The sequence below is a fragment of the Urocitellus parryii genome, chromosome 12 (assembly GCF_045843805.1).
Source record: "Urocitellus parryii isolate mUroPar1 chromosome 12, mUroPar1.hap1, whole genome shotgun sequence".
Lineage (NCBI taxonomy): Eukaryota > Metazoa > Chordata > Mammalia > Rodentia > Sciuridae > Urocitellus > Urocitellus parryii.
In genome coordinates this window covers 29,211,892-29,356,070 of record NC_135542.1, presented here as the reverse complement: position 1 = coordinate 29,356,070, position 144,179 = coordinate 29,211,892, and the positions used below count along the sequence as shown (strand labels likewise).

Genomic DNA, 144,179 nt, shown 5'->3' with positions numbered 1-144,179 from the left:
GACTTATGATAAATCCTGGGGTAATTGATCCCGATTATGAAGGTGAAATAAAAATTACAGCTAGTTCTCCAAGAGGTATATCAGTAATTTCACCAGGAGATAGAATAGCACAGTTATTAATAATACCCAGCCTGCATGATAAATTTTCCAGTAGTACTATGGAAAGAGGTTCCAGGGGATTAGGCTCCACAGGTGTAGATTGGGCTATGCTGTCTTTAAATTTAGATTCTCGCCCAATGCTAAAACTAAATATTCAAGAATATGAATTTAATGGGCTACTGGATACAGGTGCAGACCTTAGCATCATATCTCATCAAGAATGGCCGAAACATTGGCCATTACAACAGGCCACTCAAATGCTTTGAGGCCTAGGAGTAGCAACTAATCCCCATAGAAGTGCAATGGTATTAGATTGGAAGGATCCTGAAGGATGTGAAGGAACTATACAGCCATATGTATTGGATCATCTTCCTATAAATTTATAGGAACGAGATGTCCTAGATCAATTAGGTTTGACATTAACAAATAACATCAATCCAAATGCGCCCACTATTAGGGCTAGACAAGGTTTTAGGAAAGAATAAAAGATTAGGAGAACAAGAACAAGGTATAGCAGCACCAATACAAATAGATCAAAGAATAAATAGACATGGATTGGGTTTTCATAAGGGGTCACTGAGACAATCTAAATTACTTGGAAATCAGAAAGACCAGTATGGGTTCCTCAGTGGCCCCTGACTAAAGAAAAGATACAAACAGCCCATGACCTGGTCAAACAACAATTATTGGAGGGACATATACAACCTTCCATATCTCCCCATAATACTCCCATTTTTTGTCATTAAAAAGAAATCTGGTAAATGGAGATTATTGCAAGATTTAAGAGCCATTAATAATGAGATGGTTATTATGGGACCTGCTCAATTGGGGATTTCTCAATTGTCTGCTTTGCCAAAAATCTGGTATGCTTTAGCTATAGATATTAAAGATTGTTATTTTTTCAATTCCAATTCATTCTGAGGATAGTCCAGGTTTTGCATTTACTATCCCTGCACTAAATCATGAAGGTCCTGATCAGAGATATGAATGGAAAGTACTCCCTCAAGGGATGGCTAACAGCCCAACTATGTGTCAAATTTATGTTAACAAAGCAATCCAGCCACTTAGAAATCAAAATCCTGAACTACAAATATTTCACTATATGGATGATGTATTATTAGCACACAAAGATAAAAACACATTGCTAGAATGTTATGCCACACTTACAAATTTATTAAAAAATTATAATCTAGAGATAGCAATAGATAAAATACAATTAAGTTTTCCAATTAATTATTTAGGAGTTCTATTATCCTCAACCATGGTCCGTCCACCAAAAATTCAAATACGAGTAGATCAACTCAAATCATTAAACGACTTTCAAAAGTTATTAGGAGACATAAATTGGATAAGGCCTTATCTAGGCATACAAACAGGAGAGTTGGGAGCTTTATTTGATATCCTAAAAGGTCCATCAGATCCAAATTCACCCCACATGTTAATGCCTGAAGCAAGAAAGGCATTAAAAATTATTGAAACATATATGGAAAATATGCATTTGGATAGAATTGATATAAGTTTGCCTTTATTATTTATTGTAATACTAACAAAAAACATTCCTACAGGAGTATTTTGGCAAGAAGGTCCATTATTGTGGATATATTTATCTTATTCTCCTAACACTATTCTTACTAGGTATCCTGAAGCTGTAGGACAATTAATACTCAAAGGAATACAAGCAGCAAAGGGAGTGTTTGGAATTTCTCCCAATAAAATCATTACTCCATATACTATGAATCAAATTGATGAGTTAGCTAATGAGCTAAATACTTGGGCAATAATCATGTGTAAATCTAATGTTTCATTTGATAATCACTTACCATCTAATCCTTTGTTGTCTTTTTGGTCTAAGCATCCTGTAGTTTTTCCAAAAATGACAAGAAAAACCCCTATCATGAATGCTCCAAATATATTCACTGATGGGTCAAATAATGGTACAGCAGCAGTAGTTACCCCTGATCAAACTTTTACATTTTTAGTACCCCAAAAATCAGCTCAAAATGTAGAGAGCTTAATGCAGTATTACAAGCTTTTGTGATGTTTAAAGATTCTGAATTTAATTTATTTTCTGATAGTCAGTATATAGTTAATGCTATAGTATCCTTTGAAGATGCTGGTAGGATTTCCCCTTCCTCTACTGTTTTCTCTTTGTTTTCCACTATACAAAGTCTAATCTGGGACAGAAAAGATCCATTTTTTTTATAGGACATATCAGAGCACATACAGGATTGCCTGGAGCCCTTAGTTTGGGCAATGATTTAGCAGATAAAACTACACATGACATACATATTTTCTCTACACTAGAAGAAGCTACAAATTTTTATAAAAGGTTCCATGTCAGTGCTAATACTTTACAAAAACATTTTAAAATATGGAACAAGCTAGACAAATAATAAAACAATGTCAAAATTGTGTGACCTTTTTACCACAAGTTAATCTTGGAGTCAATCCTAGAGGACTGATACCTAACCATATTTGGCAGATGGACGTCACTCACTTGCCAGAATTTGGAAAATTAAAATATTTGCATGTTACAGTTGATACTTCTTCCAGATTTTTAATGGGCTCCCTTCATGCCTGAGAAAAAACTAAAGATATTATAGCTCATTGCTTACAAAATTTTGCCATTGTGGGCATTCCAAAACAGTTAAAAACAGATAATGGTCCTGGTTATACTTCTACCTCTTTTAAACAATTTTGCTCATCATTTGGTATTACTCACATAATAGGAATTCCATACAATCCACAGGGACAAGGCATAGTTGAAAGAGCTCATGAAACTATTAAAATGTACTTATTAAAGCAAAAAGAGGGAATTGGAAAGGGGTATATATCCCCCAAAGATAAACTTAAAATAACCCTTTTTACTCTAAACTTTTAAAATTTGGATTCATCAGGGCTTAGTGCTGTGAAAAGGCATATGTGTCCAAAAAATATACATAAGCCTAAGGTACTTTGGAAGGATATTCTAACAGGACAATGGAAAGGTCCTGACCCAGTGATTGTCTGGAGTCAGGGTTCTGTTTGTGTGTTTCCACAGGGAGAACAGCAGCCGATTCAGATTCCAGAGAGACTAACCAAAGCGATTTCTACAGACCAAAAAGAAGATGATTTGACTCAAATCCATAACAGCTGATATCCAAAGCTCCAACTTGGCTATTCTTACATCTGCGACAGTGATTCTCCCACACCTAGAGGCTAATGAATAATGAACACCATTAAGGCCTATTTCAAATGTAAAAAAAACCTTGGGGCTTGATTGTGGGAGTACCTTCAGACCCATTATGCAAGTTACAGGAAAAAGGATGGGATATCCAAAGAAGAGTCAAACCCAGGTGGTAACCAGGATGTCTTTTTCAATATCTATTTTGTTATTGCCTTTTCCCACTTCATAAAGTTTTATTTTATTTTTTGAGCTCATACAGACCTAGATTAATGTTTTTCTGATCAGTTTTATTTTTTGACTGTGGAGTTTTTAAACATTGCAATGGAGATTTCACCTGTGTAAAACTACAAGGCCTTTACTATTGTCTTATGTGTTGTATGTTATGTGTGCACACTTGTGTTTTGTGTTGTATGTCTGTATGTGCGTATGTCCATATATCATATATGAGGAGCGCTCATGAAAAAATGGATCTGAATTTTTTTATTCACGTGATTTAAATGGTTTAATTTAAATTGGGTAAACAGCTGTTGAGGATTGTTTTAATATGTGAACAAATAAGGAAGTTAACAGATCTGTTTGTTTACTTTCACCTTTCCTTTTCATTATATTTAATAATTCTATTCAGGATAATGTAAATTATCCAGAAAATTGTTTTCTTCGTGCCTGTTGGAATGTTACATAATATTTTTTTAGCCATCATTGCCAGAATTCCTATCTTCATCCCAGTGCTGGTGAAGACAAAGATAAAACCAAACTACAGCCCTCGGCGGTGATACTTCCCACAAACCGAAGTAGGAGGTGCTACGGCGAAGAGGGTCAAAATAAATGTGTTGGATCTTATGGAAAAGCTCCAAAGAGAATTCATTTTCAAGATCACTCAAGATGTTGGAAGAGCTTAATTCCTTAAGGTTGTAGGACTGATGTTCCTACTCTGTTTTGACTGTCAGGTGGGGGTTATCCCAGGAACACAATTAAAAATTGTAATCTAGCTGGAATTCCAACCTTTCATATGAAGTGGCATTATTAAAGCTTTCCACTATATGCACTTTTGTTTATTCTGTCAAATTCTTTTGGTCTTAAGGTACAGAAACGAATGTAAACTAGATTAAAAAAGAAGTAAATGTTGCTATATCCTGTGGCACCACCTATAATCCCAGTGGCTTGGGAGCCTGAGACAAGAGAATTGCAAGTTCAAAGCCAGCCTCAGCAAAAGCAAGGTGCTGAGCAATTCAGTGAGACCCTGTCTTTAAATAAAATACAAACTAGAGATGGGGATGTGGCTCAGTGGTTGATTGCCCCTGGTTCAATCCCCAGTACCTCTCCCACCAAAAAGGAATTGTTTACTATAAAGTCTCAGATTTCCTAGAATTCCAAAGAATGAAAATGATAATGTTGGCAAGCAGAAAAAATCAAAGTGATAGAGTGCCAGGGATCCCAGCAGCCTGCAGCAGGGCCCCGGAGACACAGGCCAACTGATTCGCGTGGCCTGCCCTGCGGCTACAGAAGGCGTGGCGCCTCAGTGAAGCCATTAATTGGCAAGCAGGGAGGTTAGGGAAGGCCATTAGGTGGAATCCCACCAGCCAAGCCCACACGGACCCTTGGGCCGAGCACGGGTTCTCAGAAGGGGAAGGAAGCGGTACAGTCCCATCCCCCACAGCGGACACTCCGCCGAGGCAGTCAGCGGCCACCATCCGGGAAAGCTGAAGGATACACCGCCACTCTCCTTCAGAGTGCAACATCAAAACAGGTCGGTGTCATTCAGCTCACCCCCCAGACAGCGGGAATTCGCATAAAATCTCTCCTAGGCTTGCCGGGAGAGGGAGTATCAAGCTGAGCCTCCATACAGGCTAGGGGGAAACCAGAGACACCTGACCTCCAACCCCTCCTCCCAGTAGCAGCCAAAAGGAAACCTGGCTAGCCAGCGCTGGGGGAGGGGCAAGCAGAAAAAATCAAAGTGATAGAGTGCCAGGGATCCCAGCAGCCTGCAGCAGGGCCCCGGAGACCCAGGCCAACTGATTCGCGTGGCCTGCCCTGCGGCTACAGAAGGCGTGGTGCCTCAGGGAAGCCATTAATTGGCAAGCAGGGAGGTTAGGGAAGGCCATTAGGTGGAATCCCACCAGCCAAGCCCACACGGACCCTTGGGCCGAGCACGGGATCTCAGAAGGGGAAGGAAGCGGTACAGTCCCATCCCCCACAGCGGACACTCCACCGAGGCAGTCAGCGGCCACCATCTGGGAAAGCTGAAGGATACACCACCACTCTCCTTCAGAGTGCAACATCAAAACAGCGGACACTCCATCCAGGCAGTCAGCGGCCACCATCCGGGAAAGCTGAAGAATACACCACCACTCTCCAACAGCTTGCAACATCAAAACAGCCAGCAGCAGGTCCCCGGAGATCCAGGCCAACTGATTCGCGCGGCCTGCCCCGCAGCTACAGAAGGCGTGGCGCCTCAGAGAAGCCATTAATTAGCAAGCAGGGAGGTTAGGGACTGCCATTAGGTGGAATCCCGCCAGCCAAGCCCACCGCCCACACCCGGAACAGGCCCAGCGTCCTGCCAGCATTGTAGTCACGACAACCCAACTGGAATAGGGACAGAGCAGAGCCGCCTTCCACTCCCGGAACAGGCCCAGAGAGCCGCCAGCGTGGTAGACACGTCACCCCAATAGGAGCAGGGGCACAGCCGCCGCCCGCACCTGCAAGGGAGACTTTTCAAGTATACAAGAGCAACATAAATAAATAGGGGGTAAATTTCAAAACACAACAGTTGCACCAAGCAGAAAGAAACGCGAGCAGTATGAAAAGACAAGGAAAGAAAGGACCACAAGCAATGCAGGTCAACTCAACTTTAGAAGAGGTAATAGCTGCAACAGATGGAATATCAGATAAAGAGTTCAGGATATATATGCTTCAGATGATCTGGAGTCTCAAGGAAGACATGAGACAGCAAAATCAGACAATGAAAGATCACATTGACAAACAAATCCAGGAAGTAAAAGATCAATTTCACAGGGAGATAGAGGTAATAAAAAACAAACAAATTGAAATTCTAGAAATGCAGGAAACAATAAACCAACTTAAAAACTCAATTGAGAATACTACCAGCAGAGTAGATCACTTAGAAGAGAGAACATCAGACAATGAAGACAAAGTATTTCAACTGGAAAAGAACATAGACAGCTCAGCAAGTCTGCTAAGAAACCATGAGCAGAACATCCAAGAATTATGGGACAATATCAAAAGACCAAATTTAAGAGTCATTGGGATACAGGAAGGCACAGAGCTCCATTCCAAAGGAATAAACAGTCTATTCAGTGAAATAATACGAGAAAACTTCCCAGAATTGAAGATTGAGACAGAATCCCAAATCCTAGAAGCCTACAGGACGCCGAATGTGCAAAATCATAAGAGATCCACACCTAGACACATTATAATGAAGATGTCCAACATACAGAATAAGGAGAGAATTTTAAAAGCTGCAAGAGAAAGAAAGCAGATTACATTTAGGGGTAAACCAATCAGGATAACAGCTGATCTCTCAACACAGACTCTGAAAGCTAGAAGATCCTGGAATAACATATTTCAAACACTGAAAGACAATGGGCTCCAACCAAGAATCGTGTATCCGGCGAAATTAAGCTTCAGGTTAGAAGATGAAATTAAAACCTTCCACAATAAACAAAAGTTAAAAGAATTCGCAGCTAGAAAACCATCTCTTCAAAAAATCCTTGGCAAAACATTACAGGAAGAGGAAATGGAAAACAACATTGAAAACCAACAATGGGAGGTAGGACAGTAAAGGGGGGAAAGTAGTCAAAGAGGATAACAAATCAGGTTTAGTAACATCAATAAACAAACATGGATAGAAGAACAAACCATATCTCAATAATAACCCTAAATGTTAATGGCTTAAACTCACCAATTAAGAGACACAGGCTAGTAGAATGGATCAAAAAACAAGACCCAACAATATGCTGTCTACAGGAGACGCATTTGATAGGAAAAGATATACATAGACTGAAGGTGAAAGGTTGGGAAAAATCATATCACTCATATGGACCGCGGAAACAAGCAGGAGTGTCCATACTCATATCTAATAAAATAGATTTCAAGCCAAAGCTAATCAAAAGGGATATAGAAGGACACTTCATACTGCTCAAGGGAACCATACACCAACAAGACATAACAATCATAAATATATATGCCCCAAATAATGGTGCAGCTGTATTCATCAAGCAAACTCTTCTCAAGTTCAAGAGTCTAATAGACCAACATACAATAATCATGGGAGACTTCAACACACCTCTCTCACCACTGGACAGATCTTCCAAACAAAAGTTAAATAAGGAAACTATAGAACACAATAACACAATTAACAACCTAGACTTAATTGACATATATAGACTATACCACCCAACATCAAGTAGCTACACTTTTTTCTCAGCAGCACATGGAACCTTCTCAAAAATAGACCATATACTATGTCACAGGGCAACTCTTAGACAATACAAAGGGGTAGAGATAATACCATGCATCTTATCTGATCATAATGGAATGAAACTGAAAATCAATGATAAAAGAAGAAAGGAAAAAGCAAGCATCACCTGGAGAATGAACAATAGGTTGCTGAGTGATCAATGGGTTTTAGAAGACATCAAGGAGGAAATTAAAAAATTCCTAGAGTTAAATGAAAACACAGACACAACATATCGGAATCTATGGGACACATTGAAAGCAGTTCTAAGAGGAAAATTCATTGCTTGGAGTTCATTCCTCAAAAAAAGAAAAAACCAACAAATAAATGATCTCATACTTCATCTCAAAATCCTAGAAAAAGAAGAGCAAAACAACAGCAAAAGAAGTAGAAGGCAAGAAATAATTAAAATCAGAGCTGAAATTAATGAAATTGAAACAAAAGAAACAATTGAAAAAATTGACAAAACTAAAAGCTGGTTCTTTGAAAAAATAAATAAAATTGACAGACCCTTAGCCATGCTAACGAAGAGAAGAAGAGAGAGAACCCAAATTACTAGCATACGGGATGAAAAAGGCAATATCACAACAGACACTTCAGAAATACAGAAGATAATCAGAAATTACTTTGAATCCTTATACTCCAATAAAATAGAAGATACTGAAGGCATAGATAAATTCCTTGAGTCTTATGATCTGCCCAGATTGAGCCAGGAGGATATAGACAACCTAAACAGACCAATAACAATAGAGGAAATAGAAGAAACCATCAAAAGACTACCAACTAAGAAAAGCCCAGGACCGGATGGGTATACAGCAGAGTTTTACAAAACCTTTAAAGAGGAACTAACACCAATACTTTTCAAGCTATTTCAGGAAATAGAAAAAGAGGGAGAACTTCCAAATTCATTCTACGAGGCCAACATCACCCTGATTCCGAAACCAGACAAAGACACATCAAAGAAGGAAAACTACAGACCAATATCTCTAATGAACCTTGACGCAAAAATCCTCAATAAAATTCTGGCGAATCGGATTCAAATACATATCAAAAAAATTATACATCATGATCAAGTAGGATTCATCCCTGGGATGCAAGGCTGGTTCAATATACGGAAATCAATAAATGTTATTCACCACATCAATAGACTTAAAAATAAGAACCATATGATCATCTCAATAGATGCAGAAAAAGCATTCGACAAAGTACAGCATCCCTTTATGTTCAAAACGCTAGAAAAATTAGGGATAACAGGATCATACCTCAACATTGTAAAAGCAATCTATGATAAGCCACAGGCCAGCATCATTCTGAATGGAGAAAAATTGAAGGCATTCCCTCTAAGATCTGGTACAAGACAGGGATGCCCTCTCTCACCACTTCTGTTCAACATAGTCCTCGAAACACTGGCCAGAGCAATTAGACAGTCAAAAGAAATTAAAGGCATAAAAATAGGAAAAGAAGAACTTAAATTATCACTATTTGCAGATGATATGATTCTATACCTAGCAGACCCAAAAGGGTCTACAAAGAAGCTATTAGAGCTAATTAATGAATTCAGCAAAGTGGCAGGATATAAGATCAACACGCATAAATCAAAGGCATTCCTGTATATCAGCGACAAATCCTCTGAAACGGAAATGAGGACAACTACTCCATTCACAATATCCCCCCAAAAAATAAAATACTTGGGAATCAACCTAACAAAAGAGGTGTAAGATTTATACAATGAAAATTACAGAACCCTAAAGAAAGACATAGAAGAAGACCTTAGAAGATGGAAAAACATACCCTGCTCATGGATAGGCAGAACTAACATCATCAAAATGGCGATATTACCAAAAGTTCTCTATAAGTTCAATGCAATGCCAATCAAAATCCCAACAGCATATCTTGTAGAAATAGATAAAAGAATCATGAAATTCATATGGAATAATAAAAGACCCAGAATAGCAAAAACAATACTAAGCAGGAAGTGTGAATCAGGTGGTATAGCGATACCAGACTTCAAACTATACTACAGAGCAATAGTAACAAAAACAGCATGGTACTGGTACCAAAACAGGCGGGTGGACCAATGGTACAGAATAGAGGACACAGTAACCAATCCACAAAACTACAACTATCTTATTTTTGATAAAGGGGCTAAAAGCATGCAATGGAGGAAGGATAGCATCTTCAACAAATGGTGCTGGGAAAACTGGAAATCCATTTGCACCAAAATGAATCTGAATCCCTATCTCTCGCCGTGCACAAAAGTTAACTCAAAATGGATCAAGGAACTTGATATTAAATCAGAGACACGGCATCTGATAGAAGAAAAAGTTGGTTATGATCTACACGCTGTGGGATCGGGCTCCAAATTCCTCAATAGGACACCCATAGCGCTAGAGTTAACAAATAGAATCAACAAATGGGACTTACTCAAACTAAAAAGTTTTTTCTCAGCAAAAGAAACAATAAGAGAGATAAATAGGGAGCCTACATCCTGGGAACAAATCTTTACTCCACACACTTCAGATAGAGCCCTAATAACCAGAATATACAAAGAACTCAAAAAATTAGACAATAAGATAACAAATAACCCAATCAATAAATGGGCCAAGGACCTGAACAGACACTTCTCAGAGGAGGACATACAATCAATCAACAAGTACATGAAAAAATGCTCACCATCGCTAGCAGTCAGAGAAATGCAAATCAAAACTACCCTAAGATACCATCTCACTCCAGTAAGACTGGCAGCCATTAGGAAGTCAAACAACAATAAGTGCTGGAGAGGATGCGGGGAAAAGGGCACTCTTGTTCATTGCTGGTGGGACTGCAAATTGGTGCAGCCAATTTGGAAAGCAGTATGGAGATTTCTCGGAAAGCTGGGAATGGAACCACCATTTGACCCAGCTATTCCCCTTCTCGGTCTATTCCCTAAAGCCCTAACAAGAGCATGCTACAGGGACACTGCTACATCGATGTTCATAGCAGCTCAATTCACGATAGCAAGACTGTGGAACCAGCCTAGATGCCCTTCAATAGATGAATGGATAAAAAAAATGTGGCATTTATACACTATGGAGTATTACTCTGCATTAAAAAATGACAAAATTATAGAATTTGGAGGGAAATGGATGGCATTAGAGCAGATTATGCTAAGTGAAGCTAGTCAATCTTTAAAAAACAAATACCAAATGACTCCTTTGATATAAGGGGTGTAAACAAGGACAGGGTAGGGACGAAGAGCTTGAGAAGAATATTTACAGTAAACAGGGATGAGAGGTGGGAGGGAAAGGGAGTGAGAAGGGAAATTGCATGGAAATGGAAGGCGATCCTCAGGGTTATACAAAATGTCATATAAGAGGTAAGGAGGGGTAAGTCAAGAGAATACAAATGGAAGACATGATTTACAGTAGAAGGGGTAGAGAGAGAAAAGGGGAGGGGAGGGGAGGGGAGGGGAGGGGGGATAGTAGACAATAGGACAGACAGCAGAATACATCAGACACTAGAAAGGCAATATGTCAATCAATGGAAGGGTAACTGATGTGATACAGCAATTTGTATACGGGGTAAAAGCGGGAGTTCATAATCCACTTGAATCAAACCGTGTAATATGATGTAATAAGAACTATGTAATGTTATGAACGACCAATAAAAAAAAAATGATAAAAAAAAAAAAAAACCAAACTACAGATTCTTTGATAGCTATCACAGTAAACTGTATAAACTGATGCATCAATGAATAATAACTCAACAAGTAATGCTCAGTCAAGGAGTCGATTTACTTTGGGAGGAAATGGACATATTGATCGATTCCTCTGCTTTGAACTTCTTGCAGAACTTGCCTGGACTATGTATCACTTGTATGCATTGTGAACTCTCTGTTGGTGCAAGGAATTGTTGTAGCGCTGGTGTATCTTTGCTGATGGTGTCACAGGTGGTACAATTTTTCCATAGGAGCCGTCAATTGGCTTGGTGTCATGGCATTTCTGTATCCTCCTCCTTTCTGCTAGTGATGGCCAAATTTGGGGGCCAAGAGAGGTGAGGCAAAGAACCTCACTCCGCCACTGGTGCAAAGGCCTATCCACAAGTATGGCTGTATGCTGGACCGGTAGTCAGTGACAGGTAAGATCCAATTGCAGTGGTACCAACCTAAGACAGGAGGCTGACGCCTTGAGGTCAGCTCATCCGATGACAGGTAAGGACCATATGTAGTATTGGACAGCCTAACAGGCACGGTCCCTAAGCCACATGCTTGGTGTTTAATTAAACAGAAGGAGGGAGATGCTGAGAGCCATAGCTGAGTCGGAATGACACATGGCATTTTTGCCAGAATGGAGTGGTTGAAAGGTGATGCCAGCAAGCCATTGAGATGATAATGGTTATGTTAAGGTGTGTATATTAGATCCCTGCTGTCCACCTCGGCCTGCTACTTTGGAGTTCTCTTGCTACTTTGGAGTTCTCGTGGGGATTCCCGGAGAGTTCCCATTGGTTGAGAAAGTGCCAGAGGAGGGATTTCTGATTAGTGGTTCCTGGAGGAGCCGCGTGGTGTTGGGGATAATTCCTGGGGAGCATGTGTGGAGTGTGCTGGTGGAGTTTAGAAATAAAGTTTGTTCCTGCTTCAGTGGCTCGTGATTTGTGCCCAGCCAGACTGCGGCACTGTCCACTTAAGCTGCGCAGGGCTGCAGATAAATAGTCTCTTGGAAAAGAAAGCCTATGGGGCTCAGCTCCTTTTTTATAATTATTCCCTTAATTTTGTGTTCCTACAAATTGCATCTGACTCCCCTCTCCCAAAAGTTTTGGTGCCTAAATTAATTTGGGGTATTGGGTATTGACTCATTCTGTCTGCTTTGTCCCTACAGAGGGCAAATTTAGGGGTCAGTGATGTAAAGTCCTTGTTCTCTGACTGGTGGGGCAGGGAAAGTTATGGATATTTAGCATCAGGGAAGTCCAAAGGTCTATGGTAGCAGTTTCTGAGTGAATGGTCATGGTGTACATAGGACAGAGATTATTCTAGGAAATCAGAAAAAGCAACCATGAAATTTATTAAAAAAAAAACCCCAGAGACCCCGAGTAGCTCAACCAATCCTTAGCAAGAAAAATGAAGTAGGAGGCATCACAATACCAGACCTTAAACTATTCTACAGAGCTATAGTAACAAAACAGCATGGTGTTGGCACCAAAAGAGACTTGTAGACCAGTGGTACAGAATAGAGGACACAGAGACAAACCCACATAAATATGGTTATCTCATATGAGACAAGGGTGCCAAAAACATTTTACTGGAGAAAAGATAGCATTAGTACTGGGACTGAATTGTAGCAAATTATATTCCATGCTTATATTGCTTAGTGTGATGTATAATTATGTCAAAATGGATCCCAGTATTATGTATAACTGTAATGCACTAATAAAAAAGGCACTATCTCCCCAAAAAACTTAAAAATAAATTATATTAACAAATCTTCAAGCCAACAAAACACAATATTTTGATCTATATTTTCAAACAATCAATTGCAAATTCAACTCAATAATTATTAGTTGTTAGGCAAAAAAAGCAGCACATAACCTCTTATACATGCTATTTTTACAGACTGACTTTCTAGGTTTTGACTTCTTTAAGTGTACAATTAACAGTCTAAATAATGATATTTAAAATTCCTTAGAGCTTTAAAATTCATTCTATTCTAAGGTGGAAAAAATGCCTCTGGTCATATGAAAATTTAAGCACAATTACAGCAACAGGATGCATCTAAAAACATTTAGGCTTTAACTGCAAAGTTGAACTAAACCACTTTTGAAATTTATTAACTCCCAGGGTCTCAGTTTTCTCATCTGTAAAACAAGAAGAGCAGTTGTATTGTCTCAGGGTTGCCATGAAGCCAAAACGAAGAAATTCAAGTGCCTGAAACTTAGCTACAAACAATACATCTCAGCAAGCACCACCAGCATCTGCTTTCTACCTGCTTTCCTTTTCCTCTACTGTACTGGGTTTACCTCTATTTACTTATAGTTGTTCTTTGTTATTGCTGCATAGATATCACTAATTTAAAGGGGAATCTCACTGTGCGGTGTTCACATATGTACACAGGGTAGCTTGGTCGTTTTCAGTTCACCATTCCTCCCATTTCTCATCCCATTTCTCGTCCCATTTTCCTTGCCCTGAGTCCTCTTCCTCTACTCACGTGATCACTCCTCTATTCTCAGATGATACCTCCATTTCTCCCTCTTATTTTGGTCTAGTGACCACATATTAGAGAAAACATCTTGACTTTCAGTGTCTAGCTCATATTGCTTAGCATGATGTTTTCCAGTTTTATTCATTTACCAGAAAAATGCCATAATCAAAAAATATTTTTTAGGGCTGGGGATGTGGCTCAAGTGGTAGTGCGCTTGCCTGGCATGCATGCGGCCCGGGTTCCATCCTCAGCACCACATACAAAGATGTTGTGTCCGCCGAAAACTAAAAAAAAAAAAAAAAAACCCAAAAAATTAAAATTCTCAAAAAAATATTTTTAGCTGATGGATCTTAATTTTACCTAATTATATGTGGTGTTGAGAATCAAATCCAGTACCTCACACATGCTAGGCAAGTGCTCTATACCGAGCTTCAAACCAGCTCCATAATTTCATTCTTAATGGAAAAACTACATTGTGTTTATATACCATGTTTTCTGTATCCATTCATCACTTCCCAGGTTCTGGACTGATCCCATAACTTGGATGTGTGAACTGCTCTGCTACAGCAACTTTGCTGTATCTGTACAGTATGCTTATTTCAGTTCTTTTGGGTAAACACAAAGGAGTGGGGCAGCTGGGGCATATGGTGGCTCCATTTCTAGTTTTTTTAGGAGACTTCATGGTGATTTCCAGAGTGGTTGTATTTAATTAATTCATTAATATTAATACGCTAATACCTTTAAGATATTGTAGTTTATTGATCTGAAATAAACCTGCCTTTCAATGCTGTACCTGTATTCTCATTCTTATATAGATAACTCCCTTGTGAGTCTGGCAGGCCTAGGGCAGGGCTCTCATTGGGCTTTGTCTTAAGCTCTCAGAGGCAGCTTAGCTTTCTGGTGTACAAATCACATGTTTGATTTCTGTTCCTTTTGGGCCTCAGAGAGATATTTAGTTTTTAGTCTAAAATTAGGGACCCAAGTATGGCAGAACCGTGACATTCCCAGGAGCACATGAACTATCTCTGGTCCCTGATTTCTTACTATAGGCTGTTTTCAACTTGATATTGAATTTGGATTAATTGGCTAATCTGGAATTTCAGATAGGTGACTTTTTTTTTTAAAAAAGGTCCATTTTAGTGGATGCCTTATATCTACATGAGGTGGGGTGATTTTGTGTGAAGTAGTATTTGAAAGGCAGTGTTCTTGGTTGGGGTTGGCTCTAAGTTCTGGTGGCACTTACAAGTGGAGTCATGGCTGTTTGGGTGAGAAGGTCATCTAAGTACTTATTTTACACAGCAGATCTCATCCAGGAGCTGCATTGGGCAACCTGGCATGTACAAAACTCTGCCCTAGTCTTCATTTCCCTGGTTGCATTCTAGGGGCTGGAGCACAGGATGTGGTTGAGCCTGAATTGTCACTATTATCTTTATCACAATGTTATCAACTTTGGGTGAGGCCCCACTGTCAGTTATACCCAGAGACTCCTGGTGGGGCTCTTCTCACTGTAGGTGTATTTTTAATGGAGGGAGGCCCTTCCATGCTTTTCTCTAGGCTTCTTGAATGAACCCTTTTTGGTGGCTGCCAACACAGCATGAGCCTGCCTCAGTTGTCCAGGCTTTACTTTAAAGACAATATCAACTAGCCGTGAGGGCTTCCTTTCAGTATGCTCCTGCCACACATCAACCTTCTTCTCTATGGCCAGGTTACTCTGCACAATGAAGATCACAAGGACAATACAGATTTTTTTTTTTTGTATCAGGAATTGAACCCAAGGTCCCTTAACCGCTGGACCACATTCCCAGCCCATTTTATGTTTTATTTTGCTACAGATTCCCCATAAGAGCCTCTCCAAGTTGATTAGGGCCTCACTAGGTTTCTGAGGTTGGCCTCAAACTGCAATTCACTTTCTTCAACCTTTGCAGTTGCTGGTATTACAAGTGTGCACAAACAAATCTAGTCCATACAGAGATGTTTAGGGGCCTTTTTCTGAAGAAACTAGCATGGCTACGAAAGAAGTGCCTGCATACATGGGGACTCCTGGAGGCCATTGTACCTCCTGAGCTCTGGGCAGAAGGCAGGACTCCATTGAGAGCCATGTGCTTTCAGGCAAAAGCTCAGAGGTTCAGGACACATGGTGGGGAGCTTGCCCTGGTGGCCTGGCCTCTCCTCAGCTACCCTGGCCTGAGCGACAGTCATGGCCTGGGTTTGGACCTTGGCTCTGAGGGTAACCAAGTGACTTATATTTATGTCTATGTGGCCATGACCCCTGCTGCTTGTGATGCAGCTGCAGTACAGCCTGGGAGCCCAGGACATTCAGCCTTTTTAGTCAGAATTTAGCTGCTGCTCTGTCCAGATCCTAAGAGGTTGCAGTTTTCTCTCTTCTCAGGCCATCTGCTTTTATCCAAAGCTGGGTTGTTTCCCCTTTTGCAGTTCTCTGTCCTTACTCATCTCAGTGTGTGTCCATGAGACGAGGTATAAAATCTCTAACCATTTCCCATGCAGGCTTCCTGAACAGTGGTGGGAATCTCTAATCCCCTAGGCTTCCTCCTGTTGCCATCCACCAGGATTGGAAGCAACCAAGAGAGCCCTTATCAGAATTCATGTGGTCTAGCTGCTGTGCCATGGAATCTTCAAAACTTTGAGCAAAATAAACCCCTTCTCATTGTAAAGTTGACTTGCCTTGAGTATTTTATACAAGTGAAAGTGTTCTAACAGAGTAAGGTGTGCTTTTGTGAACAAAAGTGGACATATTTACCTCATTCCCTCCTTAATCTAAGATTTGAAAATTATTCATAAGTATTACATCAAGGATATGAATTTATTCACATTAATCCAAAAAGAATGTGTCTCTCCTCATAACAAGATACAATTTTGAAATCTTAGTTGTGTTATCAAGGTGTTCAATGATATGTCATATTTATTTGTTTATAGTTTTCTTTAGACAAAGTTAAACCTGATCCTGTATGGCTATTTAGCCTCAAGAAGCCTTTAAAGGAATAATCTGAGATTATTATGTGATCAATCACTATGCTTCCAGCAATTTACACAAATAATAAAATTTTATAAAAACTAAATAGGGACAACTCAGGATAATAAAAATCCTGTGCCATAAAGTCTCTCTGGAGGTGACTGGCTGACCATGGATGTAGGATATCTGGACCCCATTCTTATAACATATGGTCCAGTGAAGTCAACAATGATAATCACAAGTTTTCTAGATCCCGTGAATGTGGTAGTAGTTTGTTTTCAATTCTGTGCAGAATCTCTCTTAAAAATATTAAGACAATATTATTTATTCTTTCATTACTAACACAGTGTTGGGGATGCAAATCAAGTCAAGACGGTGCCTGGCACTTTGCCAGGAGGAGTGGTTTGTGAAGCAACGCCAGCGAGCCATTAAGATGATGAGGGTTCCTTATTGGCTGACTGCTGTATCTAGATGATGTTAATTAAGTTAAGCTGTGTGTAATTAGTTAAGTATATATACCTCTGCTGTCCGGCAGAGAATTGGCTCCTGCTACCTCGGGTGCCCGCTACTTTGAGTTCTCGCTGAGTTCACTCGCAATAAAGTAGTTCCCGTTTCAACCTTCAAGTTGCTTGTCATCTCCCAGTTATTTGCCCAGCCGGACTACGGCAACACAGATTTGGACTGTTACCAGTTTGTACATAATTCTGCTGTGACTTTCTTTCACATGGTGAACACAGACAGGCATTTCCTTTAGGTATGTGCCTAAGAGGGGAATCATTGAGCAATAAACAGCAACAGTCTACTTCCATGTCTAAGAGATGCCACCAAAGAGATTTTGGAAGTGGTTGTGACCATTTATATACATGGCAGTGTGTGAGATTTTTACTTGCTCAACATCCTTACAATTCTTATCAGGGGTATTAAGCCATTGCGTATTTGTATCACATTGTGGTTTTTCTTTTCAATATGTGTGGCACTAGGATTAAACCAGGGCTTACACATAACAAACAGATGCTTTACCACCCAAGTTTAACCCCCAGCCCTGCATTGTGGTTTTAATTTGAATTTAATTATTAACTATGTGGAAAACCTTTTCATATATACAAGCGCAATTTTGTATCTTTCTGTGAAAAGGCTAGTTAGATACTTGCCCATTCTTGCCCCACTGGTGGGTTGCCTAGATTTTCCTTACAAATAATCTCTTATTATTCACAGCAGGTGGAGTCTGGTTGTGGGGTAAATGCATGGAGATTGCGATAAGAGTCAAGATCTGTGTCCATTTTGCATAGGTGTTTGGTGCTGTAAAATAGACCTGGCATTTCCATTGGGTATAGGACTAAGAGTGGAATCATTGAGCAACAGCTGTAATCTATTTCCATCTCTAAGAGATGCCACCAAAGATGCCACCGAGCCTCACATCCATCTGCAGAAGCCATGTCAGAAGGCCTGTAACCTGAATGTGCCAGCCTGGCTCACATTAGCACCTCCTGCAGTATGTAGAGAGCCCACACCCATGTCCTCCTTCAGTACATACTTATGCTGGTTCACATCCAGCACCTTATTGTATTATCAGGAATATGAGGCCCAGACATTGAAAGGGACTGGTCCAGAGTACAGGTGAGCAGAATACAGTAGGGATCTGCCCCCTCCCATATGTTTGATTTGAAAATATATTACCTATTATTCTGGAAACCCCTTTTCCCATCCCTCTTTATATGAGCCATTTTCCTCTTCTTATCCACACATAGGCACATAAATATACACACATGTGCATGCACACATACACGCCTTCACACATACACACATACATACACAAACAACTTTGAGGTTGGCCCCATGAAGTTGGGGTCAGAGAAGTAGAAGACAATACAGTAGTAACTGTTGGAAAAAATCATAGTTGGAGGTAAGTCAGCCATGGGTTAGTGATATGTTTTTTGTGTTTTATTAGCCCAAGGACAAGCAAATGAACAGGAGGACACAAAAGGTTTCCAAGGGTCTAGGAAAGACAGTAATAGGATTTTATATTCTACATATCTAAAACTGAGATGAGTCCATTAACCCTGTGTAAAAGAGGACAAGAAAAGATGGAGCTTCTGTTCCTTTCCATAGGAGCTGGGTGCTTTAACTGGATACTTCATGCTCAGGAAGTGCTGGCCTTGTTTCTCCATGGAGAACACACAGCATTCTGATTTTATGAGGAAAACAAGACTTTGAGTTCCTAGAAGTCCTTCAGAACAATATGAGTCTCCAGAAAGAGAGATATTGCTGGGCCCCTTCCATGCTCCAGAAGTGTTAAAAATAAATTGATGTTTTCTTAGGCTCTCTAGTCTGGGGGCTTTGTTTGAATCAACTGTATCTTCTGATAGAGAAACAGCATCCCCTCAATTTTTTGGCACACTATGGTTAACATTTGAGAAACTAACTGCTTAGTGTTAGGATATATTGAGTAGGCTGTGACACACATCCAATTGTGAAAATAGCAGGATATTGGTTGGGTTATTTGTTTTTTTGGTGCTTAGCTTTTTGAGTTCTTCATATACCCTAGAGATTAGTGCTCTATCTGATGTGTGAGGGGTAAAGATTTTCTCCCAGGAGGTAGGCTTTCTGTTCACCTCACAGATTGTTTCTTTTGCTGAGAAGAAATTTTTAGTTTGAACCATCCCATTTATTGATTCTTGGTTTTAATTCTTGTACTAAGAAGTCTTATTAAGGAAGTTGGGGCCTAATCCCACATGATGAAGTTTAGGGCCTACTTTTTCTTAGATGCAGAGTATGTGGTTTAATTCCTAGGTCCTTGATCCACTTTGAGTTGAGTTTTGTGCATGGTGAGAGATAGGGGTTTAATTTAATTTTGTTGCATATGGATTTTCAGTTTCCTTAGCACCATTTGTTGAAGAGGCTATCTTTTCTCCAATGCATGTTTGTGGCACCTTTGTCTAACATAAGATAATTGTAATTTTGTGGGTTAGTCTTTGTGTCCTCTATTCTGTACCATTGGTCTACCAGTCTATTTTGGTGCCAATACCATGTTGTTTTGTTTCTATTGCTCTGTAGTATAGTTTAAGTTCTGGTATAGTGATACTATCTGCTTCACTCTTCCTGCTAAGGATTGCTTTAGCTATTCTGGGTCTCTTACGAGCCAAGGACCTGAACAGACACTTCTCAGAAGAGGATATACAATCAATCAACAAATATATGAAAAATATTAATCATTTCTAGGAATTAGAGAAATGCAAATCAAAACTATTCTAGAATATCATCTCACTCCAGTCATAATGGCAGCTATTATGAAGACAAACAATAAGTGTTGGCGAGGATGTGGGGAAAAATGTACACTCACACATTGCTAGTGGGACTGCAAATTGGTGCAGCCAATATGGAAAGCAGTATGGAGATTCCTTGGAAAACTTGGAATGGAATCAACATTTGACCCAGCTATCCATCTCCTTGGTCTATACCCAAAGGACTTAAAAACAGCATACTAAAGGGATACAGCCACATCAATGTTTATAGCAGCACAATTCACAAAAGCTAAACTGTGGAACCAACTTAGATACCCTTCAATGGATGAATGGATAAAAAAAGTGTGGCATATATACACAATGGAATATTACTCAGCAATAAAAGAGAATAAAATCATGGCATTTTCAGGTAAATGGAGGGTGTTGAAGAAGATAACGCTAAATGAAGTTAGCCAATCCCCTAAAACCAATGCCAAATGTTTTCTCTGATATAAGGAGGCTGACTCATAGTGGGGTAGGGAGGGGGAGCATGGGAAGAATAGACAAACTCTAGATACGGCAGAGGGGTGGGAGGGGAAGGGAGGGGGTAGGGGATAAGTAAGGATGGTGGAATGTGATGGACATCATTATCCAAAGTACGTGTATGAAGACACAAATTGGTGTCAACATAATTTATATACAAACAGAGATATGAAAAACTGTGCTGTATATGTGTAATAAGAATTGTAATGCATTTTGCTATCATTTATTTTTAAAAATCAATTAAAAATTTTAAAAAAGAAAATAGCAGGATAACATTGCATGGCTTATTGTCAGAGGATCACCATATCTAAGGTTCATTTGATTTCAGTAAGCATCTTCTTGATGCATAATTGAAAATTAGTCCCAGAGGAGAAGTAATTTGCCCAAGATCATATTGCTGGGTTTCAGGCCTGCTAGAGGTAATTTCATGGTGTTTCTCACCCATTGTAATTCTCACCTCTCCATGTTTTGGAGTTTTCTCTGCTGGAGAGCAAAATGTGAATTGCATGGGTTTCATCTTACACTTATGATCTCCTCAGAAGTAGATGCCAATGATTTCCCCATTGTCTGTGTTGGGAAAGTTGGAAAGGCACAATAAATCTCTAGCATCACAGTAATGGTAAGAAAATAGAATTTCTGAACCCAAATCTTACTCCTTAAACCAAAGTCCTTGGGGTTGGGGTTGTGGCTCAGTGGTAGAGCACTTGCCCCACATGTGTGGAACACTGGGTTCGATCCTCAGCACCACATAAACAAATAAAATAAAGGTATTGTGTCAATCTACAACTAAAAAAATAAAAAACCTAAGGTCTTTGGCTGCACTGATGACTTCCCAAGGGGTTGCAAAGCCATTGTATTTGCATAATTTTATTTAGTTAAGATGAAAAGCCAGTAGCCCAAAGGGCACCTGGGGAGGCAATCATAGGAAGAGGCTCGGTGAACTAAACATTGAAGAAGGGGCCTCAGGTTTTGGCATTATAACACAATGATCTTAGAACTCTGGTAACCAGGCACATACTCTGAGACAGTCCCTCATCCAGCTCGGAGATGCTCACGGGGGTAAGATGTTTTCTGATGTGTCCAAAACTTCCAAGGTTAAACCCACAAAAAGGTCCAGAGTGGGAGCATTTTTTGAGGTTCACTCAACCCTATAACAGACCCTATGGTCAATTATTAGGAGGCACCCCCAGGTAAAAGAGGGCAGGCCAGAGGAGACCAGTCCAGGCAAGCCCTCATCTGTGACTACATTGAGGAAGTCCTTCACCACCCTCCTCCTCCTCCTCCTCTCCTCCTCTTCCTTCTTCTCTGTCTCCTTCTCCTTCTCCTCTTCCTCCTCCTCCTCCTCTTCCTCCTCCTCCTCCTCTTCCTCCTCCTCCTCCTCTTCCCCCTCCTTCTCTGTCTCCTCCTCCTCCTCCTCTTCCTCCTCCTCCTCCTCTTCCCCCTCCTTCTCTGTCTCCTTCTCCTCCTCCTCTTCTCCCTCCTTCTCTCTCTGTCTCTCTCTGTCTCTCTCTCTCTGTATGTGTGTGTGTGTGTGGTGTTTATACAGGGTAATTGCAGGGGACCTGCAGTGACAGGAAGAGGTTACCAGATTTTGGAACTCTGTGGTCTTTTATATTAATACCACTGGACCTGACTGGCCAGAGTGGATATTTAAGCATTGGATAGTGATTTTTCTACTCAGGTATTTATCTAGGGATCTTAATTCTGTGATCTAGTGTCACCCCTGGATAGAGGTCTATACATATATTTATATATACCTGATCTGGATATAAACTTTTTTAATGGGAGTGTCCCCCATGGGGCTAGCCAGGGTGGCCAGTGTTATATGTTATACTGTATATCAGATGATCTCTTTGAAGAGTTCCATGCAGATTATCAGGGAGCTGTTTGTTAATGCTATCTCTTGGGGAAAAAGCAAGTGCACACACAACCAACAATAATATCTCTGGTCTGGGATTAGATGATCATTGTAGAGAAGGGTCTCCACAGTCAGGTACTTGAGATGGCCAGGATAGGACCAGTACCAATACCCAAGTATGGGGACTTCTCTAAGCTCTGTCCTAGAACTTTATCACTTGGTTGACCTGAATTTTTATTCCCAAAGGAATCTGTACTGTACTGCTCCCCCTGGCAACCTATTTGATTTAAAGCTCCAGATAACATGTATGTAGAAATAACAGAGAAATAATTTGGCATCATTTTCAATTTGTACTGGGCAATGGGTATGTTTTTTTTTACTGTTGCTAGTTTTTGCCTTATTTTGGGCCCCAGGTAGCCCATGTAGCAATCTACTACTTTTAGAAGACTTAAAACAAACAGCCTTACCAGGAAAGCATTTACACAAAGAAGAGCGAGGTTACGCAAACAAAAGTGGTTAAACTCTGTTACATATTTTTTGGAACTATGATGTATCACAAGACAAATCACTATGGCCTCACCTGGAGTTGTGTTCTCACTTGCCTTCAAAATATTCCAGTAAAAAGTGCCACTTCTTGCAGCAGTTCAACCTCTCAATGCTGGTGGAACATGATGTAATCCAATTGTACCTTCATCAGCCATGCTACAGGGACAGTGTATGTGTCCCAGTGGGCTGCATCTATTTCTTAGGGCTGTCATATAGCAGTGTCACAGATAGTGGGCTTCAGGATAGCAAATTATTTTGTCCTCATTCTGGAGCCTATATATCAAGTTGCTTGCTAGAGTTATTTCTTTTGAGGCCCACTCTTTGAGATGTACATTTACATCTTCTATTACTGTTTGAACAACAGTTTTCCTATCCTTCTCTGTGTTTTGTCATTTCTTATATGTGGGAAGTGGATTCAACTGTATTAGACCCCACACTAATTAAGTGGATTAACATTAATATGTCTTTGAGAAACATTCAAATAGAGTCACAGTGTGAGGCACTGAGTATTTAGAACATCAACATGAGATTTGGGGAGGGGACATAATTCAACTGACAACATAAACTAGTATCTTGATGAGGATAGAATCCAAGGGAAAAAAATACTAATTGAAAGGATATGCACATATAACATTTTGATAGCTACAGGCAGATTACAGTCATGTTGGAGCTACAGAAGTGACATTGCCACCAATTGGCATTGGGAATTGGCATTCTTTTTACTTTTGGCTAATCTCTCATCCAGGTGGCAGATGAAATTCCCAGATAACCAACTTAAGTCATCTTTCAGTTGATTCTCAGCCATTTAGGTTTTTCTTCTCTGAGTCCGATTCTGGCCCTGTGATGTGCTCTGTTGAACCCAACAGTATCTCCAAGCATTTTCTCCTAGGAGTAACCTGGGTTGATAGCTCTGTTTCTGAAGACTTCCATAACATAAAAAGACAAACAATTGTGTCTCAAGTCAAAGGGTCCTACTGGGATGTCTTCTTTAGGTGCTCTCTTCAAAATATGGGAAAGAGAGGTTTGCTCCCTTCAGAAGCAGACCAGACTTCAGGTAGCTTTGAAGAACTTTAATACTAGTTCTGTCTGTGATGCATACTTCTGAGAAGCCATTTGATATGTAGAAGCCTATGCTTTTTCCATATTGAGGATGTTCTTGGAGGACTCAGTTGGATGAAGATCTTCATGGAGGCTATTAAACCTGTATGTGCTGTGGCTCCATCATTGACAAAAACCTTGCAGACACTAATTGTTTCACCACTATCTGCCACTCACATTCTTTTAAAACTTCATAATAACCTTTCCACCATGGGCAGTCATTCCATCCACATGCTCAAATACAATGTATTGAATCTTCCTTGTCTGAATTCCACGTTCCAATATCAGATAATTCACAGTACTTCCAATAATCGCACATCTCTCTTTACCCTCCTCTTCTTCTATGCCTCCAATAAAGAACTTTGTTGCATTTCTCTATAGCTCTTGCTCATCTGTATTTTGAAAATGTAGGATTTGGTGGTTCTTTACATCTCACCAGAACAGTCTGTTCTAAAATTGATAAATGCTGATTAAACTTTTCACATTTTCAAAATCAACCTATACTTTTATTCGAGAAGGGGGGTTGAAATTAATTCTAGCTGGTGTGTGCCCTTGATGTAAACTGAACCAAGGTTCCCTGGATCCTGGAATTGGAGTCTCATGATGACTCAATATATAAGAAGGTTCCATTTGTGTTATTATGTGTAACACATAGTACTGTGTTCCATATACATATAATCACAAGTGCTGGTGTGGTTTTTTTAAAAAAATATTTGTCTCTTTCCAAGTCTTTTGAGAATAAGCAATGTTGCTTGAGTCCTTTGGTCTGGTGGAGGAGTTTTGGCATTGGAATAAGGTACAGCTCATGCTGAGCCCAGTCCAGCTACTAATTAGCTGTGGGGCTTTGACCACAGGATGAAACAGACATCATAGCCTGGACATTAGATCTAAGGCCAAATTGTCAAATAAGAAGTATTCATTTCATGTTTGAAACAATAGAGTCAAATCTGTGGACAGATCTGAAGACATGTGTCCCCCACTTCCTGGGATCCCATTTTCCTTTGTTTGCTATCTGATAGCTGCAATGGGATGGACCTGTGGCCACTTTCAAGTGGGAAAAAGTGATCTACTTTTGGATAGTTTCCTGTGCTTGCTCAGGGCACTGTCTCCCTTGGCCTTTGGGTCTATGGAGAAATATTATCAAGAAACTGTGTCTCTCACTTCTAGCATAAAAACAAGGTGACTAGGCCCTTTCCCCTCCTGAGGTCAGGGGACCCACAGGTGTCAAATCTGGATTAAGGTTTCTTTGCAAACTGAGATATGCTGGAAGCTTAGAATCCAGAGAGTTTGGGGACATAGTTCCAAAACCACATATACTTGATAAATAAGTTTCTGTGGGTCACATAGATGTAGGTCAGAGGAGGCTGGACACCTGAGGGATTTGCCAGAAGAAGGTTTATTTTAAACTGCAGCAGTCTAGAGGGGCTAAAGAAGAAAAGTCACTGGCTCCAGAGACAGGAAATTCTTTGAGATTTATCCTCAGTGGTTGTTTGTATAACAGTGGTGGTAACATAGCAGTTACTGTTTGTCCCATAATTTTAGGTAAGCATAGGTTTCACGGTTTTTACCAGGGAAAACAAATAATAAATTTTGTACAGCAAGCCCTCTTGAAACAGAGTCTGTTACATTTGTCTGCAAACGGGGCATTTACAAGAAAAAGGAAGCTCAAACCACCATGAGCTCTCTGACAAGAAAAAAAAAAAAAACAAAACAACTCTGCTGACATTCTTTTGGGCTACATCAACATAATGATAGTGTTCTGGATATATTGGCTTATGCCATTACAATCAGTTTCACCTGTTTCTTTTAATTTTTTAATGTGAATATTAGACAACTTTAAATTACTCTTGTACTTCACATATGATTTTCATTGGATATTGCTGCCTTATTGGATTGCTTCCCAGTTTAAAGTTCAATCTATCACCTCAAAAGAGGGAGCAGGAAAGTTCTACAAAATTTTGCAGTATTTGTCATTATATTATTTCCACTCATGAATACTATGCAGACATATAATCATAAGTTGAAGTCACCTTATATGCGAGGTTCAACGCACATGTTCCTCTGGCGCTGCTAGATCACTTTTCTAAGAGGAAACTTTGCCTTTGATTACCTGTAGTCTGAGGCCCTCTTGTCCAATTCGCAGACTTCAGGAGGAAAAGTAAAAGCTGTCACCAGGAACCTGTTATTCTGGCCTCACTGATTCCTGGGTTGGATGTCGTCTACTGTCACTCAGAAAGAAGGCTCTCTGGGCTCAGCCTGCGGGGCGGGTCTGCAGCCCTGTGCAGCAGAGAGCACTCGGGGAGAACCGTCCAATCCCGGCACAGCCAGCGAGGACAGGGCGGCTTCCGCGATCTGCCCACGGGGCTCGGAGGTGCCTGTCTCCGGGTCCAGCAGTCCTGCGATCTGGCTTTTGGCTTCTGTCGCCAGCCCTGGGGTCTCGCTGGCTTTGCCCTGCAGGTGCTGAAGATCCCTGGTGGCCGCCTGGCTCCCCAGCGCCAGGAAATGGTGAGTGGGGCGGGGCCTCTTGAGCCCGGGGAGGGAGGTTGTTGGAACCGCGGGACTGGCTGCGGTGACACCAGGAGCTGCTGGTGACACCAGGAGCTGCTGGAGGCTCCGGGGTCCGCGGCCTGAGCCCTACTCCTGGCAGCGTCCCCTCAGTCCCCCTGGTCAGCAGGTGGGGAGCGTGCCGGCAGCGGAGCTCCTGCCCAACCTGCTGCACCGCCTCAGCTAGCCCTAGAGAGTCAGCAGCCCCGTCTTCCCAAGTGGGTGGTGATTGACAGGTGGACGGCGGTCTGAGAAGTCTCTCCACCTGGGATTTTCCTGCAGGACAGGAGTCCTGGCTCCGGGGCCTCGCTGCCGCCGTCCTCCTGAGCTAGCTGGCTTTCTTGCTTTTTTCTCCCTCCTTCCCAACCTTCCTTCCGCAGGGTGCTTTACCAGGAGCTCCATCCCTGGTTCTGATGTAGGGCAGAGGGGGCGGCACCTGAGGAATTCGCGGGCAGCAGGTTTACTTAAGTCGCAGCCTCCAGAGGGAACAACGCGGGGACCATGGTAGGGAACTTCTCTGAGATTTATAGTCAGTGCGTGGTTACAGGGCAGCTACTCCTCGTCCCACATTTTAGTTTAGACGGAGGTTTCACAAGTTTTTACCAAGGAAAACAGAAATTTTTGTACAGCAAGCTGTCTTGAGACAGAGTGTGTGACATTTGTCAGCAGACCTGGCTTTTACAAGAAAGGAAGCTCAAACCACAGCTCTGAAAAAAAAAAAAAAAATCCTGCTGTTATTCTTTGTAAAAATCTTGGTGGCAAGAAGAGAAGCTTAATGTTGGTAATGGTTCTTCTGGGGCTACATCAGTACCTTTTATTTTTATTTTTGTTGAGACAGGGTCTAGCTAAGTTGCTAAGTTATGTTGTGTAAAATTGTGTGTGTGTCTATCTTACCTTGTTAAAATGACTTGTAAGATTCCTCCATGTAGACTTCATGTGGTTGGGTTTTGGTTTCCCCTCTGATATTTCCCCGGTCCTATGTTTCAGAACTGACATGAGGATCCCACAGCTGGCCTGTCTGAGTTCTCTTGGAGTGTCTCATGAACATCAGTACCTTGGTGTTATCCTGTTTGAGAGCTGTCTAAATTTAGGGGTGTAGTCTCTCAGGGTAGCTGAGTGTCCTGCACCTGGGAGGAATCCCTCTTGATCCAAATGACACTTGTTTTCTTATCTTGGCTACAGTGAATGCTGCCACATAAATATGAAAATAAAGTCATTTATTTAACCCAGTAATTCCAATTCCTTTAGCTGTATACCAGAATTATTATCACTGCATCATATGATAGTTGAATGTTTAGTTTTTAAAGAGCTCTGGTGCTATTTAAAAGAATCGCTGTACTAAATTTATATTCTAGCAACAGTATGAAAGGGGTTCCTTCTTCCATATCCATATAGTCAGAGTACTAGCTACTTTTCAGTTTTCTAGTACTTGCCATCCTAATAACTGTGCTCAGGCTGCAGGAGGTCTTATACTTGACTGGTGGACTAAATTCCTGATGCAAATTTCCTAGAATTCAGGCTGCCAAGTAGCCACTGGGAGATATTTTGAACCATTTTTAGAAATAAATAGGGATCTGTAGATGAACTTTCTGGTGCATGCCTAAAATCCCCACAGCTGGGGAGGCTAAGGCAGGAGGATTGCAAGTTCAAAGCCAGCCTAAGCAACTTAGCAAAGACCCTAAGCAGCTGAGCATGACCCTTTCTCAAAATAAAAAATAATAAAAGGACCAGGGATATGATTCAGTGGTAAAATCTCATGGCTCACTTCCTGGTACAAAATAACAACAGTGACACAAAACCAAACTAGGGACTTGTGATTTTAACCCTTTTTCTTCACTCCTTGGGGGGATTGTAGTCTATGGAAGTGCTTGCACACCAATGTGAAGCCACTCCTCTGTGATGTAGGGAGATACACACATAATTGCTCTCTCTCCCAAAATTTGGGGGCTTGAGATGTAGTCCATTGAATAGAATGAGTTAAAGTTAGGGTATTTGGTGCATGGTCCGATATCTTAGAGAAAGAATTGGCAGGCCTTGCGTTTCTACTGAGGAGCTGGAGGAATGGGCGCAGGAAGTGCTGCACTCCCACTTGGCTTCCTGTGGTGGACCGTGTTCCCCTGTTAACTCTGGTGCTGGCCACATAGAAGCTCAGCTGTTAGCAACAGCAGTTTGCAGAGTTTGCTGGCAAATCCCTTCTAGGGATAAATTGGGACCCTGGAGATTTAACTCTTCCTCTGCCCTCATCCCAGGGAGTGAAGCCCAGGGATTGTGGATAGCCATAGAAAACCACCATTTTTTCCTCTGCTCTCAATAATTGTGTCTATCTAGTTCCTTTCTCTCTGAGCACCAGATAAATTAAGATCCAAACTACAAGCGATTTACAGTTAAATATACTATATTTATGACCCCAATCTTCTCTGCTCAGGGTGACACTGGATTTGGGGTATTCTGTCTCGATTATATGCAGATGGCTTAAGGCAGGAATCATTCTTAAATGTACCCCAAATTTTCCTGCTTATCTGATGGTAGATATTTTCTCAGTTGTCCACTGTATATATGTTTCTGAACTCATAATTTATGAGTCTGTTTAAGAGGGTCTCAAAACAGGAACAGATGTTTTGAGAGTCAGGATAGAGATTCAGGGCCACCTATTCTGCTCTATTTTGAATATCATCCTACTTAACATCTGCTTTTGGGGGGTACTGTGCCATAATCTCAGAGCCACACCCATGCTGCACACAGACTGCCAGTGATCTTTGCCTCCAGTTCTAACATCTACCTTTAGGTTGGGTTGTGTCAATCATTCACACTAAATACTTTCCTTGATGGAGTTGGATGTATGTAGGGCCTTCCATTGCATTTAACAATACAAATGGTATTTATGTACATATGTATTTATCTATGGAATTTCTGTGATTCTGGGTCTTTATTTTTGCAACACTGTAGTTTAATACTATATATTAGTGTCAGGTAATGATATCTACTCCTTTTCCTCTTTCAGTTCAGAGATCTCTTGACTAGTTTAATATATATTTAACTTTCCAGAAGAATTTTAGAACTTTTTGCTTTGGTCACTTCTTCAATTAAAAACAAAACATGCTGTAATTTTTCTTGGGGGATGGAACTTTTTTATTCTATATTTTTTATTTATTCTGATTAGTTGTACATGAGAACAGAATGCATTCTGACACATTGTACACAAATGGGGCACAAATGCTCTTTCCTCTGGCTGTACATGATGCAGAGATACATTAGTTGTGCAATCATACATGTATCTAGGGAAATAAAATCCATCTAATTCCACATCCTGCCAGCCTGCCACATCTTCTTCTGCCACTTTCCATGTTCTGTACATCTTTTCTATGTGTTAAATTTCCTAAGTTATGAGAAGCTGGTATACATAATAAAATGTTTTCCTATATTCTGAATAGTTATATCAGATTATTCAAGATTTTAGGTAGTTGTAGGTCCCCCAATTTATAGAAAGTGGATAAGAGGTATAGATGCTATCCCAGGGCTTGTAACTGGATTCCCAATTAGGTGAAATACTGCAGGTTTGAGCCCCAAACTTGTGATATTTCTACTGGCCAGGGTCAAAATTGAATTATTTATTGGATAACTAGTTTTTAGTACATTGGTTGATATTCTGTAAATTCACACTCTTTGTTGTTAGAAGTGTTTGTAGAAAAAAGAGAGAAGGGAAATTCCATGGAAATGGAAGGAAACCCTCATTGTTATACAAAATTACATATAAGAGGAAGTGAAGGGAAAGGGAAAAAAAAAAAACAAGAGAGAGTAATGAATTACAGTAGATGGGGTAGAGAGAGAAGATGGGAGGGGAAGAGAGAGGGGATAGGAAAGGCAGCAGAATACAACAGACACTAGTATGGCAGTATGTGAAAAAGTTACATAGTGTACATTGACCTCACAGGAAATTTTCCTCAGCTGCTCAGGATGTCCTCATTCACTGCTTAGGAATGACCCATGGAAGGTGCAGCTTTACAATAAGAGTGTTTCCAAGTGCATTAATACATTGATTCTAATGTTTCAGTTTCCCTGTGACCTGTGAGTAAAATAGGCTACTGACATGCTGTTTTTCTGTTGTCTCTTTCATAAAATCTTGGTGCCATACAATTCCAGTTTGCCCACGTATTTGAAATTTTTATTTTATGATTTGAGATTAAGATTTTAAATTATGGTTCAAAAATCTGAGTGAATGGGGTGAAATGCTCTGAAGAAGTCAAGGTAATTCTTTCTGTAAAGCAATACTTTGTTTAAATAATGAGAATCTAGACATCCCTATTAGATAAACATGGGCAATGGCAGTTCTGGTGTGTCTCACTGATCTCCTTTTCCTTCTGCACACAGAGATGGTGACAGTCCTGTGACTCATTTTTTTATTGCTCATAATTTTACCAGTACTTCTCAGGAATCATTGGTTTGCTTGGTTGTAGTATTTTGAGTTTTCTGTAAATTATTGTCACCATTACTATTCCATTAGGATTATTTTTAAAAGTTTCTTTCTTTTCTATTTTTCTTTTGTAAACCATTTCTTTTCCTCAGTCAGTTGAACACACAATACTGTACTACTGTCTGGGACTTTATTTTACCCAATTGATTGACTCATTGCATTGCTTATGGATCTTAAACAGTTTCAAGTTTGTCTTGATGATATTCACACTGCCACCTTTAATTTGTTCCAAAATATTAATATTTCATAAATGTTTTACACATTGGGAAAAACAGTGGATTGTATATTATGCATAAATTCAGATTTACTAGTAATGTCAGTGAAATTTGTCAACCAGCGGACACACATGAATGCATGTGTATTTGTTCCTTATGAACATTCACACTTATTTCTTTTAAAAAAAAATTTCGACATTGATTAATCTTTATTTTATTTATTTATTTATATATGATGCTGAGAATTGAATCCACTGCCTCACACATGTTAGGCAGGTGTTCTACCACTGAGGTACAACCCCAGCCCTACCCTTATGTCCTTTAATGTCATTTTACATTACTTTTATTAATAATCTATGACATTGAGCATTTTTCTTATGTGGTTTTTAATCTAAAATAATTCCATCATTTTATTACATTTAATTACTTTTGTATTTATTACTTTCTCCTGTTTTTCATATTTTACTGACAATACATTTCCCATTTGTATGTCTTTCATACAGATAATTTATCAGGTAGCATAGTTTCTTTTCACTTCATGCTACATTTTTATGGACTTGACTACATTTTAATGGAGTTGAATTTACCAATCTGTTCTTGGACTTGCTTGATTTTCTTCTATAAATCTCTTATAAGACAGAAGTGGGTGTTGAGCTCCCAAAGTTAAATCCTTAGATTTTAAGCCTCATCTCCAGAGACTGATTAGTTTTGCAGTTACAGATCATCCATCAATCTGGCCCTAGAGCTGGTGAACATGTTTATTCCACTGCAAACAAGTTTTCTGTTTGAAATGTGGGTCAAGCAGTCCTCACCTGAGTTAGCTAAAATGTTTGTTTTCTTGCTTTTAACTCTTTATTTTAAAAAAGTTACTGTTGTATAACCTCCATTTTTATATGTGTTTAATAATTATATTCCTTTGTGTGAATCATTTTTTGCTTTGATGAAATAGACCAAAAGAGAAAGTGTCCAAAGCCTTGGTCATCCAGACACCAGCCAGGCCTGGCTTGTGTAGTCCTCCTGTGCTGAGGCCAGATAGCCCAGCTTGAACAACTGAGGTGTGATCAGACACACATGCACACATGATTCCTTGTCTAGAAGGAAGACACAGGAGTAGCTTCCTAAAGGAGGGTGAAGACAATTCTCCCAGCTCCTGAAGGCAGATGAAGATGTGCAAAAATTCAAATGTCCCTTCTGAGCAACAAACTGGCTGAGAAAAGCTGCAGCCAAGAGTGTGTCACTCTGACATCATTCACCCAGGGTTTGATGTGCCTCCTGGCACTCTGTGCCTGTATGGAGCCTGATGTGCTCCCCAGTCATGGACTCTGGGAGGGATCTGCCCAATCAGGCCTGCACTCAGAAAGGAGGGGATGTCCTTCCATAGTTGCATAGAATTTTGTCTGTCATGCCCCTAGAGCTCTGGAGTCTCCTCTCTTGTGAGGCCCAGGTGGCTCTGCTGGGGCCTATGTCACCTTCTGAGCTGCAGGTCATGTAAGAATTCTAGGAATGGTGTTAAGATACATAGAATGCCAGAAAATGTAGAATCTGCAGATTTTTTAAAGGGAGACTCAGCTATGGAGGGACTGTCTCCTGCCTAAAATTCACTACAGGTTTAGCTGATCTAAGTTCACTGCTGTGGGGTTATGGCCTTTTGAGCTTTCTGGACTAATGGAGTAGAAGATCAGCCAGCAGCTGGAAGCTCTGGGCATTCTGTCTTTACAAAGAGCCATCAGTGGGCATCTCTAGATCTCCACAGTTTGTGCAGAGTACACAAAACATCATTCTGGGAGAAGCCACGTTGGTGGCTGTGGTTCCTGTGAAGGAGGCACTTTGTTGACAGCAGACATCAGCTCTTCCTTTCTCCCCAGGGTTGTTCATTTTCTGTGATTCTCCCACAATGTGAGAGGCAGGGTCTCAGAATTTAGACCTTGCTCTCTCTCTAGCTGCTCACAGGGCTGACAACAAATCCTTCATTTTAGAGTTTCCTTCACAGACATCAAAATATCAATTTTCCCTTTATAGTTCACAGGATTATTAACAATTTTACCCCTGCAACATTTAAAGCTGACACAGTATTTTAATTGCCATTGTCCCTATGTAATGTATAATCCGTTTGAAAATGTTTGTTTTCAGGAGGTGAATGTTTCATATGGATGGAAAGCAGAGAATAATCACCAGACTATGCTTTACAGAATCTTTGTGCCTCCTTTTTTCTTTCTTAGGCATAGTCACCTTATCACCATATCTTTGACAGCTATATTAATTTATATCTGCGATGTCTCCAAAATCTCAATGTTGAAACATGATCCCCAATTGCAGCAAGGTGGAGAGATCGATTTTTAGACCATAATTGGATAATGTGGGCTCGGGTTTCTGTATTCTTGTTCATTAATGACTGAATATGCTAGTGGGAAGGGGGCAATAGTTGGAGGAAGTAGGTCACTGGGGTAGTCCTCCCCTGAACAGGATCATCTTCTCCCAGCACCTTCCTCCTCTGCTGCCTTGCTGCCATGAGCTGAACAGCTTTTTTTCCATGCTCTTCTTCCATGATGTGTCTGTCCTGGAGTGAGCCAAACATGGACTGAGTCCTCTGAAAATGAGAGCTAAAATAAATGTTTCCACTTCTAAGTTGATTTAGCTATTTAGGTCACAGAAATGAAAACTTCACTACAACAGAAACTTTCCTAGGTGGCTTGTTCTTATTTAGTGTCCTATTTTTTTCCCCTGGTATTGGATTTCAGAATTTCCTGGGGATGACACTTGATACTTTCAGGGGCATTTCACTTAGATTGTCTATAGACCATCAGCCTCCTTCTCGTCTCTTTGTAGATGGCAGACTAAGGATTGGAGTGGAGTCTTGGGGAAAAACTTTTTTTCCTGGGGCTTAGAGGCATCTTCCTTATTCATTTTATCCACATATGTCACCCTTTGGAACATGAATATTTTTTCAAAAACCTCCATTTTATGGAGATTTTTGGTGGCCTATAGATTGGATCATGGTGTTCGGGGGAGGGGGGGGAATACAGAACTCATTCTCCTCTCTGCATCTTCTCTGAATTATGAATGCAAGGAGAATATTCCAAAGTTCAAGGAAAACCTTCACTTTTCATGTTTACAGGAAGCCATAATGTACTTCAGTGAATAAAAATAGGGATAGGAGAATGTTCAAGGTGTCAGGATGAATTGACTTTAACCTTGGGTCTGACCTGTCTATTTTACAGTCAGCTGTGCTACTTCTGGGCTTGGTTACTTTGAAAATATTTCTTTACTTACTTCAGCTTCAGCTTTTACCTAACTGTAAAATACACTTTATTAGTAGAGCTTCAAACATAAGAAAATATATCCAAAGCTACAGGATGGAGTTGGATTTTAGAAAAGGAAGTAAGTCTTACTTTACCTTGTTTAAATATTTTATTTGCCCTTTTCTTCTCTGGCATGTTACTTATTGGTTTCTCATGTGCTCTGTATTTTGGGATGTGATTTCAAAAGGATTGTAGGACTTAACTTTGGAAATTTTACCAGAAATAATAAATAGGAAAAATCTTTGTCCCATTATGGTTGAGAAAAATGAATGCAGTTTCTAAAAATTGAGTGGTAGCTGCAGAGGTGAATTCCAGATTTACCAAGTCATCAGGTCCTCATACATGAAGGCCTGTGACAGTCGAAAAATCATAGATCTTACTACCTGGATATTGCAGCTAATACTAAATTATGTGAGATGAAGTTTGGCAAACCCTAGAATTATTCATATGATTTATGTTTTAGTAAATGACTTGTTATCATGGAGATAGCAATCAAATATTACATTTACTTTCTGAAAAAAGATGGATGTTTTTGCTTTTCTATTTGAGATATGAGTGTGTTTTATATATTTGTTGCTTTCCATAGACATAAACACTGAGTTTGGTGGGTAGTGTACGCCTTGGATGCCAGCTATTCAAGAGGCTAATGCAGGAGGATTGGCCCTTTGAGATCAGTCTTGAGAACTTAGGGAGACCATGTCTCAAAATTAAAAGTAGATAGGGATATGGATGTTGCTAGTTATAAATCTGTAATTAGTCCCTAGATTCAATCCCTAGTACTAGACAAATCCCACTGGTTGTGAATACTTTTATCCATTAAGTAGTGGATCTTTATCTTTTAAAACTAAATGAATAAAAATGGGAAGCATAGAAGTTTAAAATCATTGAATTCTAGTTAAATTCATCTTCAGCCTACAAAAGAAGGTCCTTGGGACACATGTATTCGGTTTCTTGAAACCCATATTTTCCAGATATGGGTTTGAATTGCAGGCAGTCACTCCTGAGAAGGTATCCTAGTGAAAGAGGAGGAAAATGTAGTTATTTTCCCAGTGTGTGGCCCAGGCCAGGGACAGCATTGAATTTTCTTCCCAAAATACCTTATTCTGGGAATGTGCACACCTTTACTCCTGAACCATTCAGGTGGACAGACCACTGGGCAGCGTGTGGAAAGTATGCTACAGGACATGTTTTAGCCATTTTGCATTTTGCTAACATGTTTTAGCCATTTTGCTTCCTTTTTTCACAATAGTAAAATTTAACCCTTCAAAACACATATGACTATCTATGCCCCCTATTATAGGAGCCTTTTGTTCTTACACTTTCACCTAAGCCATGCCATGCATACATGTCCTGCAGGATTGAAAAAGTTTTCTTTTTCACAAATTAACAACACAAAGTATTGGTATTCTAGATTTCTATTGGGGATGTTTTTGGGTCTTCAGATGTTGCTGAAGAAGTGAACCATGCTTTATTTCCTTTCCATCTAGATGCACTATAAATCTATAAATCTATAAATACAAGAGTCAAATAAATACACATTGGGTGCATGTAAGAATTTGGTAAGTTCTAAAAGAACAGAATGATTAGAAGAGGCTCAATCTCTAGAATGCTGAGGAAAGTCTACTGCAATTCCCTATTATGTCATTTTGTTTTGATTTGGCCACTGATACACAACAATGACAATGTGTCTTTTTATGTTGATTGACACACTTGGTACCAATTTGTCCTATAACAGCTGTTTTAACCTCATTTACCTGATGTAAATGCTGTCTCCTGGATTTTGCTATAAGTTAAATTTTTCTCTTTTTCTTTAGGTATCTTGGTAAGATTTTTCTAAATAATCTAAATAAACCAATATCTTTAAAAAGAAACCTTTCTTTCTTAATAACTTTTTACTCCCTTCCCCTCCCATCCTTCTGCCCTATCTAGAGTTTGTCTATTTCTCCCATGCTCCCTCTCTCTATCTCACTATGAATCAGCTTCCTTATATCAGAGAAAACATTTGGCATTTTGCCACAGGCCGGAGGCAGCAAAATAACCGGGGGGTGACAAGCAACTTGTGTACATTGATACAGCAGGAGTGGGAGCCGTTTATTGTAGGACAACAGAGGTATTTATCCATTCCCACACAGCTTATCTTAATTAGCATAAACTAGATACAGCAGTCAACCAATAAGAAATCTCCACACTTAATGGCTCGCTGGCGTTACTTCACAAACCACTCCCTCTGGCAATATGCCAGGCGCCATCCAGACTTGTTTACAGACTCTAACAGCATTTGGTTTTTTGGGATTGGCTAACTTCACTTAGCATTATCTTCTCTAACTCCATCCATTTCCCTGAAAATGCCATGATTTTATTATCTTTTATTGCTGAGTAATATTCCATTGTGTATATATGCCACATTTTTTTATCCATTCATCTATTGAAGGGCATCAAGGTTCCACAGTTTATCTATTGTGAATTGTGCTTCTATAAACATTGATGAAGCTGTGTCTCTGTAGTATGCTGTTTTTAAGTGCTTTGGGTATAGACCGAGGAGAAGATAGCTGGGTCAAATGGTGGTTCCATTCTGAATTTTCCAAGAAATCTCAACACTACTTTCCATATTGGCTGCACCAATTTGCAGTCCCACCAACAATGTATGAGTGTACCTTTCACATCACATCCCCACCAACACTTATTGTTGTTTGTCTTCATAGTAGCTGCCATTCTGACTGGAGTGAGATGAAATCTTAGAGTGGTTTTGATTTGCATTTCTCTAATTGCTAGAGATTATGAACAGTTTTTATATATTTTTTGATTGATTGTATATCCTCTTCTGAGAAGTGTCTGTTCAGGTCCTTGGTCCATTTGTTGATTGGGTTATTTGCTTTTTGGTGCTTAGCTTTTTGAGTTCTTTATATACCTTAGAGGTTAGTACTCTATCTGATGTGTGAGGGGTAAAGATTTGCTCCCAAGATGTAGGCTCTCTATTCACCTCACAGATTGTTTCTTTTGCTGAGAAGAAACTTTTTAGTTTCAGTCCTTTCCATTTATTGATTTTTTATTTTAATTCTTTGCCACAGGAGTCTTATTAAGGAAGTTGGGGATTAGGGCCTACTTTTTCTTCTATTAGACACAGAGTATCTGGTTATATTCCTAAGTCTTTGATCCATTTTGAGTTGAGTTTTGTTCATGGTGAGAGATAAGGGTTTAATTTCATTTTGTTGCATATGGATTTCCAGTTTTCTGAACACCATTTGTTGAAGGGGCTGTCTTTTCTCTAATGCATGTTCTTGGCACCTTTGTCCAATATAAGATAATTGTAGTTTTGTGGGTTAGTCTTTGTGTCCTCTATTCTGCACCATTGGTCTACTAGTCTGTTTTGGTGCTAGTACAATGCTGTTTTTGTTACTATAAAATTTCTTTAAAGAAATTTTTGATACCTTTGATATTTTCTATTTTATTGGAGTACAAGTTTTCAATATAATTTCTGATTAATTATAATTAACTATAATTTCCTTATAGTTTAAGATCTGGTATAATTATGCCACCTGCTTCACTCTTCCTGCTAAGGATTACTTTAGCTATTCTGGGTCTCTTTATTTTTCCAGATGAATTTCATGATTGCTTTTTCTATTTCTATGAGAAATTCCATTGGGATTTTGATTGGATTTTCATTAAATCTGTATAGTGCTTTTGGAAGTATGGTCATTTTGATAATATTAATTCTGCCTATCCAAGAGCAAGGTAGATCTTTTCACATTCTAAGGTCTTCTTTGATTTTTTTATTTAGGGTTCTGTAATTTTCATTGTGTAGATTTTTCACTTCTTTCACTGATTCCCAAGTTTTTTTTTTTTTGAGGCTATTGAAAATGGAGGTAGTTTTCCTCATTTCCCTTTCTGAGGATTTGTCACTGATATACAGAAATGCCTTTGATTTTTGGGTGTTGATTTTATATCCTGATACTTTGTTGAATTTATTTTCTAGTTCTAGAAATTTTCTGGTGGAGCTTTTTGGGTCTTCTAGGTATAGAATCATGTCATCATAAATAGTACCAATTTGAGTTCTTCTTTTCCTATGTGTATTTCTTTAATTTCTTTCATCTAATTGCTCTGGCCAGTGTTTCAAGAACTATGTTGAATAAAAGTGGTGAAAGAGGGCATCCCTGTCATGCTCCAGTTTTTAGAGGGAATTCTTTCAGTTTTTCTCCACTTAGAAGTATGTTGGCCTGGGGCTTAGTATAGATAGCCTTTATAATTTGGAGATATGTTCCTGTTATCCCTAGTTTTCTAGTGTTTTGAACATAAAGGGGAGCTGTATTTTGTCGAATGCTTTTTCTGCCACTATTGAAATGATCATATGATTCTTATCTTTAAATCTATTGGTGTGGTGCATTATATTTATTGATTTCTGCCGCAGTCCGGCTGCAGCAAAATAACCGGGGGGTGATGAACAACTTGTGTACATTGATACAGCAGGAGTGGGAGCCGTTTATTGTAGGACAGGAGGGGTATTTATACATTCCACACAGCTTATCTTAATTAACATAAACTAGATACAGCAGTCAACCAATAAGAAATCTCCACACTTAATGGCTCGCTGGCGTTACTTCACAAACCACTCCTTCTGGAAAAATGCCAGGTGCCATCCAGACTTGTTTACAGACCTTAACAGATTTCCTTAACCAACCTTGCATCCCTGGGATGAATCCCACTTGATCGTGGTGCACAATCTTTTTGATGTGTTTTTGCATTCAATTTGACATAATTTATTGAGAATTTTTGCATCTATATTCATTAGATATTGGTCTGACATTTTTCTTTTTTTGATCTGTCTTTGCCTGGTTTTGGAATCAGGGTGACATTGGCATCATAGAGTGAGTTTTGAAGTGCTGCCTCTTTTTCTATTTCCTGAAATAAACTGAAGAGTATTGGTATTAGTTCTTCTTTAAAGGTCTTGTAGACCTCAGCTGTGTATCTGTCTGGTCCTGGACTTTTCTTGGTTGGTAGACTTTTGATGGTGTCTGCTATTTTGTCACTTGAAATTGATGTTTAAATTGTGCATGTCATCCTGATTCAATTTGGGCGAATTATATGACTCTAGAAATTTTCAATGCCTTCGATATTTTCTATTTTATTGGAGTACAAGTTTTCAATATAATTTCTGATTATCTTCTGTATTTCTGTAATGTCTGTTTTGATATCTCTTTTCATCATGTATGCTAGTAATTTGAGTTTTTTCTCTCCTCTTTGTTAGCATGGCTAAGGATCTGTAAATTCTATTTATTTTTTTCAAAGAACCAACTTTTTGTTCTGTCAATTTTTTTTCAATTTTTTTTTTTTGTTTCAGTTTCATTGATTTCAGCTCTGATTTTAATTATTTCCTGTGCTCTGCTGCTTTGGTGTTGATTTGTTCTTTTTTTTCTAGGGTTTTGAGATGCAATGTTAAGTCATTTATTCATTGACTTTTTCTTCTTTTAAGGAATGAACTCCATGCAGTGAACTTTCCTCTTATGTTGAGAGCTGCAGGGATTCCAAATGCTTCGAGGAAAGCAGGGCGCCCTCGGAGGGCAAAAGCAGGAGGGTTAGAAGGGCGTCCCCCTCGACATGCTCCTGGGCCACCCAGAACTTTCCCCAGACACCGCAGACTTACTTTGATTGGGACCACCAGGCACAGGGGGCAGCTGTAGGGCCAGCCGTGCCTGCCCAGAGCCCAGGGCGCCAGCGGGTCAGCGGGGCATGCGGACCTGGTCCCGTGCTGCCATCTGGCGTTCCCTTCTGGGTCCCTTTCTGCAGGGAAAAGCGGCCCAGTGACCTGTCCAAGTGCAGGAAGTGAATCCCTGCGTGGGAGCCTCCAGATCGGAGGAAAAAGGGTGGTGCGAGTGTTGAGAGCCTCAGCCAGGTGAAGGGGTGGCTCCTGCTGCCTTTGGTGCCAGCCAGTTTTGAGTTCTCCCCAGAGTTTCCCTTGAGTTCTTGCAGGGGGGGGTTCCCGGGAGTTCTTGTGGGTTGAGTTCTGTGGGGTTGAAAAGTAAAGTTCATTTCTGCTTGAATCTACAAGTGGCTCATGACCTCCCGGTTTTTTGTGCCCAGCCAGACTGTGGCACTCTTAGCACTGCTTTCATAGTGTCCCAGAGATAGTCTCAGGTTAGTCAGAGTGAACCTTAAAAGGAGGGAGCAGCACCCCAACACCCTCAGGTGAAGGGCATCCCTCCCTCCCTGCAGCAGGAGTGGGGCGGAAGTGCAGCCGGTTAAGCTGGGCAGGCTTCCGGTCAAGGAGCAGCCTCAATTGCTAACCTTCTGTGGACTTTAAAGGTGATTTAAGATCTTCAAAAGCCAGAAGCCAGGTCAAAAGCCCAACACTGTAGCTGTTGCAGGTGGACGAAGCTCTCTTATTATCAAGGACCACCCAGGCCGGTGCATTCCTGGCGCTGAGGCCCAGAACCCGAGAGCCTTACCACCGGTTCCTGTCCCTGCGCACCTCGGCCTGTGCAGACCCCTGGTGGGTGACATTGGGTTAGATGGTGCCGGAGGCCCCACGATGCTACTGCAGCACCTGCCACACTCCACTGGGCTCTTGGGCGCCATTTGTGCCACGCGCGGACCAGGCGACTGCGCAGGCACAGCTGCCACTTCTGCCGCTGCAGCCATCAACCCACCAAAGGGCTTCCCTTGCAACCATGCACCTTGGCCCTGGGTAGTGAGAGACCTACCACTGCAGTCGCTTCTGGCCTCGCTGCCCTCAACACACAGCAGGGCTCTGCCTGCAGCCACCTGCCTGCGCTTGCGCCCTGGGTAGTGAGAGGCCACTGCTCTGGGCAGTCAGGGAGGGCCCTGGCAGCTCCCTCCTCAAGGAAACAGGAGAGCTGCACCAACTATGCTTCTTCACCTTGAGTGTCTGGCAACAGAGCTCTCTCAAGTATGGAATTGCCCATTTATACACGGGCTAATAAAAACAACCCCTCACGCCCGCCCTATTGTGATGTAAACTAATCAATAAAATCAGTAAGAGTGTAAGTTATAGGTTATAGATTAGTAAAAAATATAGATTATTAAATGATAAGTGAGATAAGACAATTACAAAGCAAGAACTGTCATAGGCCTAAGACTCCATTTTTCTGCCATATATATATATATATATATATATATATATATAATATATATATATATATATATATAAACTGTTACCAGAGCTGTTTCTGAGAAACTGAATGAAAGCTGTTCTTATAAAAATTGTTTTTCTGTATCCACACATTGTACCCGCCTCAGGATGCAGCGGAGGTTGTGGGAGCTGCATCCTGGGTGGGTGCCCTTGAGGGTCTCCATGACTTAGACATAGACTTTCTCCGGCTGACCCCTGCCCAAGCCCTGGATGCTGATGTCTAGCTCCTTCTTGGGCCTGGGATGTGGTCAGCGGAATTGCAAAGCTGACTGCCTTTCTTCAGCTCCTGTACTTGCTTGCTTGCTAACTGGAAAATCCCAGTCCTGCTTAGGGCTGGAAGGTTCCACTTACTATTGTTTCAATCTCTGTGATTGGCTTACCTGCATGTCGCTGAGGAAAGCCCCTGAGTTGTGGTTTCCATCTTGAAGTTCCCAGGATACAGGCCGGGAAGCTGCTGTTCTCCCACAGAGCTTCAGTATCTAGGGTGGGTGACAGTCCCTGGCTAGGTAAATAAAGCTCTCATTGATTTGAATTTGGACTCTGTGTTTTCTGAAGTGGCTCCCCATAACAGCCCCACTCCCCTTTTAACAAAGAGACTAGTGCACGCTCTTAACTGGGGGGTGTCCTGATGCTCACCTGAAGTTTCTCTGAGCACCACTGAGTACCTAGCACTAGGTACTCAGTTGAGAGGTCCAAAGTTCAAGGAGGAAGCCCAACTTCAAAGTGTTGGTTGAGATGTTATCATGCTACATAAATGGTTTTCCAGAAGCTTAGGTTTGTTTCTCTCGCTATCCTAGAAGGACAGGCATAAAATACACTCTGCTGCGACTAATGCTGTAGATGGATAGTTAGCTGACACAGGATGAGCCGACTGAGACAGTCAATCAGAGATTACAGAAATGAGGAAAATAGTGTGGCTCAGTAGGACGAGTCAGCTGTGAATGGATCCAACAACCAACTGGAGTCCAGGCAGTAGTTTATGTGGGTAGGTACACCAAAGGGATCAGCTTCAGGAAAACAGGATGAAGGTGGCAAAAGCCACTTGTTTGGGGCTTAGCAGGTCACACTCACCTCCTCTCTACCTCCAGGTGGCCGTGTTTGAACCTAGGGCTGTCTGAGCCAAGGCAGGGTGTCCGTTGGTGGAATTTCACCTTGAGTTCCCACAAAAGCAACTCCCCTGCCTTGTGATGGCGCAAACAAACCCACAATTCATATATGGCCTCAGACATGTGTATGTGACCCAAAAATGTCATTTCATCAATCTGCTCTTGTTTCTTCTTAACATGTTTCCATGAGTCTTCTCATTTATGATCATCACTCTGCTCTGAAATATTTTCAAACATTCACACTTTAAATTGACTTTAATATTCCCTATTTTTTCAAAATTATAGGTCAAATAAACTTGGGTAAAAAATAGACTTTACCATTTACTGAGTATTTGATCAAATGTCATAAAAGATGAATACCATTACTGCTATTGTATTCTTTTGGATTTCTGCATTAGGACATGAAAAACTCATACAGTGAGAAGTATATATTTGAAATGATCAAAAAAGATTGATGTTGATAGTTGCTATTTTAATAAAAGAACATAAATCCTTTAAAATATTTTAACTCAGATTCATCAAGAACTTTTTTCTAAACTGGTTTTTTTCTCATTGTTATTCAACAGTTTCTCTTGGATCACTGCACTAGGATCACTAGATTGGAATTACCGCTACATATTCAGAAAATCAGGTTCCATCCCAAAAATACTGGATGAGAGTCTGTGTTTTAGTAAATCTCTTGATTCATGGTTGTGAATTCAAATTTTGAGAATCACCTTTTTTACTTAACATAACTTTCTTATCTGAGAAATAGACAATTTATCTTATAATTTTAAAATCACAAAGTGTATATTTTTGTATTGATGCCTTAATTTTACATCTTATTTCATGATAGTGATATCAATACCTTGGTTTTTTGACTCTCAACACTCTTTCCTCAGAGTTAGATAATAGAGATTATTACTTTATTACAAAATATTTTCTTGTATAATTAAAGTCACTAACCTACTTGAGAGCCAGTTCTACTAAATTTCATTTTATCTTCAGAGAACTAAAAGCTCTGTGAATGATGATATGGTCAATGTGATATTAATTTGACTAATACTATTTCAGGAACTGTTGACATTCAGGGATGTGGTCATTGATTTCTCTGAAGAGGAATGGGAATGCTTGGGGCCTGCTCAGCGGAATTTATACAGAGATGTGATGCTAGAGACCTACAGAAACCTGGTCTTCCTGGGTGAGCAGAACTTCTCTTCAGAATTCTTAATTATATAATTTTTTCCCATGCATAATATACTTCTGCTCTTCATGAAGGAATTTCAGATTTTTGCTTTTAAAAAAAACAGGCTTGCACAGTTTTTGTTACAGAGAAGAAAGTGTTGCTGTCATTACTTTTAGTCCTTAACCTCTCCATTTCCTGAGGTGATATATACCCTGTACTTTAGATTAGTGGTACTTACAGTAATTCAGTGATATAGAATGATGTGACCTACACATCAAAGTCCAATTTCTCCTCTTTACAGTACCAGAATGAAAGCATCAGTAGTCACAGGGAGAATCGCAACAAATAGTCATTTCATTTTCCAATGAACACATCTTATTGTCTCTAAACCATATTTGCACACCTTCCTCTGGAGTAAAGGAGAGAGCCTTGAGCCATGTTTCCAGGTAGATAGAAATTCATGAAACAGAGGACACAGTTGAGAGGTCCAAAGTTCAAGGAGGAAGCCAAACTTCCAAGTGTTGGTTGAGATGTTATCATGCTACCTAAATAATTTTTCAGAAGCTTGGGTTTCTGTCTCTTGCTATTCTAGAAGGACAGGTACTTTCCTGTGTTTAGCATGCTTTCAACTTCTTTAATTTTCTCTTCTCCTGCACTGATGTCCCAGTGTGTTCAAATTAACAGCCCAAACACTCCCCTTTGCTTGTGAGGGTCAGCGTGATCTGACTGCATTTCCATTATTTGTGTGGGTGGGGAGAGTATCTCAGAAATCTTGCACATTTCTGGATAACTCTAGGGGAAGCTATTGTATATATTAGTATCATACAGCAATTTCCCTAATTTCACTTATATATTTATTCACTGAAATCTGCTTATTAGAGCTCATTATGAATACTTATAATAGATTTTTTGTGGATTTTTTTTGCCATATAATTAATGTAATTCATAATGGCTGCTCATTTTGGATATATGGTTACCAGTGATTATAATTATATAAAAGTGTTTGTAAAATAATACAACCATGGTTTTTCAGAATTTTGTTGACTAAATTCCCTTTTTTTCTATTCTCTGTTTTATTTTACAGGGTAAATTTCATGTTGTAGTATAATTAATTGATGTGATTCCTCACATCAATTAATTATATTTTTTACCTTCATTTCATAATTTGATGGAAATTTTTAATATTTCAGAAATTAGGGAAATGTAATATGAAATTAAGATATGTTGAATCCTTGTTTACATTGGCAATAAAATTATATTTGCTTCTATTATTTTTATTTTAATTGTTAATTTGTTATTTCTATTGTCAATAAAATACCTTTGAAATAAAATATATTGTATTTCATAATTTTTTGTTTTAAAGCATGTTTTGCATATGATAATTTTTGTCACACCAGCTTATGGTCACTTTCATGTGGAATATTCTTATATAGTTTTGCCTTCATGTTGCCTCCTTAAATTTAGTCTCCTGTAGATTGCATACAGTTGTATTTTTAAAAAATTTCCTTTGCTTCTTTTACTCCTTTTTCCTTCTTTCTGTTATTCTTTGATTTTTGTTTCATTGATTTTTATGGTGACATTGCTTTATGCCCCTTTCACTTCCCTTCATTCTGTGAGTATTGTTTCATTTAGTTTGGTATTTTATAAAATCACTTAAGCTTACACTATTTGTTAAGCTGGCAACAAATTAATTTCATAAGAAAATTTAGTTTATTTATATATCCTTTTAAATTATGTTATTGTTGGCACAGTTATTTCATACATTATGAGGTTTATGATGATTTTTAGTTTTTATCTTTCAAAATTAAGTGTTTATGTCCCATCATTTCAGTAAAATTTAATTCTATATTGCTATATGACTTCTTCTTGCTAGGAAAACTTTAAAGTTTCACATGACTTGTGTTGCTGTGCACATTTATTTTATTTTTCAATATGAAGGATTTACTTTAGTATTTTTTGCAGGACAGGTCAAGTGGTGATGAAGTTTGGGTGCATTTATATATACTTAAAAGCTTTATTTTCCCTCACTTTTGAAGGATAGTATTTCTGGTTGCAGTATTCTTAATTGGTAATTCTGTTCTTCCACCCCTTTAACATTGTTTCTCACTTCCTTTCTGTAGTACCAGGCTTCTACAAAGAAATCAACCAATAATTATATCCAAATATCTTTCTCAGGGGCTTGTCTTTTTCTCTTGGGGCTCTCAAGATTCTCTCTTTATAAATGTTAAAAAATTGAGTAAAATGGGATTTGAGTCTTTGTGTTTTTCCTTTGGAGATAATTGTGAATTTTGACTTCTATTTATTGTTCACATTCACAATTTCTCAGCCATTTTTATTGATACTGAAGATTGAACTCAGTTGCTTTTCCATTGTCCCTTTCCTCAGCCATTGTTATTGCTTATTTTTTAAATCTTTTTTGCATTTTAACACATTTATTTTATTCATTTATTTTTATGTCATGCTAAGGATTGAATCCAGTGCCTCAGAAATGCAAGGAAAGTGCTTTACCACTGATCCCAACCACAGCCCCTCATTTTAAATTTGTGACCATATCTCACTAAGTCACTGGGCTGCCCTCAAACTTGTGATCCTCCTGGCTCAGCCTCTCAAGTTGCTAGGATTACAGCTGTGCACAGCCACTCTGATTCTCTCAACACTATTTCTTAAGAAATTCTTCAAGCATACAACTTTTTCTTGTTATTACTAATGATTTTTACCTTAATTTTTTTTTCAGTTTTCTATGTTTTGGTTTAGTTTACTAAATTTATTTCAAAAAAATTTTGTTTTGTTTTTTTGGGTAATTCATAACTCTCACTTTCCTAATATTCAATCCCTAATGTTTCATTTTGTTTCTTTGATTAAGTCAGTGTCTCTTTTTTCTTTGTGTACTGTTCTATTTTTTATTTGTCCATATTAAAAAAACAGCCAATACTAGATTAGTAGTCATTTTGGAAAAAAATATGAACATTAATAAAGAACTGAAAAATAGGCAAGCACAGTAATACATGTTTATAATCTCAAGTAATTGGGAAAACATACAAGAGGATTTTATGTTTGAGGCATGTTGTGGCAACTTCGTGACACCATGTCTCAAAATAAACAATTTTAAAAAGGTTTATGTTGTAACACACTGGTACAGCACTCTTAGGCTTAATCCTAGGTGATGCTCATAAAACATTAAAAGTAGAATGACCCTGTGATCTGAAAATGCAAATTCTAAATAGGTATTCGGAGTAGATTAAATCATCATGTTGGAGAAATATCTCACTACCAATGTTCAGTGCAAGCATTCTTCACAATTGTTAGGACATGGACTCAATATATGTGTTCATCCTTAATTTAATGAGTAAAAAAATGTTTTTATACACAATAAATGAACATTAAAAAGAAGATATTTTATCACTTAAAGTGTCATGAGATGAATATGAAGTGCTTTGCATTATGTAAAATAGGGCACACACAAAATGTAATTTGCAGCTTCTTCTGACTCAGAAGTGCAGAGAATAAATGGTTACCAGATATTGTGTTGGTCAATGTCTGCAAAGTATTATTGTAATGGACATGAAAAAGTAAAGAGTCCTATTGTACCCATGGTGAGTGTAATGTAGTCTTCTTTGTTTTTGGAAGTGGAGTACTAAGGATTAAAAACAGAAGCACTTAACAACTCAACAACATTCCCAGCCCTTTTTTATTTTTCATTTTGAGACAGGGTCTCACTAAGTTACTTATGGCCTTGCTAAGTTGCTGAGTGCCACTTTGAACTTGGGATCCTCCTGCCTCTGCCTCCCAAGTTTTGTGAATTAAGGCTTGTACCCCCACACAAGCTAATATACTGTATTCTTGATGAATGCTAATATAACTAATGCAATGTTTGCTAAGCACTAAAATGATAATTATGTGAAATAATACACTTGTGAATTAGGTAGATTTAGTCATTTCACCATTCATTTATATCTTCCCTAGTAACATGAAATTTAGTTTGTCAATGAAACAAATTTACTAATAGCCAAGATTATAAAGATTACAAAGCAAGCCATTCACCTCAATAGTGCTGTAGTGATTTCATCCAGGTAATACTGATATTGGCTGTGAGTGCATATGTGTGTTTGTGTGTGTGTGTGTGTGTGTGTGTTCCCATTAAAAAGATTTGTCCCTATTTCTCCTTTGAGACCATATATTCTTTAACCCCGTGGAATATCTGTGTTATTGTTATCCAAACTGTATCTCTTATATCCAGGTCTCTTTCATGATAGACAGAAAGTGGTTTTCAGACAGTCCCTGAAAAAGCCATAAATGTTCATCTTTCAGATTTCCTATTTTCTATTAGAGAGAAGACAGTTGGTGGATTTTTGTATAATGGTATATTCTGGAAGAGGAAGAACTGGAGTGGATAAAAGTAACACACTCCTTTTTTCTGCTGTATTACTCTCCTTAATGATATACACATCGTAAATACTGTGAACTCTTACATTGTTTTGGTAATTCTCACAAAGAAAAATTTTTAAAAAATATTTTTTAGTTGTCAATTATTTATTTATTTGTGGTGCTGAGAATCAAACCCAGTGTCTCACACATACTAGACAGTGCTACCACTGAGCTACTACCATAGCCCTCACAGAAATTTTATCTTTCCGTTGTTACTTAGCTTATATATTTATGGAGTCATGATGGTCTGTGATGCACTCTTCTGCCACCCTGCTGGTGTCCTAACTACTATAAAAAAATTTCATGTTATATTTACAAAGTATATTCCCAATCTAATATGTAAAATAATTGTTATTTTTATTTATTTCAGCCATGAACTTTCATCATACCCAGAAAATTACACCAGAGCCCGACATAGAACATTTATTTAAAAAAGTGATAAATAGAAAATATGGAAATTGTGTCCTTGACTATTTACAACAGAAGAAAGTATGGGATAGTATAGGTGAGAGTGAAATTCAGAAATTATACTATAAAGGACAAGAAAAATTAGTGGTGACTGTCCATAATGAAAATTTTACTGTCAGTAGGCCTCAAGAACATTTAATACCTCAGAAAAGAATTCAATATATAACTGAAGGACAAGTTTCTAAAAGTGATCACTTTGAATATTTCTTTAAAAATGGTCCATTATTCAGAAGTGAACAAAAAATTCCTTCTTGTGCCCAAACATACACTTTTAATGATTGTGGCAAGGCCCCTGTGTACTCATTACTGCTTAATCAAAACTCAAACATAGAATTCTGGAAAGTATGGAACACGCATAATGAAACAAGAAACACCTTTAGCCAGGTTTCCACTCTAAACAATTACCAGTGTACTTATATTGGAGAAAAAATTTATAAATATAGAAAAACACAGAAGAACTCTAGCTCTGGTTGCAATATGAGAGAACATCAGTGTTGCCATTGTGCACAGAACCCTTTCAGAGATGACGAATGTGGGAACGTCTTTCTTCAGTGCTCAAAGCTGATGACCCATCCAAGTACTCAGGGCCAAGAGGCACCTTGCAAATGTGAGGCATGTGAGAGAGCTTCTAACCCAGCGGCTAGCCTTCCTCAATACAGTGGAGCACATCCTGGAAGGGAGCCCCCAAAATTTAAGGAATGTGTCCAAGCATGGAGTTGCTCACCTCTTTCTAAACACAAGTACCATAGCAGTGATCAACACTACAAATTTAAAGAATGTGGCAAAACTTTTAATCAACAACCACCCCAAGTTAAGTACCACAGAATTCATACTGGAGAGAATCCCTACAAGTGTGAAGAATGTGGCAAATGCTTTAAAAATCACTCAACCCTTTTCAAACACCTGAGATGGCATAGCAGAGAGGAAACCTATAAATGTAAAGAATGTGGAAAAGTTTGTACGAGTTTTTCAACTCTTACTCAACACCAAACTATTCACACAGGAGAGAAGCTCCACAAATGTGAAGAGTGTGGCAAAAATTTTACTCAAAGAGCATACCTTACCCAACACCAGAGAATTCACACAGGAGAGAAGCCCTACAAATGTGAAACATGTGGCAAAGCTTTTAATCGAAGATCACACCTTACTCAACACCAGAGACTTCATACTGGAGAGAAGCCCTACAAATGTGAAGAATGTGGCAAAGCTTTTATAGATCATTCATACTTTACCAAACACCAGAGAATTCATACTGGAAAGCACCCCTACAAATGTGAAGAATGTGGCAAAGGTTTTAATCAAAGTTCACACCTTACTCAGCACCAGAGTATCCATACTGGAGAGAAGCTCTACAAATGTAATGAATGTGGGAAAGGCTTTAATCTAAGAGCATGTCTTACTCAACACCAGAAAATTCATACTGGAGAGAAGGCCTACAAATGCGAAGAATGTGGAAAAGCTTTTATTCAAAGAGGGAACCTTATACAACACCAGAGAATTCATACTGGAGAGAAGCCCTACAAATGTAATGAGTGTGGGAAATGTTTTACTCTAAGAACATGTGTTATTAGACACCAGAGAATTCATACAGAAGAGAAGCCCTACAAATGTGAAGAATGTGGCAAAGATTTTAAACTAAGGGCATGCCTTATTCAACACCAGAGATTTCATACTAAAGAGAAGCCCTACACATGTCAAGAATGTGGGAAAAATTTTAATCTAAGAGCATGCCTTACTCGACACCAGAAAATTCATACTGGAGAGAAGCCCTACAAATGTAATGAATGTGGCAAAGCTTTTAATCGAAGATCTCGACTTACAATGCACCAGAGACTTCACACTGGAGAGAAGCCCTACAAATGTGAAGAATGTGGCAAAACTTTTAATCGAAACTCAAATCTCACAAAACACCAGATAATTCACACTGGAGAGAGGCCCTACAAATGTGAGGAATGTGGGAAAGGTTTTACTCAAAAATCATGCCTTAGTCGACACCAGAGAATTCATACTGGAGAGAAGCCCTACAAATGTGAAAAATGTGGGAAAAGTTTTAATCTAAAAGCACATCTTACTCGACACCAGAGAGTTCATACTGGAGAGAAGCCCTACAAACGTGAAAAATGTGGGAAAGGTCTTGCTCAGAGAGTGCATTATTCGACACCAGAGAATTCATGCAGGAGAGAGACTGTAAAAATGTGAAGAACGTATGAAAGATTTTACTCAAAGAACATGCCTTATTTGACACTGGAAAATTCATATTGGAGAAGCCCTATATATGTGAAGAATGTAAGAAAAGATTTAATCTAAGAGCATGCTTTGTTCAATATCAGAGAAATAAAAATGAGGACAGACAATGCAAGTGTAAACACTGTTCCAGACCTTTTTGCAATTGCTAAAAACATTATTACTCACTGGAGAATTCACAGTGCATAAAAACCCTGAACAATGTAAATACTGTGCCTAAGTCTTTACTCGAATTTCAATTTTTTTTAACATTAGAAACCAGATACCTATAGGGAATGTGGAAAGACATTTGCCTGAAATACATGCCTTAAATAACAGCAAAATATCTTTAATGGAGAAAACACATTAGAAATATAAAAAATATAGCAAAGTCCTCATCTGTATGTCATATCATGATGTGTGTGGTAAAGAAATGAGGAATTGCCTTTAACTTTTTGTTAAAATTTATTATCAGCTGATGTGGTAAAAATAAAGAAATTCTAACAAGTATCATAGAATAGTGCAGTAAACTAATCTCTGAAAAGATATGAATATATTATAAATCAAAGATTACTCAATATCCACACTTTTGAATACTGGAGGAAAAAAATTTCAAACATAGATCATTTTATGAGAAGTCTTTTCCTGAGAGTTAATATATATTTTTGAGACTTTACAGTGTATTTTGAAATACTTTATTAACATTTTGTATGCATTTGGTTACTGAATAAAAGTAAAAATGTGTTAATGTGTTAAAAGTTTTATGTGTTGAATCATGATACTATCTCACTGGTGACACAGTTCCTCTTTACTAAAGGTTCTATATAACAGATATAAAAATAAAATATCTCCAGTAATATTTAGAAACATCAATTCTTCTAGAAAATAATTTCCCATAAATCAGACCTTTATTCTTCTTGTAATTATGAAGACATTAAGACAGTTATACATAAGATATAGGAACATGAAAATAAGCACCAGATTTCTCTATCTTGAATTAGTACATTAATCTTTTACCATATAGGTGCTGGGCAGGGTGGCACATTCTTTTAATCCCAGCAACTCAAAAGGCTGAGGCAGAAGAATCCCAAGTTCAAAGCCAGTCTCCACAACTGAGTGAGACCTCAGGCAACTTATGACACCCTGTCTCAAGATAAAAATAAAAGCACTGGGGATGTGACTCAGTGTTTAAACACTATGGAATTCAATCCCTTGTATCAAACACATATTTTTTTTTACCTTATACAATGGCAGTACTTCTAAAAGCCCTGAAATTTGAGAAAGCAAAACAACATCCCAACACAGGGATTTTGAATACCCCAGAAACCAAGAGTCACCAGGGCATATTTTGTGAAAAGGAGAACCATTGGAGAGATATATTCCTGATGGTTGCCCAGGAAGCAATATGTTCAGCTGGACACTGACCCATCCTGGTTCCTGGCATGTCTGGTATAAAACAACAATATCAACAACAAAACTCGAAGAAACCAAGCAGTTCATCATAAAGGCCCCAGGAGTAACTCACCCCTGAGGAGATTTGACTCATGTCAAATAATTTAGAAAAATGTTTTTGTCCAATATCAAATGCCTATTTAGACTTGGGCAACCATCAGGAAAGTTTAACCAGAAATAATGGTCCAATAATGAGGGTGAAAAGAAAGAGCCATACTCATGGAATATTGAAGCTTTCCACAAATTTTATAATATTATGTATCTTTTTATTTTGGCTACTTTTTATTCTACTCTGTAATTTACAATGGTTGTCATACTTCTGGGATTAAAGGATATATAGTGTATGATACAGGCTCCCAAACTTCTCTAGCACTGAATCTATATGAGATACTCCAAATTATACCTATCCCTTTTTATGTATTAAGTGGAACTGGAAAACATACCAACACACAGGGGAAAAATAAAATTTTTATTAAGATAAGGCACTGGAGTGTCTATAAATCCTATTTAAAAGCTAAGCACAAAATAAAAAAAAAATATTACCTTAGTTTTTTTGTAGTGTTAGCTTTTTGGGTCAATGGAACACCCACAAATACTGATTTTATTTAAATTTATTGGGATATGTAAATATTGAATTTATGATAACAAACAAGGAAGCAGTGTGTGTGAGAGATCTTTTTATTTAAGATTCAGCTACACAGTAATCAGCCATTCTTCATTCTAAGGGTTATGGCTACACGTTTTCTGCTTGTCTTCACTTCAGGTCATCTGCACAGCGATAGTTCTCATGAGTTATTTAAAAGTTTTCTAAGGCAAGTTAAATTGTAATTTGGGAGTGACTTGGGAGTTATTACATTTTTAAAAAAGTATTTTTAGATGTAGAATGACACAATGTCTATATTTTATTGATTTATCCTTATGTGGTGCTGAGAATTAAATACAGTGCCTCATGCAGGCTAGGTGAACACTCTACCATTGAGTTACAAACCTAGCCCACATTACTGATTTTTGAATCCACATTACTGCATTTTTAAATAATTTTTAATTTATAGATAGTTATTGTAACTATTAGGCCCAGAGAGAAGTTTCAATTATGTATATATCATATGATACAATTAGTAATTCACATATTTTTTATTTCTAATATTTTGCATCATTGAAAGTGTTTCTATTCATCTTTGAATGCACTGCACATAAATATATATAGTCAGCCTACTGTGTAATTGGACCCAAGAGCCCTAGAACTTATTTTTCCTATGAAACTGTGTTTACAAACCCATCTTTTGCTTTTAACACATAACCAGAAGTGGATACCTGAATCATAAATTTATATGTTTTATAGAAAAGATCAGTCACTCCAGATGTTTTTTTTTTTTTTTTGCATTGCTATGTGTTCCTATCTTAGGCACCTTGACACTGAATGCCACCAAATGTGCTCATCAGCACGTTATAATAGCATGCTTCAAAATGGTAAGTTTTCATGTCATTTTAATTTTTTAAAAATTTTTTTTAGTTGTAGATGGACACAATATCTTTATTTTTATTTGTTTATTTTTATGTGGTGCTGAGGATCAGACCCAGGGCCTCATATGTTCGAGGCAAGCACTTTACCATTGAGCTATAAAGCTAGCCCCTCATGTCATTTTTAGATGTGGCGTGTATGTGGTGTGTTTCCTTTATTCATCACACTATAATTGTGTAGTATAGCATGAGCCCCTCACTTTCTAAAACACACATACACAAATACACAGTATATTTACATCTTCCCCTTGTTTTTATGAAGAATAATCAGTTTCCCAAATGAATCAGAAAATAATTGCTTCAATATGGTAAGTCTCAAACCAGTTATGGATGACAATCTTATAATCATTCACCTTCAATAGAGAAGGGAGACTGCTAGGCAGGTGGGTCTGGAGGTTAAGTGGAATAATGGTGATTATACTATATCTCTATTTTACCTAAAGTGACATAGAATATTGGTGGGATATTTTTAAAGACCTATGTGTGAGACAGTATTACTATAAAAACTACATAATTTTTGGTTTTGGGAATTGAACCCAGAGCTGCTATACCACTGAGCAATATATCTAGTCTTCATTTTTTTTTTTTTTTTTTTGAGACGGGGTCTTGCTAAATTGATGAGCTCCTGGGGCTGACCTCAGAATTGCACTTCTCCTGGCCTCAGCCTCTTGTGTCACTGAGTTTACAGTCATGTGTCTGTGCCTTGAAACAAAATGCCCACACAAATTTTAAATGCTCTGGGAAAGAAAATTTTTTATAGATGACCAAAAACCTGATGAGTTTTAGAATATTTCTAATACACCCAACAACTTCCTTATGTTTACATGTTGTCAAAATGCAATGGATTATGGTCAGAGTAAAACTATCAACTAAATATTCAAATGTTTTTTGGAGGGTACTGAGGATTGAACCAAGGGGTGCTTAACCATTGAGCCACATCTTCAGGCCATTTAAAAATTTTACTTAGACACAGTCTCACTGAGTTGCTAAGCGACCTGCTAAGTTGCTGAAGCTGGCTTTGATCTCAGGATTCTCCTGCCTCAGCCTCTGGAGCCATTAAGGTTACAGTCATGTACCACTGTGCCTAGCTTAAATGATATTAATGGAGTTTCACAACACCTTTCCAAAGCCCAGTAGGGAAAGCCAAGGACTTAGGTGTTTGTGGGCATCTGTAGGTTGCTATCTCAAATGTCACTCAAAGGAGTTGACTTTAATGGTTCTACTCTCTGGGTCTATACTCAACACTCTTATGGAAACTTGGAGAACAGAGTGAGCACTCTCATTTGAGCACATGCATGACTTGTACAGCACTTATAGGTGCTATAAAAAGGAAACCGACGACAAAAGTTCCTTCACTGAAAATCTGCTGAGTTGCTGGAGGAAGATCACTTCCCCCCAAGTTGAGGAATCATGGGAAGGGAGGGCACCCCACACTAAGATTTCCCTTTTAATTTTTTTAATAGATTTTATGCTCTTTATATTTGTGCTTGCAGTGGATAAGCATCTTATTAATGACAATTTCAAACACACACACACACACACATGACAAGGTACTGTCAAGTGCTGCCATTCACCATTGTGCTAACAGAATGGCACTCTTGCTTTATCAGCTCCCTAAGCTCAAGAGCCTGCTTCTGGTTCCTGTTCCCCACACGTGCTCCCACTTCATTCATTGTTGCATTTGAAACCACCAGTGTTAAGATCATCAGTCTTCTCCTCTCATCACATGCCTTACAAAGCAGGAATGGGAAACTGGAGGAGTTCTCTGCAATGGAACTGATGCAGGGACATGCAAGCCCTCCAGGACTGGTTATTTCCACTTTAGACATTCCTAGAAAGTGCGGGGCCCTTGAAGATTCTGAAATCATGCAGGTCTTTTGGTAAACACTCATCCCCTGTATTATTGTGGATGCGTATGCCCACTTGGGTCATCTGGAGAGAAAAAGGAAGTGTCAGGCTGCAGCAGAGGTTGTATTGGGGGCCCCTGAGCTTGTCAGTACCTCTCCAGAGGGCAAGGGACTCCTTGTGTGCCATTTGGGTAAGGAGGGCCCTTGGCTGAGCATAAAGCAATAGAGAGGGAGAGCCTGGCGGGTGCCCAGGGCTGCAGGGGGATGCAGAGTGAGCCTGATTGATGGAGAAAGTGGGAATCTGCCAGGGTAGACAGGGAGAGCACAGCTAGTGTGACGCATGTGCTACGTTGTGTGTGCATCTGATACGTAGCAGTATATATATATAAATGGTGTTTAAATTGGATTAAAATGGTGTTTAAATTGGATTATTTTGATGTATTTGGATGATTTGTCTGTACACATGCAGAGAGCAACAAGTTATTTAAGAAAATAACTGTGATGCATTAATTTTTAAAAAACATTCACATTGTCCAATTTAAACTGCTAAATTAAAGCAAACAACTTACATTTTCAAAAATTAAATGCACTTAATTCTCCAAAAGTAAATTTGCAAACCTAAAATACATTTTCAAATTTTAATTTTTAAAACTTTTAAATCTTTATCGAATTTTTCAAACATAATTAAAACTTCCAAACATATTTTTTTCCTTCTAAAATTAAAATCTATTAGCTTTAAAAGTGAGTGAATGGTTAGCTTTGCTCACATCTGGATCCTTGAAGAAAATGTCGTTTTGATTGTGAGAACACAGAAAGGTCCTGCCAATTTTTCCAGCAATATTCCCAGAAGAGACTGCCTTGACCCACCTTATTAAGACTCTCACAAGGCCTTCTGAGATATGAGATGCCTGGGGTATGCTTTTTCCCATCCTGCCTCTCTTGCTCAGCAACCTCGTCCATCCATCCTTCCTGAGCCTGCCCTCCAGACCCTCACTCTATACCTGCCCTTCCCCTCCTCCATCCTGCACCTGTCCACCCACTGCCTTGCTTCCCCCCTTCTTTCCCCTGGTCTATGTTGCTCAGCCCCACCTCAGCATGGCTGTCTCACACAGGGCATCAGCAGCAGGGGCCACTGTACCGCCTACATGCTCCACGTGCCACAAAACTGAAAAGCTGGAAGGGCCTAATCAGAAAGCAGAGGCTATGGATCAGCAGAAATCTGAAAAGGTGGCTTGCTGCAGGGAGAAATGGGGGCACCAGGCATTGTGCATCTGGGCCACACCCCTCAACACCGCTGGTCCTGGCTGGTACACAGCATGTGGAAAACCATGGTAAGTTCAGACAATTTCCTTCAGGCGGAGGGCAGGTGCTTATATCCTGGCAAGTGTGTGAGGAGAGAGGCCTCAGCTCTGCTTAATTACCTGACTTTGGAGGACTTTGCCCCTGCTTCTGGCCCTCAACTGGTTTTGCATATATATGATAATTATTCCATTATCATTTCTTGACAAGCTCTCCCCTTTCCACTGCTTGCCTTTGATTTTGTCAAAACAAGCTGACCATGTCTGCATGGGTCTATCTCTAAACCTATTCTGTTCTTTTGGTCCACAGATCTCTTTACAGCAATACCATACTGTCTTGCTTACTGCAGATTTGTAAAATGTTTTTCATAAAGGTAGTCCTCTGAGTATCTGATTTCTATTCAAATATCTTTGCCTGGTATATTCCTGTGCATGTTAGAATGAGCTTGTTGATTTCTAAGAAAGATCCTCTTGAATTTTTCTGGACAGTGTGTTGAATCCATGAAGTAATTGAGGATAATCTTCCTATCTATGAAGCTAAAATATCTCCTCATAAAGTGGATTTTTAAGATGTTATCTTGTACATGCTAGCTTTAGTCCCAGTTCTTCATCATAGACCTCTAGTCATAGGTGCTAGCTCGTAAGCATTTTATGATGTGTGGCTTTGTGTCTGAATACTGCTGAAGGACAGAGTTTCATATTTCTATCAACATGGTAGGGGCAGAGACAACCATGTGCAGCCATGAGCATGGGCAGTCATGGGAAGGTGAGTCTCCAAGAATTAGTAGAAATTTGACAGTGGCTTCTACTGGCAATAAAACGGGTGACTCAGAAAAGATAGCATCTAGATCACAGGTGAGAGGGAGGCTTCTGGTGGCAGCTGCATCCTTGGTTTTAAGTCCCTTTCTTTCCCCATGCCACCTTGGTAGGAAATTCCCAACCATAGCACCCCAGGACACCTGTGGGCTCCCCTGCACATGCTATGAGTACCTAGAGCACTGGATTGCAACAAGGTCCCCCAGCAACTAGCCACACAGTCAAACAACTTCTAATGGTGGGCAGGGTTTCAGGGCTGCTGACCTGGAGTGAGGGGAGTTTTTCCTTTTTATCTTTCTGTTTTTTTCCTGTCCATCTAACTTTATGTCAGCCTTTGTATTAGTCTCTTTTTTCCCCCTCCCTCTCATCCCATTCCATCTTCCACTGTCTGTCTCTGTAGTTTTTCTTTCTTCTTTGTAAATTTAAGTCCAACAATCACACATCTCCCTAGCCATCCTCTGCAAGATTCCATATGTCCTTGAAGAGTGTGTTCCTGTCACCTTCCTGCTCATTTATTATTTTCAATGAGTTGATACACCATGTTGAGAGTTTAACCTTGATCTCCTGCTTCTTTCTTGGAGTAGGAAAAATGTTTGAGTTCAAGAGACTGCTAAATATTTGCTGTTTCTATTTTTCTTTTTTTATGTTGCCAGACCGAATCTCATGGTCTCTGGATTAAATAGGGTAAAAAGCTGTAATTGTCCATAGCACAAAGATTGCCTTTGATTTTTCAGCAGTTTCTTTGCTATCTGGGGGAACTTTCTGCAGCTATACCTGTACTCATGCTTAGGAAAAGCTGAGCAAAAGTGTGACATAATGCACCCACAAACTGCAACTTGGGAGTCTTCCTCAACACAGGAAAAATATGGATATGTACACTACAGCCACCAAGAAAACAACAGTCTCTACTTTTTCATAGTTCTTGCTTCTACTAATAATGCTGGTGAGTTGCCAAAGAAATATATTCTTTTGACCTTATGCCCTGAAGAATAACTTCTTTAGGACAAGATACTGTCATTCTCTGGCAGACCTTTAAAAGGATACAGAGCCATCCCAAACCCAATGTAGCAGAAGCTGGCTAACTGGAATGTGGATAGAGGTTCCCTCTGAGCCAATAAAAACACATGAGTAGGGCTGGGGATGTAGGTACAGATACAGTGCCTGTGGGTTTAAGTTCTAGGATTATTAGAACTTAATAAAGCCTCCCTCTTTACTCAAAGGAAGAAAAGAAGAAGTGGAAGAAGCCTGAAAAGTACATTCTAGGACTTTACGTATACCACAAGACATAAACAAGGTGTGAGACCTAAGATGGCAATGAACAAAACACCATGTAAAGCAAACTTGACATTTTGTGTCTTTATGGGTCACCCATGGAAATTAAAGAGATTCCCTACCAGGTCTAACTCCCAGGATTCTGCAAAGGGCTCAGAGGTGCTTTATGCCCCCAATGAATTTGCAACTACAGACAAGGAACTCAGGAGGGAATAAAATCATACTCCCTGGTGGCATGGTCTGTTCACCCATGGAACTTGGGGCTGACACATTCTTGGCACTCTAGCAGAGATGCAATATCTGGCCTTGATCACTCTCACCCCCTCTGAAACAGTGATTGCAGAACAGTCACAGCTGGTGAAGAAATCTGAAGTCCCCTGAAGAGAGGAGTCCCTGTGGACTATGGAGAACTCAGTATAGTGGTGTCTTCTCTGCCGGCAGCAGTTCTCACAGAGCATGAATTAGATGGGTGTACCCCGGACACCTCCCTCAACAAAGTGGGGGCATATTTGGGACAAAAGAGTGCTTTTTCTAGAAACCCTTATGAGCTCCAAAAGACTCTAGGACCACTGCAATATGTACCTGAGGAAACAACAGAAAATGCTGATGAATGAAGGGAGCAGCCCCAGTGGGCAACAGTGCTTGGCACAGTGACTGGTCCAGCACAGGTCCTTGGATCATTGGACAGCCACTGCTAGACAGCCTTCCATGGACACCCAGTGGTGTGATGCACCAAATGATCTATTCTATGCCATATGTGCTGGAAATATTGGGGGTCCTGGGCACCCCAAGAGCCTAAAGAAGCCCTCAGAGAATAAACAGCTCTGTCACCAGGGCAGGGATTTTACTTCCACGTGCAATGGAATACAAAAAATTCCATTGTTGTTAAAGTTTTCTTTGGTAAGAAAAGTTGACTTAAAAGATTAACTAGGTTTGTTTGATATATTTGTTTTCATGGGTAACCTAAAGTTAACACTAAAAATGGGACTTACTAGAAATTTCTCTGGGACTCCCTGTATTGGGAGTCTTCCTGAGAACTCCCCGGGCTTTTCAGATAAGGAGCCCCTAATGCAACATGGCAGCGGGCAAGTTGCCAGTGGGTGGATAACAAGTTGTTTTGAAAACCTTCTAATTGGCCCTCCTATCTTCCGTACTCAATGACAGTTCATGCCCCCCCATGAATCTTATGCAGGGTGGATGTGCGTGCACCATAGGTGATGACCTGACCTTTACTATGATTGGCCCCGGGAGCTTCCTGGTTTAAGATAACCGACTCTCACTTTCTATATAAGCTAGCACCAGCTTGCAGTAAAGTGCTTCATCTTTGTCACTGCTATCTGTGTGTGCATTTTAATCTCTGACGATGAACCTTGGCCTTTCATTGGTGGTGAGACCCAGAAGGGGAAATTCCTCATTCTGAGGACCCCCTCTCTCAAGGTTCGCCATCTCATTTAGCTTTTTGAGCGCTGCTGCATTCCACCCAGCACGGGCTCTCCAATAGGTGACTCCTTCTAATCAACAACCGGTGAGTCCCCCTCCCCCTCTTTGGGAATCCATCTCCAAACAGCTATATGCAAAGGCTTTGGCTGTGATCATCCAGCAAGGCCCTTGACACCTAGTTTGGAAGAGAGAATGCACCCCACCACAACTTTCACAGTGAACTATCAGGATGCCCATTTCATGGTTGATGAGCTATAAGGGACAGAAGAATAGGCACTCCCTGACTCTCTTTATCTCCTCCTCTCCTGGAAAAACCCTGACATCAGATGGCCTATGACTCCCAGCCTTAAGGTCTCGCTGGTTGGGCTATTGGGTGACAACTCATTTGCCCTCCTGGCCCCGGCTCTCCCGAGTCTCTTTGGTTGACTTCTCCTTTTGGGGATGCCTGAAGGAAACTCAACCAAATTCTGTTCCAGTCCAGGCCATTCACCTCTTCTCTTCCTGCTGAGAGTCATCATGGGAGCCTCTTCTTCCCTCCCCGCTGATTCCCCTCTCAAATGCCTTCTGGCTAACCTCAACCTGTTGTCCCTCACTCTGGACATCAAACCCAAACTCCTCATCAAATTCAGTGCACAGAATTGGCCATATTACCAATTAGACAACCAAAACCGCTGGCCCCCAGAGGGGTCTCTAGATCCTCAAATTCTTCATGACCTTTTTAACTTCTGTGAGTGCTCAAAAGGGTGGAAGGAGATCCCCCTATGTGGAGGCCTTTTCCCTCCTTCGCTCCCACCCTGAACTATGCTTCTCCAATAGATCCTCACTCTCAGCCTTCTGCTCCAGACTCTCTGCTGTCACTTCCACCTCAGCAACCTGATTTCTCCCTTCCATTTACTAGATCAAAAACCCAAACCTCCACCAGTTCTCAGACCATTGCCCCCTTGCTGAGGTATCAGGTACTGAGGTACCCCTCCACCCACTCTTCTCCTCTCTTCTCCTGTCAGTGCCCACACCAGGTCCCACCAGGTCCTCTTACCAGCTAACCCAAAGCTCAAACCAGCTGAGGAGAGCCCTCAGACCCCTATTCAAGATCTAGTGAAAATGGCCTTTAAAGTTGCTGTGTCTTCACTGAAAATAGGTTACTAAGAATTTAAAGTCCCTTACAGGCTTTTTGGGATACTCACTCCCATCTTCCCCTCTGCTCTACCTGTTCTACTGCTCAAGTTTTCCTTGCTAGGAAAATCCCAAACCCCTTTCCCATTATTCTTTTACATCTCTCCTTCCTCATTCTCAGATTCACCGAGCTGCTCTCAGCCCTGCCTTCCTGTCTTCCCCCTCCCTACCAGGCCCACAGAAAAGTCTTAACTGACCTTCTCCAGAAATCTTCACCATGGCTGATTTTAGGACTTTCAGCAAAAGAATCCCTATAAAAGAATTCAATGTAGATAAATTTCCTCTTTTCGTGTTGCCTTATTCTACTTGGCCACTGGCTGGAAAAAATCAGCACTCCAAAAGCTAGACACCCCCTTACTAGTTTTTCACAAAATATGTAAACAAGGCCTCTGGCCTTGAGCTGGGGCTTCACAGAGATGGCTATATTTCTGAGATAAGGAAATTACCAACTGGGCTCCATGGTAACAGCTGGCAGGGGAAGGAAAGAAAGAAAAGAAAAAGCTCTCCCCCTCCCAGGTGTCCTTGAAAAGTTAACTTGCCCAGAACAGAGAAAAAAAAAAAAAAACAGAAACAAAAACTGCTTTTTGTGAACTTCTGCAGACTGTGAAATTCTGAGCCCCTTCCCTTACATGTTGGGTACAAAATTCTGAAACTACCTAAACTTGGGGTTCAGGGGATTAATTGATTACAACAGAAGCAGTGCCCTCTGAATCCGGTTGCAACCAAATAGAACTGTTTCCCTATCTTTGGTGCTATCTTGAGTGCCTTGCTTTGTCCATCCATACAACAGTATAATTCCATATATTTAAACATTGTTTATGTTTTCATGAAATAGTCAACAGATGTGATTAATTGTTTACTGCAAAAACAAAAGTACTTTGCTACTTTTCTATAAAAGGTTAAAAGCTTTCAGCCTTTCTTTAATTCATGTTTTAGATGTGATATTATATTGTATCACCTAATATTCATGTGACATCAAGCAACAATTTATGTAAACTTTATAAAATGATATTTAAAAACAAATATCAACTTCAATACTAGAACACTTTACCTAAGATTTATGAAGAGCCCCACCTTACCTGAGATAAGGCCTATGTCCCATCTCACTACATGTAAGAATGACTCCAAAGTAGGCCAGACTTCAAGTAAAGCCCAGTACTCTTAATTTAAAGTGAAACTGACTTTGCTGGATGTTTATGATCAAGATTTAAAGTTAAATTAAAATGGCCAAGAAAACCAATATTTGGCTCTGGCCCTCTGAGTCAATCTGAATCCAGGGAGCAGGGAACTTCTCTAAAGAGCTTTGCAACTCTGGGCCACATAACCTCCTGATCAGGGAGATTAATGAGACCACTGGAGAATGAAAAGCCAATCCGTGCATTTGCTGTCAATAGGAGGGCCATCAGAGAAGGGAGACATCCCTGATGCTTCCAAGGGAAGCCACATGGTCAAGCAAGACCTGGACCCATCCTAGCACAAATGGCACTAGCAGAACTAAGAAGCTACTCTCAAGTTCCCCCACGAGTGACCCCTATGGGAACTCGGCTGACTCTTTAACAATAGATAGAAACAAAGTCAATTTTGACCAGCTTGATCTTAAACACCTACCCTAACACCAGTTAAGCCAAAAAGTCATTCCTAGGAGTAATAAAAGACAAGAACAGCTAGAAAAGAGGAAACAGCAACTAGCCAACAGTTTCCATGGGGAATGTTCAATCAAGTATGGCCTTGGCTCCTCTCCCTCACAGGACCCCTCTTTATGTTTCTCCTAATAGGACCACGTCTGTTAAATTGCCTACAGAAGTTCCTGCAAGATCAGATATATAGATTCACCAACCAGTCAGTCAATCAACTACTTCTTTAACACTACCAGCCCTGGTGCCCAAGATGGAGACTTATGACTCATGACCAACTCCTCTGGCTCCAGAGACTCTGTGCCCATCTAAAACCCTCTCTAGCCCCTTTTTGAGTTTTTACAACCCCTCTTTCACTTCATAGGAATGAGAACTACTCTCTAGCAGGTCCACTCTGCTTATTCTGTCTGCTCTACAGTATCCCCACAAGGAAGCATCAAACCTAAACTCCCCACACCTCAGATGAGGAGCCACCATCCAGGCAAAGACTGGTAGATCAACTTCACTCATGTGCCTAGGCACAAAAAGCTTCGCTACCTAATTACTTTGGTTGATACTTTTTCAGGTTGGATAGAAGCCTTCCCTATATCCAGGGAAACTGCTGACACTGTTGCCTCCATCCTCATTGAGCAGATCATTCCCAGGTTCGAACTTTCCGCCTCCGTCCAGTCAGACAACAGTCTGGCCTTCACTTATCAGGTTGTTCAACTAGTCTCCAAAGGCCTCAACATCACTTGGAGGCTCCACATCTCCTACCAACCCCAATCCTTGGGTAAAGTTGAAAGGCCTAACTGCATTCTCACGGATCATCTCACTAAACTTGCTATTGAACTTAGGCTCTTCTGGCCCAATCTCCTGCTGTTGGCCCTCACCTGAATTGAGGCATCCCCAAGGGCCCCCTCAGGCCTTAGCCCCTTTGAGCAACTCTATGGTGCCCTTTCTTAACCACCCAAAGCTTTTCAATCCCTCCTCTTCCCCTTGTGTCCTACCTGCCCTATCTCACACTTCTATAGAAACTCCTAAGGGAACACGCAGACTGGTGCCTTCCTGCGCCATTCATTGCCTCAATCCCAAAACAACCAACCAACAAGCAGAACTTATGGCTGTCTCAAGAACATGTGAACTAGCAAGAGGGAAAAAGCTTTCTCAATACACTGATTCCAAATATGTCTTTCATACACTGGTTTTTCATGTGGCTATCTGGAAGGAGAGGGAACTTCTAATAACTAAAGGAACTGATATTATAAATGCCAGCCTTATTTCTAATCTGCTATGAGCTTCCATGCTGCCTTTACATCTGGGAATAGTCCACTGTAAAGCCCATAAGACTGACTCTTCTCCTGCCACAGTGGGCAACTCTAAAGCTGACCAGGTCAGCTACCCTACAGGCCCCATCTTCTTCCTCATTACTCCATCTTTCCTCTGAGGAGCGACTTTCTGACCCTCACCAGCTCATTAGATTTCTCCATTCACTGTTCCATTCTAGCCCCCAGAGCTTATCAACTTTCCTTCAATCTTTTTTCCCTCTTTCCTCCAACGATCAGACCTTTCTGCAACAGGTTACATCCACATGCCAGATCTGCCAGAGGACCAATACCAACACCCCCTTAAAATCCAGACCCTATCCTTCTCATCAGGCCCATGGTCACACCCCAGGAGCTGATTGGCAAATTGATTTCACAAATATGCCCAGGGTAAAAAACATTAAATATCTCTTAGTAATGGTGGACACATTCTCAGGGTGGATATAGGCATTTCCCACATCCAATAAGCGGGCATCCACGGTTATGGATCAGTTGATATCTGACATAATCCCTCGTTTCGGGATGCCCACTTCCATCCAATCGGATAATGGCCCAGAATTTATCTCACAGATAATTCAGGGACTAGCTAGCGCACTATCACTCCCTTGGCATTTCCATTGCTCTTACCATTCCCAAGCTTCCCGGGAAAGTTGAAAGAACTAATTGGTCTCTCAAAGAAACCCTCACCAAATTCACCATGGAATTAAGCTTAGACTGGACTAAGGTCCTCCCCTTGGCCCTGTTGTGGTTCAGGGCTTTACCAAAGAAACCATCCAACCTTTCCCCATTTGATGTTATGTATGGCCATTCATTCTTACCCCCTGGAATACAGACTGAACAATTACCTATACCTGATTCCTACGCTCTATCTCTCCATCTACACTCTGAACTTTGGAAATACCAGGACTGGCTTTTACCTGACCCAATCATTACTCAAAACTCCCTCACCCTAACACCTGGCCAACAGGTATATTACTGTCCCCTAGGTGAAAGACCCCTACTACACCCCAAATGGGAGGGCCCCACCTTGGTTATCATGTGCACTCCCTCGGCAGCAAAATTCAGACTCACAAATAATCAATTTATTCACATTTCCAGACTCAAACCATGCATCTGGGAAACTGATTCTGGCAACATCAGACCAGAGGACTCGCAAGAATCCACACCTACATACTCTTGCTCTCCCCACCCTACTGACCCTTTAAAAATTCATTTCTCTCGTGTTTCTGCCCTTACACCCATAGCTGAGAACATATCAAAAAATGTACCTTAACTTTCTGATCCTCATCCTCATCCTCACCCCAAGGGTAATGCCTTCACCATCATATGTCTGGAGATTCAAGGTGAGAGAAACATACAAAACAAAACAAAAAAAACAAACAAACAAAAAAACCACCCAGACCACCACTTCTGATTGTCCCCTAACAGGGTGCTTCTCAGCCATCTATATTGTACTCTCTTCCTCTTCCTCTGAGCTCACTAAGCAAGCCAGTCACTCTTACTTATGTTTTTTATATGACCCAAATAAGGATTACTGCAAACAGTGGCCGGAAACCTATGGAGGCTGCCTCTATTGGTCATGCAGAATTCATGATGCATATTCAGGGCAATTAAATGTAGGAAGATTTAAACTTAAGTCTGCCTCCCACCAATAGAAGCTGACCATCCCAGACCCTGGGAACCCATGCTGGGCAGCAGGAGTAAAAGCTTCCTTTTATTTTGGTGGGTATGCCTCCACTCCCTGTGGTTTCTTATCCATTACCCAGGAATATGTTTCTATAGGGCCCCCAGTCTCTCTTGTCTCAACAAGCAAAACAATGGCTGCTCGAATCCCTAGAAAGCCAACGCACTTCTGACTCTCAGGCTTCACCGATCTATACCTGGTTACAGATCATCACTGACACATTGTCCTACCTAAACCAAACTTTCCCCGATGCAATTCCAGCAAATTGCTTTCTGTGCACTTCCCTAGCACAGCCCTTACTTGCCACAGTTCCAATAAAAATTTCCAGCGTGGATGTTTCCAGCTTGCCCAACTCATCCTACAAAAAGGATCCTATTAAATCCCTGAAGAATGTTCCTTTATAGGAGCCTGAGGAAAATAACCATACCATAATTCCTCGGGTTTGCCTTCTGGGATCCGCAACTCCCAATTCCCTTCTGGCAGATTTTTGCCACGGTAACCTAACCATCAACCACACCACTTATTCCCCACCAGGTCTCTTCTTCTGTGCAATGGCACTCTCACCACCATTATATTCTCCAACATGTCTAGCCCATGTTTATTAGTCACCATAGTTTCACAACTCACTTTCTATAGCAACTCTGAAGTAAAATCCATCCTTAACCCTCTAAAACATGGAAAACCGGCTGCATTCTTTCCATTAGTGATAGGCATTTCATTAACACCCTCAGCAGCAAGCGCAGGGTTATTGGGGGGAACCTTAAGTCATTCTCTATGGGCTGTCAAGGACATTAATTCAAAATTTGAAGGAGCACTTACTTCCACAGCAGAATCTCTAACATCCTTACAAAAACAGGTCACCTCATTGGCACAACTCAACCTTCAGAATTGCAGGGCCCTAGATTTACTCACTGCTGAAAAGGGCGGAACCTGTCTTTTCCTTAGGGAAGAATGCTGTTATTATATCAATGAATTGGGTCTTATAGAAGACAATGTTGTTAAGCTCACTGACCTGGCAGCTACCTTAAGGACCCCAACAAGTCAAAATCTTTTCTCTTCCTTAATGTCTACTCCCCTTCTGGCATGGGTATGACCTATCCTTGGACCACTATGTGTAATCTTTTAAATGTGTCTATTTTTACCATGTATTATAAAGTTTATTTAAACTCAAGTAGGTAAAATCTCTAACCAAACTTTTAACCAGTTTCTACTTAGAAATTATCAGCTTCTGGCCACAGATGAATCAACTGCCTTCTCCAGACAACATCCCTCACAATGCTGAAAAGCCCTTCAAAGATTCCTGGGATACCTTCTTGAGAGCGATATCTGATGACGCCTGGCTTCTACCCCCCATAGAGACTTATACCGACTGGACTGAAGTGATAATTGACCTTTGGCTACAGGGAACATTTTGTGATGTCACATCTGACCTTATACCAATCTTTGCAGCTCTCTTGTGGGGACTCCTAACTTCCCTCCTTCAGATCCCTTCCCCAGCAACACCCCCACTCAGCAGGAAGTAGGCAGAACGAATCAACATCCCTTTCCATATAATAACAAAAAAGGGGAAATATTGGGAGTCTCCCTGAGAACTCCCTGGGCCTTTCAAACATGGCAGTGGGCAAATTGCCAGTGGGTGGCTAGAAATCCCTGGGCCTTTCAGATAAGGAGCCCCTAATGCAACATGGCAGTGGGCAAGTTGCCAGTGGGTGGATAACAAGTTGTTTTGAAAACCTTCTAATTGGCCCTCCCATCTTCCATACTTGTGGACAGTTTGTGCCCCCCATGAATCTTATACAGGGCGAACGTGTGTGCACCATAGGTGATGACCTGACCTTTACTATGATTGGCCCCGGGAGCTTCCTGGTTTAAGATAACTGACTCTCACTTTCTATATAAACTAGCACCAGCTTGCAGTAAAGTGTTTCATCTTTGTCACTGCTATCTGTGTGTGCATTTTAATCTCCGACGATGAACCTTGGCCTTTCACCCTGTAAAACTGGAGCACAGTAGGGGTGCACTATCTTTCTTTCTGAGAGAACCCACTGCCTCCCTTGTGAGTGTCCTCTTTATCCATTTCCCCTTCCTTCCTTCCTTCCTTCCTTTCTTTCTTTCTTTCTTTCTTTCTTTCTTTTTAATATGGGGTCTTAAGCCACAGCTACTGCCTGTTTTATATTTTATTTTGTTGAGTTTCTTAGGGTCTCACTAAGTTACTAAAGCTGGATTTGAACTTATGATCCTCCTGACTCAGCCTCTTGAACTGCTGGGATTACAGGTGTGCACTACTTTACCTGGCTTTCCTATGGCTTTAAATAAATTTGCTATTGTTTTAGTAAGTGCCACATCTTGTCTAGAGTTCTTTCAAGCCAGAACACCAGAATCAAAAGTAGGGACTCCAAAACACTTCATTCTGTCTCCACAGGTAGTCTTCTCTATAGCACAGATACCCCTGAATCCTGCCTTTCACTCTAAAGAGGAGGAAACTAGCTGAGGGAGGTCACATGGTGAGTTAATGACAGCTCAAGCCAGATTGTTTCAGGACATGTCCTTTCACATACTTGGCCTTCTCTGGCAAGAATTGAACTAAATGTTCACAGGGACAACACCTTCTACCTCCCATCTGCCAGCATTACAAAATTAATGATTACTGCAATTGTCCCAGACACAGAAATCCCTTAGGTGTAATTTAATTCTACCTGCAGTTGCCCAATTTACCCTTTGAAATGCTTGGTCACCTTGGCCTCCACTGACTAGTTCTAATTGGAACTTGTTATTTTTACATATTTTATTGTCAGTGAGCTTTGCTTTTAATTATCCTGTTAACATAAATCTTGAACTTATAATCTGGTCATTATAAAGGTCACAATTCCCCTTTCAAGATAAAGTGTTCTTATTGACAGGGAGAAGTCTAGGCACATGCATTCCTTGGCCCTGAGAGACCAGCTGGAGGAAACAGGCCCATGGTGCAGGAATGTAGCCTCATATTGAGTTAAGCCAGAACAGGGCCAGAAAGCCTTAGGTAAATTGTATTTTCAAAGACAGCATGTTGGTGTCAAAGGATGGCATAGCATATTAGGTCCAGTTCGTAGATTTATCTCCTAACTTCATCTTCCTGTCACTCAGTTGAGTCCTGCCCAACTCCACCTCTTTACTTCTGGCTGATACCAAGATTTCATCAGATTTTCAAGTCCCCATGGAAAGGAGATTTTATTACTATTGCAACTAAAGACCCAAGGTGACCCCAGGTCATGTTGGCCCACACTGATTTGTTCTAATTGAAAATTATTTTTACAGATTTTAGGTTAGGGAGAATTAACCTACCTCCCCAAGTTCTAGAATCAGGTTTGTGAAAGTGTCATCCCCTGTCCCAGGTTTCCTGTTCTTATTGGCAGGGAGGAGCCTGTGGGCCTGCATTTCTTCCAGGTTTAACTTTTTTTTTTTTTTTTTGGCTGAGAAATATATCTCAGAAAGGCCACAAGATGCAGCTGATCCTGACTTCCTTTTCCAGGCTTACGATGGTGAAAAGTGTCTCCCACACCACCAATGGGGTGCTAACTTTCAGGTCAGTGTTCAGCACCCTGTGTGAGATATTCAGCACTTTGAAGGCTGCAGAGAGGCTCAGTGGTAGAGTGCACTTGGCACATGCCAGGCCCTGGGTTTCATCCCTGATGAAGAAACAGAAGACACTTGTCACTGCAGTGTGAGGTTGGCTGTGTTGCTGACTGCCCCACTGCAGGCTGCCGTGAGTATTCTGAGTGTGTTCAGGGCAGGCAAGGACAGACTGTGGTGATCAGTAGTTTAGATATGTGATATGTGTTTTGTACTCAGGATAGACTATTTGTGTATGGGGCTGAGGATCATACCAAGGGCTGTACCCAGGCTAGGCAATCCTTCTACCAGGGGAGCTTTATCAGCGGCCCTTGTATGTTTATTTTATCTCTAGTTGCTTATCTTTTGTTGCCACAACATACATATCTGAACCTTGAAAAACAGTGAAGGGCAATGGGGGATTAAGAAATACAACAAATACTTACACAAAGAAAGCTCAGACCATGTGGGACACATTCTTCCAATGGAAGAACAATGACCTAGAGGTAGCTCAGCAGGTTTATTACATAGTTTTTATCATTAAAAAGATATTCTGTGAGGAAGTTTCTTCAAGAAAACAGGCTTGAAGTTCAAAGCACTACAAGCAATTATAATTATCTACTTGCACTCATAATTCTCTATCCTCAGCAGACACCAGCTGCTGAGGATAGAGAATTATGAATGCAAGTAGATTATTATCAGTCAATACTGATAGTTCCAGGTCTTAAACAGAATTACCTCAGCCGGGGCACCATCAGAGCAAATGGGCAATCTTGACCAGCATTCTTGCACAGGAAGTTCCCAGCACAGGTGCAGCTGCAGCCAGGAAGCAAAGACTATGATCCTAGTCATCACACTCCACATGTCATGGTACTGAGGATTGAACCCAGGGGTTCTCTACTACTGAGCTACACCCACAGCCCTTTTTATTTTTAGACAGGGCTCAGCTTTGCTTACCTCACAAGTGTTATTCTCTCCTTAGAAAACTCACTCTTAGCAGGGACCCTGAGAAGGAATGCTGGTTTGGTTTTCTTGATAGCTTGATTTTTGGGGGACCCAGCTCCCTAGATCCCAGGACTCTCACCCAGGGATGCCAGGCCTTTGTCATTGCCTTCCTGTAGACTGCTTTGACCATTTCTGTGTGCAGAGTCTTTCTCATGCAAAGGCTGAAGACAATGTTGGTCTGTGCAGGAAGCCAGGTGATTGATGGTTGGAGTTCCTAGTGGGACTCATTAAGTGAGTGGGTTGGGGAACTAGGACAACTCACTCTCTCTCCCCTGCCAGTTCCAGACCCAGACACTGACATGAGGTCCTCTCAGGCTGGATATCCACTGTATCCACCAGCTTGAAACCTCAGCTCTGCCCAGATTCTACTCTTGCAGGCCCAACAGCAGGCCTGGAATACTCATAAGTGCCCAAGTCTTTCAGACTTGGGATGTGGGCCCCTGAACAGTCCTGACACATGCCCATCACTGCTTCCACTCCTAGACTCCATGATCTGCTGGGTACCCTTCCAATTCTCCCTCTACCATCTGTATCAGTTCAACTTCACAGTCTTGGCACACTGGGCCTGCCTGTCACTAGTTTGATTTGCAACTTTGATCTTCAACAATTGGATCATACTGTGTCATGTTGTAACCAGAGGTAAACAGCTCTGTGTCTGACATAGGCTAGTGGAGAGTTGTCTTATTTTCTGTTTATAGTCATTTATTTTGATCAAATATTGTTATGCCTCTTCAATTACTTCCCAAATCAGAAAAACAACACATATTTCCAGTTGGAAAGGAGAAAAAGCCATCATTTCCTTCTCAGGTCATCAGAAGGACACTGGAGCCAGGATGACTATATCTGAATCCCTCTCCTGGGTGATCCTGGGGACATTATTCAAGCTCTCTGTGCCTTAGAGTTCTCATGGGCAAAATAGAGTTAAAGCCATCACTCCCTCAGAGGTTGTGGGAACTGAGTTACTATATGTAAATCACTTACTGACCAGTAGCTCTAAGTAAATACTTGAAAAACGACTTGCTACTTGGGAATCTGAGGCAGAAGAATCATAAGTTCAAGCCCAGTAACTTAGTGAGACCCTGTCTCAAGCTGAAGTTTAAAAGGACTGGGGATGTAGCTAATTAATTTAGAATCCCTGGGTTCAATTCCAACAACTAGGGGAAAAAATGACTAGGATTGTTGTTAATGATAGTTTGGGCTTAACCCTGGGTTCAATTTTTTTTTTTTTAAATAAAATAAAATTTAGCTTAGCTGCCTGGGAAAGGCAGCCGGAAAATCACAGAGTCCCATGAATGGCTTCTGCCCTAGTAAGAACTGCTCCCTTCTCCCTTAACCCACTTCTTGTTCCTTCTCTCCAAGGTTCAGACATCAGAATTTGTGCCATTATGGTTCCAGCTCCAAGTTACTGGCCCTGAACACTACCAAGTCCCCAGAAGGTCCCATGAATCTTCAGCCACTCTCTATTCTGCCTGTGAACTCTGTCCTGTGGATAGGCCACCCAAACCCTAGCTGCCCTCTCAGCTGCTTTCCTAGGGTTGCTGAATCCCTCTCTCCCCATCCTAAGCCACCATGGGGCCCTAGGACTGCCCAGTGCCTAGCCCTGACTGCAGGCTCTGGTGCTTCAGCAGCCCCAGACCAGGCCTCCAACCTGACCAGCTGTGATGAACTCTCACCATAGACCATGCCAAAGATCAAGTTCCAGTCTCCTAAAGCCCTTCCTGGCCAGAGAAATCTGAGGTTCCCTCCCAAGAGCCCAGTGTCGGCTATCCTCCCCACCCTGCTCAGCTTCTCTTTAGACAGAGACAAACCTGAGGATTCTGGAGGAATGATTACTCATCAGTAGAGAAGGCCCATGTGGCACTCAGGCTGCAGAGACTGTTTTGTGGTGACCAGGGATGGGGACTGTGGGCAAAGCTGGGGGAGAGGATGGGGATGTGGAGTATAAAAGGGTGTTTCTAATGGAAGAAGAGGCAGGGTTGGGGCCATGTGAAGCTGGAGCTGGGAGCAGGACAGCAAGCAGAGAGAAGGTGGGTGGGGTTCTTCCTTGCAGTGCTTTGTGCCTGAGCATCAGGAATGATCCAGAGGTGGATTCTACATGCAGCTTCTGTTTGACAAGTTTCCCCAGACAGTGACAAGTCTCCCTGAGCTTTAGTCTCCTCACCTACAAAATGGCACCCTAGCAACTTCCTTAAGACCTGTCAGACACCCCAGGAGATGGTGTGTGATTACAGAATGTCCAGCTTGTGCCTGGCATGGTAAGTGCATACAAATCAGCATTATACCCTACCTTTTCTGTTGGAGATAACTAATTGTCTTAAATTAACTCAGATTGTTCTATTAAAAGTAGTACTTCGTAAAATATTAACAAGTAACTCATAAATTTTTATAAGAAAAACACAATATAAAGTTAATACAAGCAACACATATTTAGCTTGTATAATAACTTTGAACCAAGAAACATACTCTCTATAATAGCACTAATGTATACTTGATATCTACTTAGCCTCTGTAAATACCCATTAATTTATAAACTCAATTACACTTGAAATCCTTCAAAGTTTTTCTTTTAAAACTCTCTTAAACCTTAAACATATTTTATAATTTACCAGAACCATTATGTAATTTTGTATAATATCCCTTGTTTATTTTAAGATCACAGTAATCTTAACAGCAAAAATCTATCTTTTGACAACAACTATAAATAAGCTTAATTCTGGCCTACCTTAGGGCCATCTTAACATGGAGTAAAGCGAGTGGCGGAGTCTGAACTCAGTTGAGGTAATGGAAATAGACTATATATAAAATGCTATATATAAATGTATCTCATTTACATAACAATGGAACATTTATGTAGTTAAACCAAACAGATGCAAACCAGGTTTTTAAATGGTAATATAGTCCTTTTCCGTCAGACACAATGTGTAAAAGAGAGCTCTTATTGGTTACCTTGCCCATAAACCTACATAAACTTTAGTTTATAAACTTTTTCAAGGCTCAGACAAACATATTTAGTTCTTAGATGTATACATATCTCTATCACATATATTTAGGGTGTGAACTATTTTGCAATAACTTGGAATGATAAGGGGACCTGTCCTCCTAGATAATAGCCTCATTACTCTGATAGGCAGTTTCATTTGGGAAACCCAAGCATCAAGGGTCAGCTCCCCAGGCCATGGATGGATTGGTCATTCCTGAGGCCACGGTGGGTGGCATCCTCCCACTCCTTCTAGGGGTCATCCCTCCAGGTCATGGAGGAGTCCTTCCACACCCTTGAGGAGTCGTCCCCTGACATGGGAAGGGTCACCCCCCCATGTTCCCACCGCCCACACAGGGCATTTGCAGGATTCCACCTAGGGGGATCCTGAAGAGCAAACCTGTTTCGACTCCGCCCAGCAGGGGGAGCCGACGGTGACGCCCTCGGAGCACGAAGCACAGGCGCGTGGAGCCGTAGCCATGGAGACGCGAGGGCGGAGCGTCTGCAGGACCGGGTGGCCTCAGCAGCTACTCCCAGGACCGGACATCTAAGGCAGGCGGAGGCCAGAGCAGCCTCCCTGCAGAGTGGCAGGTAGTGGACTGGAGAACCCTGACCTGGGGGAGGGAGCTGCTCCAAATGAAGCAAGATTTAAAGGTAGGTAGTTAGTGTAGTTAGCTAAATTGGGTCTAATATCCAGTAAAATCGAAAAAACGAAGGCCATTTTGAGAATGGAGCCAGGGAAAGCAGAGCAGCACTTGGGAGATTGAAATGTTAATGTCTCCAAGTCCCTAAGCCCATTCTAAAGAAATGTTAATGAAGCAGTTCCCAGCAAACTGGGAGATGCTAATCAGAAGTGGCCCCAGGCCATGCCTGACCAGACTACTTCTCTGGCCCATCTGCCCCTCACCTTTTGGGTCTCCCCACCTTCATTCTATCACTGCAAGATAACAGAACAAAGGACAAGAAGGCTGACAGCAATGCGGGAAAGCTAAAAGAAGACTTTAGCTATAAAAGAGGGAAGACCTCCCCCCTTCCATGGATTCCACCTCTTGGGTCCTTCTTTCTCCGGGAAGAAGTCTTTTCTGCTGTCCTTAATAAAGCTTCTACTTTCCACTCTAAACTTGCCTCAGCTGCTTCTCTGGTGTTATACTTCAGCATTTGGGGAAGCAAGGACTTCTCACCGGTAAACGGCAAAGGGCGGTAACACAAAGACAGGACCTGCGGGGGCTTTCCCTTTTAATAGCAGCCACGCACCTATTTCATGTTTCTCTCTCTTAAAAATAAAATATCCTGGGGCTGGGATTGTGGCTCAGCGGTAGAGCTCTCGCCTAGCACAGGGGGACCTGGGTTCAGGCGGGACCCGGTTTGATCCTCAGCACCACATATAAAATAAAATAAAGGCATTGTGTTGTGTCCATCTACACCTAAAAAATAAATATTAAAAAATAAAATAAAATAACCTGATATAGGCGCCCTTTCATGTTTCCTTCCTGCTCCGGGTTAGCTCTGCTGAGGGATTCTGCAAATTATCCAGCCTAAGGCGAAGCAGTCTAACTAATGAAGGTTTCTATAGTGGTGCAGAAGAAAGAGCCTGACCTAGGGTGGAAATCAAGGGCTCTCCCACGGACTCCATTCCTACACTGTGAACCCAGGGTTGAACCAGGTCATTGTTGTGACCCAGACAGTGTTTCCTACGCAGGGATTCCAGATGCTGGTGGTGCATTGCTGAGTTGTATTGTTTGTAGCTAAGTTTCAGGCACCTGAGTTTCTTTGTTTCAGCTTCATGGCATCCATGAGATAGTACAACTGCTCTTCTTGTTTTACAGATAAGAAAACTGAGACCCCAGGAATTAAGTAAGTTTCAAAAGTGGTGAAGTCCAACTTTGCAGTTAAAGCCTAAATGTTTTTAGATGCACCCTGTTGTTGTAATTATGCTTAAATTTTCATATGACTAGAGGCATTTTTTTTTCAGCTTGGAATAGAGTGAATTTTGAGGCTCTAAGGAATATATATGATACATGGGCACAATATCTTTATTTTGTTTATGTGGTGCTGAGGATAGAACTCTCACATGTGGGAGGCAAGCACTCTGCCATTGAGCCCCAACCTCAGCCCAAGGCTCTAAGGAATTTTAAAGATCATTACTTAGACTCTTAATTGTACTGTTAAAGAAATAAAAACCTAGAAAGTCAGTCTGTAACAACAGCACACATAACAGGTTATGTGCTGCCATTTCACCTAATAACTAAGAATTATAGAGTAGAAGATGCATTTGCTCATTTGAAAATATGGAGCAAAATTTAGTGTTTTGTTGGCTTGAAGATTTGTTCATATAAGTTATTTTTAATTTTGGGGGTAGTGGTGCCTTTTTTTATTAGTGCATTACATTGATACATAATACTGGGGTCCATTTTGACCTACTTATACAGTGTGTTAAGCAATACAAGCTTGGGATATAATCTGCTCCAATTCAGTCCCAAAACTAATGCTTTTCCTTCCGTCCACTTTCTACCCCCTTTCCCTTTCCTCTATTGTTCGGTTTATTTCTGTTTACTTATAATTGTTCATATTAGTGCTGCATAGGTAGCACTAATTTAAAGGTAAACTTAACTGTGTTATTTTCACATATATACACAGGGTAGCTTGGTCATTTTCAGTTCACCATTTTTCCCATTTCTCATCCCATTTCCCTTGCCCTGAGTCCTCTCCCTCTACTCACCTGATTTCTCCTCTATTCTCCAGAGGATCCTCCCCACTTTCCCCTCTTATTTTGGTCTAGTGACCACATATTAGAGAAAACACTGAACTCTTGACTTTCAGAGTCTGACTTATATCACTTAGCATGATGTTCTCCAGTTTTATCGCTTTGCCTGCAAATGCCATGATTTCATTCTTTAAAAAATATTTTTTTAGTTGTTGATGGACTTTTACTTCATTTATTTATATGTGGTGTTGAGAATCAAACCCAGGGCCTCACACATGCTAGCAAGGCAAATGCTCTACACTGAGCTACAGCACCAGCCCCCAAATTTTGTTCCTTTTTTTAAAATTAGCTTTTGTTAATGTATTTATTAAAAAAAAAATTTTATAGATCTTTATTTCTCTACTCTTTGATAAGCAATATACAGTACTTTAGTATTATTCTTTCAGTGGACATTCTTATTTTATAATATCTTGGTCCTTAGGTATAAATTAGTCTTTTTTAAAAATTGATTTTATTTTTTTAAATACACGACAGCGGAATACATTACAATTCTTTTTATACAAATAGAGCACAATTGTTCATATCTTTGTATACAGAGTATGTTCACGCCAATTCATGTCTTTACACATGTACTTTTTTTTGCATTACAATTCTTATTACACATATATATCACATTTTCTCATATCTCTGTTTGTATATAAAGTGTGTTGACACCAATTTGTGTCTTCCTACATTTACTTTGGATAATGATGTCTGTCACATTCTACTACCCTTGCTATTCCCCTGTCCCCTTCTTTTCCCTCCCACCCATCTGCCCTGTCTAGAATTCATCTATTTCTCTCATGGCCCCCCTCCCTACCCCACTATGAGTCAGCCTCCTTATATCAGAGAAAACATTCGGCATTTGTTTTTTTGTGATTGGCTAACTGCACTTAGCATTAACTTCTCCAGTGCTATCCATTTACTTGCAAATGCCATGATTTTATTCTCTTTTATTGCTGAGCAAAATTCCATTATGTATATATATTACATTGTTTTTAATCCACTCCTCTACTGAAGGGCATTTAGGTTGGTTCCACAGTTTAGCTATTGTGAATTGTGCTGCTATAAACATTGATGTGGCTGTGTCCCTGTAGCATGCTGTTTTTAAGTCCTTTGGGTACAGACCCAGGAGAGGGATAGCTATGTCAAATGGTAGTTTCATTCCAAGTTTTCCAACGAATCTCCATACTGCTTTCCATATTGGCTGCACCAATTTGCAGTCCCACCAGCAGTGTATGAGTATACCTTTACTCCACATCCTCCCCAACACTTATTGTTGTTTGTCTTCATAATAGCTGGAGTGAGATGGTATCTTAGAATAGTTTTGATTTGCATTTCTCTAATTGCTAGAGATTATGAACATTTTTTCATATATTTGTTGATTGATTGAATATCCTTTTCTGGGAAATGTCTGTTCAGGTCCTTAGCCCATTTATTGATTGGGTTATTTGTTTTTGGTGTTTATCTTTTTGAGATCTTTATATACCCTAGAGACTAGTGCTCTATGTGATGTGTAAGGGGTAAAGATTTGCTTCCAAAATGTAGGCTATCTATTCACCTCACAGATTGTTTCTTTTGCTGACAAGAAACTATTTAGTTTGATTCCATCCCATTTATTGATTCTGGTTTTAATTCTTGCACCACAGGAGTCTTATTAAGGAAGTTGGCCTAATCCCACATGATAGAGATTAGGGCCTACTTTTTCTTCTATTAGTCATAGAGTCTCTGGTTGTATTCCTAAGTCCTTGATCCATTTTGAGTTGAGTTTTGTGCATGGCGAGAGAGAGGAGTTTAGTTTTATTTAGTTGCATATGGCCATCATTTGCATTCCTAATGGGAAAACTCCATTGTGTTTATATACCACATTTTCTGTATCCATTCATCTCTTCCCAGATTCTGGACTGATCCCATAACTTGGCTGTGTGAACTGCTCTGCTCTAGCAACATTGCTGTATCTATACAGTATGTTTATTTCAGTTCTTTTGGGTAAATACTAAGGAGTGGGGCAGCTGGGGCACATGGTGGCTCCATTCCTAGGCTTTTGAGGAGACTTCATGGTGCTTTCCAGAGTGGTTGTACTTAATTAATTCATTAATATTAATACACTAATACCTTTAAGATGTTATAGTTTATTGGAGTATCAATAAACCAGAAGTCTAAATAACTAGCCTTTCAATGGCTGTACCTTTTTTTCTCGTCCACATATAGACAACTCTTGCAAATCAGGCAGACCTAGGGCAGGGCTGTCATGAGACTGTGTTTTCACCTCTCAGGCAGCTCAGCTTTCTGGTGTAGAAGTCAAATATTTGATTTCTAATCCTTTTGGGCTTCATAGAGACATTTGCTATTAGTCTAATATTAGGGACCCATACATGGCAGAACCATGACATTGCCAGTAGCATATCTAACTGTATTTGGTCCCTGAATTCTTAATATAGCCAGCCTTCAATCTAACATCCAAAATGAGGTTCACGAATAATATGGAATTCCAGATAGGTGACTTTTTTTTTTTTTTAACAAACAAAACAGAGTCTTTTTAGTGGATGCCTCATATCCATATGATGTGGGGTGCTTTAGTGTAGCAGTAGTATTCTAAAGGCACAGTTTTTTGTTGGGTTTGGCTCTTAGCAGGTCATCCACATATTGTAAAAGGATTTCTTTATTCAGCTGAACCCACACAGCTAACACTTTTGTTAGACACTCATTCAACAAAATAGAAGAGATTTTAAATCCTTGAGATAAGACAGTCTGGCAATACTAGATGGTTTACATTTGTATTGAAGTCTTGTCACTCAAAAGCAAACCATAATTAGGAATTCCTTTTCAGTGGGATGCAAAAGAATTCATCTTTTAAATGTATCACTTTAACCAACCATAGTTACCTGACATTTTAATTAGTAGGATATACAAATTATGTCCTGTGTCTGAATATCCTAAACAATGTTAGTTATGGCTCTTAGGCTCATAGCTATTGTTATACAAATTAGTATGAACCAGTGGGAGGTTTTTTTTGTTTTTTGTTTTGTTTTGTTTTTTAAACAAACAGGGCTGGAGTATTTATTGCAGGGTATTTTTTTGCAAAACCAATTCATCCATGTTTTAAGAACTTGTCCACAAGGGGCTGAATTGCTACCAGTACTTCTCTTAAGGGAGTACTGTTTTTTCCTGGGCAGGTGACCTCCTCCTTAAACATTGATAGATGACATTGAATGATGACATTGATAGTCCTCCTCATTGTCCCTTTGACCCACGCAGCCTTATTCACTTTTTAGCTGACCTCCAGCAGAGCAAGCTGTTTTTTCCCCTGTGTGGCCAGTGGAGACTGGATCAGGACATGTTCTGGTGGCATTTGCAAGTGGAGTCATGGCTTTTTGGGTGAGAAGGTCTTCTGAATACTTCATTTACACAGCAGATCTCATCCAGGAGCTGCATTGGACAACCTGGCATGTACAAATCTCTGCCTTAGTCTTCATTTCCCTGGTTGCATTCTAGGGGTTGGAGCACAGGATGTGAATGAGCCTGACTAGACACTGTTTTGATTATCACAATGTTGTCAACTTCAGGTCATTCCCACTGTCAGTTGTACCCAGAGACTCCTGCTGGGCCTCTTCTCACTCTAGACTATTTTTAATGGAGGGAGGCCCTTCCATGCTTTTCTTTATGCTTCCTGGGTGACCTGTTTGTGGCAGCTACCAACACAACCTGAACTGGCTTTAGTTTCTGTTCTTCACAGTCATTACCTTCAAGACAACATCAACTAGTGGTGAAGGGTTAATGAAAGTTTGCCCCCACTGACCATTGAAGACTTTCCTCCATGGCCAGGGTGTTCTGTCCAATGAAGATCACAAGGACCAGATAGATATATTTTTTTTTTTTTGTACCAGGGATTGAACCCATGTTCCCTTAATGACCCAGCCACATTCCCAGTCCATTTAATGTTTTGTTTTGATACAGGGTTTCCATAAATTGTTTAGAGCCATGTTAAGTTACTCACAGCCTCACTAAGTTTCTGAGGCTGACCTCAAACATGCAATCTTCTTTCCTTAGCCTCCCATGTTTCTCTCATTACAAGTGTTCACAACCGCACCTAGTCATACAGAGGTTTTTAGTGGCCTCCTTCTGCAGAACCCAGCATGGCCATGAAAGAGGTGCCTGCATACATGAGGACTCTAGGAGGCCATTGTACCTGCTGAGCTCTGTGGGTACAAGGCAGGACTCCATTCAGAACCATGTGTTTTTAGGCAAAATGTCAGATATTCAGGGCAAACAAGCTAGGGGGGCTTGTACTGTAGGCCCTTCCTCTCCTCAGCTACCATTGCCTGAGTGACAGGACCTGGGAGGTTGGACCTGGCTCTGAGTCCAGACATGTGGCTCCTATTTATCTCCACATGGGCATGAGCCCTGCTGCGGGTGGTGCAGCTGCAGTGCAGCCTGGGGAGCCAGGGCCTTTGGCCTTTTTGGTTAGAAGTTAGCTCTTGCTTTTGTCCAGAGCCTGTGAGTTTGCAGTTTTCTCTCTACTCTGGACATTTGCTTTTATCCACAGCTGTTTTTCCTTTCTGCAGTTGTTTATCCTTACTCTTTTTGACAAGTGTACATGAGAAAGTTGGTATAACTTTTTTAAAAAAAAAATTTATTAGTTATAGGTGGAAACAATACCTTTATTTATTTATTAATGTGTTGCTGAGAATTGAACCCAGTACCTCACACTTGCTAGGCAAGTGCTCTACCACTGAGCCAGAACCCCAGCCCAGTATAAAATCCTGAACCATCTCTCACACAGTATCCCTGGCTTCCTGAACAGAAGTGGGACTTCTGATTCCCTGTGTTTCTTTCTGTGGCCATCCACCATGGAATTGGAAGCAGCTAAGAGAGCCCTGAGCAGAGTTGAGGTGATCTAGCTGCCATTGCTGTAGAATCTTCAAAACTGTTAGCAAAATAAACCACTTCTCATTATAAAGTTGGCTTGCCTTGAGTATTTTATACAAATGAAAATTGTTCTACTAGAGTAACATGCTATTGTGAACGAAAGTAGGAATATTTACCTTGTTTCCCTCCTTAATCATCTAAGATTTGAAAAAATATAAGTATTACTTCAGGGATATGCATTTATTCACATAAATCCAAAAGAATGTGTTTGTTCTCAAAGCTGGATACAATTTTGAAATCTTAGTTGTGTTACCAAGGTGTTCAATGATATGTAATATTTAAATTGTTTATAGGTTCTTTAAAGAAAATTAAACTGGTGCCTGTATGACTATCTAGCCAGAAGACGCCTTTAAAAAACAATCTGAGATTATTATGTGATCAATCACTATTCTTCCAGAAAATTACACAAATAATAAAATTTTATAAAAGCTAAATGGGGACAACATAGAATAAGAATCTTATGCATATACTCTATGGAGGTGACTGGCTGATCTTGGATGTAGGATATCCCGACCTCAATCTTGAAACATATAGTTCAGTGAAATCAACAATGACAATCACAAGTTATCTACATTCTGTGAATGTGGTGGTATTTTATTTTCAATTCTGTGCAGACTCCCTCTTAAAAATATTGAGTTCATTTTATTTATTCTTTCATTACTGATACATATTTGCATTGCTTCTTGTTTGCACATATGTTGCTGTAAACAAAGTTTCACCTGGTGAATACAGGTAGGCATTTCCATTTGGTACATTCCTAAGAGTTGAATCATTGAACAACAACCACATTCTATTTCCATCTCTAAGATATGCCATCAAAGAATTTTTGAAAAGGGTTGTGACCATTCATGTGCATATCAGAGTGTAAGATTCCCCTTGCTTGACATCCTTACAACTCTCATCAGTGGTTTTAAGCCATTGCATATTTGTATCGTGTTGGGGTCTTTTTGTTAAATGTCAAAAAATTCATAGTTTGGAGTTAAGTCAGCCATGGGGCAGTGACATGTTGTATGTGTTTCATTTGCCCAGGGACAAGCAAATGTACAGGAATATCTGAAAAGTTTCCAGAATTCTAGGGAAGATGGTAGGATTTGATATTCTACTCAAATAAAACTAAGATGAGTCCATTTACTCTTGTGCAAAAAAGGCCAAGAGCATGGGGCTGGGGATGTGGCTCAAGCGGTAGCACGCTCGCCTGGCATGCGTGTGGCCCGGGTTCGATCCCCAGCACCACATGCAAACAAAGATGTTGTGTCCGCCGATAACTAAAAAATAAATATTAAAATTCTCTCTCTCACTCTCTCTTTAAAAAAAAAAAAAAGGCCAAGAGCAGATAGAGCATAAGTTTCTTCCCATATAAATTGGGGTGCTTTAACTGGATGACTTCATGCTCAGAAATGTTGGCCTTATTTCTTCATTGAGAACACACTGCCCTCTGATTTTATGGAAAAAACAAAAATTGAGTTCCCTAGAAGTCCTTCAGAATAATGTGAGTCTCTAGAAAGAGAGCTATTGCTGGACTCCTTTCATGCTCCAGGAATGTTAAAAATAAATTGATGCTATCTTAAGCTACCTAGCCTGCAGCCTCCCTTCAATTTGATTGCACACTATTGTTAAGAATTGAGTCACTAACTGCCTAGTGTTGTTATCCATTGTGTCATCTATGCCACACACCCATCTAATTCTAAGTATTATGGGATAACACTGCAAGGTTCATTGTTCAAGGCTGATCTTATATAGGTTCATTGGATTTTAACAAGCATTTTGCTGATGTTGAATGAAAAGTTAGTCCCAGAGGAGAAGTGGCTTGCCCAAAGTCACAGCCGGAGCTGAGCCTGCTAGGTTATTCCTTGGTTAATCACCCATTGCTATTCTGACCTCTCCAACTTTTGGAATTTTCTGTTTGACACCAAAATGTGAAATGCATGGGTTCCATCTCACACTTTATAATCTCCCCAGGAAGTAGGTGCCAATGTGATCCCTATTGTGTGATTTGGGAAAGGCTGAAAAGCATAATGACTTCTCTAAGGTGACATAATAGTAAAAAAATAGAAATTCTGAAGCCAAATGTGTCTCCCTAAATCAATGTTCTTGGCTGCATTGATGATTGATGACTTCCAAAGGGGTTGAAAGGCCCTCTGTGTTTGCATACTTTTCTATAGATAAGGAGATAAAAAGTCAGTACCCCAAAGGGCTCTGGGCAGAGGTCTAACTAGACTAAGAGGCCCAATTAATTAAACTTTGAAGAAGAGGCCTCAATTTTTTTGCATTAGGACTCAACAGAACTTAGAAATATGGTAAACAACAACACATTCTAGAGACAGTCCCTTATTCAAATCACCTGAAGAGAGATGCTCAAGAGACAAAAAGATATTTTCTTTTTTTAAAAATTTTTAGTTGCTGTTGGACATAATAATTCTTTTTTGTTTTATTTTATTTTTCTGTGGTACTGAGGATCAAACCCAGTGCCTCACACATGCCAGGCAGGTACCATGCCACTGAACTGCAGTCCTGGTCCCCAAGATGTTTTCTTGATGTGTCCAAAACTTCCAAGGGTGTAGCCACAAAAATGACCAGAGTGGGAATATTTTTTGGTGTTGATGAAGCCCAACAGCAGACCCTGCGGCCGTTGATCAGGAGGTACCCACATGTAAGAGGAGGTGGCCCAGAGAAGACCAATCCAGATCAGCCCACATCTGTGACCACATTGGAGAAGTCCTTTACCCTCCCCGTTCTGTGTGTGTGTGTGTGTAGAGTGGAACAGCAGAGGATCTGAAATAGCAGGAGGATGTTACCAATGTTGGAACTCTGTGGTCTCTCATATTAACACCACTGATCATTGTGGGCCAGCATGAATATTTAAGCATTGGATAGTAATATTTATCCGGGGATCTTATTCTGTAATCTGGTGTCACTCCTGGATGGGGGTCTATACATATAATTATATATACATGATCTGGATGTAAACTTTTTTCAAGGAGTGTCCCCTGTGGGGCCAGTCAGGGTGGTCAGGGTTTTATGTTGTACTGAATGTCAGCCAATCTCTTTATAGAGTTTCATGCAGATCATTGAGGAGGTATTTGGTAACTCTGTCTCCATGTTACCATTCAACCAACAATAATACATCTGGTCTGAGGTTAGATGGCCCTTGTGGTAATGGGTGTGTTTTTTACTGTTGCTAGTTTTTTGTGTTAGCTTCTGGTTCCAGGAATCCCACATAGCAATCAATTCTACTTAACTTCTAGTCCTGTTAAAACTTTTTTAAGTTTAACTTTTTATTAAATATCCTATTAAAGAATATTTAAAAAAAAAAAAACTTTTTTAAGTTTTAAACTTAAAAACTAACAGCCTTATCAGGATAGTATTTACATGAAAAGGAGTGAGTTACACAAGCAGGTTAAACTCTGCTACATATGTTTTGGAAGTATGACATATCACAAATCACTATGGCCCCACCAGGAAAGGAGAAGTACCCTTCATAATATTGCAGTAAGAAATACTACTTCTTGCAGCAGTTCAGCCTTTCAAAGCTGGTAGAATGTGATGTGATTCAGTTGCACCCTCATTCGGCCATGCTGTGGGGACAGTGTATGTGTGTCCTAGGGGGCTGTGTCCTTTTCACAGTGCTGTCATAAGACAATGGCATCAATGGTGGGATTAAGGACAGAAATTTGTTTTTCCTAAATCCACAGGCTACGTATCAAGGTGCATGCTGGTAGGATTTCTTTTGAGGCCCACTCTTTGACAAGTAGATTCCATCTTCTGTCTCTGTGTTGGCAAGACATTTTCCTATGCTTCTCTGTGTCCTAATTATCACTTCTTATAAGTGGACAAGTGGATTTTATTGGATTAGTCCTCACACAAATTAACTGGTTAACATTGATTATGTCTTTAAGAACCATATATAAAATAAAAGACACAGTCTGAAGCATTGGTTCTAAACATCAATGTGAGATTTGGGGAGGGGACACAACTCAGGTGATAACAAAAAACTAGTTTCCTGCTGAAGAGTGACCCTCAGTAAAGGCAATACTGAGTGAAAGAATAGGCACCTGTAACATTGTAATAGCTACAGGTAGGTGATGGTCACATTGGAGTTGCAGAAGTGACTTGCCACCAGAAATCTGATTGTTACTGCTTCTCTGAAGCCAGGATTTCCTGAATATCATCTCTTTTGTCTGTCAATATATGTTTGTAGCATTTTTACTTTGTGCTGATCTCATGCCCATGTGGCAAATAAAATCACACAGTTTCAATCATTTCCAATTTCCCAGATGATCAGCTTGAGTCATCTTTGAGTTGATTCTTAGCCATTTAGGTTTGTTCTTCCCTGAGTCAGATTCTTATAAAGTGTATTGCATTCTTCACTTTCATATTAGTACGGGTTGGCCCAGGATGAGGTCTGGACTTGCAAATGTGTATTACTGTCTCCATTTTATGGGTGAGAAATGTCAGTGTCAGTGGTAATCTGAGGAGCACCATGGGCAGAACTCCTTGCCTAGCTTGCGGCAGAAACCAGCAAAGACATGTTAAGGTTCAGGACCACTTCTGTCACTGTCTCTCTGAAACAGACATACAACTAAAGATTTCATTGGTGGCGGGTGGCGCAGCTGGAAGGGACAGAGCTAAGGCAGCGGTGGCGGCGGCGGCGGCGGCTTTGGAGGCCGCTGTCCGGGTCCTGGCTTCGGCCCCAGCCCCACCATGGTGACCGTCGCTGAGCTCCTGGTGCTCCTGGCGGCTCTTCTGGCCACGGCCTCGGGCTACTTCGTCAGCATCGACAAGCACACTGAGGAGTGCTTCTTCGAGCGGGTCACCTCGGGCACTAAGATGAGCCTCATCTTCGAGGTGGCGGAGGGCGGCTTCCTGGACATCGACGTGGAGATTACAGGACCTGACAATAAAGGAATTTATAAAGGAGACCGAGAGTCCAGTGGGAAGTTCACATTTGCTGCTCACATGGATGGAACATACAAGTTTTGTTTTAGTAATAGGATGTCTACCATGACTCCCAAGATAGTGATGTTCACCATTGACAATGGGGAGGCTCCAAAAGGACAAGACATGGAAACAGAAGCTCACCAGAACAGGCTAGAAGAAATGATTAATGAACTGGCAGTGGCAATGACAGCTGTAAAGCAGGAACAGGAGTACATGGCAGTCCGCGAGAGGATACACAGAGCCATCAATGACAACACAAACAGCAGAGTGGTCCTTTGGTCCTTCTTTGAAGCTCTTGTTCTAGTTGCCATGACATTGGGACAGATCTACTACCTGAAGAGATTTTTTGAAGTCCGGAGGGTTGTTTAAAAGGCCTTTTCCTGATGATCCCAAACTCACAATTCACTTGTTTACCAAACATCTTAGTCATAATAATGTCATTAGTTTCTACATTTTTATTTTCTGAACTGTACATTCACAGCTTATGTTTCTTTGTGATTAATAGATTTTGGGGGAAAAACCTTCTTAGGAAAGTTGTAGTGAAAATTTGACATTTGATTGGCATAAAATTTCTTATTTGAATGTTGCCTCTATCATACAGGTCCTTCCAGAACTCAAACACTGTAAATGAAATATAGGAGTATAGTCTTTATTATGTCTTATTTCCCTTTTGTAGTAAATGCAGGAAAGCAACACAAAGCCTGATGGTACTTTGCTAAAATGGCAGCATTCTTTGGAATCCCTCATCCTGTGGTTCAAGTTGTTAAAGTTTCATTTTGTTGACTCATGGAGTGAAGCAACAGTCTGAATCTTGACATTTTCTGCCCAGCCTAATGGCAGTGCTATCTGACTGAGGAGTGTACTATCAGGCTGGGTGTGTTTATATTTGGTCTTTTTGTTTTGTTTTACACATAAGACTTGCCCCAAATTTTTACATATGACCTTAGGACTCAATCACCTCCACAAATATTGATGACACAAGCAGCTAATAATCTTTTTTTTGTTTGTTTGTTTCCGCCTAACCTCATAAGAAGTCTCTGAAAAGTCGATTCTCTGGGTATTTGAGCAAATGCTAGCTTTTCTTTTCTGCACTGGCACAGCCCCTTTTTCACGCTTGGCACGTGGGAAGTGTTCATTCACGTAATTGGAAAAAATCTGGGTTTCTGATGCCAAAGGGTTAAAGCCTCTTGGGTTTCATTGCAGTGATATACAGCCACTATTTTATTTTTGAGAGTGGCCTTTGGGCCACTTTAAGGCACTGAGTATCAGTGTCAGCACTAGGGTTTTTGTTTTTGTTTCTCCTGGGTCTTTCTTTTTTGGTACATGTGAATTTCGTTTTATATAAAATAAAAAGACTTTCTCTTGATCTCTAATGATGGGTTTAAAATTAAAGGGAGCATCGGGTTTTGGTGTGGAAATGATCCAGGATTATGTTGTGACCGATGTATATTAGTTACTTGTACATTTTTTTTTTAATCTTTGCAAGGGGAAAACTACAAGTAACAAGTTTTATATAATTAATTTAAATTTGTTACAGGTTTTCATGTTCAGGACACAATTTTTCAGCCTTGGGTGAAAATACTTGCAACAGTTTATCGATAAGGTGACTGTTTCACCTTAGGACAACTGTTGCATACCAATTTCTTTTTGTGTGTGTGAAAACACTTCAAAATTGAATTAAAAAATGTAAATTTAAAATTGGTTGTGTATCTAATATATGCCCCAGGTTCAGTAAATAAACAATTCTTTTTAAAAACAGTAAAAAAAAAAATAAAGATTTCTTTGGTGGAGGAAGAGAAGTTGAGGGTTTGGGGCTACATTTAGGAACACTGAAAGTATAAGTTTTCAGAAAGATTATGAATCACACATATACTATCACATTACTGTTTTATTTCTTTGTAGAAGACCAGTATTTCTGTGTAACATAATATACTAAATATTGTTTAGTGACAGGTAAAAAGAGAATTAGCATATTATTGTTTTATTTATCATCAATTTTAAAGTAAAATAGGTACATGATTTTTCGTGCTTTAGATTACTTTTCAGTTGGATAAAATCAGAACAAAGAGCATAGTTTTCTAATTCACTTTATTCTTTGTTTCTTTCTTTTGTTGTATAAATTTAGGTTGTGTAACAGTATGTTTAGTAATATATACAAAGAAAAATTACTTCCATAGGTAAGCAATTTAAAATATGATCAGAAAGTATGTTAGATACTCACAATGGTGTATTATTTTTCAGCCATATACAAAAATGAGATCCTGTAGTTTTTGTAAAAATAGATGGAACTGGAGGATGTGATACTAAGTGACAAAAGACAGTACAGAAAGAGAAGTATGTGTTTGTAGCATTTTTACTTTGGGCTGATCTCATGCCCATGTGGCAAATAAAATCACACAGTTTCATTCATTTCCAGTTTCTATTACATATGGCTGTCTATTACATATGGCAGCTAAAATAAAATTAATGTGAAAGTAGAGAAATGACTGGCTGGGACAGGGCTCTGGGGCATCAAGAGTGGAAGAAGGAGCTGGGTGTGGTGGTGCACATCTGTAATCTGGGAAGCTTAGGCAGGAAGATCTTGAGTTCAAAGCCAGGCTCAGAAATAGTGAGGCACTAAGCAATTCAGTGAGACCCTGTCTCTAAATAAAATAAAATAATAAAAAAAAAGGCTGGGAATGTGGCTCAGTGGTTGAGTGTTCCTGAGTAGCCCCCCCCCCAAAAAAAATGTGGAAGAAGGTTGGTGGGACATTATCAGCTCATGTCATGTGCATGTATTATGAAAATATCACAGTGAGGGCTGGGGCTGTAGTTCATGGGTAGAACAGTTGCCTAGCATGTGTAAGGTACTGGGTTTGATCCTTAACACCAGATGAAAATAAACAAACAAAAAACATTCTGTCCATCTACATAATAATAAACAAAAACCATTCTGTCCATCTACAATTATGAAAAATAAATAAATAAAACCACACCAAATCTCAATAATATGTACAGTGGATATATGTTAATAAAATCTATCATCTCACATAACGACTTCATTCTGTAGTAAGAATATCTAAAATTCTACTTTCTTTAGAATTTGTACTATTCAAAGCATTATTATTAATGATGGTCTTCTGGTATCCACAGTTCTCTATGGATTTAACATTTTTCTTCCAGATTCCACACATAGAGTATGCAATACATTTCGTGTCTGGATCATTTCACTTACCATGAGGTCCTCCAGCATCATTCATGTTATTTTAAATGGCAACATATTCTTTTCTTTTGTTAATGGAATTTGAACCTATGGCTGCTTGACACTGAGATGTATCCCTAGTCAATTTTATTTTTTACTTTTAAGGTAGCATCTTGTTAAATTGCTGAAGCTGACCTTGAACTTTTGCCACCACTTTCACCTATAACATCCCTTCCTGATGAAAGCTGGGTGATAAGCCATTTGTGGTGGCACAGGCCTGTACCCTAGGTACTTAAGAGGCTGAGGCAGGACAATCACAAGTTTGAATGCAGTCTTAGCATAATTGTGAGATCCTCTGCATCTTAAAAAAGACCCTGTCTCAAAATAATCTTAAATAATGAAAAAATTATTTATGTATGCATTCTGTACATTTTACTGGAAAACCAAGAATAATAATTTGACACTCAAATGCTAAACATCTTTGTACCTCTTCTCCACTTATCCTACCTCGGCATAGTTAACTTATTAGAATTTGTTTTTGTTGCGTTTCCCCTTAGGAAACTTGACAGGGTGATAAGTCCTCAGTCACAGTAATATCTTTCCCTCATCTTGCATTTAAGACCTTCAGTTACCCACAGGTGCTTTTTCTCTTATGTCAGCCTCTGTGGTCTCCTCTCCTCCTACAGAGCAGCTTGAGTTTAGGGGATGGAGGCTCTTGCAGGAGCAGCTGGATATTCTGGAGGATACAGGACTATCTCCACTAAGACCTTGCCTATGTTAAATTTCCTAGTTCTCATCTTTTCCCCTGCACTTCTGGACCCAAACACCTGGCACCAGTCAAGAAGGACGACACTGGCAATTTTCTTACAACTATTGGGAGGGAGAACTTCATCCCTTACTCAAAACAAAAAAGCAAGTCTCAAAGATGAAGCATGTTCCCAGTCCTAATCACAGCACTGTCCTCCAAGAGTAAGGCAACTTTCTAGTCTCCGAGTTGCCAATTTCCCAGCATAGCCATCCATACTCACTGGCCAAGCAAAAATGGAAGAGAAAGCCAGAGCATACGTGTCACAGCTGTCGCCTGCACAGTACACAGCACTGTGGCTAGAAACTCACCTTGAACCTGACTGCAGATTCTTCATGGATGTTTGGAATGGGCACTTTCGCATTTTCAAAATGGACTTCCCAAGTTGAAAGACATGGAATTTATATCCTTATCTGTCAAATCTGCCCCAGACCTAGAGACATTTATTCATTCACTCATCCATTCACCATCTTGCAGTACACTACAAAGAGGAAAATCTTTAGGGAGCTCATACTTTGCACAGTGAGACAAACTATAGACAAGATAATATAATATTGTGGTCAGTGTTTGGATTCAAATACATTGCAGAGTGATAGACATGGAGATTGGAGGGAGTAGCCAACAACATTTTTATTAAAGAATATGTCTAAGTTAACATTTCATAAAAGTTTATAAGAGGAGAACAAATTAAAGAGAGAACAATCAAGCTAGATAGAAAAGCACTTCCTCAGGGCAGATGGCGTTGATGGTCCCAGTTCTTAACTACAACACAGCCACTCCAGTGCACGGGAATGGCAGCACCACCACCCCTCACCTTGGGCAGGGCAAGCTCCCATTCTCTGCTTCTAAAGGTGGGTTTGGCCAATGGAATGTAGCCAACTGAAATTAGTTGAAAACATTTTCTGTACAAAAAATTAAATATGAATGTTTAAGGTCAGTGAGAACTCAGGACTTTCTTGTGCTTATATGGTCTGTCCTGCCCCGTTAGATGCCTGTGATGTGCAATAAGAATGTCACCCAGGATGGGAAGGAAGACTCTTAAGTTTACCTGAGGCTGAGGTGGGAATCCTAACAACACTGCTGTGAGTGGTGTTCCCAGGTGTCTGTCAGGCAGGGGTGCTGTGTCAAGGGATGACAAGCTGTCTTGCCTCAAAACACACCTGGTGTGCTCAGGAACAAAGGTAAGGTCAGTGTGAATGAGATGTCACCAGAGAGGACAGGCATAGTGGGTGCAGCTGGAAGTTGGTGAGGGACAGTGGCTTTGGAACCATATTTTGTGTAGCAGTGTGTTTTTGGTGCATTTTTTCATAAATATGGAAAATCCTGGCAATTTATACTGAAGAAAGAGGCTTGGCACAGAGATTGTCATGGTTCAAGGGTAGCCAGGCCAGGTAAGGGCAAACTGGCTCTGCAGATTGTTCCTTCTACTACTGCAGCTGCACCCAGAGAGCCCAGTGGGGAAATATGTTAAAATCACCATTTCTCTGGCCCTTGGGCTGGATTTAAAGCTCATAGTTCATAAAGGGTAGGACCAGGCCCTTCTGGTAGAGGGTACTGGGTATGGGTAAGACTACCTTCCTCTCTGCTCTTCACCTTGGCCCTTGAACCTCTCACGTGGTCCCTGTAAATACCAGTGGATGCTACCCACCCAGACTTCAGTGCAGAACAAGTCCTTGCAGAGGTGGTCACTGGCCACCATTCTCTTGCTCACATGCCACACTTTATTTTTTTTTTTCTTTTTTGAATCCAGAGATTGAACCTAGGGGTGCTTTACCACCCAGTCCCCACCTTTTTTTTTTTTAATTTTAAAGACAGGGTCTCACTGCTTTCATTAGGGCCTGACTAGGTTGAAGATGCTGGCTTTGAACACGCAATTCTCCTGCTTCCAGAGCCACTGGGATTACACCTGTGCACCACCACACCCAGCTCATGCTGCACTGTTCATTAGCCCACGACCTCTGGTTTTCCTCCCACTAATGGTGGCATTCTGGAATAAGTAGTAGTGGTTCTGGCTGCCACACTTCCACCTATCCTGAGCATTCCCACACTGTGTGCTGACAACTGGTGTTGTCCACAAGGAAGATACATGCACAGATAGCAGGGATACACTCTCAAGTAGGGCCCATTTCCAGGGCTCACTTCTAGCTCAGGGGAAAAGTGGCATCACATATGGGTTTTAAAGGATGTGTTAAAGGAACAGGCAGGAGGAGACTTAAGGGACGTCTCCCCTGCTAGTGAAGGCCAAGTGGACTGTGCCTGCAATGTGGCTGTGAAGGGAACTGCAAGATAGGCCAGGAAGAGCACTGGGTGGCTCTCCTCCACACCCTGAAACATTGGGTTCAAATTATTCTCATAAAGAGACCTCTGTCTTCCTCCAGGAATGACCATATGGAATCCACAGTCAATTGACCTTGAGACCGATAGCCCAGCATGCTGCCAGGGTCAAGGTGTTGGACCCATCCAAGCTGATGCTCTGCTACAGTGACTTGTACTTGGTGTTGGAAAGGACCAGGCAACCTAGGAGAGGCAGATCACGATTGGTTCCAATCCAACCCAACTCCTCACATCAAGGCAAATGGTTTGACCATTTGCTTTTGTTTCTCTAATTGTAAAATAAAGTTGGATCACCATTTAAAAGACACAAAGGCAGAAAGTTACAAAGAAAACAAAAATTGTCTTTTATCAAAGTATTTCTCCATACATTCTTTCACTTTTTCTAGACATACAAACTCATAAAGATATGTCTTTAATACTAAAAACATATTCACACTAAGTGATTTAATGTAAATACACCATACCAGATGTAGATCTTTATAGGGTCCAGTGTGCACTGCCTTGTGGATTCCAGAACAAGACTTCTCCACCTCAGCACTGTGAAACTTGGGATAGGCCATTCCTGCCATGGGGGGTGTACTGTACACTACAAGATGGTTAGCAGCTCTGAGGCCTCTATCCACTTAAGGCTGAGAGCAAATTTCCCCCAGCTGTTTTGACACCCCAAAATTTCTCCAGATATTCTGAAATGTTTCCGCAAGAGGCAAAATCACCCCTATTGGAAATTACAGCTCTAGAGGTAAAAGGGGAAAAAAAAAGTCCACTGATCTTAGGTGTCTTGCATCTAACATCAGCTTCCAGAGGTGGCTGGAGGGACTTACATCCATTTTATAGATGATAAATTGAGGCTAAGATCATGATGCCAATAAATGCAGCAGGTCCTGAATTCAGCCTCCCTGCAGGGACACAATTCACAAGCACACCAAGGGAAGGGGTTCCTGCAGGTGTGCAGTCCCCTGGGCTCCACATTCAGCACCTGTCTCACTCTTCTCTGCAATCTAATCACTCTTGCTCTTACTCCTTTCATACGCTGAGGCAGCCAGTTTATTGCAAAAAAAAAAAAAAAAAAAAACACCAACCCCCCCCCCCACACACACACACATAACCCAAAATAAAATGCTTCCCTCTCCCAGAAAGTCTTGCTGAAGTCACGGGAGACAACAATCACATGGGGACATAAGACAAGTATTGGGGGTCTATTGATATTGGGGGACTGAGAAGGCAGGAGAAGCCATGTGTGGCAGGCTATGGCAAGCAGGCAAGGAACTGAGGGAGGAAGTCCAGGCTCTGTCAGCAGAAAGACTTCCACTGTTCAGTGGAGTGGTTTCCAATCATGCTTTAGAATCCTCCCAGATAGAAAAATTACAAAATGAACATAACATTGCTATTGCCTTCATTTCCCAAGAAAGCATTCTTTTTTAATACTCCATACATAACCAATATCATCTCATGGAAGAGCCTTTTCAAACTGGAGTAGTGATAGACCCAGCCTGATTCACTCTTTAAATTGGGAGCCATCTCACCACAAAGATATAAAAGCTAATTTCGGCTTTATTGTAAATTACTGCAAATTCTGAACTAGCTTGAAATGCCTGCCCATACCTTGAACTCACCCATGCCTGGGTGTCCCTGACCAGATAGCAGCCCTCTCTGAAACTTTGGTGACACCTCATAAATCTTGGCTTTCCCTGGCTAGATAACAATCCTCTCTGAGGCTCTAATGACCTTCATAAATTCTGATGATGGGGCCAGCAAAAATGTAAACTAGCATTAGTGTTGTGCTCGTCAGAGTTTTGTATCCCCCCTTTGTGTAACTTTCTGGGCTATAAAGCTGAGCTGCAGGAAAGCTGTTGCTGCTATCTTGTTCCCGAGGTTTTGGGTGGGAGAGGCAGCCTGGCTGGTCGAAATAATAAGCTTGCTTTAATTTGATTTTAATTGGAGTCAGTAGTCTTTTCTTTGCGTCTTAGTCTAACAGTAGAACTCCAGTTTTTCAAAATGGGGTAGGGAATGGACAGATGTGAAATGACATACCAACACACCCAACCACACAGGGGGCATATAAAGAACACAACTGCAAAAACATTACAAGTTCAGACTGTGCTGGGAAAACTGCATCGGGGCCCAGAGCCACCTAGTGGTCAGAAGCTGTGCTGCTTTCCACAGTCCACAGAGTCTGGGGGAATTCCTTGGCTGTTCCACCCCATTCTTTCATTCATTCCACACTCACAAACACTATGGCATGAGTGAATAATCACTTGTCTTAGGTTTGTAATTGTACTCTTATATACACAAATGTAAGTAAGTACAATTTTGAATGGGTAAAATATTACACTTCATAAACTGTTAATATTATAATTGACACCTATGAGTTTTTGGTGTGCATTTATACTAAACAGGATTCTGGATTGTAACAGGCCTACTCCATGCTGTGAACACAACCCCTCTGCTCTGTCCTTGTGACTCATCATAAGTCTGACATGATTTGTTTCCCTTTTTCTTCTCTTCTGTAACCTTGGGGAAAGCAAGGTCAGCCTTCTTCCCATCCTAGGCAGTTATCTGTCCTTGAGCTCACACACACCACAGGAATCAGGGAAGTCAGACTTCAGGAGCAGCCCGAAAAGGCCTAGGAAATGGCCAGCTCCCAGATCTGTGAGTGAATTTTGACCCCTGATAATGCACACCTGGAATATAGCCTTTGAATCACCTCTTTAAAAGTCCTGTTTCCTCCAATGAACAGAATCACAGTCTCTGGGACAGGATTCCTGTGTTTCTCCTTTGCCTGCAGGGTAATAAAACGTTTTCCTTTCTTTCAAAATCATCTCCTGATTATTGGATTGGCATTGTGGGCAAGGACTGACCGTCTGCAGGGCTGCACTGTGTGCAATGACTGTCTTACTCATGAAGAGCAATGGTGTCAAGAGGAAACTGGTTCTATATGAGACAATGAAGACCACTGGAAAGAGCAACCACAGGGTAATCATAAAATTATTGTTTCTTATTTTTAAAACAATTCTAACAATAGCACAACAATAGTGTAAATATGGGCATGATTAGGAAGTTCTGGAAATGAGAGGTAGAAGTGGCTGCACAGGACTGGGGTGTGGCTCGGTAGCAGAGCACTTACCTAGAATGTGTGAGGCACTGGGTTCAATTCTCAGCACCACATATCAATAAAGAAAATAAAGGTACATTGACAACTGAAAAAAAAAAAAAGAAATGGCTGCCCAACATTGTAAATGTACCTAATGTCATAGAATTATGCACTTGAGAGTTATAATGGCAAATTTTATTTTATATTGTGTGATATTAGAAATACACAGTACTGGAGCAAATGTGGAGCAGCAGGAACTGTCTACATTGTGTCAGGAATGTAAAGGGGTTCCACTTTCGCAAACAGCTTGGCAGGTACTTTAAGTGCACCTCCACATCGTGGTCCACACATTCCATTCCTGGGCAACAGGAAGAGAGGTGCAAGTACAGTTCTACACAAAGACCATGGGGAAATGTTGGTAGCTACTGTGCTGATGAGAGCTGAATTTTGCATGTACATCCAATGAGATCAAGTGAATGGGTAAACAACTTTAATAAATACAAAGAAATACTCAGAACTAAAAAGAAAAGAACTGAGACACACAAAATATACAATTCCAAAAATTCTAGAAGATGGACAAGAACATATAGAATGGTTATGTAATGTATTCAAACTTTATTTATAGGGAGAAAAGCAGCAGTTTCTTGCAAACAAGAAGGTACTAAAGGGGTAGAAGAAAACTACTGTTGGGAATGGATACATTTATTATCCTGGTTGCACTGAGGGTGCCCTTAGGGCACAACCTAAAGGTGTGAAATTTATTATTTATCAATTATGCCTCAATAAACTATGTGGGAAAAACTGTGACAAATTATATCATATAAGATTCTTAGGCATTAGCACCTCTGGTCTGCTGCAAGTTAAAGAAACATGCTTTCTAAAAATTCCTTGGGCGTCTGGTATCTTCTGTCCTATTAAAGCACTCCAGCACCTCTGGGACACTAGAAGGCAATTCTACAATGGAAGTTTATAGCTTTGAAAATCAAAAAGATCCCAAATAGACTATGGAACAATACATCTCAAGGTCTTTGTAAAAGAATAACAAACCAATTCCAAAACCAGTAAAAGGAAATAATTAAAATCAGGACCAAAGTCTATTAAATAGATAATAAAACAATACAAAGCATCAATGGAATTAAGAGTCGGCTCTTCTCAGGAGAGTGAGCAGGAGGATCACAAGTTCAAAGCCAGCCTCAGCAACTTAGAGAGGCCATAACCAACTTAGCAAGACCCTGTCTCAAAATAAAACATAAAATGTGCTGGGGACATGGCTCAGCAGTGTAGCGCACCTTGGCTCAATTCCTGGTACCAACACTATACACACACACACACACACACACACTACACATATGTACACACACACACATATATATACATATATATTTATTTATTTATCCTTTCAAGGAATTATGTATATGATTATGTTAGCACCCCCCCCATTTAACCACCCACTGGGTATAAATCTCAAATACTCTTCAGACCTGGCATTCAGAGATGTTAGGCAGTAGCCCCTCTGCTCTGCTGCAGGTTAAAAAAACCTGCTTCCTAGAAACCCCTTGGGGTGTGTGGTATCTTCTGTGCTTCATCATTAAAGCATTCCAGCACCTCTGGGACAGTAGAAAGTAGATATATGGTTCTTTGAAAAGATAAAAAAAAATAGGTAAATTCTTTGCCAAACAAATCAAAACAAAGAAAGAAAAAAATAATAAAAATTATTATGAAAAATAAAAAGTTACCACAGACATGATAAAAATCCAGGTGATCATTAGGGACTGTTTTGGAAACATAGTCTAATAAATTGGAACACTTAGTAGAAATGGATATATCTCTAGCTCATATAACCTGCTGAAATTGAATCAAGGGTTTATAGGAAATCTTAACAAAATAATAAGGAGCAATGGGTAGAAAGCAGTGATAAAAAGTGTTCCAACAAGAAAAGCCAAGGACCAGAGAGCTTGTTAACTGAATTCCAGCAAACCTTCAAAGAAGAAATCATGCTGACATGCCTCAAATTATTCCAGTATTTTAGTCAGCTTTTTTGCTGTGAATAAAAAGACCTGACTAGCGTAAATATAGAGGAGGAAAGGTTTCCTCAGGAGCTCACAGTTTTAGAGGTCTAAGCCTATGGACAGCTGACTCCATTCCTTGGGGCTCAAGGTGAAGCAGGACATCATGGCAGAGGAATGTGGCAGAGGGAAGCAGCTTACATGGTGGTCAGAAAGGAGAGGGAGAGAGAGAGAGAGAGAGAGAGAGAGAGAGAGAGAGAGAGAGAGAGAGAGAGAGAGGTCTCCACTTGCAAGATGCAAATATATAAGCCAAAGGCATGCCCCAATTCCCACCTCCTCCAGCCACACCCTTCCAATTTAGTTGCCACTCAGTTAACATCTATCAGTGTATTAATTCACTGATTGGGTTAAGGCTCTCATAACACAAAAATTTCTTCTCTGAGCCATCTTGCTTTATATCACACATGAACTTTTGGGGGACACCACACCTAAATCATAACATCCAGGAAATAGAAAGGGGTGGAATACATCAAATTAATTCAGGAAACTGGTATCATCCTGGTTCTAAAACCAGATAAGGACACATCAAGGAAAGAAAAGGACAGACCAACATACCTGATTAAATTAGATGCAAAATTATTAATAAAATATTGAAAAGTCAGATTCAACTGGATTTGGAGCTGGTTTGCTTTTGTTTCATAAGGGCCATGACATGCATCACTAGGTTCTTTATGTGAGATGTAGGTACTCAACACTATAAACTTTCCTCTTAGAAAAGCCTTCATATTGTCCTGTAGGCTCTGGTTTGTTTTATCACCACTTTTGTTTGATTCTTAAACATTTTTTAAATTTCTTCCCTATTTTCTTCTATCATCTACTTATCACCAGAAATGTTTTGCTCAATCCTATTCAATATTAAGAAGATTGTACCTCATGACCAAAATGGAAGCAATCCAGGGATGCAAAGATGGTTTAGCCCATGCAAGTCAATGAATGTAATTCACCACATAAAAAGAAATAAGGACAAAGGGCCCACAGTCATCTCAATAGATGCAGAAAAAGCATTTGACCAAGTCCAGCACCCATTTATGTTTAAAAAACTAGAGAAAATAGGAGTAGAGGATCTTACCTCAATATCATGAAGGCTATAGATGAAAAACCCAAGGCTGTCAATATGCTGAACAGGAAAAACAGAAAGCATTTTTTTTTTAATCTCGAACAAGTCAAGGACATCCATTCTCACCATTCCTATTTAATATAGCATTAGAAATTCTAGCCAGAGCAGTTAGTCAAGAGGAGGAAATAGAGGGGATAAAATAGAAATGGAAGAAGTCAAATTATCACTGTTCATGATATGATTGCATACTTAGAAGGTTCAAAAGGCTCCAGCATGGGCTAGGGATATAGCTTAGTTGGATAGAATGCTTGCCTCGCACACAGAAGGCCCCGGGTTCAATCCCTAGCACCATTACCAAACAAACAAACAAACAACAACAAAAAAAACGGCTCCATCAGAACACTGCTGAGCTAACAAGTTCAGCAAAGTTTCAGGTTACGAAATAAATATAAAAAATCATTGGCTTTCCAGAAGGGGAATGGAGTCTCAAGGATCCATTCTTTGGGGATACCTGTGGACTCTCTCATGTTACTTAATGCCTCATGGTTATGGATTTATTTTTTCTGTTAAAATATCCTTGTCTTTTTTATCTTTCTTTATCTGTAATCCCTACATACTTCCAGCTTCTGTCAGTATTTATTTTATTCAAATTTGTATATCTATATGCGTGTGTTATCCATTGTTTTTATTCTTTTATATTTCCACCATAGCTCATATTCAAGATAATTCCCTACTGATAGACCCAACCTGATCTTTTCTTAAAAATGGGAGCCATCTTGCCACAAAGCCATGAAAAGATAATTTCAGCTTTACTATAAATTACTGCAAATTCTGAACCTGCTTGGAATGCCTGCCTGTGGCTTGAACTCACCCATGCCTGGCTCTCTGACCAGATAGCAGCCCACTCTGAAAATTAGTAACACCTCATAAATATTGGCCTTCCCTGGCCAGACAATGACCCTCTCTGAGGCTCTAATGGTCCTCATAAATTCTGATGTTGGGGCCAGCAAAAAATGTAAACTACCATTAGTGTGATGCTTGTTAGAGTTCTGTTAACTGTAACCCCACTTTGTGTAACTTTCTGGGGTATAAAGCTGGGCTGCAGGAAAGCTGGAGTTGCTGTCTTGTTCCCGCCGTTTTGAGAGGGAGAGGCAGCCCGGCCAGTCGAAATTATAAGCTTGCTTTAATTTGATTTTAATTGGAGTCAGTGGTCTTTTCTTGCGTCGTGGTCTAACATTTTGGAGTTCCCCAGCGAGATGACCCTGCCCGACCAGATCACAAGACCAGACTGCTGGAAATTCTGAAGCCGGCCTTCTCTCCAGGGCTCTGGGCTGGAGAGCCACTCTAGGGGGTGCGCAACTCTAGGGGGGCCTCAGAGTGAACCTTCAATCCCTGGAGCACTGCAGTGAACTGCCGCACTAAAACAATTAGCAAGCATCTGGTGGAGGAGGCCTCCATAGGTAAGTGGCGCCTTTATAACATCTGGTATCCGGTTAAGGGAGATCTCTTCTGATGACAGAGAGGTGGCCTGGTGAGGATCACATATACTCCTGTCCGGACAGTAACGAGAAATCGTTCTGTCTTCTGTTCTGTTCTGTAGGGAATTCCTCTGGAAGGGTAGAGAGGTGCCGACGGGCACGCACGCACTCCTACCCCGGAGCTTTTGCTCCTCTGTTTTTCTGTTTTGGCGCCGGGTTTCTGTTTTCTTGTGTTTTGTTCTGTGTTCTATATGTTTTTTGTTTGTTTGGTTTTGTGCGTTTTGTTGTATGATTTCTGTGGTAAAAACTTAAAGATATTGGACGTGAAAATGGGTAATAAAGCAACTAAGCCTGACACCACTTTGGACTGTGTTTTAAGGAACTGTGATGAACTTTACCCCCCTTTGTTAAGCAGGATGAGAGAAGCCCCTAGCTGGCTGCTGGAGCACACCCACTGCAGAGGGCAATGCCTGCTGGGGACCTAAGAACTGAGTATCTCCCAGGTTAACAAGTGAGACTCCTTTAAAGACCCTTGTCCCTCCAGATCAAGAGAGTCCCCTGTGTTTCTCCTTTGTTAGCAAAGCAAGAAACCTCCCTTTTTCTTTTTCTCAAAACCCTGTCCTCATTATTAAATTGGCATTAATTGGCTTCAAAGTCAGGAACCAAACTTTCAGTTACAAATTTTGATACCACCCCCGCCCCAGAACTTTTTGGGAACTGACTACTGAAATGTTAGGAGATGGAATGTGCCTGGGGTGGAACCAAACCAGAGGAGCTAATCCTGTAAGTAAAAGGAGGGACTGAGGGACTCCCAGCAGCTGCCGTAGCCCTGTTGCTTCAGGGAATTCCTTCCTTCCTTCCCTGTACTGTAAGGATTATGCCACCTCTGTCTTCTTAAAAAAAGAGAAAAAGAAAAAGGGGACACTAAATGCAGTAAAGTCACCATTGAGACCCTTGATTTTACATTTCAGGTTGCCCCTCTGTGAAAACATCTGGTCCCCTTGTGGGGACATCTATGGTGCCACTGGTGTAGGAGATTTTTCTCTTATCTGCTCTGTTTTAAAGGTTTCTGTCTGTCAGCCATAGTCTGGAGCTCCTCTCTGTCTGTCCTCTGTCTTTGTTTCTGACCCTTTAAGACATGTGCAATAGTGTGTTGATATTATAAATTGTTTCTTGGGAATGATCTTGGCTGAATGTGTGTCTAAAAGATGATGTTTTATTGTAACAATGTGGTATCTGAATGGGTTTTTGATGCATTGCACAATGCTGCAGTTAAAAGTTGGGTTTAGGTAATTGTTTAGTTTATGATTTCAGATAATTCATGCCAGAGAACTTAAATACTTAGGATGGAAAACTAAAGAACTCTACTTCCAAGTTGGCAAGTAACTTCCCAATCATTCAGTCTTTTTCCACCAATTTTGAATTGGATAGCCTGGGAAAATGTCACTGTGTGTACCAGTGCATTAATTTGGACAAGGATAGTAAATCATAATATGGTATCTGTTGACAAAACAAGATGTAAAGATATAAAATTTTGTGAATTGTATCTTAAACTTGTATCATAATTTTCAACATCGGAACCTGAAAATTATGACTTATGGTTAAAATGCCTTAGGCCTGAGGTGTCTGCTCAGAATAGCAGTTTTTCCCTGCTCCTTCAGATCTCAGCCAGGACTTATGTTGAAATGCAAATGAAAGAAGCCTGCAAGTCTGCAAGCTCAGTAGGAGACTGATCTGAGGCCTAAAAAAAAAAAAAAAAAAAAAAAAAAAAGTAAAGTAAATTGTATGGTATTTACTAATTACTGGCCAGTCATTTTTTTCTAGGACTCTTGTTTTTTCCTTAGATTCTGTATTTTTTTTGAGCTCATGATTTTCATCCTACAGACCTAGGTTAATGTTTTTCTGATCAGTTCTATCTTTGACCAACTGTGGAGTTTTTGAAACATTGCAATGGAGATTTCATCTGCGAAAAGCTACTAAGGCCTTTACTATTGTTATGTGTGCACACTTGTGTTATGTGTTGTATGTCTATATATACATATGTCCGTATATCATATATATGATATACAAATTAACATATATATGGAGTGCTCATAAAAACAAATTTTAAAAAATGGATCCAAAGATCTTTAATTCATGTGATTTAAATGGTTCAATTTAAATTGGATAAACAGATAAAAATAAATGTCTTTAAATTTAAGCTTACAAGTTTTCCTAGGTGTTAAAAAACTCATAAAATATTAATGTCTATAAAATGTCTAATATGCCTTGGTTCTAGGACTTTTCCTTCAACAAAAAATGGTTTACACTGTTCAATACATTTGTCTAATATTTTGATAAGTAAAGTAAATTTCATATGGGATTACTCATTCATGAGTACTTTTGTTAGATATCTGATTGATTTACTAAGGTCTGTATAAGTTTGTACTAAAGTCTGTATAAGATTGTAAAAATCAGTCGTGTGTTAAAGAGACAAAAATTTCTTAAAACATAAGTTTACCCATAACATTGTGTTTATTTAGTTTTATTTTTTCTAGAGCAAGCAACCATAAAAATTAAACAACTGGTTAAATAAGAACTGTTATTTTAGAGCACTGTACTGCCATTTCTTTAAAAGCTAAACTTGGTTAATGTAGAAACATCAATGTAATTGTGATACTATTAATGTGCTCATATCTTCCAGGAATACAAGTCTGTAAGGTAGAAACTTTAAAAGAGCATTATATCAAGCTGGTGTTCCGAAGTTGTATGGTAAAAAATATATTGGGGATTTATTTACCTGTTATCAATAAGATATGTAAAGTTTTATGTTACTTCTTACATTGGGGAACAATTTAAATGTATGTTTAAGTTAATGAGAGCCTAATCTATGTAAGGGTTAAAAACTTTCAGCCTTTCTTTAATTCATGTTTTAAATGTGATATCATATGGTGTTAGCTAATGTTCATGTGACCTCAAACAATTTATGTAAACTTTGTAAAATGATACTTAAAATACAAAGATCAGCTTTAGAACTAAAACACTTAAGATTTATAAAGAGCCCTGTCTTACCTGAGATGAGGCTCTGTGTCCCATCTTACTACATGTGAGAATGACTATGAAAGCAGTAGGCCAGATTTTAGTTCATTTAAAGTTATGTTCAAAAGTTTGTTTTTTTGTTTTTGTTTTTTTCTGTCAAGATTACTAGGATCTCAAACAGGGGATATAATGTATAACTCAGCCAAAAATTCAGGGTAGCTGTTACACGAACTAAGTGTTTTTACTCTTATTAATTTTATTTTGTAATTTCCTTATAAGTGATCTAAAGATTCCCTGTTAGTGTTTTACAGAAGTGTTGCTTTAAGAACACAACATGGGTTAGTTTGAGATAATAAGCCATCACCTACAAGACAGATAGGATAATACAGATCCCAATTAATAAAAAGATAAATAATTATAAAGTTATAAAATTAAAGCCCAGTACTCTTAATATAAGGCTGTTAAAATTTATTTGCTGGATGTTTAAGATTAAGTTTTAAAATTAAAGTTAAATTAAAAGGGCCAGAAAAACCAATACTTGGCTCTTGCCCTCTGAGTCAGTCTGAATCCAGGGAACAGGGGACTTCTCTAAAGAGCTTTGCAACTCTGGGCCACATAACCTCCCGATCAGGGAGACTAATGAGACCACTGGAGAACAGAAAGCCAATCAGTGCATTTGCTATGAAGAGGAGAGTCATCAGAGAAGGGAGACATCCCTGGTGCTTCCGAGGGAAGCCACATGGTCAAGCAAGACCTGGACCCATCCTAGCACAAATGGCACTAGCAGAACTGAGAAGTTTCCCCAGGAATGACTCCCATAAAAGCTCAGCTGACTGTTAACAATAGATAGAAACAAAAGTCAGTTTGACTGCTTCATCTTAAACACTTAGCAAAGACAGTTAAAACCAAAATACAGCCATTCCTGGGCATTTTGAATAATAATGATGATGATGATAATAATAATAATAATTATTATTATTATTTAAGGTATACACTTTATGTTAGCCTCCCAAAATAATTAAGACTGGAGGCTACAAAGAAGGATTCTCAGACAGAAATGCCTGATAACTATAAAAAGAGATTATCAAGAGGAGCTGCCAGAGACAGAAGTTTTTAGTCTAAGGCCTACAGATATTCCTAACCTACACAGGTAGGCTTGGTGTTTGCTAGTATGATTATCCAGCCCTGAGTAACAGAATTAAAGGTTTCTCTATTAGACACAGAGCTCATACTAGTAGAAGAATTTTGCAAGATCAGATGACATTAAATTATTAAACTGTATCTTATGGGGAAGGACAACTGTAACACTAAAAGTTAAATGTTAAATTTATAGGCCTGATAACTGGAGATGTTAAAGCCTGGTGAGGGAACTTCTATACAGTGACATGTTCCAGCTGCTGCAACATTTATTCAGTACTCATGATTTTTGTTTCTCTCATAGAAGCACCATCCCCAGATGACTTTACAACCTGTTCTTCCCCAACCAGACTTCAAACCGAACTGACTTCTAAAAGGCAACTCATGTCCCTCACGCCGTGCCCCCTCATGTCACCCTCTCTCAGCTCAGAAGAAGCCAAAATGAGTGACGCCTCTCTTCTTACAACAATGGAGCCAAAAATAAAAAGACTATCAATATAAGTAATTAATTAAGTCAGGTAAAATCAGGGAGACTGGTTTTGGGTGAGTTCTAAAAAGTTGGAGACTGTTGCCTGAGGGATTAAAATTCCCTCAGTGCTCTTCCCCTACCCTATCAAAGATTTGAAAGGGACACATAAGAAAAGGGGGGAATGATAGACCCAACCTGATCTTTTCTTAAAATTGGGCATCTCGCCATAAAACCATGAAAAGATAATTTCAGCTTTACTATAAATTACTACAAATTCTGAACCTGCTTGGAATGCCTGCCAGTGTCTTGAACTCACCCATGCCTGGCTCTCTGACCAGATAGCAGCCATCTCTGAGGCTTTAGTGACACCTCATAAATATTGGCCTTCCCTGGCCAGACAACAACCCTCTCTGAGGCTCTAATGGTCTTCATAAATTCTGATGTTTGGGCCAGCAAAAAAAAAAAAAAAAAAAAAAAAAAGTAAACTACCATTAGTGTGATGCTTGTCAGAGTTCTGTTATCTGTAACCCCCTTTTGTGTAACTTTCTGGGCTATAAAGCTGGGCTGTAGGAAAGGTGGTGCTGCTGTCTTGTTCCCACCGTTTTGGGAGGAAAAGGCAGCCCGGCCAGTCGAAATAATAAGCTTGCTTTAATTTGATTTTAATTGGAGTCAGTGGTCTTTTCTTGTGTGGTGGTCTAACAACATGCCTATAATTCCAGTGGATCAGGATGTTGAGACAGGAGGATCTCGAGTTCACAGCCATCCTCAGCAAAAATTGAAGCACTAAACAACTCAGTGAGACCCTGTCTCTAAATAAAATACACACAAAAAAAATGGGGATGTGGCTTAGGGTTCAAGTGTTGTTGTTTCAGTTTTCTAAATTCACCTCTTACTCATTTCTTAAAAATTTTACGTTACTTCCCAGAAGCTCCAGAGGCATTAACTTGAGGTTATTAGTCCCACTGGAGAAGAGCACTAGGTGTTGATCTAGTGCTGAGGTTCTAAGTAAGTGTCACAATCCAACACTTAAGACACTAAGAAAAGGATGAGTGATATGGTTTAGTGGAGGCATTTTGACTTTGGAAACAGGCAAAGTGGATTCTAAATCCCAGCCCAATTGTTTAATGGTTATAAGGCAGTTTTATGAACATCATTTAAAAGAAAATGTAGAATGACATTGAGGATCAAATATAGGCAATTCTTCAGCCTTAATGTATCCACAACCTTGAAGATTTTTTTTTCTCATCCTCCTGTGAAAACACAGACTCTCTTTCCCAAACCTTGAATCTGGGCTTTCCTTATTATTATTATGGTCCATATAAAGATGTGATCATCAAAATCATGTATTACTTGGATTTCTAGGATCAAAATTCCTTGAATGCTTTTGCTTTTGGTTTCATAACCCTGTCATGTCTATGAGAAGAATCCAACATTGGTCTTATGGAGGATGAGATATCTTGAGGAGAATGATCAAGATGCTCCAGTTGACAGCCAGCACATCTTCTGAAGTTCAGCAAACTTATCAACAATCAGCTAACCATATGCAGCATTCAGACCCCAGTGAGTCCATCCTAAATGGATGAACAGCCCAATGGAGGATAATCATGAGCTAATACATTTTAGAGTATTTTTATCCAGTGATCAATAACTAATACATTCACAATAGACAGGCTGCCAAGATTCAATCACATGTGGCTTAGCAGTTGTGTAGCAAACAAGAGGTGCCCTTTGTTGATTTTCTTCTTTCCTAATTTAAAAGTTGGATTTCTTTTTTTTTTAAAGAGAGAGAGAGAGAGAGAGAGAGAGAGAGAGAGAGAATTTTTAATGTTTATTTTTTAGTTCTCGGTGGACACAATATCTTTGTATGTGGTGCTGAGGATCCAACCCGGGCTGCACACATGCCAGGCAAGCACGCTACCGCTTGAGCCACATCCCCAGCCCCTACAAGTTGGATTTCTTGATAGATGGTATTGAAGTTTACAGAAATATAGCAGATATATATGCATGTGATTGGTGCTAAAACTCTCACGGTTCCTGTACCACAGGAGGAAATAGCCTGGCCATTAGGTCCAATTTGCAAAATAAGATTTTCTTTAATCTTCTTGAAATAAAGCTTAACTGTTGAGGAAGATATCCATTTTCCTTTGTTTGCTGTGTGATATCTGAAAGGGAAATGGCTTTGTGCCCAGAATCATGTGAGAAATAGTGGGAGAAAGGGTGGTTTACTTTGGACACTGACCACTAACTCCTAGTCAGAGCTTCTTGCTTTTTCTGAAGGTAGTGTCTTGCCTGGGATTTGGCCTCAAGCAGGAATATTGGTAAGAAAGTGTATTCTTTTCCTTCAGCATGAAAAGGAGGATGTCAGCGCCTTCTTCTCCCTGAAGTCAAGGGAACTATAAATCTGCAAGCTGGAGTGTGTCTGCTGTGAGTTGAGATGCGTTTGGGACTTAAATTACAGTGAATTTTGAAGATATACCTACAAATATGTATATGCTTCATTAATAATTTTATATTGGTCACATATTAGGACCAATAAGATGATATTCTGCATATGTTGCTTAGGCCCTCACTTGGTTGCTGAGGCTGGCTTTGAACCTGTAATACTCCTGCCTGAGCCTCCCAAGACACTGGGATTACAGGCATGAACCACCACAAACATGTCTTTTCAATTTTTAATTTGAATGTAAGAAAATCTTCAAAAACACTGATTCACAATCTGTTTGTGTTGGACATTGCTGCCTTAGGGTATGGTTTCCCAGTTCAAAGCTCAAGCTACTTCCTGATAAGACTAGAGAGCAGTTGATATAATGTTATTTACATTCATAAATAATACATATATGTAAATAATACATTGATAGTGTTATCGCTGTTGACTGGTGATGAGTTCTTGCTTCCCCAATGATGTTAGTCCTTGCTTCCCCAATGTTAAAGAATAACACTAGAGAAGCACGCTGAGGCAAGGTCAGAGTAGAAATTAGAAGTTTATTAAAGGACAGCAGAAAAGAAGGGCACCCAAGAGGTGGAATCCGTGGAAGGGCGGTTGTCTCTCCATTTTATAGTTTTCGGTGAGGGAATGTAGGTGGGAAGGCCCGGAGGGTTGGGACACAGGTGGGTCAAAGCAGTAACCTGGGCACTTCCCAGTCAGTATCTTTAAGCTTGCTGTTCATTAACATTTCTTTGGGATAGGCTATCTTTAAATCTGCTGGGGCTGTTCATTAACATTTCTTTGGGATGGGCTATCTTCAAATCTGTTGGAGGCTGTTTCCTCGACTTCATTAACATTCTGAGAGTTGCTCAACTTTTCCGGGAATTCATTCTCAACATGGCCTCCATTTTAGATTTCACTGGATATTAGACCCGATTTACCTAACTACACTGACTACCTAATTTTAAATCTGGCTTCAATAGGATCAAGGTTGATACTGGAAAAGGTTAAATGCAAATTCTTCCCGAATAGTTCCAAATCCCGCTATTCAACAGAAGCCATGCCTTAGAATAGCTGCAGGTTGAAATTCTGGGTTCAATATCCATAACCCTGAAAGTAAAAGACAATAGGCTTGGTGGAGCATGACTGAAATTCCCAGGATTCCAAGTTAGATGCCACCCTGGAAACTTAGAAAGTCCTTGTCTTAAAATTTTAAAAAAGGAAAAAAAAAAAGATAAAAGGATTGGGGACATTACTCAGTGACAGACTGTCCTTGGGATAAATCCTGTACTGGAGTAAAAAGACAAAATAAAATCAAAAGTCGCCAAGAACTTGCCATTCTGTTCTCATTCATCCTTGGTTGGATGCAATCTACTGTCACTCAGAGCGTTGGCTGAATGCTCCGTTCCAGGGGGCGGGCCCTGAAGTCCTGTCCATTCAGAGGCGTGATCGTGAGATCTATCCAATCCAGCGCAGAGCCCGTGAGGAGGGGGCGGGCTTCTGCCGTCTGGGACCTCTGGTTTCCGGAGCCCGCAGCTCTCCCGACCTGTCTTCATGCTCCCTCTCTGTCCTTCTGTCCGTGTGGCTTTACCAGGAAACGCAGAGCGCTGCGCTCCCGACCGCCAGGAAATGGTGAGTGAGCGGGGGCGTCTGGAGCCCGGGCGCTGCGTGGAACTGGCAGGACTGTTGCGGCGGGAACCTGAAACGGTGGGTGGGACACCCCGTCCTCTCCAGTCTGCAGCCCCTAGTCCTCCTCGGGGCAGCGCCGCCCTCAGCCGCTCTGGCCATCCTAGCGGAGCGCAGGTCAGCCGTGGCGAGAACCCAGCCCCCTCTCGGGTCACTGCGTGGTCGCCTCGGCCCTGACTGAAGCCCTGTCTGGGCAGCAGCCTGCCAGCAGCCCAGCCTCTCCCCAGTTGTGCGGTGAGACCGGGACCATCCTCAGGAAGGGTCCACCTCTGTGCGTGGTGTTCCTGCGTGAGAATAGCTGGGGTCTGCGGGGACCCCAGCTCCCCCTCCTCCTGGACCTCCCGAATGTGCGGGAAGCAGCACGTCCAACCCAGAGGAGCCTGTCCTGCAGCCTGGCTCTTCATAAATGCCTAAGTTATAGATAAACGCCTAGGTTTCCAGCTCCCTGTCCTTATTGCAATGCCAAATTCTCCTCTCCAGGTTGTGAACTATTTGTCTCCCATGCTACATTTCAAATGGACACATCATTTTTTTCCCCCTAATTTTATCCTCCAAGTGCTGAATGGCACTTTTTAAAATTTTTGTTTTCTGTTTGGAGCATTTTTCATGAGAGGAAAGCAGAGAATTGCTTGGCCATTTGGGGAAAGAAATGTGTGTGCTTTATGCTTTGTGTTTCCTCTGTACAAAAACTTACCACAATTATTTGAGTTGAGATTCCTCTCTGCAGACGTCAGTGTGTGATATGTCCTCACCCCACTCTCTCATCTTTTCCTGGCCTTGGGTTTCAGAACTGCCTGACACAAGGTGTCAGAACTCCATGTCTAAATCCTCTTGGAGTGTCTAGTGTACTCCATTCCCTGGGTCTTGTGCTCCCAGAGAGCAGTTGGAGGTGCGAGTGTGGATCCTCTCAGGGGAGTAGCTGAATGTTCTGTTTCCCATTTTTTTTTCTTTTTAAATCTAAAAGCATTTCAGTGTTTGTTTTATTAGTTACTGTGAATGTTGTAGGGACAGAGGAGGCAAAGCACCGAAGATAGCCAGAAACACTTTTGTTTGGTTGCAGCCAGGTTCAGAGGGCGCAGCTTTTGATATAATCAATGAGTTCCCTGAACCCTGGGTTCAGGTAGTTTCAGAATTTTATACCCATCATGTAAGTGGAGGGGCTCAGAAGTTCACAGTCTGCAGAAGTTCACATAAAAGCAGCTTTTTCTTTCACTGTTCTGGGCAAGTTAACCCTTCAAGGACAACACCTGAGAAGGGGAGAGCTTCTTCTCCCCTTTCTTTTCTCTCCCTGCCAGCTGTTACATGGAGCCCAATTGGTAACTTCTCTTATCTTAGAAATGTAGATATCTCTGTGAAGCCCCAGCTCAAGGCCAGAGGCCTTGTTTACACATTTATACAAATTACTATACTGGATACATGTTTTTGAAAAACTAATAAGGGGTGTCTAGCACCTGGAGTGCTGATTTCTTCCCAGCCAGTGGCCAAGTGGCAATAGGAGAATAGGAAGTTTATCTACACTGAACTCTTTTGTAGCGACTCTTTTGCGGACAATCCTAAAATCAGCCAGGGTGAAGATTTCTGGAGAAGCCCGGTTAAGAATTTTCTGTGGAGAAAGGGGTTCCACTACAATTCCTCCCTTTAATGATGCTCCCCATAATTTCATCCTTTAAATTAAGAGCATCATTACCATTATCTCGGCTTAAAGCCTTATGTAATGCCAAAACCTTAGTTGTTGTCATCCTTTCAACAGCAACTTCTGCAGTGGACCCAATAGTTCTAATGCACAGTGGAGCCAAACATGGGAGCAATAAACAGGTTAACAGCTGAATACCCACTATACCACTTAAGGTTTTAAATCTACCAAGAGTTGAAAACCATCTCCCAACAGTGTGTTTTGTACCCAAACATTAATACCCTTATAGGTATGAACTTGCATGTGTTCTAGTTTTCTTGTGTTGTTGGCTTTATCCTTATCTGCTTATCTGTTGTCATCCTCATGGATGCCACAATCTGAGCTGTTGAACTCTCCACATATTTCTCTTTCCTCAGCCAGTAGGTAATCTAATGCCAAGTGGTTTTGATAGTTAGCTACTCGCATCTGGGTCTGTTGTGTGACTAGGAGGTCAAAGGCTGTGGCAGTCTGATTAATAATAACTTCTAGCACAGCTTGTAAGTGAACAATTCTGTTTAGCATGTAAATAGGAGTTCTATTGTCTCAACTGCCATTTTGTGCCCAGGTAGTGGGATGAGAAGTGGCAGTAGTGCTCTGGGGTAGCCAGTTCCCTTCATGCCAAGATTGGTGACCTCCTAAATCAAGTTCCTTCCCACTGAACCTCTTTTTTCTTTCCAGTTATTCATCTATAGCATTCCTCTGGTGAGACAGGTCCTAAATATATGTTTTACCACCTCTTGGTTATAGTAGATTGGCTTGACACATGGTTTACATGATCTCCACTGTTAGAATAGGAGTAGGGCGGAATCCCTTAAGGTTATCAAAGAAAACCAAGCTAAATGATAGAGTAACATTTTGGGTAGCATAGGGTAAATAGTATAAATTAACAAAGCCAAACTAATAACACCAGACAAACCCTAGAAAACTTATATAAGCAAGATAAAAAAATATAAATGAAATTTTGTTACCCAGAGTCCAGTCGGTAGGAGTTACCATTATCAAACCAGTAGCAAAAACCAAACAGACAATTATGTATATGTCTAGAAGCAAGGAGTGGCAATGCATTACAGTATAAGAACTGTCTTAGAGGTTGAAAGAGTTCATTAGTCCTGGTGAGAAGTTTATCTTTCACCATGTATTCATCAGCCAGTCCCTCCTGTGTGGCTGAAACAGGGCTGTAATCCCCTCAAGCTTTAGCCATGCATAGACCAGTCAGCTTCCAGAGTGACTGGAGCAGGGCTGTTGTCCTTCTGTCCCTCAAGCTTCTCCAGTGCTCATTTTTTTTTTTTTTCAGATGGTCAGCTTCAAAGACATAGCAGTATCTGGAGAGTACTCCCAGTCTGCAGCTACAGGGGTGAGTCTGGTGTAATGAATCCAGGGACCTATCTCTGCAAACTTTACTGTAGTTGGGATGGATAAAATAACAGTGAAAGGCCCCTTCCAAAGAAGTTTAGGGGTTGAATATTCCATTCTTTGACCCAGACTCAATCTCCAGGCTTGAAGGAGTATGCATCTGTGGTCAGTCTTACTAGCAGTCTTTCTCTAACACATTGGTTGAAAACCTGTAAAGTTTTCAGTAAAGCCTGAAGCTGTAGTCTCAGGGTTAATTCTCCTATCCTTCTTAAGTCTCCCAATAGTCCCCTAATAAGAGGTGGGCCTCATGTTCATTATCTCATAAGGAGAGAATCCAGTCCTCTTAATGGGAGTGGATCTAATCCTCAACAGTGTAATAGGGAAAAGTTCATCACAATGTAAGTGAGTCTCCTGACACAGCTTACCCAATTGAGCCTTAAAGTTCTGTTCATCCTTTGAACTTTACCAGAAGTCTGTGGCCTATAGGTAGTATGTAACTTCCATCTCATGTTTAAACTTTTGGTCAGTAATTGTATCACTTCTACCCAAAAGCTGGCCCATTGTCTGAGCCAATAGTTATTGGGACACCAAATCTGGGAATAATTTCCCAGAGAAGCATCCTAGTATCTCCCTAGCCTTTTCAGTGGTGGTGGGAAAGGCTTCCAGCTAGTCAGAGTAGGAACACACAAAACCCCAAAGTTATTTATAGCCCCGTGAGTGTGATAGTTCAGTGAAGTCTACTTCTAAGTCTTCAAAAGGTGCTCCTCCTATAGTTTGGATTCCTGGTGGGAGCTTTGGCAACTGACAAGGATTGTTGTAAGCACATTATTTACAGATCATCTGGGTTTATGTTTGTGAGCCAGGGGACATAGAAATGTTGACTCAGAACTGTCTCAAATGCTGTATGTCCAACGTGTTCTCCTGTGGAACCATCTGATAAAGGCTGGGGCTAGAATCTCCGGGATGGCTATGCTGGCCATCAGAAAATCTCCACTGTCCACCTGGGAGAAAATTTTCTTTTTTAGCCTTAAACCACTTACTTTCATGCTGGGAATATGTTGGCCCCCATTCTGTTAGATGATCAGTCAGGCAGAGTGGAGCATTTAAACCTGGGACTGGATTTTCTTCTTGTTTCTTGCAGACAGCTAACCTGGCTTCTCTGTCAGCTCTCTGGTTGCCCTGAGCAACCACAGTGTTTCCCTTTTGATGACCTTGGCAATATATAATCACAACCTTCCTGAGAGCCCACAGTGCATCCAAAAGTTGAAGAATTTCTTGCCCATTCATCATACTTTTTTTTTAAATCCCTGAGTTAATTAGCCCCTTTTCCTTACATAAGGCCCTGTGAACATGAAGGGCATTGAACGCATATTTTGAGTCTATGTATCTATCCACACAGACTCCTGCTGTCAACTGAGGTGCTTGAGTTAAAGCAATAAGTTTTGATTTTTGTGCTGAAGTTCCCTGAGGCAGAGGTTATGCCTCAACAGTGGAGTGTGCTGAAGTTCCCTGAGGCAGAGGTTATGCCTCAACAGTGGAGTCCAGAGTAACCATTGCATATCAAGCAAAATATACCCCATCTTTTATAAAACTGCTTCCATCTGTGAAGTACTCCACATCAGGGACCCTGAGGGCTGGTCTGCCAGGTCTGTTCTGCTGGAGAACATTTCATCCATGACTTCAATATAGTTGTGATTAGGTTGTCATGGTCTGAGGGGCAGCAAAGTTGCTGGGTTTAGAGTCTGGATGACTTTAACATGGACACATGGGTTTTTACATAACATATCCTGGTATTGACCATTCTCTCGTTAGTAAATCGGTATTGTCCTTTGTACTCTAACAATATCAAATGAGGAACCCTGAAAACCAATTTCTGTCCCATTTTCAGTTTATCAGCTTTCAATACCAGAAGATCTGTGGCTGCAAGGGCCCATAAACAAGGTGGCCAGCCTGGGCTAAAGAGTCCAGCTGTTTGGGTAGATGTCCATGTCCCTAGCACCTGAGTCAAGACTCCCATAGCCACTCCAGACTGTTCATGGACATAAAGAAAGTAAAGCTTTGTGAGGTCAGGGAGCCCTAGTCCAGATGCACTGGGAGTGCTTGTTTAATGTTCTTAAAGGCCTTTTGCTTAGTTGGTCCCCATATTAGAAGATCCCATTCTCCCCCCTTTTGTGGCTTCGTAGAGAGGTTTTGCCATAATTGAAAATTGGGGATCCATATATGGCTGAATGCAGCAGCCCCCAAGAATTCTCTAGTCTAATGGCAGGTTGAAGGGACTGGAATTGAGCAGATCTCCTGTTTCTTTAGGGGTCCAGTTATTGTCTGTTCTGTTGCTCAGTCAGATGGTAACCAAGGTATTTGACTTTTTCTTGATAGATGTGAGCTTTTAAGTCAGAGTTCAGTGCTGTCCCAAAGATGGTGTACTCAAACCCCTGAGAGGAACTGTCATTTAGGGAAGGGAGGTATACACAGAGCCCCTGGTGCTTTAAGATGCAAGATTTTTTTGTTATCTCTCAGTGCAGCATGTTGGCTTCTGGGATTCTCCCACTCTTAAATCTAATGCAAATCGTAACAGAGACTGATGACCTGGGATATCATTTGTATAAAAGGCACCAATGTAAATATATCTATGGGCTGTTTGCGGAGGTTGGAGGGCAGGTTCTGTGTAGGTCTTGGTGTGGCAGCCACAAGGTGCCAACCTAGGTGTTGCTCTTTGACTGGGGGGCTTTCTCCTCCTGCCAGGTCCACCGTGGCAGGGAACCACCCCCCTCTCAGGTCACTGCATGGTTGCCTTGGCCCTGTCTGGCCAGTAGCCTGCCAGCAGCCCAGCCTCGCCCCAGCTGTGCGGTGAGACTAGGGACCATCCTCAGGAAGGGTCCACTTCTGTGCGTTGTGTTTCTGTGGGAAGACAGCTGGGGTCTCCTCTTGGGCCTCCCGAATGTGCGGGAAGCAGCATATCCAATCCAGAGGAGCCTGTCCTACAGTCTGGCTCTTTATAAATGCCTACGTGTATAGATTTATCCAGGTTGCGAACTATTTGTTTCTCATGCTGCATAGACACAGTATTTTTCTAATATTTTTTTCCTAGTACTGCCACAGTCAGGCTGGGCACAATCAGGAGCCACTTGTCAAAAGAAACCAACTTTATTTTTAGAACCACACACGCCAAACAAAACTGCTCCTCAGGAAAAACCTTCAGAGCCCAACTGCCACCACCGGCTTCCCACAAGCCTTTCAACCTCCCCTACTCCTCCTGCTCTTGAGGCCGATTGGCTGGGTCGTGTGGGCGGAGCCAAAAAAAGTCCCTCAATGATCAGCTCCATGGTTTGAAAGTGTGGGGAAACAGCCCAATGAGCATCACTGCAGAGGAGCCAATCAGTTGGCAGCTAGAAGTTGCTGGGGCCGCTGTGAGCCAATCATCAGCTGGCAGCTGGAAGTTTGCTGACAGCTAGAAGTTTGCTGGGGCCCCTTCGGCTGTGGCTCTCAACATCTCCCCCTCTCTGTTTAAACAACAAGCATGTGGCTTAGGGACCATGCCTGCCTTAGGTTGTCCAATAGTACATATGGTTCTTACCCGTTATCAGATGAGCTGACCTCAAGGCGTCAGCCTCCTGTCTTAGGTTGGTACCATTGCAATTGGATCTTACCGGTTACTGACTACTGGTCCAGTATACAGCCACACCTGTGGATAGATCTTTGTATCAGTGGGGGAGGGGGTGGGGGGGTGAGGTTCTTTGCCTCACCTCTCTTGGTCCCCAAATTTTAGCTGAACGACCATGACAAGCAGAAGGGAGGAAGATATACCAAGCCAAGTGACAGTTCCTTTTGGAAAAATTGTACCTCCGATGACATCATCAGCAAAAATACTCCAACACTACCACAAGTCGCTGCACCAACAGATAGTTCACAATGCATACAGGTGAGTTCACAATGCATACAAGTGATTCATAGTCCAGGCAAGTTCTGCAAGCAGTTCAGTGATGGCTATTGCAGAACCTGTAGATTGGTTTTATTTTTGTCTTCACCGGCACTGGGATGAAGATAGGAATTCTGGCAATAATGGCTAAAGAAAAAAATTATATAACATTCCAGAAGGCACTAAAAGAAAACAATTTTCTTTCTTTCTTTCTTTTTTTTTTTTTAGAAAACAATTTTCTTAACAATGTACCTTATCTTCAACAGAATTATTAAATATAATGAAAAGGAAAGGTGAAAGTAAACAAACAGATCTGTTAGCCTTTTTTGTTCATATATTAAAAGAATCCTCAATAGCTGTTTACCCAATTTAAATTAAACCATTTAAATCACGTGAAAAAATATATTTGGATCCATTTTTTCATGAGCGCTCATCATATATGATATATGGACATACGTACATTCAAACATATAACACAAAACACAAGTGTGCACACATAATATAATACATACAACACATAACATAATAGTAAAGGCCTTATAACTTTTTACAGGTGAAATCTCCATTGCAATGTTTAAAAACTCTATAGAACTGATCAGTAAAACAATAACCTAGGTCTGTATGAGCTCAAAAAACAAAATAGAACTTCATGATGTGGGAAAGGGAAATAATAAAATAGATACTGAAAAAAGCATCCTGGTTCTGTCGCAGATGTAAGAATATCCAAACTGGAGTTTTGGATATCAGTTGTTGTGGATTTGAGCCAAATCATCTTCTTTTTGGTTTGTAGAAATTGCTTTAGTTAATGTTTCTGGAATCCAAATCAGCTGCTGTTCTCCATGTGGAAACACATAAACAGACCCCCAACTCCAGACAGTCACTGGGTCAGGACCTTAGTTAATCTCTCGGGAATCTAAATCAGTTGCTGTTTTCCCTGTGGAAACACACAAACAGACCCCCGACTCCAGACAATTACTGGGTCACGACCCTTCCATTGTCCTGTTAGAATATCCTTTCAAAGTACTTTGGGCTTATGTACATTTTTTGGACACATATACCTTTTTTAAATATTTAAAAGAATTAGGAAGATTATCTCAGTAAATTTTTGCTGGTGTTTTCTGGGCAGAACTCAACTTTATGCAGATATGAGGGTACAAAACAGTGCCTCATAGTGAGGATGATTATTGAGTCCTTACAGGAGGAAGATTTTGTGGAATAATTTTTCACTTTTGTGTGTGTGTGTGTGTGTGTGTGTGTGTGTGTGTGTGTAGTGCTGGGGACTGAACCCAGGGCCTTGTGTATGCAAGGCAAGCATGCAACCAACTGAGCCATAACGCCAGCCAGTATCCTGTCTTGACCTTAGCGTCAGATATGTTTGTGTTCAACTCAGCAGTATGATCACCCTGATTTTTTCAGTTTGTAAAATCATATTCACTAATTTTAAGCTTGTTTTTTTCATAGGAAAAAAATGATATGAAAAAACAAGACTAAAATTAGTGAATATGCTTTTGAAACACAGACAAATATTTCCTAAGAGGCAAGACAGGTGGATTTCAGCCCCAAACATACAAAAAAGTTGTAAACTAAGGCAAACTTTTGAACCTGTAAATGATGTTTTTGAGGTTCCTGTTATTTCTAAGACACCTCTGCTGCAGTTGTCACATTTTGTTTCTATTAAGCATGGAAAGAGTATTTTCCCCTGAGAGAGCTACAGAGCACTGGGAAACTGGGGATCCAAAGGTAGATGTGTTTCTAAGAGAATTTAATGACCTTTCTGAGGGTATAATTTTTAGTGAGGCTGTTTGTATACGATACATGTACAAAATTTAGATTTGGGTAACAAGTAAGTTTATTTTATTTTTAAATATGTTTTTAAAGTTGTAGTTGGACACAATGCACTTATTTTTATTTGTTTACTTTTATGTGCTGCTGAGGATTGAACACAGTGCCTTGCACATGCCAGACCAGTGCTCTACCACTGAGCCACAACCCTAGCCCCACAGATAAGGTATTTTAAAGATGCATTGATAAACTAGGAAAGGAAGCATCCCTAAGTTAAGAGAAGCACTTGCTTTCTGTCCTTGTTTTTATTGCCAATCCATCGTGAGGACAAGGATTTCAGAAAAGGAAAAATAAGTTTCTTGCTGTGTTAGTGAAAGAGAAAGAGGACTCCTGACCCAGAGGCTGGAATTCTAACTGCCCTGGGGAATAATGGGTCCTTAATGATAAGGCTACCCTCTAGCTGTGCCCTATTAGGAGTTATAATTTACTCGATATCCTTGAAAGATGGCTATTTCTTAAATTTTCTGTTGCCAGCCTTGAAGTCTTGATTTTTTTTTTTTTAATTCCCATGGTGCAAGAGGTAAAGGAGAGATAATTGGCCAAGGACGGGAAGAAGGTTACTCTTGCTCCTCCAATGGTTAGGAATGGAGAGAGGGAGAAAAGGAAGGAAGAAACAGTAATTTAAAGAATAAGTCACAGTGGCAGAGCAGCAAGGGTTATGTTCATTTTCCCCACAGTCACTTTTTATGAAAAATTGGGTCCCTACATCTCTAAGGTTCTTCCTGTACAGATAGAGGGGTGGGGAGGGGTTTCTAGAATTAAAGATTATTGCCTGTTATAAATTATCTTTTGAATTTTTACTAGAAGGGAAGGAGAGGCAATTTTCGCCTTGGTGGTGACCTGGAAGAAGCACTCTGGTACAGCAGTTTTTTTGACTAATTGTTGTACATACTATTTTAACTAGGTTTCTGTTGTGGGTGGGGTTGCTATTTCTATATTTTCTGCCTTCTCACCATGATAAAAAAAAGGGTTCTCTAATGCACATTTCCTTGGTATTGGCACCAAAATAGACTTGTAGACCAGTGGTACAGACCAGAGGACATATAAACAAACCCATATAACTACAGTTATTTTATATTAGACAAAGGCACCAAAAACATACATTGGAGAAGATAGCCTTTCAACAAATGATGCTGGGAAAACTGGAAATCCAAATGCAACAAAATGAAATTAAGCCCCTATCTCTCATCATGTACAAAACTCAAAGTGCATCAAGGACCTATGAATTAAACCAGAGACACCATGCCTAATAGAAGAAAAAGAGGGCCCAATCTCCATCATGTTGGATTTGGTCCTAACTTTCTTAATAAGACTCTGGAGCATAAGAATTAAAATCAAGAATTAATAAATTGGGTGCATTCAAACTAAAAAGCTGCTTCTCAGGAAAAATAAACAATCAGTGAGGTGATAGAGAGCCTAGAGAATGGGAGAAAATTTTTACCACAGGTACATCAGATAGAGCACTAATCTCTAGGATATATAAAGAACTCAAAAATCTTAATATACACCACACACAACAAAAACAAACAAAACAAAACAAAATAAAAAACCAAATAACTCAATCAATAAATGGGCCGAGGAACTGAATAGATACTTCTCAGAAGATGATATACAATAATAAATAAATATTTGAAAAAATATTCATCATCTCTAGCAGTTAGAGAAATGCAAATCAAAACTCCTCTAAAATTTTATCTCCAGTCAGAATGGCAGCTATTATGAAGACAAACAACAATAAGTGTTGGTGAGGATGTGGGGGAAAAGGCACACTCATACATTGCTGGTGGGACTGCAAATTGGTGCAACTAATCTGGAAAGCGGTATGGAGATTCTTTGGAAAACTAGGAATGGAACCACCATTTGACCCAGCTGTCCCTCTCCTCATCTATACCCAAAGGGTTTAAAAACAGCATACTACAGGGACACAGCCACATCAATGTTTATAGTAGTAGCACAATTCACAATAGCTAAACTGTGGAAGCAACCAAGATGCCCTTCAGTAGATGAATGAATAAATAAAATGTGATATATATATTTATACACACACACACACACAACACACATGTATGTACATACACACACACAATGGAATATTAGTCAGCATTAAAAGTGAATAAAATCATGGCATTTGGAGAATATAATGCTAATTAAAGTTAGTCAATCCCTAAAAAACAAATGCCAAATGTTTCTCACAATGGGGTTTAGGGGGTGGGGAGCATTGGAGGATTAGACGAACATTAGATAGAGCAAATAGGTGGGAGGGGAAGGGAGGGGCAATGGGGATAGGAAAGATGGTGGAATGAGATGGACAACATTACCGTAAGTACAAGTATGAAGACACAAATGGTGTAACTCTACTTTATGTATGTCCAGAAATATGAAAAATTGTTCTCTATATGTCAATTTTGATGCATTCTGTAGTCATATATAACAATTTAATCCTGCTAATATCAGTATCCTTTTGAGGAGAGCATTTTGACAGATACCTATTCCCACTGCAGGTGGGTCTCATAATTTAGATTCCATCTTTTTTTTTTTAAAAAAATTATTTGTTCTAATTGTTCATTCATGACAGTATGATGCACTTTGACACATACAAAAATGAAGTATAACCTCTCATTCTTCTGATTGTAAATATGTAGAGTCACACCAGTCATGTGATCATATAGGCACCTAGGGTAATAATGTCTAATTAAATTCTACTTCCTACTCCATAGACACCCATTCCCACTACAGGCTGGCTTCTTGGCCTGTCCTTTTTAAGATGTGATTTCTGTTTTCCCTGTACATTGGGGTCTCCAGAAAGCATGTAACTTCCATTGGATATGCAATGTTTTGCTCACTTGTTGGGCCACTTCTTCAGTGAAAGATAGTTAATTGTCACTTTGCTTTGAGAAGGGAAGCCCATGTCTTAGGATCAGCTCTTTCCAGAGGATTTGTGTTTTTCTGGAGTCTTTTCTGTTCTGGTAGAATCAGTGTGACTCACACAGAGATGATATCTACCAATGCTAGCAAATATCTGCAGGTTCCTTTGACACAGGACGTTGGGTAAACTCTACTTGTCAATCATAGGAATATTATATTTTTACATATTGAGACATTATGGTCAAATACCTCAGTCTTTGGATTGTTTGAGTACAAAAGACACTGCTCTATATTTCTTGGTGAATAGTCCAATGGAGGCATGACCCTCACCACTGGGGCTTGGAGAAATTTGCCAAGGCACCCTTCCCACAGTGAACACTCTCATCAAAGTGTTTTATCAAGAGCAGGCCAATGCTTCAGGCAGAAGGATGAACCCACAGGAGTCTCGCTACACTTGGCAGTGTTATCCCAAAAGTCAAAACTTTCTTTGCCCCTATTCTTCTTCTCATCCATGAAAAGGTTTGCATTGGTCTGATTGAAGCTGAGTTTCAGGACCCTGATAAAGAGTCTGTTCTTTCTTGCCCTTTTGGTTGCTCTATCAGCAGTCTGATTTCTCCTGGCCACCTACATGTCAATATTCTGGTGACCATTATAGTGCATGATTGCCACCTGCTTTTGTGTGGCCACAGCCTATATCAATGCCAATCATTTCAAGGCCTTTATAAATGTCATTCTTAGCAGCAAGCACTCCTCTTTCTTTCCAGATAGCTCCAGGTGCTGACACTCTCAGGAGAGCATATTTTGAGTCAGCGTAAATGCTTACTTTCTTACCTTTGGTTGTTGAGAGCTCTTTTCAGAGAAATTAGTTTTGCATTCCGGGCTGATGTTTTAGCAGCAAAGCCTCAACTTTAAATATGTATTGTTCCTTGATGACAGAGTGTCCAGCTATCCACTGACCATTGTTCATGAACTTGCTTCTATCCTTGAAGATGCCATATCTAGTTCAATCATAGGCAAATGCCTATTTGCAAATGCCACTTGCTGAAGAGTCTTCTTAGCTTTCTGAGCAGTCATGCTGTATTGGCCCATTACTATCTTCTGGTAACATGGTTGCTTGATTTAAGGTGGCATGGTTTCTCTTGAGGTTGACATTTCTATTACTAATAGGGTGACCTGAAATCTCCCTATCCTCTCAGCAGTCAGCTTAAACCCATCATTATATTTCAGCAGTACCAGGACTCCATGAGGAACTCACAGAATAAGGGTTGACGTGGAGTGAGTTTCTCAGCCTCATTTAGTAAATCATAAGTGGTAGTCACATCTGAAGGCAGGAGGACACTTCTTTTTTTGTGTGGTCAAAATGTTGTGACAAGTAAGCTTCTAGCCACAATTTATGTCCAGTAACTGTATGAAAATTCCTAGTGCTGTACCTTGTTTCTCAATCATATATAGTCTTAATGTCTTTGAGTCAGGCAGGCTTGGGTAGGGGCTGTCATGATGCTCTATTTTCACCTCTCAAAGGCAGCTTGGCTTTCTGGTGTACAAGTTATATTTTTGGCTTTTGTTCCTTTTAGAGTTTCATAAAGACATTTAGTTATTAGTCTAAAAATAGGGGCCCAACTATGGCAGAACCATGACATTTTTAGGAAAACACCACTGTCTGTGGTCTGTGACACCTGAATAAAGCCTGTTCTCAATGTGGCATAGAAATTCAGGTTATTGGCTAATCTGGAATTCCAGATAAGGACTTTTTCTCATGTCCTTTTGTGTCTCTTCACCCAGCTTGTGTAATGGAGATGCAAGGCAAGACAGAGGTCAAGTCCTCCTTATTTACTTCTCTGAACCTCAGAGTTTTCTGGTTTTTTTTTTTTTTTTCCAACATAGACCTGGTTGCTTTGACCCACAGTGGGATGATTTCCAGCTCTCTGGGACTGGGCTGAGAAACAATGCTGGGCAAACTTTTGTTTTCTGATGTCTTCGTATCCTTGCACACTAAAGACAGTGTCTTTTTTACACCATCAACTTAGTTTCAGGACCAGTCAGACTCCTCATGCAACTTCATGATTACCTGCACGTGTAGAATTTCTTCCATTTACCTACCTCTGAGAGATTAATCCCAGTAGCAAGATTATATAATAATTCAGAAAGTCAATAGGTGACCTTTTTTTTTTATATAGTAAAACATCAGTGTTTTTCCTAGGCAGATTATAACAATTTGTGGCACTCTGAGCCAGAATTATTCCCAGGAATCTACAAGTGAGACCAATGTAGCCTTGCCCATGTCTTAAAGGGTCAGCAGCATTCAATCAAAAACACAGAGACAACCAGAGGGGATTCCCCTAAACCTTGGCCAACAGAAGGGAGCCTTTAAAACAGACCAGATGGAGAAATATATCCTATGTTCCCTACTGCCATATAGCCACAACTCTGACAACAATGGTGCCATACATGTCCTCAGAAAGAGGGACCAGACGTTCCCCTGTAGAGGGCCAGATGTGTGGAATCAAAAATTTTGGTGTGCGTACTGTAGGAGGTTACCAGATGTCCACATTATCATGTCACTGTATTCAATTTCCTTTTCCCAGAGTAGACTCATGATGGAGAAACCTACACCATTTAGTGAGAGAAGGCAAGTCCCAGAAGCCAAGGAGCCTTGGCAGCCACTAGGAAGGTCCCTCAAACCCTCCCTTTACTTACAAGTAGAGCTCCTCCAGAACAACCTGAGGCAACTCACCTGTCTCCTAATTCTCCAGGCTCAGCTGTCAGTGAGTTCATCAGTGTGGAAGTGGGGTTGCTCAGAGTGCAAGAACTGCCAAGAGGGCTGGAGCAGGGCACTCTCAGTTTTCTTCATCATACCAGATTTGATACTGAAAGCATGGTGTTTGTTCTCAATCCCGATTCAATAATGAGAACAAGGTTTTGATATAGGAAAAGGAAATTTTATTGCTTTGCTAGCAAAAGAGAAATTCAGGACTCCTGTCTAGAAACTGTGATTCTAATTGCCAGGTGTACAGAGGTCCTTTAAAATGGTGAATTTATGAAGGTCATTGGAGCCTAAGACTACCCTCCAGCTGTGCCCTGTCGGGATTCATAATTCATTTGTAGTCTTGAGAGAGTTATTTCTTAATAATTCTTGTGCCACATGTAAACTCTGGATTTCTTGGTTCCTATGGTGGCTCTGCTGAAGGAAGATTATATATAACCTGGCTTAAGCCCTGACTAAAGACAGGAAGAAGGTTAATCTAATATGTTTCATGATTATGAAGGATAGAGGGAAAAGAGACAGGAAAAATAAAGACAAGTCAGCTTTAAGATAAGCCACAGTGATAGAGCAGGAAGTGTAATGTTCAAAGCATGGAATGGATGCTGTTACTTTCATAGGGAGAATGAGGGGAAAAGGGTGCACTCAGACACTGCAAATTGGTGCAACTTTGGAAAGTACTGTGGAGATTTCTCAGAAATTTTGGAATGCAACCACCATTTGGCCCAGTTTTTCCACTCATCAGTCTATACCAAAGGACTTAAAGTCAGCATACTATAGTGACACAGCTACACCAATGTTTATAGCACCTGAATTCACAATAGCTCAACTGTGGAACCAACCTAGATGCCTATCAATACATGAATAGGTGAAGAAACTGAGTGTGTGTATGTGTGTGTGTGTGTGTGTGTGTGTGTGTGTGTGTGTATATATATAATATATATATATATATATATATTATATATATACACATACATACATACACACACACACATACACACAATGAAATGTTACTCAGCATTAAAAGAGAATAAAATTATGGCATTTGCAAGTAAATGGATGGAGTTGGAGAATATCTTGATAAGTGTAGTAAGCCAATCCCCCCAAAATTAAACGTGGAATGTTTTCTGATTAGTGGATGCTTATCCGTAATGGACGTGTGGAGTATGGAAAGAATGGAGGATTTTTGGATCGAGCAAAGGGGATGATGGGGAGGAGGGAGTCATGGATGTAGAAAAGATGATGGAATGAGACGGTCATCATTACCCCAGTTACATGTATGGTTGCACAAATGTTGCAACTTTGCATTGTGTACAACCAGAGAATTGAAATGTTGTGCTTCAGTTGAATTGAAATGCATTCTACTGTCATTTACAACTAAGTAGAACAAATAAAAAAATTAAAAATAACAATAAAAAAGGCTATGGATGTTGCTAGTGGTAAATCTATAAATAGTCCCTGGATTCAGTCTCTAATTCAAGATGAAATTTCACTGAATGTGAATACTTTTATTCATTAAGTAGTGGTTCCTTTCTCTTTTAAAACTGAATGAATAAAATTGGGAAGCAGGAAAGTCACAGCTTAGTGATTTCTAGTTAAATTTATCTTGAGCATATAAAAGAAGTTCCTTGGGAGCCTTGTGTTTTGTTTTCTGAGGCATGTATTTTCCATATAAGGCATTGAATTGTAGCAGTCGGTCCTGAGAAGGAGGCCTAGAGAAAGAGGAGAAAGATGTTGTTTTCTAGGTGTGTGGCCCAGGCTAGGGGCAGCATTGTATTTTCCCCCAAAGTACCTCATATTTGGAATGTGCACACCTTTACTTCTCTACCATTCAGGTTTGTGCTTAACTTGTTTTAGCTATTTTGTTTCCTTTTCTTCTTACAAAACCAACACTAACTCTTTAAAACATATATGCCCATATATACTCCCTATATTGGGAACCTTTTTCTTACACTTTCATTCAAGCCATGCCATGCTTACATGACATGCAGGATTGAACAAATAAAAAAACCTTTTTGATAAATGAACATCAGAAAATCTTGCTATTCTAGATTTCCATTGGGGATGTTTTTGTGTCTTTAGATGTTGCCAAAGGAGTGAACTGTGCTTTGTTTTCTTTCCGTCTGGATGCTCTGTCAGGTATAAATACAAAAGAGTCAATTAAATGCACATTGGTTGCATGTAGAAACTTACTAAGTTCTAAAAGAATAGAATGATTAGAAGAGACCCAAACTCTAGAATGCCAAGGAAAGTCTAATAAAGTTCCATATTATATCATTTTGTTTTGATTTGGCCACTGATATCACAGCAATGATGATGTGTTCTTTTATGTTGACTTACACTTTGTACCATTTGTTATATTATAGCTGTTTTAACCTTATTTGCTTGGTGTAAATGCTGTTTGCAGGATTTTCCCTATAAAGTTAATTTTTTTTCATTATTTTAAGGAATCTTGATAGGATTTTTCTAAACAGTCTACATAAACTTTTATCTTTGATATAGAACCCGTTTTTTTCTTAGTGCTTTTCATTTGTGCCTTGCTTTGGTGAACGTAGCCTTTGGCTTTTGATTACCAGGGTTATTGGCTTTGTTACTGAAAATTCTGAAGCAGACCACAGTCCTATAGACTTTCATTTTATTCTGCCTTCAGCTTAGAGACATACCTCCTTGCATTTTCAATGAAAGAAAAAAGTGCCTGAAAATTATAAAGTGTACCTCAAGATGAATTTGAATAACAGGGAGAAAATAAAGAGTATAAAAGACCCAGTAACTGTGGCTCTTATTTTATTCTCTATTGTTAAAAGTGTGTTTCTCAATAGTGTTTTTTAAAAGAGCATCCTCCCAAATTGATTTGTTTTACCAAATGGAAGATATGACTTATTCTTATTTGGATGAAAAATTGTCTGTTGTTTCCATGTATAAAGTTAACATTTTTATGTGTGCATATATAGTCTGCTCCTATGTGTGCTATGTGGCATATATAGTCTGCTGCAACCAATACTGCAGATGGATGGGTAACCAACACAGGTGGTGAGCCAGACTGGAAAATTAATTAGAAAGTACAGAAATGAGAAAAAATTCATTTACTAAAAGCAGGGGCATGGCAAAATGATTCAGCTGTGATGGAGATGTGATCTAACAAAAGATAGAGTCCAAGCAGTAGTTTATATGGATAGGTGCACCAAAGGAATTCATTCTTCAGGAACATGGGATGAAGATGGCAAAAACAACTTTTGGGGAGCTTAGCAGATTATGCCCACCTCCTCTCTACTTTTGGGTGGCTATGTTTAAATCTAGGGCTGTCCAAGCCAAGGCAGAGTGCATAGGTGGAATTTTACCTCCAGATTTCCAAAAAGCAAACTCCTTGCCTTGTGATAGCTCAAACAAACCCATAATTTATACATGTCTTCCAACATGTATAAGTTAAATATCATTTTATCAATCTGCTTTTGTTTCTTCTTAACATGTTTCCATTAGTCTTCTCATTTATAATCACTACCTGCTCTGAAATTTTTCTAAAAATTCACACTTTAAATCAACTTTTTAATGAATTTGTTTTAGTTGTTAATGGATCTGTATTTTATTTATTTAATATGTGTTGCTGAGAATCAAACCCACTGCCTCACACATGCTAGGCAAGCGCTCTACACTGAGCCACAATTCCAGACCTTAAATTGACTTTAATGCTCTCCTTTTTTTCTGAATTACAGGTCAAATAAACTTGGGTAAAAATTAGGTCTTTTACTGGGTGTTTGACAAAATGTCATAAAAATGAATATCGTTACTGCTATCACATTCTTTTGGATTTCTGAAAAAAGACATGAAAAGTACATAAATCCTTTGAAATATTTGAACTCCAATTCATCAAGGGTTTTTTTTTTTTTCCTACACTGGTCTACTTCATTTTTATGCAGGAGTATTTCTTGGCCCACTGGCACTAGGATTACCAGGTTGGAATTACTGCTACATATTTAGAAAACCATGTCTCATCCCAGAACTACTGGGCAAGAGTCTACATTTTAGTAAATCTCTGATTCATGGTTTTGATTTAAAATTTGAGAATCATCTTTTTTACTCACTATAACTTTTTTGTCTTAGAAATAGAAAATTTGTTTTATGATATTAGAGTTGCAATTAAAGTGTATATTTCTGTATTGATGCCTTAATTTTACATTCTACTTCATAAAGGTGACATATAAATATATATGTGTGTGTGTATGTGTCTGTGTGTGTGTATATATATATATATATATATATACACACACACATATTATGTATATATGACTTAACACTCTTTCTTCAGAATTATAGAGTAGAGAATATCACTGTTACAAAGTATTTTCTTGAATAATTAAAATTTACTCACCTACTTGAAAGCCACTTCTACTAACTCTGATTTTTATCTTCTTTAAACTTAAAAGCTCCCTGTTAATGATATTTTGGTCAATGTACTATCAATTTACCTATTTTTATTTCAGGAATCATTGGCATTCAGGGATGTGGCCATTGATTTCTCTGAAGAGGAATGGAAATGCCTGGAGCCTGCTCAGCAGAATTTATATAGAGATGTAATGTTAGAGAACTACAGAAACCTGATCTTCCTGGGTGAGCAGCGCTTCCCTTCAGAATTCATCATTAATCAGAATTCTTAATTCCTTCCCATGCAGAATATCTTTGGGAAGCTTCTGCTCTTCTTGAATGAGTTTCAGATTTTTGCTTTCAAGTAAAAGGATTGGGCAGGTTTCTTTTCCTCTTTTTTTTTTTTTTCCAGAGAAGAAAATATTACTTTCATTACTTTTAGTCCTTAATGTCTCCCTTTCTTCAGGTGTTATATACTCTTTTCTTTAGATTGGTAGTACTTACAGTAATTTTGTGATACCAAATGATGTGACCTACACATTAAAGTCCAATTTCTTTTCTTTACAGTACAAGAATGGAGGCATCAGTAGTCACAGGAAGGATCCCAAAAATAGTCATTTTATTTTCCAATGAACACATCTTATTGTCTCTAAACCGTATTTGCACACCTTGCTCTGGAGCAAAGGAGAGAGCCCTGAGCCATGTTCCCAGGTAGATAGAAATTCATGAATCAGAGGACACAGTTGAGAGGTCCAAAAAGTTCAAGGAGGAAGCCAAACTTCCAAATGTTGGTGGAGAAGTTATCATTTTCAATTGCTAGTGTTTTGTTTTGTTTCTTTGGTTAAGCCAAGTATCTCTTTTTGTACTATAGTATTTTTGATTTGTCCATATAAAAAACAGCCAATGGTAGACTATTAATCATTTTGGAAAAAAACATGGAAGTTATTAATGAATTCAAAAAGAGGTAAGCACACTGATACATGCTTGCAATCTTAGATAATGGAGAGGATTTGCAAGTGGATTTTGTTTAATGCCTGTTATGGCAAATTTTTAACACCATGTCTTAAACAATTTTAAAAGGGCTTGTGTGGAGCTCAGTGGTACAGTACCCTTGGGATTAATCCTAAGCACCACACATAAAAAAATTAAAAGTAGAATAACCCCAAGATCTGGAAATACAAATTATAAATAGGTATCCAGAGGGGATTAAATCAGTATGTTGAAGACATATCTCAAGTACCATGCTCAGTGCAATATGTGTCCATCTTTTGTTTAATAAATAAAAAATGTTTTTATTACCATTAATTAACAGTAAAAAGGAGATATTTTGTCACAGTAACATGGGATGATATGCAGTACTTTGCATTATGTGAAATAAGGCAGACACAAAACATAAATTTGTGTCTGTAATCTGATTCACATGTGGAAATCAGAACTGCAGAGAGTAAAATGGCTACAAGTACTGTGTTTTGTGAAGTGTTGGTCAATGTCTGCAAAGTATTATTGTAAGGGATATAAAAAGGTCAAGAGTTCTATTGTACCCATGGTGAGTGTAATGTATTATATTGTTTTCTGTGGAAGGAGCAAACCAAAGATTGAAAACAGAAGTACATAACAACTGAGCAATATGCCCAACCCTTTTTTAAATTTTTAAATTTATTTTATTTTGATACAGGGTTTCAGTAAGTCACTTATGGCATTGCTAAGTTGCTGAATGTGGCTTTGAACTTGAGATTCTCCTTCCTCTGCCTCCCAAGTATTGGGGATTACAGGCCTGAACCACCACATTAGCTAATATACTCTATTCTTGATGAATGCTAATAGAATGAATATAATTTTTTAAGCACTAAAATGATAATTACATTAAAACAGTGTACTTGTTAATTAGGTATATTTAGTCATTTCATTATTTATTTATATTTTATATTTTATTTATATTTTAAAATATACTTAGCAAATGAAATTTAATTTGTCAATGAAACAAATCAGTAAATAATTCAAAATTATAAAAATTTAAAACCAAGTTGTCTGTCTTGATTGTTATTTAGTGATTTTATTCATGTAATATTGATATTAGCCATGTGTGTGTGTGTGTGTTTATTTTTCTCATTAAAAAGATTTATCCCTATTTCTCATTAGAGATCATAAGCCCTTAAACCCTGTTGAATATCTGTATTATTGTCATCCAAAATCTATCTATTATATTCAAGTCTGTTTCCTGATTGACAGGAAGCAATTTTCAGACAGTTCCCCCCAAAGCCGGAAATGTTACCATTATACATTTTCTATTAGGTAGAATTGAGGTTGATTTGTGCACAGTGCTATATTGTGGAGGAGGAAGGTCTGGTGGATAATAGTAACACACTTTCCTTTCCTCTGCTCTACTGCCTCCTTAATAATATATTCATTATAGATATTGTGAATACTTGTTTGGGTAATTCTCAGAAAGAAATTTTGTCTGTCAATTGTTATTTAGTTTATATATTTATGGAGGCTTGTTGGCCTATGGTATACTGTTCTGCTACCCTGCTGGTGTCCTGACTACCTATAATTTCATGTTATATTTGTTAAGTATATTCCCAGTCTAATATGTAAAATAATTCCTATTTTTATTCTTTCAGCCATGAACTCTCATTATACCCAGAAAATTTCACCTGAGTCTTGCATAAAACTTTTTTTTAAAAAAGTGATAAAGAGAAGATGTAGAAATTGTGACCTTGACTATTTACAAAAAAAGAAAGTACAGGACAGTGTAGGTGAGAATGAAGATTGGAAATCCTATTATAAAGGACGAGACAAATCAGTAGTGCATGTCCATAATGAAAATTTTGTCAGCAGACCTGAAGAACATTTAATACCTCAGAAAAGTATTCCATATATAACTGAAGGACAAGTTTCTAAAAATGATCATTTTGAAAGTTTCTTTAAAAACTGTCCATTATTCAGCAATGAACAAAAAATTCTTTCTTGTTCCCAAACATACACTTTTAATTGTTGTGGGAAAGCCCCTGTGTCCTCATTATTGCTTAATCAAAATTCAGATACAGAGTTCTGGAAAGTATGGAACACACATAATGAAACAAGCAACACCTCTAACCAGGTTTCTACTCTTACCAAACACCAGAGAATTCATACTAGAAAGCATCCCTACAAATGTGAAGAAAGTGGCAAAGGTTTTAATAAAAGTTTACAGCTTAATCAACACCATACAATTCATACTGGAGAGGAGCTCTACAAATGTAAAGAATGTGGCAAAGGTTTCACTCAGAAAGGAAGTCTTACTCAACACCAGCGAGTTCATACAGGAGAGAAGCCCTACAAATGTGAAGAATGTGGGAAAGGTTTTACTCAGAGAGGAAGCCTTACTCAACACCAGAGGATTCATACTGGAGAGAAGCCCTACAAATGTGATGTATGTGGCAAATGTTTTACTAAAAGAAGTTACCTTACTCATCACCACAGGATTCATACTGGAGAGAAGCCCTACAAATGTAATGAGTGTGGCAAAGCTTTTAATAAAAGAGATCAACTTAGAATGCACCATAGAATTCATAGTGGAGAGAGACCCTACAGTTGTGAAACATGTGGCAAAGGTTTTACTCAAAGATCATGCCTTACTCAACACCAGAGAATTCATAGGAGAGAGAAGCCCTACAATTGTGAAACATGTGGAAAAGGTTTTGCTCAAAGATGTTACCTTGCTCAACACCAGAAAATTCACAGTATAGAGAAGCTCTACAAATGTAATGAATGTGGGAAAGGCTTCACTCATAAAGGGAGCTTTACTGAACACCAGCGGATTCATACAGGAGAGAAGCCCTTCAAATGTGAAGAATGTGGGAAAGGTTTTACTCATAGAGGAAGCCTTCTTCAACACCAGAGAATTCATACTGGAATAAAGCCCTACAAATGTGATGTATGTGGCAAGTGTTTTACTAATAGAAATTATCTTCCTCAACACCAGAGGATTCATACTGGAGAGAAGTCCCACCAATGTAATGAGTGTGGCAAAGCTTTTAATAAAAGAGATCAACTTACAAAACACCAGAGAATTCATAGTGGAGAGAAGCCCTACAGTTGTGAAACATGTGGCAAAGGTTTTATTCAAAGAGCAAAGCTTATTCTACACCAGAGAATTCACAGTGGAGAGGAGCTCTACAAATGTAATGAATGTGGGAAAGGTTTTAATCTAAGAGCATGGCTTACTCAACACCAGAAAATTCATACTGCACCCTACAAATGTGATGTATGTGGCAAATGTTTTACTTATAGATATTACCTTGCTCAACACCAGAGGATGCATACTGGAGAGAAGCCCTACAAATGTGAAGAATGTGGGAAATGTTTTATTATGAGAGCACACCTTACTCAACACCAGATAATTCATACTGGAGAGAAGCCCTACAAATGTGAGGAATGTGGGAAATGTTTTACTATGAGAGCACACCTTACTCGACACCAGATAATTCATACTGGAGAGAACCCTACAAATGTGAAGAATGTGGCAAAGGTTACTCTCACAGACAGTACATTACTCGACACCAGAGAATTCATAGTGGAGAGAAGCCCTATGAATGTGAAGAATGTGGGAAATGTTTTACTATGAGAGCACACCTTACTCAACATCAGATAATTCATACTGGAAAGAAGCCCTACAAATGTGAAGCAAGTGGCAAAGGTTTTACTCAAAGAGCATGCCTTCTTCAACACCAGGGAATTCATACCTGAAAGTATTGCTACAAATGTGAAGAATGTGGCAAAGCTTTTAATCAAAAACCACGCTGTACTCAATACCAGAGAATTCATAACTGGGAGAGGTAATTCAAATGTACATTCTGTTGCAGACCTTTTTTGGAATTGATCAAACATTACTAATCAGTGGAGAATTCATAGTGCATAAAAACCCCTAAACAATGTGAATACTGTGCCCAAGTCTTTACTCAAATTTCATATTTAACATTAGAAACCAGATACTTATAGGGAAGGTAGAAAGACATCTCCCTGAAATATATGCCTTAAATAATAGCAAAATATCTATAAGGAAGAAATCATGCTAGAAATATAAAAAAATATAGGAAAGCCCTCTTCTGTATTCCATTTTATTATGTATGTAAGAAATGAGGAATTGCCTTTAACTTTTGCTTAAAGTTTATTAAAATCCTTAGCTGATGTGGCAAACAAAGAAATTCTCATAAATATCATAGAATTGTGTAGAAAACTTGTCTCTGGACAGTTAGGAATTTATTAAAAATCAAAGAATACTCAGTATCCTCACTTTTGAAAACTAGGAAAAAAACCAGTTCTAACATAGATCATTTCATGAGAAGAAAACCTGTTCCTGAGAGTTGTTAATCTATATTTTTGAGACTTTGTGGTGTATTTGAAATAACTGATTAATATTTTGTATACAATATGTTAATGTGTTAACAGTGTTATGTGTTGAATCATGATACTATCTCACTGGTATCACAGTGCCTCTTTACTAAGGGTTCTACATAGCAGATAGTAAAAACATACTAAAATACCACCATTAATTGTTTTAGAACATCAACTCACCTAGAAAATAGTGTTCCCATAAGTCAGACCTTTATCCACCTGTTTATCATTAAGGAAACATTAAAACAGTTATAGATAACATATAAGTACATGAAAATAAACACCAGATTTTACTCTCTTGAATTAGTACTTTAAAATTTTACTGTGTAAGTTCTGGATATGGTGGTATATTACTTTAATTCTAACAACTTAAGAGGCAGAGACAGGAGGATCCCAAGTTCAAAGTCAGCCTCCACAAATTAATGAGGCCCCACACAACTTAGACCCTGTCTCAAGATAAAAAGGCACTGGGGATGTGGCCCAGTGTTTAAGCACTCCTGAATTCAATCCCTTGTACTTCCCCCTCCATTTTTTTCCCTATAGAATGACTTTACTCCTAAGGACCTTGCAATTTGAGAGAGCAACACAACTTCTCAACTTCTCAACACAGGGATTTTGACTATCTTAGAAACCAAGAGCCACCAGTGCATATTTTGTGAAAAGGAGGGTCATTGCAGAGAGATTCCCAATAGTTACCCAGGAAGCAACATGTTCAGCTGAACACTGACCCATTCTGGCTCCTGGCATGTCTGATAGAAAACAACAAAAAACTGAAGAATCCAAGCATTTCCTTATGAAGTCCCTAGATAATTACCCACTGAGGAGACTTCAGTCATGTCAAAAAATTTTAAAAATATATTTTTGCCCAATATCAAATGCCTATTTGGTTTTGGACAACCAGTAGAAAATTTAACCAGAAACAAGTGTTCAATTATGAGGGTAAAAAAAAAGAGCCATACTTATGGAGCATTTAAACTTTCAAAATAATTTATAATATGATGTATCTTTTGACTTTAGCTATCTTTTATTCTACTCTATAATTTACAATGGTTATTATACTTTTGGGATCAGAGGAATTATAATAAATGGCACAGGCTCCCTAAGCTTATTTAGCACATTCTTTCTGAGATATTCCAAATCATATCTGTCATAAATTTTCCCTGTTTAACAGGACCGGAGCACATGCCACTACATATAGAAAGACAAAGTCCCTATTCAAATGAGCCACTGCAGGTTCTATACAAGTCCCGATTAAAAGCTAAACACAAAAATGGAAAAAAAATTTGCTGTTGTATTACTCTTTGGGTCAATGGAACACCCACAAAAATTCGTCTTATATAAATTAATTGGGATTATAAGTACTTCAAGGGAATGATAAATTTTATGCATAAGGAACAGAAGCAGTATGTGAGAGAGATCTTGGTTTTCATATTCTGCCACAGTCACCACCCATTCTTCATACCAAGTTTATGGATGTATCTTTTCTGCTTGTCTACACCTTATTTCATCTCACATAAAAGACTGCTTTGGTTCTGACAAGTCATTTAAAGGGTTCTTAAGGCAAGTTAAACTGAAATTTGGAGTGACTTGGGAGATCCTGAATTTTTTAAAAAGTAATTTTAGATGTAGTTGGACACAATGCCTTTGTTTTATTTATTTATTGTTATGTGGTGGTAAGGTTTGAACCCAGTGCCTCACTGGGCAAGCACTCTACCACTGATCTACAAACTCAGCCATGTTACTGCATTTTTAAATAATTTTCAATTTACAGGTAAGAAATGTAACAAGTTCAAGGGAAGTTTCAATACATGTATTATTATATAATACAATTAGTAATTCACAAAACTTTTCCCTCAAATATTTTGCATCATTATGGGGAAAACATTGAGTGTTTCTTCTCATCTTTGAATGCACTACACATTAATGTAGTCACCCAACTGTGTAATTGGACCATACAAACCCAGAACTTATTTTTTCCATGAAATTGTTTATGAACCCATCTTTTTTCAACCTATAACCAGAGTGGGACCCATGAATCAATTTCATACATTTTATACAAAAGATCAGTCACTGCAGATGGCTTCCTCTTTCTTCCATTGGCATGTGTTCCTCTCCTAGGCACCATGGCATATGTGCCCATTCATCAGCAAGTCACCACAGTATGGTTGACATGGGAAGTTCACATTCCTTTTTTAAAATTGAGATGGATGTGGTGTGTTTCATTTACTTGCCCCACTATAATTGTGTAGTATAACATGAGCCACTAACTTCCTAAAACACACACACTCACTAGCACATTATATTTACATCTCCCCTTAATTTTCCTTGTTTTCATGAAGGAGATTCAGTTTCCCAAATGAACTAGAAAATAACTGTTTCAATATGGTAAGTCTTGAGCCCAGTTATCTGTGAGAATCATTCACCTTGAATAGAAAAGGGATACTGCTAAACAGGTGGTACAGGAGGTCAAGTGCAATAAGTGTGATTAACCTATCTCTATTTTACCTAGGGTGACAGAGAATATTAGTGGTAATTTTTAAGACCTAGTGTGAAACAGTATTACAATAAAAAGCACTTTATTTTTTACTATTGGGAATTGGATCCAGTGCTATTATACCACTGAGCAATATATTTACTCTTCGGGTTTTTTTTTTCTTTTTTCTTTCTTTCTTTTCTTTTTTTTTTTTTTTGAGAAAGTCTTGCTAAGTTGCTGAGGCTGGCCTCAGAATTGCACTTCTTCTGTCTCAGCCGGGCATGTGTCACTGTGCCTTAAAAAACAAACAAACAAAAAACTACCCACACAGACCTTAAATCTTCAGGAAAAGTTTTTTTTTTTTTTTTTTTTTTTTTTTTTTTTTTTTTTAAGTACACATGAATGACCACAAACCCAATGAGTTTTAGAATACCCTTAACAACTACCTCATGTTTGCCTGTTGTCAAAATGAAATGGATTATAGTCAAAGTAAAACCATCAACTAATTATTTAAATGTTTCTTTTGGGGGGGGGGATTGAGGATTAAACCAAGATGTGCTTAACAGCAGAGCTGCATCTCCAGCCCATTCTTATGTTTTATTTTGTTTAGACACAGTTTTGTTGAGTTGCTCAGGGACCTGGTAAGTTGCTGAAGCTTGTTTTGAATTCAGGATCCTTCTGCCTCAGCCTCTGGAGCCACTGGGACTGCAGGTGTGTGCCATTGTGCCCAGCTTAAATGATTTTAAGGGAGTTTTACATTAGCTTTCCATAGCTCAGTAGGGAGAGCAGAGGACTTCAGGTGTTTGTGGACATCTGCAGGTTGCTATCCCAAATGTCACCCCAATGTGAATGGTTCTACTCTCTGGGTCTGTACTCAACACTCTTAAGGAAACTTGGAGAAGTGTGAGCACTCTTATTTGAGTATATGCATGACTTGTACAGCATCCTCAGGCTGGATAAATGAATGTGGATAGTGGATTTCTCAGAGCCAATAAAATACATGAAGCTGGATGTGGTGCACGCCTGTAATCCCAGTGGGATGGGAGGCTGACAGGAGGATCACAAGTTCAAAGCCAGCCTCAGCAATGGCACAGCACTAAGCAACTCAGTGAGACCCTGTCTCTAAATAAAATACAGCTAACTGCAAGATAATCTCAGGGAATTTTGGAAGGAAAGTGGGAGCCAAGGAGTTACTGGCCTGTGCAGGCTTGTGGTCTACCTCCCTCATACCCTGACTCTGCACATGTTCCTTCCCCACAGGAAGAGAGTAGCTCCAATACCCCTGATCCCAGGGAGCACAGCCCACACATCTACAGCTGCATGCTTGCATCAGCCACCCAGTTCCTGCTTTTTCTATTCTCCTGCCTTTTGCAGAAGTCTCTCCAGTTCCTGAAACCTTCCCAGCCTACCTGATCCTGGGGCCCAGCTGGAATGAGAGTGTTTCTGCTGGAGTCTTCCCTGCAGACACTTCTTTTCACCCCTCTGAACTCAGCTCTGCCATCACTACAGTTTGTTAAGCAGCTTGGGTGTTCTGGGCCCAACGAGTCTACTTTGAGACTCAGTATAATTTCTTTTAAGATAATTTCAGCACTTCTCAACAAGAGTATTATACTTCTGGGCTGGGGATGTGGCTCAAGCAGTAGTGCGCTCACCTGGCATGTGTGTGGCCCGGGTTCGATCCTCAGCACCACATACAAAGATGTTGTGTCCGACGAAAACTAAAAAAATATATATATATTTTAGTTTTATATATATATATATATATATATATATATATATTTTAGTTATATATATATTTAGTTATATATATATTTAGTTATATATATATATATATATATATATTTAAAAAATTCTCTCTCAAAAAAAAGAGTATTACATTTCTAAGCTCACTAAAGAGGTCCTCATTGTATCATGCAGATATGGTGATATAGTCAAGTGTTCTCAGATTTCAATTCTCCAGAAACCATGTTGGTGTTGGTTTCTGAAATATTTTTGGCTTGTAGCCTGGGGTTTTGCATTTCTTAAATATATACAGGTGAGGTGTTTGTACCACTAATCAAAAAGTCATTGTGTGAACCCCTAGTCTCAGGCTTTAGCACAAGCAGGTTTCATTAAGAAACACTGAGTGGGACCCTAATCCTTGGTTCTGAAGCTGGAATTCAGTTTTCCAGGAGACATTATGCTGATCCATTGGATTTCGGGCCACTTCTAAAATCTTGTGAGTACTCAGCAAAATAAATAAGTAATAAATATGTATCTAATAATTAGAATTTTCTTAAGATTTCCACCTTGAAGCCACTCTGATGTTTGTTTTACTAATAAAATGATGATCTGATTGATACTCTAGCAACACTTGGTGGCCATAAGGAAGTGAGAACTATATCTGCAGAAGATAGTAATCTGGGATAAAAGGGAGTTCTACTGAGTCTCGAAGTAGAAGGCTCATTAACCACTAGAATTCAGGAAATGCCCATGACCATTATTTGACATTAAAAACAAGCAATTCCTAAGCAATCCAGGATTTCTCGTATTCCAGCATTCTTGCTCACATAACATGACACCCAGACAATGAGTAATCTGAAATGTCTGGTGTAAAATCACACAACTCTGCTCTGATTCCAGCTCTACATCATTCCTCACCTAATGTGCATCTATAAATAACACCCCAGATGAATGTTTTTTTGTATCTCCCTTAGAGATGTCCCACATTTGTCCTTGAATATGGACCTGCTTTCCTAAATAAATCTTTCCATGTCTCTGAGAAGTGCTGAAATTCTGTTCTGCCATGCACACCATTGTCCCACTTTTTCTAATTTGATGTCTCTCTTTTTCTTTCTTCCTCCTTCCCTCCCTCCTCTCTCCCTCTCTCTCAGGAATCTTCTCCCATTCCATTATATCATATAGTAAGATTCATATGTCAGCACTGGAATTTGGGACATTTTTATAGTTTGGGGGAGATAACCAACTGTGAAAATAATTTTTTTAAATAGGCAAGGGACCAGGTTTGGTGGTACATGCCTGTAAGCTCAAGTATTTGGAGGCTGACTAAGAAGAATCTCAAGTTCAAGGCCAGACTCAACATTCTGCCTCAAAATTTAAAAATAAATAAATAAATAAAATAAACAGGATTGGTATTGTTGTTGGTTGGTCCAGGAATCTGGTGTTGCGTGTTGTAGCTCTTGAAGTCTTGAAGGAGAGTATTTCAAATGATCCATAAAATGTAGTTGAAGTATAGCAAAGTTTCTTAGGAAACAAACTTGTATCAAGAGGGAGCCAAGGGAAATGAGACATCTCTCTCACGTACCCTTTGCCCCCAAGATTCCTGGGGCATTATGGGGGTTTTCATATTCCTGCCTAACTTTTAACTGACAATAGGATTACATCAGAGTTTTAAATCCTTACTGCACATGGTTTTGCCCAAGCAAAATCCATGTGGGGAGGGAGATTTAACTATAATAAAAACTTGTATTATTAAAAGATTAAAATAATCTGCTAAAGATCTAAATGCAGTGATTTGTCATCTTGGCCTGCACTGATGAGTTCTACTTGGAATTTTTTTTTTTTTTTTTTTTTTTTTTTTTTTTTACAGATTTTATGCTCAGTAGCCTTAGCTTTAAATCTTGAACTCTTTGGTCATTATGAAGGTCACAATGTCCTCTTTCAGGGTAAGATGTTCTTATTGACTGAGAGCAGTCTGTGGACATGCATTCCTTGGCTCTGAGAGACCAACTAGAAGACAACAGGTGCACCATGTAGAAATGTAGCATCATATTCTTTTAAGCCAGAGCAGGCCCAGAATACCTTAGGTGAATTTTATCTTTTTAAAAAAGCATGTTGTGGGGGTGCAGCATCTCATTCCACCATCTTTTCTGACCTCATTGTAGGTGCAGCCTATAGATTTTTCTTCTCAAATTCCCCTTTCTCTCACTCAGGTAAAAGAGTCCCACCAAGCTTCTCCTCTTGACTTCTGACTGACATCAGGATTGCATCAGACTTTCAAGTCCCCATGGAAAGGAGATTTTATTACTGTTGAACTAAACATCCAAGGTGATCCCAGGTCATTTTGACCCACATCTGGTTCTATTTGGAACTTGTTACACATTTTATTTTAGGGAGAATTACCCTATCTCCCTGAGTTCTGGAATCTGATCTGTGAAAGTGTCACACTCCACCCCAGGTCACTTGTGTTCTTACTGGCAGGGAGGAGCCCTGTGAGGCTGTGTTTCTTCCACAGATAACATGTTGTTTGCTGAGGAATGTAATATGTTTTATTTACTTAAGCTGGGCAGGGCTGTAGGTAATTACTCTTTTAAATTTTATTTATTTTTATTTGTTTGAATTAATTATACATGATAGAAGAATGCATTTCAATTTATTTATGCAAATGAAACACAGATTTTTATTACCCTGTTGTACATTATGCAGAGTTGGGCCACATGTGCAGTCATACATGTACCTAGGGTAATGATTTGCATCTCATTCCACCATCTTTCCTGACCTCATGCTCCCTCCACTCCCCTCCTTCCCTTTGCCCAATCAAAGATCCTCCATTTACCCCAAGTCCCCCAATTATGGATCAGTATCCACTTATCAGAAAAAAAATCACAAAGAAATAAGTATCTGAAGTGTTGGATGTGTCAATTACCCTAATCTGATCATTAAACATTGTATACAAATATTGAAATGTCATATTCTACCCCAGAAATATATACAATTACCATGTATGAATTTTAAATAAATATTTTAAAAGTATAAATATTTAAGATGGTAGATATATCAGTTACCCAGATATGATCATTATGTACTATACGCATGTATCAAAATATCACTCTATACTCTTCAATTATGTATTATTATGTGCTGATTAAAAATATTTTTAAGAAAAAAAAGAAAAAAAAACATTTAGCATTTGTTTTTTTTGGGGGGGGGGATTGGTTTACTTCACTTAGCATGATATTCTCCAACTCCATTTACCTGCAAATGCCACAATTTTATTCTCATTTAATGCTGAATGATATTCCATTGTGTATATATACTAGTTTTTTTTTTATCCCTTCATCTGTTGAGGGACATCTAGGTTGGTTCCATAGCTTTAGCTATTGTGAATTGAGCTACTATAAATATTGATGTGGTTGTGTCACCATAGTATGCTGATTTTAAGTCCTTTTGTATATAAGGAGTGGGATAGCTGGATCCAATAGTGGTTCCATTCTCAGTTTTCTGAGGAATCTGCATACTGCTTTCCAGAATGGTTGCACCATTTTACAGTCCCACCTGTAATGTATGAATATATCTTTTTCTCCACATCCTTGCCAACAAGTATTATTTTTTATATTTTTGATAATTGCCATTCTGACTGGAGTGAGATGAAATCTCAGAGTAATTTTCATTTGCATTTCTCTAATTACTAGAGAAGTTGAACATTTTTTTCATATATTTGTTGATCAATTGTATATCTTCTGAGAAGTCTCTATTAAGTTCCTTGACCCATTAATTGTTGAGGTTATGTACTTAGAGGGGATAAATTTTTTAAGTTCTTTATATTAGTGCTGTATCTGATAAGCATGTAGTAAAGATGTTCTCCCACTCTGTGGGCACTCTCTTTACATTATTTTTTCCTTTGCTAAGAAAAAGTTTTTAGTTTGAATTCATTCCATTTATTAATTCTTAATTTTTTTATTTCTTGTGCTTTAAGAGTCTGGTTAAGGAAATCAGGACCTAATGTGACATGATGAACATTTGGGCCTATCTCACCCATATCCTGTTCAGGTGGTGGAATTGAGGTTCCTCTCTGTGGAGTAGGCTGGCTACAGAATAAAAGCTAAGAAAAAGAAGGTTAAAGAAAAAACCCACCCAGCACATGAGAAGTAATTGTAGAAAGTGGGGGTAGGACAGATTTCTGATCTTAAGAATCAAGCTTGTACACTGGAAAGAGAGAGAGAGAGAGAGAGAGAGTCTGCATTTGCTTTATTTATATGGGGGAAACATTAAAGATTTTCCATGGACTGTCCTTTGCCAAATAAGGTAGGGGGTGAGCTTTCCAGTTCCCAATAGGTTACGCCCAACTCTGGAGCTATGAGAGCTGTCCCGTTAGTAGAGTGGGAGTAGAGATCTCTTGCTTTGGGCAGTCTGGTACACACAGGAATGCTGGGATTGTTCACAGAGAGACCCAAGTCTCCCTTGGATCAGTGCTGAGTAAAAGACCACTCAAGTAACTTCATGCGTGGCATCCCACTGGCCTAGTTTTTCATCTGTGAGGTGCAGGGCCTCTGGTCTAATTTATAGGTTCTTGATTCACTTTGAATTGAGTTTTTCACATGGTGAGAGATAATGTTTTAATTTCATTTTGCTGCATGTGGATTTCCAGTTTTCCTAGCACCAATTTTTGAAGAGGCTACCTTTTCACCAGTGTATGTTTTTAAAACCTTTGCCTAGTATAAGATAACTGTATTTATATGGGTTTGTCTCTGTGTCTTCTATTCTGTACCATTGGTCTACATGTCTATCTTGGTGCCATTACCATGCCATTTTTGTTACCATAGTTCTGTAGTATAGTTTAAGGTTAGTATAGTAAAGATGTTCTATCTAGGAATTGCTTTGGCTATTCTGGGTCTTGTATTTCTCCAAATGAATTTCATGATTGCCTTTTCTATTTCTATGAGGAATGTTGTTAGGATTCTAATTGAAATTGGATTAAATCTGTATAATGCTTTTGGTAGTATGGCTATTTTGACAATATTAATTCTTTCTGTCCAAGAACATGGGAGATCTTTCCATCTCTTAAGGTCTTATTCAATCTCTTTATTTTTTTAAAAAAATATTTATTTTTTAGTTGTATTTGGACACAATAACTTTATTTTATTTATTTATATGTTGTACGGAGGATCAAACCCAGGGCCTCACACATACTAGGAAAATGTTCTACCACTGAGCCACAACCCCATCCTTTTCAATGTCTTTCTTTAGTGTTCATTAGTTTTTGTTGTTCATTAGTTTTTGTTGATTCCCAGGTATTTTATTTACTTATTTTTTGAGGCTATTTTGAATGAGGTAGTTTTCCTAATTTATCTTTCTGAGAGTTCATCATTGATATTATAGAAATACATTTGATTTATGGGTGTTGATTTTATATCCTGCTACTTTGCTGAATTCATTTATTAGTTCTAGATGTTTTCTGGTGGAGCTTTTTGGTCTTCTTAGTATAGAATCAGGTCATCTGCAAATAGTGATATTTTGAGTTCTTCTTTTTCTTTCATCTGTCTAATTACTCTGGGCAGAGTTTCAAGGACTATGTTGAATAGGAGTGGTGAAAGTGCATCTCTGACTTATTCCAGTTCATAGAGGGAATGCCTCCAACTTTTTTTCTCCATCTAGAATAATATTGGTCTTGGGCTTAGCATGAATAGCTTTTACAATGTTGAGGTATGCTCCTACTATCCCTAATTTTTCTAATGTTCTGGACATGAAAGGGTATTGTATTTTATCAAATGCTTTTTCTGCATCTATTGAGTTGATCATATGATTTTAAGTTTATTATTGTGATGAATTAAGCTTATTGATTTCCATATGTTGAATCAACCTTGCATCCCTGGTATGAACCCCACATGATCATGGTGCACTATCTTTTAAATATGTTTTTGTATGTGATTTTCCAGAATTTTTCTGAGAATTTTTATGTCTATGTTCATCAGGGATATTGGAGTAAAGTTTTCTTTCTTTGATGTGTCTTTGTCTAGTTTAGGTATCAGGGTGACAGTAAGCCTCATAGAATGAGTTTGGAAGAGTTCCCTCCTTTTCTATTTCATGGAATAATTTGAGAAGTATTGGTATAAAATCTTTGTAGGTCTTATAGAATTAGGCTGAGAATCCATTGGGTTCTGGGCTTTTCTTGGTTGGTAGGCAATTGATGGTTTTTTCTATTTATTGCTTGAAATATATCTGTTTAAATTGTGTATGTCTCCTGATTTACTTTGGGCAGCTAGTAGTTC

The 144,179-nt window shown here is 39.7% G+C and overlaps 1 protein-coding gene and 1 pseudogene across 1 annotated transcript; both read left to right on the top strand.

The window, feature by feature from the left end:
- Positions 1-44,056: 44,056 nt before the first annotated feature.
- On the top strand, positions 44,057-133,070 carry LOC113200620 (uncharacterized). The gene is given in 6 exon segments (XM_077791729.1): positions 44,057-44,106; positions 44,464-44,536; positions 49,494-51,114; positions 113,235-113,245; positions 131,443-132,823; positions 132,826-133,070. Coding segments are annotated over 6 exon segments (3,366 nt in total). The 5' UTR covers positions 44,057-44,071.
- LOC144249787 (transmembrane emp24 domain-containing protein 2 pseudogene) lies at positions 86,591-87,546 on the top strand (annotated as a pseudogene).
- Positions 133,071-144,179: the final 11,109 nt, after the last annotated feature.